The sequence below is a fragment of the Coregonus clupeaformis genome, chromosome 29 (assembly GCF_020615455.1).
Source record: "Coregonus clupeaformis isolate EN_2021a chromosome 29, ASM2061545v1, whole genome shotgun sequence".
In the NCBI taxonomy this organism is placed as follows: Eukaryota; Metazoa; Chordata; class Actinopteri; order Salmoniformes; family Salmonidae; genus Coregonus; species Coregonus clupeaformis.
Window position 1 is genome coordinate 36974991 of NC_059220.1, and position 144179 is coordinate 37119169.

Genomic DNA, 144179 nt, shown 5'->3' on the forward strand with positions numbered 1-144179 from the left:
ACTGTAATATCTTATGTTTCACCGAGTCGTGGCTGAACGATGACATTAATAACATACAGCTGGTGGGTTATACACTGTATCGGCAGGATAGAACAGCAGCTATCGGCAGGATCGAACAGCAGCCTCTGGTAAGACAAGTTGTGGTGGTCTATGTATATTTGTAAACAACAGCTGGTGCACGATATCTAAGTCAAGTCAATAAAAAAGTGGTCAGATGAAGCAGATGCTAAGCTACAGGACTGTTTTGCTAGCACAGACTGGAATATGTTCCGGGATTCTTCCGATGGCATTGAGGAGTACACCACATAAGTCACTGGCTTCATCAATAAGTGCATCGATGATGTCGTCCCCACAGTGACTGTACGTACATACCCCAACCAGAAGCCATGGATTACAGGCAACATCCGCACTGAGCTATAGGGTAGAGCTGCTGCTTTCAAGGAGCGGTTCTCTAACCCGGAAGCTTATAAGAAATCCCGCTATGCCCTCCAACGAACCATCAAACAGGCAAAGCGTCAATACAGGACTAAGATCGAATCATACTACACCGGCTCCGATGCTGGTCGGATGTGGCAGGGCTTGCAAACTATTACAGACTACAAAGGGAAGCACAGCCGCGAGCTGCCCAGTGACACAAGCCTACCAAAGGAGCTAAATTACTTCTATGCTCGCTTCGAGGCAAGTAACACTGAAACATGCATGAGAGCATCAGCTGTTCCGGATGACTGTGTGATCACGCTCTCCGTAGCCGATGTGAGTAAGACCTTTAAACAGGTCAACATTCACAATGCTGCAGGGACAGACGGATTACCAGGATTTGTACTCCGAGCTTGCGCTGACCAACTGGCAAGTGTCTTCACTGACATTTTCAACCTCCCCCTGTCTGAGGCTGTAATACCAACATGTTTCAAGCAGACCACCATAGTCCTTGTGCCCAAGAACACTAAGGTAACCTGCCTAAATGACTACTGACCCGTAGCACTCACGTCTGTAGCCATGAAGTGCTTTGAAAGGCTGGTCATGGCTCACATCAACACCATTATCCCAGAAACCATAGACCCACTCCAATTTGCATATCGCCCCAACAGATCCACAGATGATGCAATCTCTATTGCGCTCCACACTGCCCTTTCACACCTGGACAAAAGGAACACCTATGTGAGAATGCTATTCATTGACTACGCTCAGCGTTCAACACCATAGTGCCCTCAAAGCTCATCACTAAGCTAAGGACCCTGGGACTAAACACCTCCCTCTGCAACTGGATCCTGGACTTCCTGACGGGCCGCCCCCAGGTGGTAAGGGTAGATAACAACACATCCGCCACGCTGATCCTCAACACGGGTGCCCCTCAGGGGTGCGTGCTCAGTCCCCTCCTGTACTCCCTGTTCACTCATGACTGCATGGCCAGGCACGACTCCAACATCATCATTAAGTTTGCCGATGACACAACAGTGGTAAGCCTGATCACCGACAACGACGAGACAGCCTATAGGGAGGAGGTCAGAGACCTGGCCGTGTGGTGCCAGGACAACAACCTCTCCCTCAACGTGGTCAAGACAAAGGAGATGATTGTGGACTACAGGAAAAAGAAGAGGACCGAGCACGCCCCCATTCTTATCGATGGGGCTGTAGTGGAGCAGGTTGAGAGCTTCAAGTTCCTTGGTGTCCACATCACCAACAAACTAACATGGTCCAAGCACACCAGGACTGTCGTGAAGAAGGCACGACAAACCCTAAGGAGACTGAAAAGATTTGGCATGGGTCCTCAGATCCTCAAAAGGTTATACAGCTGCACCATCGAGAGCATCCTGACTGGTTGCATCACTGCCTGGCACGGCAACTGCTCGGCCTCCGACCGCAAGGCACTACAGAGGGTAGTGCGTACGGCCCAGTACATCACTGGGGCCAAGCTTCCTGCCATCCAGGACCTCTATACCAGGCGGTGTCAGAGGAAGACCCTAAAAATTGTCAAGGACTCCAGCCACCCTAGTCATAGACTGTTCTCTCTGTTACCGGAGCGCCAAGTCTAGGTCCAAGAGCCTTCTACATTTTACATTTACATTTTAGTCATTTAGCAGACGCTCTTATCCAGAGCGACTTACAGTTAGTGCGTGCATACATTTTCATACTGGCTCGAACCCACAGCCCTGGCGTTGCAAGCGCCATACTCTACCAACTGAGCTACAGGGGACAGCTTCTACCCCCAAGCCATAAGATTCCTGAACATCTAATCAAATGGCTACCCAGACTATTTGCATTGCCCCCCCCACCCTTCTTTTACGCTGCTGCTACTCTCTGTTTATTATCTATGCATAGTCACTTTAATAACTCTACCTACCTATGTACATATTACCCCATATTACCTCGATTAACCGGTGCCCCCGCATATTGACTCGGTACCGGTACCCCCTGCATATAGCCTCACTATTGTTATTTTTACTGCTGCTCTTTAATTATTTGTTACTTTTATTTCGTATTATTTTATATTGTATTTTTTAGTGATTTTTTGGGGGTATTCTTTCTTAAAACTGCATTGTAAGGTCTACACCTGTTGTATTCGGCATATGTGACAAATAACATTTGATTTGATTGTCACACCAGCCTTTGCTTTGGCTCCCCCTCCTGTCTCTTCATTAGTACACACACCTTGTTCCAATCCCCACTCTATCACTGTATACAGTCGTGGTCAAAAGTTTTGAGAATGACACAAATACTAATTTTCACAAAGTCTGCTGCCTCAGTTTTGATGATGGCAATTTACATATACTCCAGAATGTCATGAAGAGTGATCAGATGAATTGCAATTAATTGCAAAGTCCCTCTTTGCCATGAAAATGAACTTAATCCCCAAAAAACATTTCCACTGCATTTCAGCCCTGCCACAAAAGGACCAGATGCCATCATGTCAGTGATTCTCTTGTTAACACAGGTGAGAGTGTTGACGAGGACAATGCTGGAGATCACTCTGTCATGCTGATTGAGTTAGAATAACAGACTGGAAGCTTTAAAAGGAGGGTGGTGCTTGAATTCATTGTTCTTCCTCTGTTAACCATGGTTACCTGCAAGGAAAACACGTGCCGTCATCATTGCTTTGCACAAAAAGGGCTTCACAGGCAAGGATATTGCTGCTAGTAAGATTGCACCTAAATCAACCATTAATCGGATCATCAAGAACTTCAAGGAGAGAGGTTCAATTGTTGTGAAGAAGGCATCAGGGCGCCCAAGAAAGTCCAGCAAGCGCCAGGACTGTCTACTAAAGTTGATTCAGCTGCGGGATCGGGGCACCACCAGTGCAGAGCTTGCTCAGGAATGGCAGCAGGCAGGTGTGAGTGCATCTGCACGCACAGTGAAGCGAAGACTTTTGGTGGATGGCCTGGTGTCAAGAAGGGCAGCAAAGAAGCCACTTCTCTCCAGGAAAAACATTAGGGACAGATATTCTGCAAAAGGTACAGGGATTGGACTGCTGAGGACTGGGGTAAAGTCATTTTCTCTGATGAATCCCCTTTCCAATTATTTGGGGCATCCGGAAAACACCTTGTCCAGAGAAGAAAAGGTGAGCGCTACCATCAGTCCTGTGTCATGCCAACAGTAAAGCATCCTGAGACCATTCATGTGTGGGGTTGCTTCTCAGCCAAGGGAGAGGGCTCACTCAAAATTTTGCCTAAGAACACAGCCATGAATAAAGAATGGTACCAACACATCCTCAGAGAGCAACTTCTCCCAACCATCCAAGAACAGTTTGGTGACGAACAATGCCTTTTCCAGCATGATGGAGCACCTTGCCATAAGGCAAAAGTGATAACTAAGTGGCTCGGGGAACAAAACATCGACATTTTGGGTCCATGGCCAAGAAACTCCCCAGACCTTAATCCCATTGAGACTTGTGGTCGATCCTCAAGAGGCGGGTGCACAAACAAAAACCCACAAACTCCAAGCATTGATTATGCAAGAATGGGCTGCCATCAGTCAGGATGTGGCCCAGAAGTGAATTGACAGCATGCTAGGGCAGATTGCAGAGGTCTTGAAAAAGAAGGGTCAACACTGCAAATACTGACTCTTTGAATAAATGTAATGTAATTGTCAATAAAAGCCTTTGACACTTATGGAATGCTTGTAATTATACTTCAGTATACCATAGTAACATCTGACAAAAATATCTCATAACACTGAAGCAGCGAACTTTGTGAAGAGCAATACTTGTGTCATTCTCAAAACTTTTGACCACGACTGTATATACTCCCTCTACCGTTTTGTCTTTGTTGGTCATTGTATATGTTGCTTGTTTTCCTGAGAGGAATCTCTCCTACTATTTGCTGAGTACATTATATTTTGCACTGTGGGTTTCGTCCCGCTTTAAGCTATGGTGCTTTAATAAATTCAGTAGTTCTAAACCTGCGACTGCCTTCTGCCTACTCCTCTCTACACCTGTGACAACGATTTCCAATTTGTTGTTGCAACTGTTAGCTAGGTAGCTAACGCTAACGTTAGCTTGTGGGCTAATGTTAGCTAGGCTAGGGGTTAAGGTTAGGAGTTAGGTTAAAGGGTTAAGGTTAGGGTTAGCTAAAAGGGTTACGGTTAGGGTTAGCTAACATGCAAAGTTGATCAAAAGTAGTAAGTAGTTGCTAATTAGCTAAAATGCTAAAGTTGTCCATGATGAGATTTGAACACTCAACCTTTTAAAATATATAATATGCCATTTAGCAGACGCTTTTATCCAAAGCGAATTACAGTCATGCGTGCATACATTTTGATTTATTTTTTTGTGTATGGGTGGTCCCGGGGATCGAACCCACTACCTTGGCGTTACAAGCGCCGTGCTCTACCAGCTGAGCTACAGAGGACCACCCATTTGGTTGCAAGACATTAGCGTTATACATTCACCCTGACCAACCACTCTCCTTTTAAGTTTTGCCTTAAGTAACCTTCTGTCTTATGTAACCATTCCAAACCTAACAGATCATACTAATTTGAGTGTCCAGGATTTACATTTACTATGTTATGACTAGTCAATGACACCAGGCTGGACTGATTGACTGTGTTGGCTGTACCCGGTGTGGTCAAATCTGCAGTGCTCTACTAATGTGCCGGAGCTGACAGGGAGCTCTAACTATCAGAACACATGGGGAGGTGGGAGAACCAGAAAGACTTCCTCCAACACCAACCTGCCTGAGCCTACTGTATGATTTCACCCTGTTATGCTGAACTTGCGTGACGACTGAAACGGAATTTTCCCCTTGCTCTATGTTCGCTATCTTCATTGCTGAGAAGAAACTCATGTCCGTGGGCGTGGCGTAGCGTTTGTCCGGAGCAAGGAGTTTGGGTAGCCAGGCAAACGCTGAACACCTCGGAGAATAGATTAGAGTAAAACACCTCACACTTTACACTGACTGGGGCTCTACTGGGGGATGAGGTGAGGACAGGGATCTGACATTGGTTTTGTCAACTTGTGGTCATAAATGGTAGAGTGGACTGGATGTCTTTCAAATCAGTCATGCCATGTTTAAATGAAACTAATTTGACATAGCTCAAAACTCCTTCCGTGTATTTGCATAAGAATCAACCCTATTGAGTCTTGCTCCCGTCCGCGGGTCATGGTGAATCTCCAAAGGCGCGCCATTCGTGCGTAATTGGCGACGTTTAGTTTGGCCACACTGGCCGTCAATGGATGCAGTGCTGTAGATTCTGAGACCTGAATCTAAGTAAATACATTCCCAAATCAAACACTGATCGGAAGCCCCGTGGTGAGGATGTGTTACCATAACAAAGGACTGGGCTAGTGGCGAGGCTCTAATGATATAGGAAATTGGTGTCACAACCACATCTGTAATGATCTCAACTTGACTGTGTTTTTGTTTATTCACACTGGCTCGCTCTCCCTCAATAGACAAACCCATAGACAACAGATGAACCAATGAAGTGACAATGTGTAAAGGATTTGTGGAAGAAAAATACATGTATTAATATACTTTGAAAATGTGCAATTAATTCATATTATGCCTTTTTATCTTGTTTTGTCATGTGAGGAGTATAAATGCATGCATGGGCAATATAAATTAGGCTACGTATTTACATTTAAGTGCTCAAAAAACAAATGATCGGCTAATATACCCGTTGTCTCAAATATTCACACCAACAAGAGATCTCCTTTTTAGCCTATAATAATTGAAGTTTGAAGAAAAAAAGTACTGTGCGTCACCGAGTCGCACTCGCATCTCTCGGTGTCTCTGTATTGAGGGATAGAGCACCCATTCCTCATTCTCAAACAGATACATTGTCCATTGTACATCTGCACTTCTCCACTATCATGTTGGGAAACTCGGCCACTTCTATCTCCGTGTAGTCTCCTTTTTTCACCAGGTACATTATAGGTAGCGGCGCGTTCTCCGTGGCCGCGCACCGCCGTTCTCCGTAGCCATAATGACGCTTTGGCTGCTTGCACCCTCCTGTGCATCGGAAGGCCTGGTAGCCCGCAGGTTCGATTACCCAGTATTGGGTCCAAGTTAGCTCCCGGAAGTTGATGAAGTGGTCTTCTCTGCAGCACATGCCGTTCGGCTTGCTGGACTGGCAGTCACCGCGGGAACTGGACGGAGAGAAATGGTCAGTCAGGTTATTACGCGCTCTGCCCAGGAATGGCTTGGAGGTTATTCCGGAGAGAGTACAACATTTGACACACCTATAGAGTATTCTCAAAAAATCTATAAGCAAATGTCATACTGTGACATAGCAGCCAGGTCCTTGTGTGTGTGTAGCCTAGATGCTTAAAATGTGTCCACTGTCCAACCAAGGTTCTAAACATTGCCTTTAGCCTAGCTATTAAATGTCACCTACCCATATTCCTCCAGGTTCAAGGTGTAGAGAAGAAGCTCAGGCTTTCCCGTGGTCTGGTCAGAGGGGTCCTGCGCGGTAAAGCGCACACTCTTGGCCATCTCGGCTGCGTAGCTTCCTGGTCTCTCGCCCTCGACCCGCAGCTCCAGGCGCAGTGGCGCCTCGCGACGTCCCTTCGACCAGTAGTGTACCGCCTGCGTCACATCAAAACCCTTCCACCCGGTCTCGTAGATTGGCACCAACCTATTGAAAAAGGACATCCATACAAATTAATCACAATAGTACTTTAATTAACTAGCATGCTAATTAATTAGTATTAGGCTAATTAAAAGTAAGCTGTTGAATGATGTGCAGTAACGGTACTGACCTTGAGTCTACCAGTGAGGAGCGGTTGGCGCCGTTCTCTAGAACCTCCACCCAGTAGATGCTGACCCGGGCGTTGTTGTCCGGCTTTTGGCTCTTCATCCCGGCCAGGGGCAGTTTATGAGGGGCGTTCTGGTAGAGTCTGAGCTCCGCCATGGTCACCTCGCTGTTGGCCGGGACCCTGGCCTCCATGTCGAAAACCAACCGCTCTCTGGTGGCGTCAGAGTAAAGAATCTCCCCCGATATATCTGTTATGTAGAATATAACAGGACACTGTCAGCATGTGGACAATTGGACATCAGTGCGTAATTTGGAATCCAAACAGAACCAAACTGAGAATTACGCATTGGTGTTAACAATAGTATTGCTAAACATCATGGAAAATAAAATAGAACATGAGTCAGTCTTTGAAACTGTCATATTCCCAGTCTTAGAAACTGTCATAGTTGCCATTGTTGTTTACCTGCGTTTCCGGATATCCTCCTGAGGATACCTGCTAGGCTGGGCAGAGAGCGGCGTCTCCTTTCGTGGTGCAGCTTCAGCAGGGACAGGTACTTGTTTCTGATGTGGCCAGGAACGACCAGGTTCTCCAAGTCCCTTTTATGGATCCTTGGGAGTTCCTTCTGTCCAAGCCTCTGAAGCATAGCCTCTTTCAGGTTCTCCTGATTGAAGCCATGCGTCAGAGAAAGTATCGCACAGGCGCACAGCAGCCAAATTGGGAAATATGCCATTTCTGAAAGAGATGAGAGTAAAATCCTGTAGCGTTGTTGCGATGGAGGAGGACAAGGACTGACCACCTTTATATATAGTAGCCCCGCTGTGACATCCCGACGGACACTTCACGTGTCCAAAGGGGTGGTGACCAACATCAAAGACAGTGGATGCGCGGGAGACGCTACAAAGTAACGCCCCATTTAAGGACTAATAGCCTCTGCCTGATACCTGGTCTCAACCCCCACCTCCACTCACTCACCTATCACACCCATCACCACCACATCGACCAGTAAAGATGACCCTCGTACATGAAAGGAAAACACACATTTCGTTTTTAATGTCCCCATTTTCATCTGAAACATGGGTGGATTAGACGCCAATAGATTAGCAGATAGAGGTGCCTTATAAAGGTAATTCATTACGTGATAATCTCTCTCTAATGGACATCTAAGCGGTATCACCCTCAGTGTCATTCAGTCCAAACGTCTTTGATAGGCTTCCAGTAGGCTATGTCAATTCTTGAATTATTTAATTAAAAATCTAAACAGTTTGAGCCTAAACTTTGCATTATTTATCAAATAAAGCTATGTCTGGGTCTGGGATGATGATCTAGTTTTCATTATCTAATATTGTTCTAATTGGAGCACTAGTCTTGTTTGATCTAAAGGCATAAATTGATGGACATCACTGACAGACAGACAGATGGACAGACAGACAGACAGATATTTTCCTCTCACTCATTAACAACTGTCTCCTCAACCCCTCTGTAACTTTAGAAGGGCACCCCATGGCCAGATTATCGTATTAGTGTAATTAAGTTTGTCAAGAATGTGTATAACATTATTAGTGTGGTGTGGAGGTATGTCTATCCTTCTCTGCCTGAGTCTATGGTGGTCCCCCTGTGTGTGTGTGTGTGTGTGTATAGTGTGTGTGTGTTTGTCAGGTCAAACAGACTGGTGTGTATTGGGAGCAGAGCTCCCACAGGGGACAGATGAGTAATCCAGTGTGTGCTCTGCTCTGGGATGTGGATTGTAAAGGGCTCTTCACATGGACCTGATTATGTGTTTCTATTGCAGGAGCTGGCTGGGTCTTTTTCTGTCACATACACACACACAAACACTATAGTGGCTGAGGCAACTGGTTCCTCTGCTCCTCCATAGGGTCCCAGTCTGGGGTGTGTATTGGACCTGGAGTGGCAGGTGGTCTTGGGATGACAGACAGTGTGCCTGCAGACAGCATATACACAGACAACACACACACACACACACACACACACACACACACACACACACACAGGGAATGGCTGGTCAGGCAGAGGACAGACACATACACAAACACAAAACGTGATGCCAGATCAACAGTAGTCAGACAGCTAAACAGATGTGCTCCCTGTGCTGTGTGTGTTAATCGTCATGTTATTAGCGGTGTCTGTTTGGCAGAGCGGGCCTGCTGGGTGGGTGGGCAGGGGTGTTGTCCCCATTTTAACAGATGTAGTAGACAGACTACACTAAACCAACACATTCAACAAATGAGATTAAAGATTCAGACAAATTAATGTCTTATTTTTCAGTTGTTTCCTGATGAGGGGGAGTAGTAGCCTGGTCCCAGATCTGTTTGTGCTCTTGCCAACTCCATTGCTGTCATTGTCAAGCCAAACATTTTTTAATTCACCACATTAGAGTTGGGAATAGAGCAGCAAAAATGACATTTGTGCAAAACTTCAAATATGAATTGGTTGCCTATTTAATTGTAACAAATAAAAGTAGCCCTACAAAGTTAGAGACACATTTGTCGCCCATTGTGCCAAGACAAAATGCCCGTATTTTTGCTCTGGTTATGCCTAACCTAAATGTAAAATGTGGCGGTATTTCTAACTTTATTAGATAGTGCCGTTTGTAAGGGGTGACAGCCAGAGCTGTCATGCCCATAAGGGGCACAGGGTCACGTGCCCCATCACATTTGTCCTATTTTTTATTGTATTTTTCTCTGTAATACCACTAGTCACTTTTATGACGTTGGCTTTAGCTAGCACAAATAGGTTCCCAATCTCCCAACATCATAACTACACTAATAGTGAAAAGGTTGGACACACCTACTCATTCAAGGGTTTTTCTTTATTTTGACTATGTTTTACATTGTAGAATAATAGTGAAGACATCAAAACTATGAAATAACACATATGGAATCATGTAGTAACCAAAAAAGTGTTAAACAAATCAAAATATATTTTATATTTGAGATTCTTCAAAAAGCCACCCTTTGCCTTGATGACAGCTTTGCACACTCTTGGCATTCTCTCAACCAGCTTCACCTGGAATGCTTTTCCAACAGTCTTGAAGGAGTTCCCACATATGCTGAGCACTTGTTGGATGCTTTTCCTTCACTCTGCGGTCCGACTCATCCCAAAACATCTCAATTGGGTTAAGGTCGGGGATTGTGGAGGCCAGGTCATCTGATGCAGCGCTCCATCACTCTCCTTCTTGGTAAAATAGCCCTTACACAGCTTGGAGGTGTGTTGGGTCATTGTCCTGTTGAGAAACAAATGATAGTCTCACTAAGCCCAAACCAGATGGGATGGCGTATCGCTACAGAATGCAGTGGTAGCAATGCTGGTTATGTGTGCCTTGAATTCTAAATAAATCACAGACAGTGTCACCAGCAAAGCACCGCCACACCATAACACCTCCTCCTCCATGCTTTACGGTGGGAAATACACATGTGGAGATCATCCGTTTACCCACACCGCGTCTCACAAAGACACAGCGGTTGGAACCAAAAATCTCAAATTTGGACAAATCTCCACCGGTCTAATGTCCATTGCTCGTGTTTCTTGGCCCAAGCAAGTCTCTTCTTCTTAATGGTGTCCTTTAGTAGTGGTTTCTTTGCAGCAATTTGACCATGAATGCCTGATTCACACAGTCTCCTCTGAACAGTTGATGTTGAGATGTGTCTGTTACTTGAACTCTGAAGCATTTATTTGGGCTTGTCACGACTTCCGCGGAGGCTGCCTCCCCTCCTTGTTCGGGCAGGCTTCGTCTCATCATAGCGCTTGATGGTTTTTGCCACTGCACTTGAAGAAACTTTCAAAGTTCTTGAAATTTTCCGTATTGACTGACCTTCATGCCTTAAAGTAATGATGGACTATCGTTTCTCTTAACTTATTTGAGCTGTTCTTGCCATAATATGGACTTGGTCTTTTACCAAATAGGGCTATCTTCTATATACCACCCCCACCTTGTCACAACACAACTGATTGGCTCAAACGCATTAAGAAGGAAATAAATTCCACAAATTAACTTTTATGATGGCACACCTGTTAATTGAAACTGGTTGAGAGAATGCCAAGAGTGTGCAAAGCTGTCATCAAGGCAAAGGGTGGCCATTTGAAGATTCTCAAATATAAAATATATTTTGATTTGTTTAACACTTTTTTGGTTATTGCCTGAGCTACATGGTAGAGCATGGTGCTTGCAACACCAGGGTTGTGGGTTCGATTCTCACGGGGGGCCAGTATGAAAAATGTATGCACTCACTAAAACTGTAAGTCGCTCTGGATAAGAGCGTCTGCTAAATGACTAAAATGTAAATGTAAAATTACATGATTCCATATGTGTTATTTCATAGTTTTGATGTCTTCACTATTATTCTACAATGTAAAACATTTTAAAAATATAGATCAACCCTGGAGTGAGTAGGTGTGTCCAAACTTTTGACTGGTACTGTAGCTACCAAGAAGCCATTTCAGGCTATCAATCAAGTTAGAGTGGCTAGCTTGTCTAACTAGCTTAGCTGGCATGTCTGCTGACAAGGTTGGTAGACTTGAGAAAAGCAACCAATAACTAAATGTACTGAATAAGACTCACATTCCTTTTAATCTTTTCCCCAGATTTCAGCAGAGATGCAGAGAAGCATATTTAGTTTCTTATTTTACAGACACCTCAAGAGGTATGCTTAGATATGCAGAAAAATCTACATATTTTTTACATCGAATTAAGCGTAATGATTTTGGCTCTAGATTGCAGGAAAAAGCTGTTTTAGGTGTTTGAAAAATGCAAAAAGTTCTCAAATTTACGTACAGGGGGCAATGCCCCCCCCATTTTCTGTAATCAAAGTTATAGTAGGCCTACATGTGTTGTAATAAAGGTATTGTAGCCTTAGCTGATCAAAATATGTCAGTGCTTATAATGAGTTCTAAGTGGATTAAGAAAAAGAAAGAAGTATAAATCAATATCCTATTAAACAAATTAAATTACAGTTTTTAGATAAGTAGCCTAATTTAAAATTACTTAAATATAGTAAAATATGTCATTCTTCTTATCGCAATAACCTTTTCATAGCTTGTCAGAGACACCACAAACCAAGTGTAAATTATTCTACAAATGTCTGGCCTACTTTTACAACCTTTGATTTCCACCAAAAACCTTGTGTGAATTTATTTAAATTAATTAAATCTAGTGAAATATGTTATTTTGTTATTTCTAAACTGCTCATATATGTTATTTTATATTTCTAAACTGCTCATTCTTTGCCCAACAGTTCTATGAGATCCAACCGTTCAGTTTCTCACAGAAATCCTCTCTGATGGATTCTCCCCCTCCAATATGTTATGTAAGGGATAATCAACAAGGGGCTATGCCTTCTCTGGAAAATAATGAATGACTTGGAAGGTGTGTTCCACGACGCGCTAGCGGAATTGCATTATTTTCCAGAGAATGCATAGAGCCCGAGTTGATTATCCCTTTTATACCATGGCTATAGAGTACCACAGTATGAGTCATAATAACCATAAAACCTAGTGGTCAAACAGGGAAATGGTTCCAATCTTTTTTCCTCCATTCATTTTTCCCATAGGGGATTATTATTATTTTGCTTACCCTGGCGTGACGTTTTGATAACTGTGTAAATCTCTCTCGGACAAGGTGACTTTTATCAATATCTTCACCTGTATTTACCCACAACAAATGAAATACTAATTAGCTGCTAATGGGGCTATCATAAAGAACTACAAATGCCATGATGATCTGGACGAGACTGCTGAATCGAGGCAAAGGTAAGAATCTCTGGATTAACTATCTAATGTTAGCTAAATGTAGTAATTAATAAATTGGCTACATTTCTTAAAATGTACCTGTTAGTAAAGGTGCCAGCTAGAGATGACGTGCAGGAGCTTGCAGGGATTTGTAGTCTTTCATTATGTCTACTTTGATGCTAATCAGCATGTTCAAATCTGAGAGTAAATAGAGCCGAATATATTGATAAAAGTCACCTTGTCCGAGAGAGATTTACATGGTTATCAAAACTTCACGCAGGGTAAGCCTACAAGAAACACAGCCCTTTTTTTAAGTGGTCTAAAATCCCCTATGGGAAAAATGAATGGTAGAAAAACGATTGGAACCATTTCCCTGTTTGACCTCTAGGTTTTATGGGTATTATGACACCTCCACTGTGGGGCTCTATAATTTAGCATTTACAGCTAAAAACAAATTCATTTGCAGGTAGAAATGTATTCAATATCCACTGAAGTAGCTAGCAAGTCTACGAGATAGAGACAGTAGTTGCCTTGGTAAGGCCATATAATTAGGAATAAGAATACTAGAATGGACATTAACCTTCTTGTGATGGGACCCTTATGATGGGATAAAGGTCAGCCATTTTGGTTAGGGAGTTGCTAAACCATGGTTTGCCAGTTCTGTGATAAGATAGAAATAAAATAATGAATTTGAAGAATGTATCTGATGCTGGAGGAGTGCTTGATGCCATCTGTCAAGCATGGTGGAGGCAATGTGATGATCTGGGGGTGCTTTGGTGGTGGTAAAGTGGGAGATTTGTACAGGGTAAAAGAGATTTTGAAGAAGGAAGGCTATCACTCCATTTTGCCATGCCATACCCTGTGGACGGTGCTTGATTGGAGCCAATTTCCTCTACAACAGGACAATGACCCAAAGCACAGCTCCAAACTATGCAATAACTACTTAGGGAAGAAGCGGTCAGCTGGTTTTCTGTCTTTAATGGAGTGGCCAGCACAGTCACCGGATCTCAACCCTATTGAGCTGTTGTGGGAGCAGCTTGACAGTATGGTACATAAGAAGTGCCCATCAAGCCAATCCAACTTGTGGGAGGTGCTTCAGGAAGCATGGGGTGAAATCTCTTCAGATTACTTCAACAAATTGACAACTAGAATGCCAAAGGTCTGCAAGGCTGTAATTGCTGCAAATGGAGGATTCTTTGACGAAAGCAAAGTTTGAAGGACACAATTATTATTTCTATGAAAAATCATTATTTCTAACCTTGTCTGGCACGACAAGCGGTACCAGAGCGCCAAGTCTAGGTCCAAAAGGCTTCTTAACAGCTTCTACCCCCAAGCCATAAGACTGCTGAACAGTGTTTTGTTAGTTTACTATTCTTGTGGGGACTTCTGGACCCCACAAGTATAGTTAAACACGTCCACACAGACCTTAGAAGAGAACACATTATTAATGTCCAAAAGCAGTTGATTGTGGTCTAATTTGGGTCTGTGAAAAAAACTGAAGTGAGTAACTTTAAAAACGTTGTGGAAAGCAACATCTCTTATCACTGAAAAAGTTTGATTGGATCGTTAGACAACAAATCCGCCAGGTGGCGGACAAATCCAAACAAAGAGTTTTATCAAGGGTGCATTCAAGATCGTATGTTTCTGAGACGTTCATGCAATAGAAATTTCCAAAACTACGAATCCCAGGGAACCTCAGTGCGCTCGCTATTAATGTCAATATGGCCACTGTCAGTCAGACAAAGGCGAATCAGTCTCGCCACGAAATGAAATCAAATTAGCAAGCTAGAGGAGGACGGATGGCATTGTGAAAAGCGGCTGGTGCATGTTCCGTGTCGGGTATATAGAAGAGGACTTGTCACGAGGCCCAACTAAACACCGGTTTATTAAATGCTGTGGAGGACGGGGGACCTAGATACTAAGATCAAGGTAAGACTTACATTGCTAAGTAGTTAGCATAGCTTACATTTCTGCAGACTCGCCCGCACTCCTTGGCACTGGTCCCAATGCTTGTCAGCAAGCTAACTTTATTAGCTAGCTGAGCTATAGCTGGTCACTTACAGGATTTATAGCTAATGCCAGATCAGTTTTTATGAAGTCGTTGGAAAAGTCTGCTTGCTCTATACAGGTTGTAAAGATTGTTAGCTAACTAGCCAGATGTCATGTCATAACTATAACGTTAGCTTATATATTTGTCACGCTAACTAGCTACCATGTACTGTAGCTATTGTCATTGAACAACCAGTGCTGCCATACTCAACTGCTTAGATCACTAGCTAGCAACATTACGTTTGTGGGTGCCTTTACCCTGCCATGTATCTATTTCCTGGCTATACTGTAACTAGATCATTATCATAAAGTAACAACACAGCCAATGTCATACTCAACTGGTTAGATCATGCAGAGTTATTTGCAAAGGATGAGCTAAGATCTAGAGCTGGACGGTAATTGAACACCACCCCTCCTGTCACCAAACACTTTGCAAACAGTTCTCAAATCAAAAGCCAGAGGCGTTTGCTTGCTGTTAGCTACAGGTTATACACACAGACGGACAGTTTTTGCGTAGTTGTCTGGACTGGGTTTGGATTATTTGATTGTGCGCGTGAGAGATTATTTTATTTTAAATGGAACGACCGCACCGTTTGATGCATAAGCGTTCCACTGTTTTGATTCCAATGTGATTGTTACGGCGGTGACGTCATTTGAGTCACCACGTCATAAAATTATGCCGCGTTCAAAATAACTCAAATATGCCGCATTCAAAAGAACTGGGAACTCAGAAATCTATGACTTCAGTACGTTCAAAACAACTGGGAAATCGGGAACTTGGGCCTCTTTCTAGAGCTCCAACCTGAAGATCACTGATTTCATGATTTGACCTCGTATTTTTGTTGTTGTTTTGAATGCAGCATTAGAGTACCACAGTATGATTCATAATACCCATAAACCTAGCGGTCAAACAGGGAAATGGTTCCAATCGTTTTTCCACCATTCATTTTTACCATAGGGGATTTTAGAAACACTTAAAATAAGGGCTGTGTTTCGTGTAGGCTTACCCTGGCGTGATGTTTTAATAGCTGTGTAAATCTCTCTAGGACAAAGTTACTTTTATAAATATATTCGCCTGTATTTACCCCCCAAAAATTAAACGCTAATTAGCTGCTAATGTGGCTATCATAAAGAACTACAAATGCCATGATGATCTGGACGAGACTGCCGAATCGAGGCAAAGGTAAGAATATCTGGATTAACTATTTAATGTTAGCTAAGTGTAGTAAGAAATAAATTGGCTACATTTCTTTCAATTTACAATTCAGTGATCTGTCTTGTGCAAGTTTTAAATTGACACAATACCTGTCAGCAAAGGTGTCAGCTAGAGTGACTTGCAGGGATTTGTAGTTTTGCATGATGTCTACTTTGATGCTTATTAGTATTTTCGAATCTGAAAGTAAATAGAGCCGACTATATTGATAAAAGTCACCTTGTCCGAGAGAGATTTACATGGTTATCAAAATGTCATGCCAGGGTAAGCCTACACAGGTTACCCTTGTTTACATTGAGCTGCACTGGGGTCAGAACACAATCATGGTCGGACAACATCTTGGTGTCATTATACTTAGTGTCCTCTAACATATGGAGAATATTTAGATTATGAAATACACATTTTCACATTAATCTATTCAACATTAAAGGTCAACTGCCCCTTAGAACCAACTTTTCTGGTTTTAAACTGCCTATGTGGCATCGATATGAGTCAATTATTAATTCTAGTGTAAAAATTGACTACAAAGTGTAAATAAGATCATTTTGGGCAGTCTCGTTCTTCATGACTTACTGGACGGTTGGGTATGGTGGATCACTTACTCACCCACTTTTTCCAAAGATGCCCAATTGCCCAGAGACAACACGTTGTGCTCTGCCCCCAGGTGCCATGTGGACATTTGTTGTCAAGTCTGCATATGGGTGCAACGCAAGCACATTTTGCTTGCAAATAGGAGTGAAAATGGGCTTCCATAAAGTTGGTGCAAACTTCCAATGCATTTCAACAATATTGCCAGATGGCCAGGAATGGATTACATTCGACACGGTCACTTCTGCTGCCTGTCAACCGTCAAACCACTGGTGTTGGTGAGTACTTTAGCTAAGTATATAGCTGGTACTAGCTAGCAGCTACTTTTGGTTATACAACATTATTTGATAATGCTAGCGAGCCAGGCTAGCTATGATGCCACAGATTAAAGGGGAATGATACTGTAGCTAGCTAAATACATCAAGCTAACGTGTAATGTGATGTAGCATCTCAGAGGACAATGTGCATAGCTGACGTTAGCTAGCTGTAGCCCATTGGCATTAGGTCAATACAGGGCAGGCACTTAGATACTAGCTTTCTAGCTAATAATAAGATGTAGCCAGCTTGCTTTCTCTTTCAACTCGAACTGGCTAACTAATGTTAGCTAGAAAGCCAACTAATTTCAACTCGGACAAAGATATGATAACTAATTTGGATTTGCAAGTTAGGTACCCAGCTAGCATACGGGGGCTTCGCCTGCTAACCCAAAACAACATGACTGTTCTCATCAAAGTTTATCGTGTATTTTCTAAGGCAAAAATAAATGATGTTAATAGTCTACTACAAATATAGCTATGGCTCTGGCAGCGAATAGCAAAACGTATCAGCAAGCATTCAGCAACGTACACAGCTGGTTGCATAGTAACGGTGTCAGCGTCACCGGCCTGAATCTATTCTGTAGTTACAGTCCCTCTATTAGCATATAAATGACTTCCAAATGAGAGAGTTATTTTTCTCGCAATGTTTATTGAGTGATTATATTTGATTTCATTCACAGGCTACTTACAAAACCTGGTGGATTTGTTGTTCAGGAGCGTCTAGGAATCCCCCTACCATATCAGGAGCTGTTACAGACACCAGTCCCGCTTCAGAGAAATGGAGGACACTTGAATCAGGTTGGTCACATTGATCTGGTCAATAATCAAAATACGATCTGTCCTGGAATTCACCTAACCACCATTGATAATGTAATCAGTGCTGTGTGTATATGTATGTCGTAAGGAGGTGCCCCCTTCCACACTGTGCCAATGGACTACTCCTGGGCCAGAGTGAGTAATGCCAACCAGTCAGTGCCATGCTGGCATGTGTCCCTTGTGATTTAGCTGTGAATCAGGATCTCTGATTGGCTATGTTCAACTGTGTATTTACTGTTGGCTTCCATGACTGTATGGTGAATCTCTTTCTCTCCCTCTCTGTGACATAGGAGCTGGGTCGGATATACAGTGCATTTGGAAAGTATTCAGACCCCTTCACTTTTCCCACATTTTGTTACATTACAGCCTTATTCATCAATCTACACACAATACCCCATAATTACAAAGCAAAAACAGGTTTTTAGACATTTTTGCAAATGTATTACAAATAAAAAATGGATATCACATTTACATAAGTATTCCGACCCTTTACTCAGTACTTTGTTGAAGCACCTTTAGCAGCGATTACAGCCTCAACTCTTCTTGTGTATGACGCTACAATCTTGGCACACTTGTATTTGGGGAGTTTCTCCCATTCTTCTCTGCAGATCCTCTCAAGCGCTGTCAGGTTGGATGGGGAGCGTCGCTGCACAGCTATTTTCAGGTCTCTCCAGAGATGTTAGATCGAGTTCAAGTCCGTGCTCTGGCTGGGCCACTCAAGAACATTCAGAGACTTGTCCCAAAGCCACTCCTGCGTTGTCTTGCCTGTGTGCTTAGTGTCGTTGTCCTGTTGGAAGGTGAACCTTTGCCCCAGTCTGAGGTCCTGGAGCAGATTTTCATTAAGGATCTCTGTACTTTGCTCTGTTCATCTTTCCCTCGATCCTGACTAGTCTCCCCGTCCCTGCTGCTGAAAAACATCCCCACAGCATGATAGTGCCACAACCATGCTTCCACCGTAGGGATGGTATTGGCCAGGTGATGAGCGGTGCCTGGTCTTCTCCAGATGTGACGCTTGGCATTCAGGCCACTACGACTCTGGAAAGCATGCAGTTTATTAGGCTACAGATGAAATAAATGATGATGAACTCACAGGAGGTTGGTGGCACCTTTAATTGGGGAGAACGAGCTCGTGGAAATGCCAGGGGAGGAATGAGTGGAATGGTATCAAACACATGGTTTCCATGTGTTTGATTCCATTCGTTCTGTTCCAGCCATTATTATGAGCCGTCCTCCTCTCAGCAGCCTGCACTGGATGAACTTCACAGGGTGGTGAAAGTGCACGGTGATGAGCCTGATGCTCCTTTCCAATAAATATCGAGGGTCTTATTCTGGTGATATGATCATCGATGCTTGGCTGCCATTTGACCAGTGGAGGCTGGTGGGAGGAGCTATAGGAGGACGGGCTCATTGTAATGACTGGACTGGAAAAAATGGAACAGAGTCAAACGTGGTTTCCATGTGGTTTCCATATGTTTGATACCGTTCCATTTATTCCATTCAAGCTATTACAATGAGCCTGTCCTCCTATAGCTCCTCCCACCAGCCTCCACTGCGTTTGACAAATAAAAATAATCTAGCTCAGTCTTATCTATAATAATCTCATCATGTAGGTAGCTTACCCGCACTATCTGCAAGCTGTTGACTAAAGCACACGTGCCAAGACCAGTGTGTGCACATTTTGCTATATAACGCAACAGTTTTTGTGACAAAACCATCAGTAGAGTTGAAAATGCGATGGAAACCCATTTAACTTGTATTTTTTATTCAGTACACGGGAATTTTAACTGCAAAAGTTCTTTTTTTGTGCACTACGTCATCACGCACAGCCTTTTGTCCGCAATGTCAGTTTGATGGAAACATCTCTGGTGGAAACATTTGCATATTGTTTTATGCAGATTTTAGAATATTCGCATGAACATCTGTCGCCAATTGTATGGAAACCTAGCTATTGATTGAAACAATCACTTGGCTTTCGATGACAGTAAACTGCACCAACTCTGGTCAATGTTTAATAAGCCACTTTCACTAAGACTCCCTAGTTAAGCATGGGCATTTCCATCTAAAAGGGCCCATGAGCATCAATGTGAAGTTCATAGGAGCATGTCAAATTGGGTGTCAAATGAAAGCTAAGAGTATATTTCTTTTAGAAATTAAGGCATATATACATTTTTCAACCATTTTCCATCCTAAAAATGTGCCTTTCGTTACCAAAACCCCACATATGTTTAAGATATTTTCTAATTTCTCTCCCTCATGAGGAGGTAGGATAAAGTTCACAGAAGTAACAAGTAAAGGTAGACCTACCAATAAGCTAGTGTTTTTACTGATATCAAGTTTGTTTATGTATTAAGTGATTAAAACTCGTAATTCTGTTACCAAATCGGTAACGGAATTACTGCAATTGAATTGGTTACAATGGGAAATCATAGTCGTCACAAACCACAGTTGAGTCACCTGCTATTGTCCTCCTTTCCACTAGCATACTGTTATGTTCAACTCATAACTATTTTTTTTCTCTTTCTGTCATCTGGTGGTCAAAGCAAGACTGAAAACCGTCTGGACAACCCCTCCCTCTTACGCTCCCTCTCTCTTCTCTCTCTCCAGTTAATGTCACCTCTCCCGGCTCCTACTGACACCTACCATGACACCTACTACATACCCTCTTTACTGTAACAAGCATCCTCACCCACTGAGCACCGACCGACACCGGACGTCCATGAGCATTGAAAAGTAGTTGAAATTTGGTCAGTCTGCCCTGGCTGGACCAAATCTGAGTTTGGACAGCACAGTACAGTAGAGAACATTACAGTAAAGAAAAGTAGAGCACACGAGTAGAGTACTCAGTACAGTATAATGTACTGTATTGTACTGTTCTCCCCTGTACTGTACATCATTCTACCATACTGTACTCTACTGTGCTGTGATGTCCAAACTTGTGAAACATAGATGTCTATGATTAGGTTCAGATTTGGTTTGGTCCGGACCAACCAAATGTGGTCTTTCTTGGGGGCGGAGCTCATTAGAATAATAGCCCATGTGTAAAATAATACCCAAATATCCAAAAGATGGATATTGTATATTTCTTTTGTTTACCTATTCAGGATACATCACCATGAAGAGAATTTAAATTCATATCCATAATTATGCTTTTCTGTATAGTACAGATCAGGGACCCATTATGTAAATACATTACCATAATTCTGTTAACAGATGTAAATCCAATTCACCTACTGTAGTTCAATAACCAAAATATATATCAAACTCAAGGTGTCATGTCATAGCTGACACCCTACTCTTTCTGCAGACATCTTTTAAACTTAATTCGGAAGGAGATATTTAAAGGTGAAATATGCAAAAATCGCTCCGCCATTTTCTGGTTGCTTAATTCTAATATTTCTCCTAATTTCAGTTTGTGACAAAAAAAGCTATGTATAGTGTAGAGAATCATTGTACCAATCTAACCCGCTGTGAAATATATTTTCAATAACCAACAATATTGTATCGCTCTGGATAAGAGCGTCTGCTAAATGACTAAAATGTAAAATGTAAATGTATTTTCAGCTGTTTGAAGCTGGTGTACAAAAGTAAAAAAAACGTAAGAACGGAAGCATAGAAATAGTGCACATAGGACATATCTACCGCTTCTTAGACTTGCTGTCAATGAGAGTGACAATTCTATAACTCAAGTTTCTACGTGAATTTGGTCAGGTCGCCCATAAAGTTACATATTGCAGCATTAACAGAGTTTTTGGAAAACGTGTTCGCATACTGGTTGGTTGTTTAGCAACAAAACCGACATGTGCGCAACTATGGGGCAAAACAGACAGGGTTGGCTTAGATTGTTGACAATATGTAAACTATATTTAGTCTCCAATGTTTATTAAAAACATAAATACATTTGCACAATGAGCACTTGTCTCTCAAATACAGACTACAAAGGGAAGCACAGCCGCGAGCTGCCCAGTGACACAAGACTTCCAGACGAGCTAAACCACTTCTATGCTCGCTTCGAGGCAAGCAACACTGAAGCATGCATGAGAGCACCAGCTGTTCTGGATGACTATGTGATCACGCTCTCCGTAGCCGATGTGAGTAAGACTTTTAAGCAGGTCAACATTCACAAGGCTGCAGGGCTAGACGGATTACCAGGACGTGTACTCCGAGCATGTGCTGACCAAATGGCAAGTGTCTTCACTGACATTTTCAACATGTCTCTGACTGAGTCTGTAATACCAACATGTTTCAAGGCCTGATTACCGACAACGATGAGACAGCCTATAGGGAGGAGGTCAGAGACCTGGCCGTGTAGTGACAGGATAACAACCTCTCCCTCAACGTGACCAAGACAAAGGAGATGATTGTGGACTACAGGAAAAAAAAGAGGACTGAGCACGCCCCCATTCTCATCGACGGGGCTGTAGTGGAACAGGTTAAGAGCTTCAAGTTCCTTGGTGTCCACATCACCAACGAACTATCATGGTCCAAACACACCAAGACAGTCGTGAAGAGGGCACGACAAAGCCTATTCCCCTCAGGAGACTGAAAAGATTTGGCATGGGTCCTCAGATCCTCAAAATATTCTACAGCTGCACCATCGAGAGCATCCTGACTGGTTGCATCACCGCCTGGTATGGCAACTGCTTGGCCTCCGACCGCAAGGCACTACAGAGGGTAGTGCGTACGGCCCAGTACAACACTGGGGCCAAGCTTCCTGCCATCCAGGACCTCTATACCAGGTGGTGTCAGAGGAAGGCCCTCAAAATTGTCAGACTCCAGCCACCCTAGTCATAGACTTTTCTCTCTGCTACCGCACGGCAAGCGGTACCGGAGTGCCAAGTCTAGGTCCAAAAGACTTCTCAACAGCTTCTACCCCCAAGCCATAAGACTCCTGAACAGCTAATCATGGCTACCCGGACTATTTGCACTGCCCGCCCAACTCCCACCCCATCTTTTTACGCTGCTGCTACTCTGTTAATTATTTATGCATAGTCACTTTAACTCTACCCACATGTACATATTACTTCAACTACCTCAACTAGCCGGTGCCCTCGCACATTGACTCTGCACTGGTATCCCCCTGTATATATAGCCTCCCTACTGTTATTATATTTTACTTCTGCTCTTTTTTTCTCAACACTTTTTTGTTTTATTTTACTTTTTTATTTAAAATAAATGCACTGTTGGTTAAGGGCTGTAAGTAAGCATTTCACTGTAATGTCTGCACCTGTTGTATTCGGCGCATGTGGCCAATAAGATTTGATTTGATTTGATTTGAAATACATCATTACAGTTGTTGGTTAGCTAGCGAATTTGAGCCATATAAGCGTTGACATGAAATCAGTCAAAACACCTCAAAACGAGACATGGTATCAAGAACAAGATGAAACTAGCTGAAACAAATCACTTACGATTCCCCACATGTCAGTTTCTTGTCATTGTTGGTAGCTATCTGGCCATCCAGAATCACAACAACTTCCACCCCATTGAAGAGTGCGCATCGTTTTTGTGAATTCTTCAAAGTAGTCCTTGTGCCTAGTCAGTGGTGTAATGGAGGGTATATGCCGTATACCCACTTATTTTTCAGTGGGCATTGCGTATACTCACTTGTTAATCCCCACTGATACGTATCAAAGTAGTGTAGTGGAGGTATACGTCGTATCAATTAATAAGGCTGACGGACCGATCAGAATGTTTAGCTTAAAATGTTGAACTATTATTTATTCAGCAATGTGGACACAGCAGAAGACCTACGCGCGAATGTTCCAAAAATGCAATTTGCGTGAAAAAGCAATAATAAAATGCGCACAGCACATTCGAGCGGTTTCATGGACAGAGATGGAAATATCCGTTCGAAATTTAGAAAGAGCGGAGATCTAAAGATAAAACTATCATGGTTGCTAATATGATTAGGATAATGCCGTTGGCTGCTAGACAATGATGGAAAGTGGAAAGAAAACCAATAGAACAGGAGAATGCATATGAGGAAGTCTTTATAAAATAATTGCCTCCACGTTTCTATGGTGGGATTTTGGCGATAGACTACTGTGAAGCCAGGCAAGACATGCCTCAGATATGAAGTAAAACATCCAGGTTTCACACAATTAAGGAACAGAAAAAATATAGCGACGCTAATGATAGGCCTAACCGTCTTCTGTTAGATGGAAAGGCTTTCCCAAAAACCTATTCAATTAAATGTTAATTAGCTACAAAGTAGCCAATGCCTACCTGGCAAACTCCATCTCATGCACTACAGAAACACAGCTAACCAAACAACAGTGCTTGGTGCCTGCACACTTGAATTAAAGGGTAACTACACAAAAAATCTAATTTTCTTAGATTTTTCCCAGACCTCAAAAGTGGTCTCTTGATGTGGTTTAAGCATTGTTATCGACTTAGAACATCCAATTTTGTTGTTTTTCTATTCAAGTGTGACTTTGAGAAACCTGTACATTTCTGACTCAGTTGACAGCCTCATTTATCTGTTTCAATAGTAGGCCTACTATTAGCCCACTTGCACAGTACAGCTTGGGTTGGCCTGACTGTGAAAGACCAATATGGGATTGATAATTTTAGGTTGTTCAGAGTGTCACTGTTTCTCATAGAATTCTGCAGACAGGGTGCCATCACCGGGCGGGCCGTAGATTATACCCACTTCTCCAGGCACCACTACACCACTGCATGGTTTGTTAAACTTTTAAATCAATGTTTTTTGTTTGGCACACATTTTAAAGTGAATAATCTGAGTCAAAGGGTAATTCCGTTATCATGGAATTGCTCGCATGCAAATGTTTCCTCTTGTCCTAATTTGTAGATCATTATACAGGTTACCCATTTGATTTCCCTGTGTAGGCTCTGTGTTGCAAGACTCGTTTCCCAATACAAAACCAGCAGCGCAGACACCCAAATTGACCAGTATCCACTTTTCATCAGACACCTAGTAACCCAAAAGGTTTCTAGGCAAAGGGAGTCAGGGAAAGTTTGCTGTGAAGCTGCTAGCTGGCTGCTTCCTTCTGCACCTGGGTAAATATATTACTTCCTGGCTCCTAACCTTTTTTAGGGGCCCTAAGGATTCAACTACACATGTTACAAGCTTGGAATGGTTGATTAGGCATGGAAAAATGTGTAGCTGCAGGCTAAGTTATTTTGCTCCTAAGGACGATCATTTCCTTGGCGTTGCAGTTTACAGAACAAATATTGTACAGTCGTTTCACAATTGTAATATGCTAATAGTTGCGTCCACTTGTTTAATAAGTCACTCAGACCCAAACACACTCAGTGTATGTGTGAGAGTTAATGTTTTTTCTGCTGAGTCAGATCTGACACTCAGAAACGTTAAAAGCCATGAGGCTCTCAGGGCATAGATGTGTCTTTCTCTCTCTCTTTCTATCCCTCCATCCATCCACCCAGTCCTTCCCTCCCTTCATCCCTTTTCCCCTCCAGCCTTTCTGCTGAGCAGTGATCTACTGTATAAAGAGAATTGACCAGTGCTATTTAAGTCAGCAGTATTAAACCTCTGTCCTCCCTGGGGCTTGGGCCAGGCTCAGAGCCTCTGCACCAGAGGAAGACAACAAGGTTAAGGAGGAGGAGGATTTGTGGAGAAACTTGTTTTACTGAACTAAAGGAGCAGCACGTTGACTTGTATTACAGACTGACTATATGACATGGCTTCTCTAAGTCAAGGTCCTGGGTACCTTTTTGTTCCTGCCCACACCTAGCTGGCACACCTGATTCAACTAGTCAAGCCCTTGATTAGCCTAGTTGATTATTAGTCAAATCAGGCGTGTTTGCGCTGGGCTAGAGCAAAAATGGACTAGTTTTCCCTAGACTTTAGCTTTGGGACCTAGCCTAAGCCTACAGTGCATTCGGAAAGTATTCAGACCCCTTCCCCTTTTCCACATTTTGTTACGTTACAGCCTTATTCTGAAATGGATTAAATAAATAAAAATGTCCTCATCAATCTACACACACAACTCCATAATGACAAAGTTAAAACAGGTTTATAGAACATTTTGCAAATGTATTAAAAACAGAAATACCTTATTTACAGAAGTATTCAGACCCTTTACTATGAAATTGAGCTCAGGTGCATCCTGTTTCCATTGATCATCCTTGATGTTTCTACTTAATTGGAGTACACTTGTGGTAAATTCAATTGATTGGACATGATTTGGAAAGGCACACACCTGTCTATATAAGGTCCCACAGTTGACAGTGCATGTCAGTGCAAAAACCAAGCCTTGAGGTTGAAGGAATTGTCTGTAGCGCTCCGAGACAGGATTGTGTTGAGGCACAGATCTGGGGAAGGGTACCAAAACATTTCTGCAGCATTGAAGGTCCCCAAGAACACAGTGACCTCCATCATTCTTAAATGGAAGAAGTTTGGAACCACCAAGACTCTTCCTAGAGCTGGCCGCCCGGCCAAACTGAGCAATCAGGGGAGAAGGGCCTTGGTCATGGAGGTGGCCAAGAACCTGATGGTCACTCTGAGAGAGCTCTAGAGTTCTTCTGTGGAGATGGGAGAACCTTCCAGAAGGACAACCATCTCTGCAGCACTCCACCAATCAGGCCTTTATGGTAGAGTGGCAAGACGGAAGCCACTCCTCAGTAAAAGGCACATGACAGCCCGCTTGGATTTTGCCAAAATGCACCTAAAGACTTTCAGACCATGAGAAACAAGATTCTCTGGTCTGATGAAACCAAGATTGAACTTTTTGGCCTGAATGCCAAGCGTCACGTCTGGAGGAAACCTAGGACCATCCCTACGGTGAAGCATGGTGGTGGCAGCATCATGCTGTGGGGATGTTTTTCAGCGGCAGGGACTGGGAGACTAGTCAGGATAGAGGGAAAGATGAACGGAGCAAAGTACAGAGAGATCCTTTATGAAAACCTGCTCCAGAGCGCTCAGAACCTCAGACTGGGGCGAAGGTTCACCTTCCAACAGGACAACGACCCTAAGCACACTGCCAAGACAATGCAGGAGTGGCTTTGGGACAAGTCTCAATGTCCTTGAGTGGCCCAGCTAGAGCCCGGACTTGAACCCGTTCGAACATCTATGGAGAGACCTGAAAATAGCTGTGCAGCGATGCTCCCCATCCAACCTGACAGAGCTTGAGAGGATCTGCAGAGAAGAATGGAAAAACTCCCCAAATACAAGTGTGCCAAGCTTGTAGCGTCATACCCATGAAGTCTCGAGGCTGTAATCGCTGCCAAGGGTGCTTCAACAAAGTACTGAGTAAAGTGTCTGAATACTTATGTAAATGTGATATTGAATTGTTTTATTTTTTATACATTTTTCTAAAATGTCTAAAAACCTGTTTTCGCTTTGTCATTATTGGGTATTGTGTGTATATTTGAAGTGGAGAAACAAAACAATTTAATCCATTTTAGAATAAGGCTGTAACACAATGTGGAAAAAGTCAAGGGGTCTGAATACTTTCAGAATGCACTGTAAAGTTTGAGAGGGAGATGAAGAGAGGGGGAGGTATGGCTCTTATATATTCCAGAGTTTTTTTTTTAAGGACGGTAGATTTAGAATCATATTGTGGAATGTGTGCAGCAGCCATCATGTGACCACATCAGGACATTGTAGAGGAGAATGTAGTGTGAAATGAAGATCACGAGCTGTTAATGTATCCTTCCTCTGACTCTCTGATTTAGCCACTGTCTCAAAGGAAGCGTCCCAAATGGCACCCTATTTGGTATATAGTACGCTACTTTTGACCAGGGCCCATAGGGCTTTGTGTGTGCCCTCTACTCTTTCTGACCCTGTCTGTCGCTGTCTGCTGTTTGTACTGTACTGCTCTCTTTAAGCATGCAGCGTGTGTGTCTCATTTCTGTGTGTGTATGTCCTGGCTGTGTGTGTATGTACAGTACTGTATGTAAGGTTGCCTGAGGGCTGATGTCTGTCTGTGTGATATCCTATACACTGTCCTATGACTCATCCCCGCCCTCTTCAAAGGGAAAATATGGAGGTTGGCCGCTTAGGATGGAAAATTTTCTTGGCATTTTTCCCAAGTCGCACTCCCCTCCTCCCTCCCTCCCTTTCTCCTCTCAATCTTTATTCTCTCCCTCTCTCATGCATGTGTTCTGTCAGCTCTTTCTCTCTCGCACACAGGCGGTCTGGTCTCTCTCTATTTCTATCTCTCTCACCCTCCCCCCATTCGCACCATCTATCTAAGTCTATCCATATGTCCCATCCCTTTCCACATCTCTCCCTCTCTTCTCTCTCTCTTCCTCTCTCTCTCTTCTTCCTCTCTAATGTCCTTTTCCTCATTCCCCCCCCTCTCCCTCTCTCTCTCTCTAAAAGCCCTCTAAGAGGTTGATAGAATAATCCATTTCATATCTGGGCTGCAGCTGCTGAGCCAGTCTTCTCTAAGCATGCAGCTGATGAGGAGATAAAGTGCGTGTGTGTGCGGCACAGTGTGTTTCTTCTGGAATTTCCATTTGTGTGTACTTCTTTGTAAGCTGTATGATGTGTTTGTGTGTTTCTGAGTGCATTCGTGTCTCAGCGTAATCTTTTGTAAGAGCTGCCATGGTCTCCCTCATACTAATGGGTTAGGTCAAAGACATAAGCAATGTTATGCAATTCGATTTGATCTGTACCAGTGCCCAAGGGGAAGGGGCTAGCAGTTGTTCTCTGGACAGGGTCATATACAATACAGCGACAGCCCCCCATCTCCATCCATCCCTGTATGTCTCATCTAAACTCCTCTCCCTCCTCTCTCCATCCATCCCTTCTATCCTTTCCCCTCTCTCTCACTCCATTTCAACTCCTCTCTCCTCTTCTCTCTGTCCAGGATGTCTCAGTTCACAGATGAGCCTCGCTTCACCATCGAGCAGATTGACCTGCTCCAGCGGCTGAGGAGGACGGGCATGACCAAGCCAGAGATCCTCCATGCCCTGGACACCCTGGACAGACTGGACCGCCAGCATGGACACAAGTTTGGACGCCGTCCCCAGACGCAGCTCCAGCCTGCCGATCAGGGACCGACGTCCAACAGCAATGCTAATACGATGTCTTCTTCCTCGTCCAATAACGTTGTGGCGTCCTCATCGACGTCTACGACCGCCACACAGACTGGTTACCGGGGGAATGGGAGTGGTGAGAGTGGTCTGTCGCCATCACCTAGCAACAACTATGATATGTCACCGCCCCCTCTGGCGGTTGTATCTGCCCCTGTTGCTATGGCAGCTGTGGCTCAGAACGGGTGTGGGGTTGGTGGCGGTGGCGAGATGGTTCCCATGACGAACGGAAAGCTGTCTCCACCACGGTTTCCTGTCAGTGCGGTTAGTGGTGGTGTGACGGGGAGAGGCTACGGGTTTGAGGCCAGCGAGGAGGAACTAGACGTGGACGACAAAGTGGAGGAACTCATGAGGTGAGGAGGAGTAACCTGAGTCTTATGCCGAGTCCACGTGCTAGTCGGAAATAGGAAACTCTGACATTTCCGATTAGGAAACTCTTTGCGCTCAGAGTTTCCCTCTTGAAAGTACCAGAATCAACCAATAGGAAGCTCTATGCAAATAACTTGTGTTCATTTTAACTTGGAGGTTCCGAGTTTCCTATAGCACGTGAACACAGCATTATCTGAACAGATCTAGATGGTAGTCAATAGGCACAAAATGGGAACCAAACTAACAACCTTTTGCACTACCTGAACGTGTCTAATAATTTTTGTTTTCGGTTTTGAAAATGTTTGTTTGTTCCGAGCTAGACCCCCAGGCCGAGTTTAATGAGTTAGGTGACACCTGTCTAAACACAGACACCATATCACACACACACTGACAAAGCCAATGCTTTTCACATGAAAAAAGTTGAAAATATGACTTTTATTTTCCATAACTATAATAAATACACAGACTTGAAACAGGCAGAGTTAAAATTGCTATAAACAAATATAAAAGTCAAATGGAGAGGAGGTGTAAAAGATGCAAACACTCCTCACATCATCTTTGCCTAAACTGAAACCATGTGCCTCTCCCACACCTTTAACCACCTGCCCATAATTAGCAGGCCAAATTAGTGGGAGGGCAGTCAGTTATCAATTAACCAATGCCTGTCCAAAAACACATGAACACACAATACATTATTCAATTGACTTTTTGGGTTGAAGTGGTTGGAAAGATATCAACAATAAATTGAATATGAATAATGGAATATAAGCAGGTAACGTTATCTGGTTCACTACATAATATGAATAAACATTCACAAATACAATTAGGGGATGTAGCTCAGTTGGTAGAGCATGGCGTTTGCAACGCCAGGGTTGTGGGTTCGATAAAATAATGTATGTGCTAACTGTAAGTCGCTCTGGATAAGAGCGTCTGCTAAATGACTAAAATGTAAATTTAAATGTAAAATATGGGATCTCATCCACACACACGTCCTGTCAACCATGCAGCTGCTCTTTTGTAGTGTGTGTGCCCAGTGAGCAGTGGTAAAGGCAGTATTGATTAGATGGAGTGATGAAAATGAAATGGAAGGAGAGAAAAGTAGTGGTGGATTTCTGGCAGCTCAGTGCTGACTGATTCTCCCTCACGTTCTCCATGAAGGGGAATCAATATAAATGTAAATGAGAAGGCAGTGTATCGACAGAAAGAAGAAAGACTGCACTCCGCTCTCTCTCCCTCTCCGCCTCGCTCTCTCTCCCTCTCCGTCTCGCTCTCTCCTTCTCCGTCTCACTCCCTCTCCGTCGCGCTCTCTCCTTCTCCGTCTCGCTCTCTCTCCCTCTCCGTCTCGCTCTCTCTCCCTCTCCGTCTCGCTCTCTCTCCCTCTCCGTCTCGCTCTCTCTCCGTCTCCCTCTCTCTCCCTCCGTCTCGCTCTCTCTCCTTCTCCGTCTCACTCTCTCTCCATCTCGCTCTCTCTCCCTCTCCGTCTCGCTCTCTCTCCTTCTCCGTCTCACTAGCTCTCTCCTTCTCCGTCTCGCTCTCTCTCCCTCTCTGTCTCACTAGCTCTCTCTCCCTCTCACTTTGTCTTGCTCTCTGTCTGCTTTTGTCACATTCACTCTTTCCGTCTGACAATCACATACAGCGGCACTTGGTCACACTGGCTGGGACACACACACACACACACACAGACACACACACACACATATAGACACACCCCTATTCTCCTTGCTTTTCCTCAACCCCTCATATTTCCCTTTTGATTGGCTCTTTGCTTCCTCTCCAACTCCATTGTACTTGCCGATCATATCTCCCTCTATCCATGGCTTATCCTCTTTCTCTCCATTTCTCTCGCTCTTTCCACAGACATCTCACACTTCCTCACTCGTCCCTCTTTCCATCTTCCTAGCAAAAGGAACAATGCTCTTTCTTTTCTCTCTTTCCTCCCTTACACTCACCACCTCTCTCTCTCTCTCTCTCTCTCTAGAAGGGACAGTGCCATAATCAAGGAGGAGATCAAGGTGTTCCTGGGGAACAGGCGCATCTCTCAGGCCGTGGTGGCTCAGGTCACAGGTCAGTATGCCCCCTTGTGGCTAATACAGCACACTACATATGGCACTTGACTGTGGGAGTGGAACTGTGGTCACTTTATTGTTCGTGTGGATGTAATGAGAAACCGCAAGTACTTCATCCACTGTATATATGCACTGGCAAGGTAATGAATCTCGCTCTCTCGTTGTCTGTCTGTCTTTCTATCTCACTTCCTCTCTCTCCATTTTCACTCCCTTGCTCCCCCTCTCTCCAGGTATCAGTCAGAGTCGTATCTCCCACTGGCTGCTCCAGCAGGGCTCGGACCTCAGTGAACAGAAGAAGAGGGCCTTCTACCGCTGGTATCAGTTGGAGAAGACCACCCCCGGTAATGCCCACCACCACCACCCCCATGCCCAGCCCCCCGCCCAGTCCCACCATGCCCCCCACCTCCACCTCCTCCACCCCCTGGCAGACCCCCTCCTGAGCCCCCCTGACCCCCCCACTGTCAGCCTCTACCCATCTGTCCAGTCCCTCTTCAGTTGTTCCACTCGTTCCATCCACTATTAGAGGACTCTCTCAGACCCTGCCCAAACTAGAGAGGGCAGAAGGGGTTATATGATGAGAGCTGATGTTCTATGAACTATTTGTTGACATTCTAGGGCTAGAAAATTGTGATGGCCCTTCCAAATCCACCCTACAGTGCCTTGCAAAAGTATTCATCCCCCTTGGCGTTTTTCCTATTTTGTTGCATTACAACCTGTAATTTAAATTGATTTTTATTTGGATTTCATGTAATGGACATACACACAATAGTCCAAATTGGTGAAATGAAAAAATACAACTTTATTATAAACAATTAATAACGGAAAAGTGGTGCGTGCATATGTATTCACCCCCTTCGCTATGAAGCCACTAAATAAGATCTTGTGCAACCAATTACCTTCAAAAGTCACATAATTAGTTGAATAAAGTCCACCTGTGTGCAATCTAAGTGTCACATGATCTCAGTATATATACACCTGTTCTGAAAGGCCCCAGAGTCTGCAACACAACTAAGCAAGGGGCAACACCAAGCAAGCGGCACCATGAAGACCAAGGAGCTCTCCAAACAGGTCAGGGACAAAGTTGTGGAGAAGTATTGATCAGGGTTGGGATATAAAAAGAAATATCTGAAATGTTGAACATCCCACGGAGCACCATTTAAATCCATTATTAAAAAATGGAAAGAATATGGCACCACAACAAACCTGCCAAGAGAGGGCCGCCCACCAAAAATCACAGATCAGGCAAGGAGGGCATTAATCAGAGAGGCAACAAAGAGACCAAAGATAACCCTGAAGGAGCTGCAAAGCTCCACAGCAGAGATTTGAGTATCTGTCCGTAGGACCACTTTAAGCCGTACACTCCACAGAGCTGGGCTTTACGGAAGAGTGGCCAGAAAAAAAGCCTTTGCTTAAAGAAAAAAAATAAGCAAACACGTTTGGTGTTCACCAAAAGGCATGTGGGAGACTCCCCAAACATATGGAAGAAGGTGCTCTGGTCAAATGAGACTAAAATTGAGCTTTTTGGCCATCAAGGAAAACGCTATGTCTGGCGCGAACCCAACACCTCTCATCACCCCGAGAACACCATCCCCACAGTGAAGCATGGTGGTGGCAGCATGTGGGGATGTTTTTCATCGGCAGGGACTGGGAAACTGGTCAGAATTGAAGGAATGATGGATGGCGCTAAATACAGGGAAATTCTTGAGGGAAACCTGTTTGTCTTCCAGAGATTTGAGACTAGGACGGAGGTTCACCTTCCAGCAGGACAATGACCCTAAGCATACTGCTAAAGCAACACTTGAGTGGTTTAAGGGAAAACTCTTGGGACAATGTCTTGGAATGGCCTAGTCAAAGCCCAGACCTCAATCCAATTGAGAATCTGTGGTATGACTTAAAGATTGCTGTACACCAGCGGAACCCATCCAACTTGAAGGAGCTGGAGCAGTTTTGCCTTGAAGAATGGGCAAAAATCCCAGTGGCTAGATGTGCCAAGCTTATAGAGACATACTCCAAGAGACTTGCAGCTGCAGACGGTGGCTCTACAAAGTATTGACTTTGGGGGGGTGAATAGTTATGCATGCTCAAGTTCTTTTTTTTGGTCTTATTTCTAATTTGTTTCACATTTTTGTATTTTGCATCTTCAAAGTGCTAGGCATGTTGTGTAAATCAAATGATACAAACCCCCCAACAAATCCATATTAATTCCAGGTTGTAAGGCAACAAAATAGAAAAAATGCCATGGGGGGTGAATACTTTCGCAAGCCACTGTATGTATCCCTGAACTGTTATTTTGGCCCAATATAATGCACTTTTCTAGGGGGCACTCATGCCAAATCGGAGTGTTTGTTTGTAGTCACTACATGTGACTACACTACCCACATGCCCTCTTGTGCCCCCTCATTTTCAATGGGCATACAGTGCCTTGCAAAAGTATTCAGACCCCTTGGATTTCTTCGCCTTTTATTGTGTTACAAAGTGGGATTAACATTTATTTAATTGTCAATTTATGTCAACAATCTACTCAAAGTTTTTGTTTAACATTAATAAAAAATGAGAACTACAATATAGTTGTTGCATAAGTATTCAGTCCCTTTGTTTGGACAAGCCTAAATTAATGACTTAAATGACAGAGTGAAAAGAAGAATGGAAATATACAGAATAAAAAAAGATTCCAAAACATGCATCTTGTATGCAACAAGGCACTAAAGTAATACTGCAAAAAAGCATGGCAAAGGAATACACTTTTTGGCCTAAATGCAAAGCCTTATGTTTGGGGCAAATCCAACACCACATTACTGAGTAACTCCCTCCTTATTTTCAAACATGGTGGTTGGTGGCGGCATCATGGTATGGATAAGCTTGACATCGGCAAATACTGGAGTTTTTCAGGGTAAAAAGAAACGGGATGGAGCTAAGTACAGGCAAAATCCTAGAGGAGAACCTGCTTCAGTCTGGGAGAGGTAATTCCCATTTCAGCAGGACAATAACCTACAACACAAGGTCAAATCTACACTGGAGTTGCTTACCAAGAAGACAGGGAATGTTCCTGAGTGGCCAAGTTACAGTTTTGACCGAAATCTGCTTGAAAATCTATGGCAAGACTTAAATTGCTGTCTATCCATGATCCCCAACATCTTGACAGAGCTTGAAGAATTATGAAAAGAATAATGGGCTAAAATGGCCCAATCCAGGTGTGTAAAGCTCTTTGAGAATTACCCAAGAAGACTGAGGGCTGTAATCGCTGCCAAAGGTGTTTCTAACATGTATTGACTCAGGGTGCTGAATACTTATGCAACGACTATATTTTAGTTATTTAATTTCGATCAATCTTTAAAATGTAATTGACATTAGAGTATTTTGTGTGATTGTTGACAAAAATTGCAATTTAAATCTATTTTAATCCCACTTTGTAACACAATAAAAATTTGAAGAAATCCAAAGGGTATGAATACTTTTTCAAGGCACTGTAGCTACTCTGCAGACACGCCCCATGCAGTATTGAAGCCTCTCCCCCAAAATGTTCCATTCAGTACTTGTCCCGCCCAACTCCCTGAGCTGTTACGTCACATTTCGAACCCCCCTACAACCTGTTTCTGCCCCCACAACCCCATTGTCTGTCTGACTCCATCCTGTGTCCAGATGTGTCACGTCCCATTTCCCGTGTTCCTCCCTACCCTCTGGGCACAGCAGCCAATAAGCTATCACAGCCACGATTATTAAAATACTCATTATTGGCTGGTGTATAATGAGTAGTAGTAGAACTTGTAGTTGTATCGCTAAGGTGTCGCTAAGACAATTGAGTAGAAATGTAAAGTGCTTTAAGCACTGTATAAACCTCATTAATACGTTATTATGATGACTATACCTAGGCCTTAAAGAGTACTGGTGTCTGACTGTATAACTATGGTGAAAAACGGATTTTTAATAAAAAGCAAACTTGTGAAATCACACCGGCCTCACCTCTGTCTGTGTGGAGGGGAGGGTGTAGTGACGCGCCCTGGTGGACTGTGTATGTTACAGCACCTATAGACTACCACTGTACTAGCTACATACTGCATGGCTATTCACATCCGGGCCTCCAGCTCTGCAGTACTGCAGGTTGTTCTTCTTTCTCTTTAGTCGTTAATTAATTGATTGATTTGATTGTCCCAAGAGTCCACTCGAAGGTCTGAATCAGTCCCTGGTTAAAGGGGAAGACTGAAAACCAGCAGTGGTGTGGAACTCTAGGCCCAGATTTGAAAACAGTTGATCTATGTTGAATGCATCTATCTCGATCAGGGACCAATTTCACGCAACAAAAATGTAATTTGTTATTTATTTTAGGAACTCAGTCGGGGTCTCAACTTACTGAGAATTAGAATAATAGAATACACAAGGTGCAATTTCAAAATGTGGTTGAGCATCAGCAGTCACTCAATTAGCCCATGTCAGCTAAATGCTTTTAGATTGGTAAGTTAGTCTAGCGGCCAGCTATCTAAACTTGTAGTAAGCATGGTCAAATTACAGACCGGGGTGGGGCCCATTGATCATCAGTTATCATATTAAAAACTGCAAACATTTGCCTCCACCCTATGGCAAAATGTGTAGAATTGCAGGAAATTAGCTGTAAAACTGCTCATTGTTCTGTTTTTTTTGTGGCCCCCCCATCAAAGTTGCCCATCCCTGATCTAGACAGCATATTTCAACATTACGTTAGTTACAATCAAAGGCATGTATAAATGTGAGTCATATAGAATAGAGTCAGAAAAATACGTAGGTTCTAGTCCCAGGAAGCACAAGTAGCATTCAGGATGTTTGTCTTTTTAAAACATGCTAAGCAGGAACATCCATTGACTGTTATGAGTTTCAACATCTTTATATAGACACAGTCCCAATCCACCTCTCCCTACATCTCTACATTTATAATCAGAATGCTGTGTGTGTGTTACAATTATAGGCTGTATATAAGGGTTACAGCCATCCATCAGCATTCATTGTTCATTAGGTTAGTGCTCTGTTGCTGTGGATCTATGCCAAAAACACTACCGCTCTTTGTATAAATGAGTCCATATTTCCATACACGCACACCACATAGTCGCAATATAACACTCTCAATTCTTCTATAAAATAAGGTGCTGAATCCTTTATAAATGCACTCAATCAACAACTAAAGGACAGCACTCTCCAAATAGTAGATCTCTGATGTTCACTCGATACAACCTTTGTTACATGAGGGTTACATCATGGTTGTGTCTCCATGGTTACATCATGGTTGTGTCTCCATGGTGACATCACGGTTGTGTCTACAGGTGCCACTCTGACGATGCGGCCCGCCCCCATGTCTCTGGAGGATGTGGTTGAGTGGCGGCAGACTCTGCCCCCTATAAGCTCCACCCCCGGGAGCTTCCGTCTGCGCCGAGGCAGTCGCTTCACCTGGAGGAAAGAATGTCTGGCTGTGATGGAGAGGTGAGGAGGAGGAGGAGAGAGAGAAAGAGTAGTGATGGGGAGAGAGTTGAGGAGGAGGGAGGGAGGCAGATTTGGTGAGTTATTGTTGTAATCTAGATAAAGGCTGAGAGATTGGGGAAAGCAGCAAACTTGCCATTACACTTGGAGGAAAGTGAATGTTGCGTAATAAATTATGTTGTGGTTGTGTTATTTTCCAGTTACTTCAATGACAACCAGTACCCTGATGAAGCTAAAAGAGAGGAGATCGCTAACGCCTGCAACGCTGTCATCCAGAAACCAGGTGAGAACCAGCAGGAGGAAACATGGAGAAACGAAAGAGGTACATACTTATATTGAATATTAATTATGGAGTAAGAACACATTTAACACTGAGTATGCTCTGTGTCTGTGTGTGCAGGGAAGAAGCTGTCTGATCTGGAGAAAGTCACGTCTCTGAAGGTCTACAACTGGTTCGCCAACCGCCGCAAGGAGATCAAGAGACGCGCCAACATAGGTAACGTTTACGCCCCCTCTGGGGGTGTCGAGTGAGTGTGTATGAGAGAGTGAGTGCGAGAGAGAGTTGAGTGTATGCGAGAGAAAGAGTCTGTATGCGAGTGTGTGTGCATAGAGCTCAGATATGTTATGGAGAAGTTTTTTTTTTCCGAAGAAGCAGCAATCCTGGAGAGCCATGGGATCGACGTCCAGAGTCCTGGAGGACACTCCAACAGCGATGACATTGACGGGAATGACTTCCCTGACCAGGTAACCACCCCTAAGAAGGTGGAATGGGCCAGTCCTTTGCAAATTGTGTTGTATCTGGCAGCCAAGACATCCTACCTTTTTATAGGGGTGCTCTATGATACACATGAGAGAGATCATCCCTGAGAATGTGATATGGTTTAGGGCTCTATTTAATCAGATAGCCGACATAAAATAAAAAATAAGAACTCCTTTAGCCGACATCCACAGAGGTTGTTTTTGTGGTGTCGGAGGTGGAACTGAGTTAGAGCTGTCATATCCACTAGCGGCTCCTGGCATTATACCTAAAGCGGACATTGTCATTGGCTGCACGGAGTCGCATTAAGAGAAATCCCAGTTGGAAACACTATGATGTGAGATGTAATCTACACCGAGATTAGGCTGATAGAAATCCTCGTTATTTTGTTGAATGATTTTCAATTTGAGCGTCATTATTTCTATATAGGCTAGACTTTGTCGTTCTGAACTTCTAACGTGAGTGGCTTCATGACAATGATCAAGAGCAGCTGCGCACCGATTTGCCAGTTCCAAAGCAGTTACACCTCTGACATCGCCAAAACATCAGCTATTTAAAAACAAAATATATTTAACCTTTACGTTAACTAGGCAAGTCAGTTAAGAACAAATTCTTATTTACAATGATGGCCTACACCGGCCAAACCCGGACGACGCTGGGCCAATTGTGCGCTGCCCTATGGGACTCCCAATCACGGCCGGTTGTGATACAGCCTGGAATCGAACCAGGGGGTCTGTAGTGACACCTCAAGCACTGAGATGCAGTGCCTTAGACCGCTGCGCCACTCGGGAGCCCAATGTGGGTGTCAGCTATCACTGGTTAATGCTTGATCTGATTGAATCTAGGCCCTAGTCTCTCCCAGTTTCTTTGTATCTTGTAGTCAAGACCATTCTGCCTTCATAGGGGTGGTTTGACACATTGCATCTTGTTTTCCTACAGGGCTGTGAAGTCCCTCTGTTTGAGAAGAGAGCGGTTACCAGACCCTTCAGTCTCAGCCGACTAGACCTGTCCTCTCCCACACAGGTATGTATACTGCTATGAGAAGTCGTACTGCATTCTATTGTATTATGGGTTACATATCCATACTGTACTCCATATTTGGTACAGAACCTTTTCTCTATACCAAATCTGTGAGATGGGTAGCTAACCAGGAAGTGGGGGGAAAGAAATCCTTATAATGTGCATGCATTTGTCCATGATAACCAGTTGACTTCCGTAACCGAACAAGGGTGCATCTCAATAGTCTAAAGCGGATTCTCGATCTGAAAACACAGGATAGTGGAAAGCAACATCGTAGACTTTGCTTTACCTATCCATTTCTTTCAGGTCAGTGTGTAGGTCAGGGGTCTCAAACTCGGGGGTGGGCCAAATATGGTACGTGAACAGATTTAATGCAGCCCGTGGTTTTGCTTAGTAAATGAGCCCTGCAGTTGTCTCAGAGTTGAAGACCACAGCTTTAGACTATTACGTGTAAACATGACCCCTGACTCCTCCCCCTCTTGCGGTTGCAGGTGCCCACCCTGCTGCCCAGCTGGCTGGCGGCTTGGCCCGGCTCGGGTAGGGGGGGCTTAGCCGCCCAGAGGGCTAGCTCTCTGATTGGCCGCTCCTTGCTCTCTGGGGTGGGTCTTGCTCAGGGGGCAGGGATGGAAGGTTCCAGACTGACGGGTGTGTCCTGGTCTCCCCCCTCCCTCCAGGATGACGACTCCACCAATCACAGCAATGCCCTGGAGCACCAGGATCCCATCGCCCTCGCCGTGGAGATGGCGGCCGTCAATCACAGCATCCTCGCCCTGGCAACACAGGCAGGGGGAGGATTGGCCCTGGGTGGGACAGAAAGTGACATCAAAACAGAGGTGCTGGACAACGACTAGGGGGGGTTTGGGAGGAGAGGGAAAGGTGTCTAATTCTGCGTTCATAATCAAGTGGGAAGGTTGTAATTACCAGTTGTGAAGTCGTAAAAACGTGTTGGATACATTCACGTGCTTTGAACTCGTTGAGAAACGCTGATTGCCTAATGGTAAACAGGCTGCGTCAACCATAAACTATACGTACAACTATAATGCTTGTCAACAAATTATAGTGTTCAAAAAACATATTAATAGATAGCTTTTTAAAGTTATGTTTTGTTGTTGCATTTAACTGCCGAAAATGCTGTTATCAAAGTCATTCCCTTAGTAGGTGACGTCAGAGTTCAGCGTGTGGGAGAAGTCGGAGCTCAGGAATGATAGACGAGTTTCCCACTAGCAACTACCACTCAGTCGTATGTGGTAAATACCACCTTCCCACTTGGTTATGAACGCAGTATGTGTTTGTGTGTGCGTGAGCATGCGTGCGAGAATACAAGAGGGAGTGGCTATCGTAGATTAGGAAAACATTTGTTGGGAGCAAGTAGAGCTTGTTGGAATGTTACACTGTAAACGATGACCAAAAGTAATGCATATGCTTAGAGACTGTCAAAGCTAAAGTAACAGGCATCCCCTTACCTCTACCTCCCTATTTCCTAGCCCCTAGTAACCCCTTTAGACTGTTCTAGGGGTATTGTGTTGGGAGGCCTGGCCCTAAAGTTGTGTGTCTATGAAACAGTCATACAGTGTATGTGAGGTATATTATACTCTTGTCTGTGTGAGTCTAAAGAATCAGAATAGGTTATTATGGAACCCTGCACACCTCCCTCTGCATTCTGATTTTGGCACCTTCTCCCCAACGTGCACCATACGCTATTTGATTCTCTTACTCCCTTGACTCCACTCTCACTCCATCTTTCTTTTCCACCTCACCCAGACATATTCCTTCCTAACTCTCTCGCATGATCTATTACACTGTCTGTTCACCCCTCCCTTCTCACTCTCATCTGTCTGTCCCTTTTTACTTGTCTCCACCTCCAACTTCGCAGTATAAGGGAGAGAGAGAGGGAGTGGTGAGGGTTTTCAACAGGCCTCTGTAGAAGCCTATATAATCCCTCAAATGTATAAATATGTCCCCTTGTTGTAGCACTACCTAAACTGGATAGGTTTAAAGCAAGTGAAATCAGACATTCATTATATTATTGCTTACGAATTAGAGAGAGAGAGAGAGTAGATTGGATGGGGAGAGGAGGGATAATCATGCTAGCTAGTGAAAGGGGCCTTATGTGGTTGTTATGGGGTAACTATAAGCATATTGAAGCTGTACCCAAATCATTTGTTTGTAGCTTTTAACCTTCATTTAAGGCAACATACTGAGGTGTTATAATCATGTTTTTCAGTTGGGAAGAAATGAGTTACTATTTTAAGATTGCCAATCAAGGGTGCATTGAAAATGTCCCTATCACAGGAGGCTGCTGAGGGGAGGAAGGCTCATAATAATGGCTGGAATGGAGTGAATGGAAAGGTATCAAACACATGGAAACCATGGAAACCATGTGTTTGATACCATTCATTCCGTTCCAGCTATTACTTTGAGCCCATCCTCTCCAATTAAGGTGCCACCGGCTGCCTGTCGTCCCTACTATTCTTAGTACCGGAAGTAATGCAAACACTTCTTTTTCTATCCTTAATATATCATGCTTTATATGCCATGACGTCTTCTAAACACAAGCTGTAATCCAAGATACTTGCTTTTAGATTTATTTTTAAAAGAGAAAATACAGTCACTTTATGGGTGTAGCTACCATGGGGCTTGAGTTTCCTGCCCTCGTAGCTTATTGGTCATCCTGAGTGATTGACAGACCAGGCAAGCAATAGGAGGAAGAGAGACTGATCTGCTGGCTGACACAGGTTCAAAGGTAAGAGGTCAAGGGTTAGGGGTTGTTTGGTGTTTCCACAAACACCTTCCCCCCCACCTCCTCTTCCCTATAAGCTATTTTCCCTCAACTCCCAGGTCGCTGCTTTTAATGTGAAATAAGTTATGTAGATGAATAACCTTGTTTTTCTAACCTTAAAGGGGTAGTTCACCTTCGAATTCAAGTTGACCAGACTCAAAAGTGGTTTCCTTGTGTAGGTTACTGTATTATGATGAAATCAGCAGACCTCAATCCCAAACTACTGGAAACTGTCTCCTTGCCAGATCTACACAACAGTCATGGTGGGATATGGTCCCAGCTTATCGTTAGACCACTTCTGAGCAGGGCTTGGAACCGGTTCAGGGAACAAACGAAAACAACAAACATTTTCAAGGAACAGAATCCGAACCGGTAACGAAAGTGATCTATACTGTTCCGGAACAGAACTGTTATTTTAAAACCATGGGAACCGGCTAATAACGTTATTTTACGTTCAGTTTTTTCTTCTCCTGTCCACAAAAAATGCAACAAACCGCCTATGCAAAGCCCTCTCTGTCATCTAGAATCTTATTCCAGTGTCTGCCTCCCTGCCAGCTGAAAATCTTTGCCGTTGTGCGTGTGTAGGCTACCTGCCCCTCCCCCTCCGAAGTATTGTCTACTGTAGCCTACTGACGTCACAAGCGTGATTCAGAAATTATGGAGAGAGATTTTTAATTAAGAGAAGAATGGATTAACCTTTTCAATGCTAGTTTTGGATACTATAGTTATCACGTTTCACATTGGATTTATTAACTACAAAAAGGTAAGATGTGTTTTTATTTTAATTCTGGTGCCGCTCTGCACACACAAGCTTGTTAGCTAGCTCTGGTCCAACATTAAGCCAACTCTCTGAAGTTCAAAGACATTAAAAGTTCCTTCATAGGAGCCGCTCCTTCGCAGGTATAATACTGTGGGCCTAATTCAGATAATGCATGTCATAACAAGATGCCCAGCGGTTTAAGCCAAGCCTCCTCTTCCACCCTCTCTCCCCACTTGATTTCAGAGGTTTAAAAAAACAAAAACAGAAAGGAACAACATAAACCGTTACTTAGTTCAAACCGGTTCAGAACTTTATTTTGCATGTCAGAACGGAATTTAAATAAATTATGGTTCTGTTCAGAATGAAACTAATGATTTCGGCTCCAACCCCTGCTTCTGAGGTATTGAGATATTTGGCAAACAGTCTCTCGTGACATACTGTTAGCTGACCAAGTTGCAGAGATTAGACTCAAGTTTATGTTTGGGTGAACTGTCCCTTTAAGTAGTCCAATATGTATTAAATGACAGCCAAGCTGACCTGATGACGGTTTCTGCTGCTTCAGAGCTTGTGAATCTCTGAGGTTCCGCTAGCCACTAACCTAGTGCTTTGTTCTGTATCAAACATGTATCTTACAAGATTTAAAAAATACTATTCTAAAGACAGAGGCAGAAAAAACAATATTTGTATTTTCAGTTTGTTACTTACATTTTTCCATGTGTAAAATTCTGCCAAGCAGAAATGTATAGTATGAGATTAATCATTTGATTCATGAAATGCTTTGTTTTTAAAAATAATGTTCCTGTTTTTTGTTTTTCCATTTTGATATGCATAGTGGGCCCGATTCAGACTTAGGAAATGTATGCCTTTCCTACGCACTTCTCAGTAGTTGGTATTCAGACTGGTGTGTAAAGGGCTTACAAGCATGTTAGTCTCATTTTCAGCACCAATTGGTAGATTTAAAAATACTCTGATCTTGTATATTATTTAGGGTTAGGAAAGTATTTGAATAAAACAGGTTTGGAAAGCCTTTAAGCATGAAATAGATTGGTGAATCAAAAATACAATGGTTTGATACATCCTGAAAGTTGCCATATTCAATTGTTCAACCCATGAAATATTGGAAAGTGAGAAAAGTGTAGAATAGGGGGAATAAAGTTCAATTTATGCGTGCATAACTCGGGTCTGAGTTCGGCCCCAATCTACCGTGATTTTCATTGACCTATTGTACTCAGTCACTCAAAGGCAAAACTTATCCTTCAGGTTTCTGAGCTCTTTACTAGTCTCTCAAGACTTAATTTGAGACTGTTTAACAATTGCTAACGCCATATCGAGTAGCTCGCTAGCTAGCTAGCACACACAAGATTTTGGTTCTGCATCTTTGGCATCACCCAGAATTTGATGAATCTGTCAAATCTACAAATTAAATTGGTACTGTATACAAAACCAGGTGAAAAGGTTGTCTTTGCTAAAGACTGCTCCTCAATAATGACCATTAACCTCTGTGGGAGGGGCTTTGCCTTTGAAATTGCGAGGGAACAGCTATCGCCAGTCCTCGTTCATACATACAATGTGAATACATGAAATAACAAATATTCTAGAAGATGAAATGAATATACAATTATTGAAATTACTGTTGTATCAGATTGAAATAGTTAAACGAGTTCTGTTGTCTCCTATTTCAGAATTTAGTGCCTTTTTTGGACAGTAGACTGTTCTGTAATTAATATGTAGAAATCTATATATGCCTTTGTTAAATTGTTGCATTTGTTCAAAAAACATTTTGTTAACTTGTTTATTTTAGTATTGTACCTACTAAAGAATAAAGGTCAATGAACAATGGGTCTGTGTGTTGTGAGCAACTGAAATCTCTCTCAAAATGTGTATCAATCGGCCCAAATCTGCACGAGCTGCACAAACCCGAACTGCAATTGACATCAATGCATGACTTCAAGACCTACATGTGCATTACTCAAATTAGCATTCTGCACTTAATAATGGAAGATTACGCAGTCTCATAAAAATTTAAAAAATGCAGACGATAAAAATCTGTAACTCATTTCATTTTTTTATTCTTTCCTTTACAGGGAGATTATTGTCCAGACAATAAGAACATTATAAATGCATTATAATACATGATTATTCTTTGGATTTCAGCAGAGAATTACATGGAACAATTAAATTAATCAAAATCCAAACTTGTGCTCAGATTTAAGTCTTTATATATACACGTACATACATAGTCATGCCTACACACATTCGCTCTCACAAATATACTCTGAACTAATACACTTCACAACAACCGGCAGAACAGAATCAGATAGGCAAATCACTGATGTCGATTATTAATAATAATGATAATATTGATGACTCCAGGACGAGGCACAAACCAGAGCTGGTCTCAGGTCAGTCATTGTGTGTCTAAAATGGCACCCTTTTTTCTATGCACTACAGGAATAGAATACCATTGTGTGCCATTTCAGAAGCAACCATTGTAGAAGAGTTGTACAAACAGTCTGAAGATCCGGCCCAATTCCATTTCTGTCCCCTTGCCCCTTCCTCCTACCGCTTTAGTGTTGAACACCTGAGAGATGGGAGCTCAGGACAGAAATGGAACGTGGCCGGTGAAAGTTGGAGGTAAAGAGGCTCAACTCTAATTGATGTCTGTGTTGGGGAAAAACAGACAAGTTCCCCATTAGAATCCTCTACTGACATGAGCTTCCATTGGCACATAAGCCAGTGGCAGTGTGTCTGATGTGGTCCACTGCTGGCTATGGACAAGCCACGTGTAGTGTGAAGAAAGTCTAGTAGTACCCAGGTTTCTCCATGGCTGGAGTTTGAGGGTTTCTAGTTACGCAGTCTCGCATTGGTAGTCTGGAGAAAGCCGAAGATGGAGGTTTTTAGTTGTGGTCCTCTGTAGCTCAGCTGGTAGAGCACGGCGCTTGTAACGCCAAGGTAGTGGGTTCGATCCCCGGGACCACCCATACACAAAAAAAATGTATGCACGCATGACTGTAAGTCGCTTTGGATAAAAGCGTCTGCTAAATGGCATATTATTATTATTATTATTATAGTTATTAAACCCAGAGAGGGACAGACTGACGTGAAGACTAACTTGTAGACTGAAGGCCACGTAAAGGCAGGTGTCATATTGCTCTGAGCTCTGGACCTGTGTTGCCATAGATAGAGATATACAGGAAATGCATATATTAGAAAGGAAGATAAACAAATATACTCTTGAAACCCCCCCGTCCCATAAGTTTGTTGCATCTGTGTCCTTGGGCCTTGATTATTCTTTAAAACACAGAGCATGCCTTCTGTGGAATGATACGGTAACAGAATGGATATATCCTTAATGAAGTATAGACAGTCTAACGGTCAAACTCAATAGAATACACGTGGTTCTGAGCATGTACAGTCACAACTATATATGGTCATATGAGCAAGTCCATGATGATGAAATGAAGGACATGCCGCGTTCACGTGCTAGTCTGAACTAGGAAACCACATCACGTTAAAGAGCTAACAGTTGGAAATACAAACCGGTCAAATCTAGTGAATAATTAAGTGTTTGAATCAGAGCTACTTGTGTGTCTGACTTCATGATGAGTGTGAGAGAAAGAAAGAGCGAGGCACTGAAATAAAGAACTAGATAAGCCTGAAGAGATCTCAAACACTTTTCGGTCTCTGTGCAAAGAAGCGTGGACACGACGAAACCGAGGCCAAATCCATCCGATACACTATGGCTGCGTTTACACAGGCAGCCCAATTCTGATCTTTTTTCTTTTCAGAGCTGATCTGATTGGTCAAAAGACCAATTAGTGAAAGAAAGATCAGAATTGGACTACCTGTCTAAACGCAACCTACCTGCTCTCACAATCTTCATTTAATACACATGTACGACACACGCACACACCCTCAGAAACTCAGTTCCATTCCATCTACTAGCACAATGATGATCACTCGGTTAAAGGCTCGACACCAACTCAACCATGACGAACAACTTTTAAAAACACGCCCTAGCTCCGCTAACAGCAACGTAAAGGGTCTGAGCGACTTGGGAAAAGTACTTAAAAGGCAACCATGACCAATAATAAACACTTGCTCATCCCATCTACTAGACTATATCTCCCAACTGGCCAGTCATCAGCCCATTGACAACTTCTTACTCTGTCCCATATCAAGTGGTGTATAAGGCCAAAGATCAAGACTATAATCAAGATTAACTCCCGACAAGGACTATAATACCAATGATTGGATCAATTTACAGTTATATTACAGTTGCTATAGCAGCATCATTCCTCATAGAATTACTTGTGCAATCAACAACTTTTTTCAGTACAATTTAAAAGCTTAAGACTTTTTCACGATAAAGGTATATGTCAACCATTACTATACTATATATATATATATTTAAGAAAGGCCTACATTTGCTATATATATATATATATATATACACACACTACCGTTCAAAAGTTTGGGGCCACTTACAAATTTCCTTGTTTTTCGAAAGAAAAGCAATTGTTTTGTCCATTAATATAACATCAAATTGATCAGAAATACAGTGTAGACATTGTTAATGTTGTAAATGGCTATTGTAGCTGGAAACGGCAGATTTTGAATGGAATATCTACATAGGCGTACAGAGGCCCATTATCAGCAACCATCAGTCTTGTGTTCCAATGGCATGTTGTGTTTGCTAATCCAAGTTCATCATTTTAAAAGGATAATTGATCATTAGAAAACCCTTTTGCAATTATGTTAGCACAGCTGAAAACTGTTGTGCTGATTAAAGAAGCAATAAAACTGGCCTTCTTGAGACTAGTTGAGTATCTGGAGCATCAGCAATTGTGGGTTCGATTACAGCCTAAAAATGGCCAGAAACAAATAACTTTCTTCTGAAACTCGTCAGTCTATTCTTCTTCTGAGAAATGAAGGCTATTCCATGCGAGAAATTGCCAAGAAACTGAAGATCTCGTACAACGCTGTGTACTACTCCCTTCACAGAACAGCGCTCTAACCAGAATAGAAAGAGGAGTGGGAGGCCCCGGTGCACAACTGAGCAAGAGTGTCTAGTTTGAGAAACAGGTGCCTCTCACAGGTCCTCAACTATATATATATATATATATATATATAGCAAATGTAGGCCTTTCTTAAATCATATAAAATACTCAAAATAAATGGCATAGCGTTGGGGTGAAGGGGCATATCTTTCAGATCCTTCATATATGTTGTGACTTCGCTCCATGCTTGCTGAATGGACTAGTGTTAAAGGTATAGTCATTACAAAATTACATTGGTTTCCTCACCCTGTAAGCAGTCTATGGACAAGGTATGACAGCAATCCATGCTTTGGTTTAGTTTCCCTGGCACTGTTTCCATATGCTAACATTTTAGCATTTGTGGCACTAATCCCATTCAAGTCATGGGACCGATAAGAGCATTGGTTGTGCATCATGTACAAAACATTTATAAGTGACTGAGCTTCACAATCAATTGTAGATACTGGACATGTAGATGATTTGGACGTGCGAAAAATGATAATATCGGTCCCATGACTTGAATGGGATTAAAGCATGGATTGCTGTCATGCCTTGTCCATAGACTGCTTACAGGGTAAGGAAACCAATGTGTAATTTGGGTGAACTATCCTTTTAAAACACATTGAGTCTTGTTAGAGCTTGTGACTCAGCTCACTAGGTAAGAGCGCACAGTTTATTTTAATGAAATGAAATTCACTTCTGTCTAAAAATGGAACGTCTAATAAAAATGATATTTACTACAGAGGAACTTCAGGGATCAATTAAACGTATACATTTAAATTCCAGTGTCCCTCATTACACATCCTTCAACTCTCAACCTGGAATTTGCATTCAAACAAAATTGCTCCTAAAACTTTGTCTGAAACTATATAAAAAAAATATGCTTCCACATCCTTGATTTCCTTCATCTCCCAATGTCATTAGGTCAGTATGTACATTTAAGACCCTATTACAGATCTGTATCTTCAAACACATTAAGAGCACCCGTCTAAAAATAACAGGTGAACGCATGCATAGAAGAGATCTTTTTTTCCAAACACAAATCAAAGACCAGCTTCCATCCAACTTCCGCTCCACATGTTACATGATGTTCCACAATGTTAACACAAAACCAGCAGTCCAACATACATATATGCCACTGCTACTTCCTCAAACAGTTCTAGAACCATAGACACCAATGTTGCTAACACAGATCACTAGTCACCACCAAACTAGGGATAAACCTCTACTGGGCAAAATCTCCCTATGAGCAAGACGCTGAAAATAGATTGAAAAACATATCTTTTTTTTGTTGAAAATACATATTTTTTAACCAATTTTGCTCATAGTGGAACCATCTTTCAACGGACTTCTCAACGTACAATTTAAAACCAACGGCGATGACTGTTGCACAAACCACGTCATCATAACAACGATGCTTCACCTTTCAGATCAGCCGAAAACACACACAGATCAATTTTCGTCCACTGTACAACATTACCATGGTTAAATTTGGCCGTTAAGGGCCAAACTTCTAAAACACACGCACACATCTTCAAGTCCATGTCCACTCTGCAGTCCCTGAGATCACCTCACACTTACACAAGGCATTCTCATCAAATCTCAACAGAGGACGAAATGTGCATTGAATAAAACCACTAAGAAATATGTTACAACGAAAAATAAACTAATGAAGGCACATTCTGGAAGAATTGATCATTTCAGATAAATGACTCCACATGTGGAAACAGATATAAGAAGGGGGGGTCCAGTCCAAGTCCGTTGGAATAAAGCCTCATTCGTTCAGAAGGATTCTCGAGGTGACCAGAGTTTGATGACATCAGAAAAAGTAGTCATCACTATGGATCCTGAACCTTGGCCCCGAGAAGAAACGGTCTCCATTGGTCGCTCTGTGCGTCACTTCATACAGACAGCAGCACTCTGTATAGTCACACTTCAAGTGCTGTGCCCAATCCATGCCACAGGGGGTGCCACAAGTGCTGCGTCCAGATAGGGAGGCAGCGCACCAGGAGCAGGGGCTTGTTGAGTAAAAGTTTTCCCTATTGAAATTAATTCAGACAGATCCCTATGGGTGTTTCCCTGTAGTGGGACAGCGGCATGGCCAGTCAAGCCAACACAGGATCAGCCTGTATAAATCAATCAAATGTATTTCTAAAGCCCTTTTTACATCAGTAGATGTCACAAAGTGCTTTACAGAAACCCAGCCTAGCATCGCTTGGCCAGGAGAGGGCACAGTACTGAAGTAGTGTTGCCAAGCTGTGGGTGGATGGTGGGAAGGGGATAGGGACTGTTTCTACATTAGATGCAGTAGTATTGCATAGATAGAGGAGTCTGAGTGAGACTGAGGCTTAGAAACAGGATAAAAAGGGTGTGTGGGTTTTCTAGTTGATCCAAGCCAGGAGACAAAGTGGTGTGTGGAATTATGCTCTCCCACCCAGGCCTGTTTCTCTCCAGTTCAACTGCTCCAGGACTTGCGGTTCTCCGCTCTCCTGTTAGTGGACTCTCCCCGTAGAACGGGTTGGCAGAACTCGCCGCTGCGCCGATTCTCCGGGTTCCGTTTGGTGGAACGCTCCCGTCGGAACACTCGGTCGGGACGCACGAGGACGCCGTAACCAGGGTTACAGCGGAAGTAGTAGCGCCCGCCTACGGAGCCGTCATTCTTACCTGGAGAGAGGGGAAGGAGGGAGGGAGGGAGAGAGGGGAGGGAGGGAGGGAGAGAGGGGAAGGAGGGAGGGAGGGAGGGAGAGAGAGAGGGGAGGGAGGGAGGGAGGGAGAGAGAGAGGGGAGGGAGGTGAAGGTAGAGGATGGAATGAGGGGAGTTAGACAAGGAAGAGTTTGTTTAGTACTTTGAATTTCCTAAACTAAGCACTGCCTACTCTAATCTCTCATGTGTATGTGGACAAGGTCAGGGTCCTCTAAATTTTCATTTTCTGCTTTCTTCCTTAGATTCCATTGCTTATGGTGTCATTATGTGAAGTCATGCGATTCCTTTGTGAACAGTAAACACACACCTGAGGGCGAGTCGAGCTCCACCCCGACCCACATGCCCTCTGCGAACTCTGTGTTGCCCACGTAGCGCACCGTCCCGCCCTTATTGGCTCCCACCGTCACGCACGCCCCCTCTCTCAGCCAATCGGGCAGCACGAAGTCGCAGCCGCCGTCCTCATCGTCCAGGATGATCTCCAACCTCTCCAGACACCCTTGTCCTCCTCTTCCTCCCTCCTCCTCCCCCAGGACACACTGCTGCAACGACTTCAGGTCCGACGTGCATACCCTCTGCACTGAGAAGGGCTTGTTGCCCGTGGCGATGCTGTTGATGTTAGAGCCGGGACCGGTGGTGGCCATTTTGTTTTCGTACTGAGGAGATGCAGCAGTAACACCGTTCCAGTCAGCTCGCTGCTGCGGATGGGTTCTGGGTAATGTAGTATCAGGAGCATTACTCCCCTTTAGCCCCACCCCTGCCTCTAGGAGGGTGAGGGAGGAGGAGGGGCGGAGGGGGGGGGTGGTGGGGTGGTCGCCACTGGCGACGGCAGAAGCCTCGGACAAGGTTGCCGTAGAAACGCTAGTGGAGAAGTAGCCGCTGGAGGCCTCGCTGATGGGGCTGAGGGGGTAGTCATGCGGGTCATGCTGGGAGGACGGAACAGGAAGAGGAGGGGCATCAGGGGACTCCGACCACCTGTCATTGGTCAGGGCCGGGATCAGGGCTGTCCTCACTACCATAGCAACCTACAGGGAATTGACGGCAATGGCAATCACACCTCAATGACAGGGATTTAAGAATTATTCAACCCAACTCAAGACTGACTGGAGCAAACCATGACATCATACTGCCTGCCTATCACCACCACAATTATCGTTACCACCCCGACCACCATCATCGTAATGAGATCCTCAGATCCACTTGCTTACTACCAATCATAGCGTCATATTACAGTCAATACCATAGAAATATAATTAATTATATTTATATGGTCAATAGACTGTTTCAGCCTGAAGAGTTGTTGTAAACTGATCTCTAACTAGGGTTGCTAAATTCCGGTAACTTTCCCAAAATTCCCAGGCCTTCCAGAAATGCTGTTTGGGGGATTCCCAGATTTCCTGCTTATTCCCTTGTAATTCCAGGAATCTTCCAACCAGGATTTCTGGAAAACCGGGGAATATTGGGAAATGTCCAACTCGGAACTAGAGTGATCTCTAAACAACTAGCTACAACTAGACTGGAACATACCGGTTCTATCCGGATCCTGCTGTCTTCAGGCCCTGTCGTCTGCATGATGATACGAGGCTGCCAGGGAGAGAGAGAAACACAATTATGTTCAATGGGATAGAAGAAACACTGTTCAATGAGATAAATACATCAGTATTCTGTCACATTGTACATAACTACGAGTTTAATATAAAAAGCCAAAAAGCTCAGTCGATTATATTCAGCTCTTTACAAAAATGGTTTTAATCCCTACAGAATAATATTTTAATCCATTGTGGTGTTATCTGTCTTTAAAGAGTGACTAACAAATGCAGCGTTGACAGAAGTGGAACCATGGCATTGCTAAATCTTCTTGCATTAGCAATACATCTAGTCTATATGGAAATTAAACAGCAAGCTTGGCTGGGCAAAACCAAAATAGTGTTCAACGACTTTAGACTTCACTATATAGGCTATAGACATAACAATGGTATTAAATAAGCAACCCATCAACTATTTTCCTGACAAGAGATGTAAGGAATCACTTCGCTATGTAAACCGCTCATGTTGTTCATCCACTTATACAATTGCTTCAAGGTTCCAAAAAAATAAAAGGCATTCTTGGAAAAATATGTTTAATTATTTTCTGTCTAACTGCTTTTATGTTCTTCCACTACCTCAGGGTTTCCATAGCTCTGTCCTGGGGCCCCCCCTGGGTGCACGTTTTGGTTTCTGCCCTAGTGCTACACAGCTGATTCAACTAATCAAAGCTTGATGATGAGTTGGTTATTTGAATCAGCTGGACAAAAACCTAAATGTGCAGGACCAAGTTTGGGAAACCCTGCACTACTCATTCAACGGAGGGCCGAGTGTCTGGGGGATTTCACTCCTCCCTTGTACTTGATTGATGAATTAAGGTCAGTGATTAGTAAGGAACTCCCCTTACATGGTTGTCAGGGTCTTAATTGAAAGGAAAAGCCAAGAAACCAGCACACTAAGCCCCCCATGGAATGAGTTTGACACCCCTGCCTTAGAGCAATGCTTCGAGGCGCCATTATAACACTAGACAGCTCGAGAAGATGGGGAAAGAACCAGATTCTTGGAGAGATGTAGGGAGTAATAGTTTGCCTTCTGTGTTAAACGTTTTCCCTCCATTGAAGCTTAGATTTAGATTTTTATTGGGATCCCCATTAGCGACAGCTAGTCTTCCTGGGGTCCGACACATAACGAAAAAGACATTACAAACAAAAATACTTTACAATTCACATACAGTATCAGGCATAAGTTTGGACACACCTACTCAATTTTTACATTGTAGAATAATAGTGAAGACATCAAAACTATGAAATAACACATATGGAATCATGTAGTATCCAAAAAAGTGTTAAACAAATCCTTCTCTCAGCCAGCTTCATGAGATAGTCACCTGGAATGACGTTTGAGCCAATCAGTTGTGTTGTGACAAGGTACGGGGGGGTATACAGAAGATAGCCCTATTTGGTAAAAGACCAAGTCCATATTATTGCAAGAATAAGCAAAGAGAAACGACAGTCCATCATTACTTTAAGACATGAAGGTCAGTCAATACAGAACATTTCAAGAACTTTGAAAGTTTCTTCAAGTGCAGTCGCAAAAACCATCAAGCGCTATGATGAAACTGGCTCTCATGAGGACCTCCACAGGAAAGGAAGACCCAGAGCTACCTTTACTGCAGAGGATACGTTCATTAGAGTTACCAGCCTCAGAAATTGCAGCCCAAATAAATGCTTCACAGAGTTCAAGTAACAGACACATCTCAACATCAACTGTTCAGAGGGGACTGTGTGAATCAGGCCTTCATGGTCGAATTGCTGCAAAGAAACCACTACTAAAGGACACCAATAAGAAGAAGAGACCTGCTTGGGCCAAGAAACACGAACAATGGACATTAGACCGGTGGAAATGTGTCCTGTGGTCTGGAGTCCAAATTTGAGATTTTTGGTTCCAACTGCCGTGGCTTTGTGAGACGTGGTGTGGGTGAATGGATGATCTCTGCATGTGTAGTTCCCACCATAAAGCATGGAGGAGGAGGTGTTATTGTGTGGGGGTGCTTTGCTGGTGACACTGTCTGTGATTGATTTAGAATTCAAGGCACACTTAACCAGCATGGCTACCACAGCATTCTGCAGCGATACGCCCTTCCATCTGGTTTGGGCTTAGTGGGACTATCATTTGTTTTTCAAGAGGACAATAACCCAACACACCTCCAGGCTGTGTAAGAGTCAGATGGCAGAGTGAAGGAAAAGCAGCCAACAACTGATCAGCATATGTGGGAACTCTTTCAAGACTGTTGGAAAAGCATTCCAGGTGAAGCTGGTTGAGAGAATGCCAAGAGTGTGCAAAGCTGTCATCAAGGCAAAGGGTGGCTATTTTAAGAATCTCAAATATATTTGGATTTGTTTAACACTTTTTTGGTTACTACACAATTCCATATGTGTTATTCCATAGTTTTGATGTCTTCACTATTATTCTACAATGTAGAAAATAGTAAAAATAAAGAAAAACCCTTGAATGAGTAGGTGTTCTAAACCTTTTGACTAGTAGTGTATATTTAAAAACATTAACATAGACAAGCAGACTTGCACGCATACATACATTACTACATATCCACTAAATGACCAAAAGTATGGGGACACCTGCTCGTCAAAAATCTCATTCCAAAATCATGGGCATAAATATGGAGTTGTTCCCCCCTTTGCTGCTATAACAGCCTCCACTCTTCTGGGAAGGCTTTCCACTAGATGTTGGAACATTGCTGCAGGGACTTGCTTCCATTCAGCCACAAGAGCATTCGTGAGGTCGGGCACTGATGTTGGGTGATTAGGCCTGGCTCGCAGTCGGCGTTGCAATTCACCCCAAAGGTGTTCGATGGGGTTGAGGTCAGGGCTCTTGCAGGCCAGTCAAATTCTTCCACACCGATCTCAACAAACCATTTCTGTATGGACCTCGCTTTTACGCACTGCAGCACTCGACAGTCCCGTGTTCTGTGAGCTTGTGTGGCCTACCACTTCGCGGCTGAGCAATCGTTGCTCCTAGACATTTCCACTAAACAATAACAGCACTTACAGTTGGCCGGGGCAGCTCTAGCAGGGCAGACATTTGACGAACTGACTTGTTGGAATGGTGGCATCCTATGATGGTGCCACGTTGAAAGTCACTGAGCTCTTCAGTAAGGCCATTCTACTGCCAATGTTTGTCTATGGAGATTGCATGGCGGTGTGCTCGATTTTATAAACCTGTCCGCAACGGGTGTGGCTGAAATAGCTGAATCCACTAATTTGAAGGGGTGTCCACATACTTTTGTATATATAGTGTACATATGCCTTAAAGACATGCTCCGGTACTTTGGCGACTAGTATTTTTCAAACTTCCCGCTTAGGGCTGGATGTGTCAATGTGTAGTTCATACATGCATAACCTATGAGCAGAATTACTGTTTTACCTCAATTAGCTACGAAATCCCTAGTTTGAAAGAGCTCCCTAGCAATTCAAGTTCCAGCCAATGATATTCAGCCCCTCTCCATTTGAGTGACAGGTAGCAAGATACACACAAAGCAGAGCAAGAGAGAGCAATGACGGGGTGCACATATCTGCACATACAGTACCAGTCAAAAGTTTAGACACACCTACCCATTCCAGGGTTTTTCTTTATTTTTACTATTTTCTACATTTTAGTGTTTTTGAAGACATGTAAATGCCATTTGCTGCATTCTAGCGCAAAAAAAAACAAACAACTCTATTAGTGCCTGTCCTTAAATGATAACAAATAAAGTATTTTATTTTGACATAGTGGCTCAGCCAGTCCACAAGGTGACAACCCTGGATTATGGCTCTATATAACACTGTGCGTTGCCTTGAATTCGTTCTGGATTTGGGGACTGGTGGGGTAAGTATGTCTGTCAGAGCTATATGTAAGTTGATTATACAGACAATTTGGTATTTTCAACACAATCATTTTTCTCACAAAAACAAGAATTGATGCAGTCAATCTCTCCTCTACTTTGAGCCAAGAGAGACTGACATGCATATGGCTGTTAGAAGCCATTGCATCACAGTGCAATAATGACCATAATCCCACTAGACAGCTCTAGACCGCTCTACCCCCAGCCTCACCACCCCAGGTGTGCCCATCTCTCGCTGTGGAAAACAACTCTAATCACAAGTGGCAGGTGGGAATCATTTCAGCGCTGCACAGTGTATCGAGCTGTGTCTTTCTGAGAGTAGCTCGTCTTAAAACCTTTAATACAAGAGTGTTTTGTCTGCTCTGTTGGAAGCTGAGTGTATCATTCACTAGTTTAGACACTTCCTCTGAATGCTCTAAAAACCATCTCCACTTTCCTCCACTCCACTCAAATGCAGAAAATGATATGCCTTATTGTGATAGTAGCACCTGGTAAAAGGCCTGATGGATGAATTGAGCAAATCATCATGTCATATTACGTGGAGAGAAGAAAAAGGACATATAGGCAACACTGAAAAGAAGGCATGGATTAGAGCACTCATATCGGAGACCGTGAACTACAGTGGAGTATAGACCAACATCAACCATCCATTGTCTCTGGGCTCCCAGTGATTAATTGCTGTTGTGGCTAGAAATATTGTTCGGTTTATTTGGTGGATCACAAGAAAATGGGAAAGGCTTCAGTGGGGTTACAACAGGGTTTCCCAAACTCGATCCTAGCCCCCGCCCCACACAGCTGATTCAAATAACTAACTCATCATCAAGCTTTGATGATTTTAATCAGCTGTGGGGGGGGGGATTTAGACCAATGGGGGGGGGATTTATACCAATGACCATTCAGCCTTAGTTGCTGGACCAAGGTGATAAGTAACCAAGTGACCTTTGGACTAAGGTCAGGGGGGGTGTGATCCCTACCTGTAGGGAGTGGGGCGAGGGCGCAGGGGCTCCTTCTTGTCCTCGCGGGCTGGGAACAGGGACTTGAGCAGTTTGGGCATCTGCGGCATCAGGGCTTTGACTGAAAGATAAGAGGCAGCAAGCCCTGAACGACCTGAGGGGAGAACCGGTGAGGGAGGTGGAGGAAAAGAGAGGGTGAGGCGCAGGAAGACGAGAGGGGAGGAGAGGAAAGGGAGTAGCAGCAGGAACCGGAGGAAAAGAGGAAGTGCAGGAGGAAGTGCAGGAGGAGGTTTGGAAGGTAGGGGAGGTGCGAGAGATTAAGACAGGAAGTTGAAAAGTAAGCCCAGGAAATGACCCCCAAAAATAAAACATGGCTGGACCAGGTCAGAGAGACAAGACAAAGAATTGATTAAAATAACTGAAAATAAAAATATGATTTTACCATGTAATAACATATTATAATCTCTGGATTATAATCATGAAGATTGCAAATTAATCTGAATGATTAATTATCATTGGCCATACATACATTAAAATGACATCGCTGAGAGAGTGAAATCAAACAAAGAAAAAAACCACAGGAAATGTTACTACTGTATGTAACACAGGTACACGCACACACCAGGGTTTCCGTTAGGAAAATGTGGCGCCAGACAACATGACCGGGAAGATTTAAATTGACCGGCCATTTGAGAAATCTATCGGACCTACAGTGGGGAGAACAAGTATTTGATACACTGCCGTTTTTGCAGGTTTTCCTACTTACAAAGCATGTAGAGGTCTGTCATTTTTATCATAGGTACACTTCAACTGTGAGAGACGGAATCTAAAACAAAAATCCAGAAAATCACATTGACCGTCATCTTGAACTTCTTCAATTTTCTAATAATTGCGCCAACAGTTGTTGCCTTCTCACCAAGCTGCTTGCCTATTGTCCTGTAGCCCATCCCAGCCTTGTGCAGGTCTACAATTTTATCCCTGATGTCCTTACACAGCTCTCTGGTCTTGGCCATTGTGGAGAGGTTGGAGTCTGTTTGATTGAGTGTGTGGACAGGTATCTTTTTATACAGGTAACGAGTTCAAACAGGTGCAGTTAATACAGGTAATGAGTGGAGAACAGGAGGGCTTCTTAAAGAAAAACTAACAGGTCTGTGAGAGCCAGAATTCTTACTGGTTGGTAGGTGATCAAATACTTATGTCATGCAATAAAATGCAAATGAATTACTTAAAAATCATACAATGTGATTTTCTGGATTTTTGTTTTAGATTCCGTCTCTCACAGTTGAAGTGTACCTATGATAAAAATTACGGACCTCTACATGCTTTGTAAGTAGGAAAACCTGCAAAATCGGCAGTGTATCAAATACTTGGTTCTCCCCACTGTATATACATTGGGTGCGTAACCCATTAGGGCAGTTAGTTAACTATACTGAAAAAATATATAAACGCAACATGCAACAATTTCAGTTCATATAGGGAAATCAGTCAATTGAAATAAATTAATTAGGCCCTAATCTATGGATTTCACATGACTGGGCAGGGGCGCAGCCATGGGTGGGTCTGGGAGGGCATAGGCCCACCCACTTGGGAGCCAGGCCCACCCACTGGGGAGCAGAGCATGTGAGCGGAGTTGAGCAGTTGGAAATCCTTCTTAGCGCTCATGGAGCGCTCCGGTCCAACTGCTCCGCTAAAAACCACTCCACGCTCACAGGGGGAAAAAATTCAGCTCCAAATTCGCTCCATTCATTAAAATCACAATTTAACCAACACCCATCTATTTTTGTGACGACCTGGACCTACCATTTGGTTTTGAAGTATTGAAACCAAACCATATGGATTTGAATGAAAAGTATTTGAATAAACATAAAAAAGGTGAATGTAAGACACATTATTTCAAATAGGCTACATGTCATATTAAACAGTATATTAACACTCTAAATAGTGGTCCTCTGTAGCTCAACTGGTAGAGCACGGCGCTTGTAACGCCAAGGTAGTGGGTTCGATCCCCGGGACCACCCATACACAAAAAATGTATGCACGCATGACTGTAAGTCGCTTTGGATAAAAGCGTCTGCTAAATGGCATATTATTATTATTATAAATAGGTCAGGTGCCAGACAGGGAGCCTAAGAAGGAACGAAAATGAATTATTTAGGCTACTATTTCAATTATTTCAAGGCTATAGCCTACAAAGCAATACATTGTGAAGCATTTGTGAGTGTGACACAACAGGCTGGTAGGGACGTAAAGCTCTCAGCATATAGACAACATTTGGTTGTATTAAATCATTATAGTCTAGAAATTGCGCATACAGGCTATGACTTACTTAGAAGTAAATACAAATTAAACAAAAAATGACTTATTAGTGCCTTTGAATTCATTTTTAGAAACATGAATTTGGCCAGTCTGTGGCTTCAGGCTCATGCGATGGTGCCTGGAGAGCAGGCCAGCAGCAGAGAATATCCTCTCCACCCCTCCAGAGCCACTGGGGATGCTAAACACCTTTTGGCCATTCTTGCCAGGCTGGGCAGGGATGCAGAGTTTTTCTATAGGTAGGCCTAAAGGTTTTTAGGCAAAATAACCCAATCAAAACGGAAAGCTCCTTGAACAGGGGAATATGCCAGGCCTATTGGGCCAAAATCATTTATGGCCTATTGTATAGATAATAGAACGAAAATGAACGCAACGTTTAAGAGATCTGATTTTTAGTTCATAAATACTTTGCTACAAATACACGCTTAGTTATCTACCCACCTCGTTCCTTTCTGTTAGCATGTGCATGTAGTAAGTACACCATCATGCTTTCGGGATACGTTTCAGATTCCACAATGATTCTTTAGTTGTGGACATTACATCACCACACTCCCTCTCTCATTCTTGGTCCTCATCTTTGTAAGTCACCTTGATTTAGCACCTGTGTGTTCTATCAGTTTCTTTATAAAAAATATTTAGTGAACTCCATGACAGTAGCTAAAGCAAGGGACTATAGCAGCACACAAGTAGACTACAAATGCATGCTGGGCCGGGCATGCCCTGAGCTCGTGACGTGAGCGCTACTGGAGCGCTACTGGAGCAGGCGAGTAGAAGGCCGACACTCCAGCCTTTGGAAATCTAGCTCCGCACTCCAGTCAAATTGGGCACGCTCCGCTCACATACTCTGCTAGGGAGCCAGGCCCAGCCAATCAGAATGAGTTTTTACCCACAAAAGGGCTTTATTAGACAGAAATACTCTCCCCCCCAATTACCGATTCACGGAAACCCTGGCACGAACACACAAACAGAATTAAAACACAGTTTAAACATAAGATACAACCCTAGTAGATAGGACAGACAGACAGACTGAATCACACCAGAGGTCTACTGCACAGAAAATACAAGGACGACAGGAGAAGAGAGAAAAAGAGAGAGAGTGAAGTTCAAGACTGAGGTAGAGTCAGCCATTTAGCAGAGCAGTTTCAGGGGGAGAAAGGTAGAGAGTGGAGGGGGGGGGAGTAGTAGTGTAGAGGGAGGAGTCAGTGCCTTACCTTGCTCTGGGTCCTGGCTCTGGTTCTGGGGGGGCATGGTGGGGGGGGAGGAGGAGGGCGAGGGGCGAGGCAGAGTCCGGCTGAACTGGGGCGAGGTGATGAAGATGTCCTGCTGGCTCTCCCAGCGACTCTGGAGGACAGAAGAGAGGAAAGAACAGCAGAGAGAGAGAGAGAATTAAAAGATGTGAGGATTGATTCATGTACTTTGGGCTCTGGAGTTGTTCAGTTTGAACACTAACAGTTGTATAGCTTCAACAGGGTTGTATTATCACCTTGTTGTCATCCAGATTGCAGGTAGAAGACAGCTCCTGTCTGCTGCCAGAGAGCTGAAGAAGAGAAAGAGAAAAAGGGAGAGAGAGAAAAAAAGAAATGTCATGACCTCTGCTGCCTAAACCTATTAAATAAATCAATATAGCAAGGACCCAGTACCCCAACAGACATGACTTTTGTAGAGAGAATGTGCCATTTACCCTGTGTACACTGGGGGAGCTGAGACTGCGTCTGTTGCCCTTCCCTTTGCCTGCCAGGTGCTCCTTCACTGCCACCTCCTACACACACACACAATAAAACACAGTCAAAACCAGGAACAGGCAATAGAAGCAACAGTACTGAATTGTGCAGCGATGGACCAATACAAATGTTAAGTGTTAAGCATGTAGAGGGTCCTAGTGTGTAGTGGGAAAAGGCACGAGTACTCGATTAAAGGTTTCTATTGGTTTACTAATAATTGAATACAAGTACTCAAAATGTACAAATGCAACTATTTAGCAGGTTAAACTTATAAGCACTGAAAACATGTCTAACTCAACACAGACATTGAACACAGTCCATCCCAAGTGCTAAGTGTGTAGTGACCTGTCGTAGGCGGTCCAGAGTGAGGATGTTCTCTACGGCCAGGACACTGCGGAGGTATTTCTCGATGGCCGCCTCGTTGTCGGCCGACTTGGGGTTCTCGGCGCTGGCAGCTAGACGAGCCAACATCTCCCTGTCCTCTGAACCCTGGGCATCCTGAGGGAGACGGGAGAGTTAGTAGAGCTGCCAAAAAGCTAAAATATCTCCTCCCCTTCATTGGCACTGGTCGGCTCAGTTGGTAGAGCATGGCGCTTGCAACACCAGGGTTGTGGGTTCGATTCCCGGGACCACCCATTCGTAAGAAGTATGCACACGTGACTAAGACGCTTCGGACAAAAGTGTCTGCTAAATGGCATATTATATTATTATACTTTATTAAAATACACTACTTGACAGAGGAAAACAATATGGTGGAAGCCAAGGGCATCATTAGGTTGGCTTATCACCTTCAATTCTGTGCAATGAAGGAGAGGACAGACTTTTAGACAACTGAGAGCTATAGTGATTGTAGTAAGTTACTACAAAAAAGAGCCATGGTAACTGATTATAAATCATAACATTTCCTGTGTCCCTCCTGTATGGCTTACCCCGGGGATGTTGGAGACCACCTCGAAGGTGACCCCACAGCCGGAGATGGTGGAGCGCGTGGACATCCTCTTCAGGAGGTTCTGGGCGAAGCCCTGTCTTCCCGGGTTCAGGTTGACGCAGATCCGTTTCCTCAGCACCAGCTGCATGTCTGCCGGGTGGCTGAGCTGCACCACGCAGCGTACCGTCAGATACACCCTCTGCTCTGGGCACGCTCCGCCGCGGCTCAGCTGAGGACACTCATGCACTGTGGAGTCCCATGACGCCTCAGCTTTTACCTAGTGGAGAGGGGATGGGGAGGAGCAGGGTTGTGTTCATTAGGGATCATATGGAAGAGAGCCGACTGAAACGGAGAGGGACTACTTGGACTTGCCCAATGAGAAATGCTCGTTTTGGTTTTCCGTTGTAAAACGTTTTTCTACGGTAAGCCCTAATGAATAGGACCCGGTGCCTACCTCTCCATCGTAGTGTTTGACAATCTGCAGGTCGAAGAAGTCGTCCTCGTCCTCTCCGCTCAGAGTGGCGTCCCAACCACCCGCCTCCGGGACCTCCAACGCGTCCTGGGAACTGAAGTCATCCGCTGGAGAGAGAGAGGGGAGAGAGAGAGGGAAAGAGAGAGAGAGAGGATAAGAGAAAGACATTCACTACTAGATGAATGAAAGTGACAATTCAATGATTGACGTAATGTCACTCTAGAACAGTCAGAAAAGAGAGAACGAAGAAAAGAAGAGAGTAGAGAAAGAACTTACCACTAAGGTCCAGGAAAAGCACAGGGGTATGGGTCTCCATTCCAGGTAGGGGGACCCTGGAGAAACAAAGAAACATTAAACAAAGACACTTGTTGAATAATATGGACATTTCCCATAGGAAAACGGTTTGATCCTTTTACATCTCCATCTAGATCCAAATCGCTTGCAAACACGCACACACGCACATTCCCGGTCTCTCTCACCACTCTGCGGGAGCTCCTGGGATGCCGCTGCCAGCTGAAGGTACCATGACCGCGTTCCTCTCCTCGGTCAGAGTCAGACGCCATTCCAAAAGCTGGGCCTCCCTCTCCACGTCCTCCTCTGTCTTCTCTGTAGAGGGAGCACAACAATGTCAATGTCTTTCTTCCTCAACTCCACACAGATGTTTTACACAGATGTGTAGGCAATCAGAGGAATGTGATTCCTGCCACCACTTCCTCTACCTCATTTCCTGTGCCCTTTGACCTGCCGCCCAAACTTATACAGTACTTCCTCCACTACACATTGACTGTTGTGTGTGTGTGTGTGTGTTACCTGGCTTGCTGACCAGGGTCTGGAGGTGTTGGTCCAGGTACTCTTGTCGCTTGGTGAGAGCCGTCAGCCACTGGTGACGCAGACGCTCCAGATCACGCTCCTATTGGACAGAACACACACCAACCAATCAGATATAGCGCCAGAAGCAATCATTGAGTCTTACCACTATCTGTCTCTCAGTAGAGATAATCTAAATGTTATTTACCTGATAGCTGTCCATCTCATCACCCTCCACCTGTGAGACAAACAACAAAATACACAATAGTATTAGTCCAAAACACTTTCGTAAATGGCAGCCATTTCTTTCTTCCTGTATAGTAATGTATGTGTGTTACCTGTATGGGTTCGTTGTTGGCCTTGGCCTGGCATGTCTGTCTGATCTCCACACAGCCCACGGACACGGCCAACAGCACCTCAGCTATCAGGGGCATGGTGCCGCTGTCCTGCACGGACCTCACCTCCACCTGCAGACGCCTTGACTGGCCCTGCGGGTGGGGGTGAAGGAGAGGGATAGAGGGAATGAAGAAGAGTTCTGAACGTCAGTCACCTGTTCGCATCCTGTACAATGGATTAAAGTGAGCTCCTTTCGACCTCGAATTAGTCCTTTTGGACGTTTTTCTTGGTAAGACCTTTTCCATGACATGCTTTTGGACCCGAGGGACACACATGGCATCAACACAATATAGAAAGTTGCTTGTTCATTTCAAATGGTAGATGTACAGTGCCTTCAGAAAGTATGCATACCCTTTGACTTATTCTACAGTTTGTTGTTACAGCCTGAATTCAAAATGGATTAAATAGATTATTTTCTCACCCATCTACACATGATAACAATGTGTTTTCAAAAATGTTAGCAAATTTATTGAAGATGAAATGCTGAAATATCTCATTTACATTCAGTATTCACACCCCTGAGTCAATACTTTGTAGAAGCAACCTTGGCAGCGATTACAGCTGTGAGTCTTTCTGGGTAAGTCTCCAAGAGCTTTCCACACCTGGATTTTGCAACATTTGTCCATTATTCTTTTCAAAATTCTTCAAGCTCTGTCAAATTGGTTGTTGATCATTGCTGGACAACCATTTCCAGGTCTTGCCATATATTTTCAAGTAGATTTAAGTCAAAACTGTAACTCGGTCACTCAGGAACATTCACAGTCTTCTTGGTAAGCAACTCCAGTGTAGATTTGGCCTTGTGTTTTAAGTTATTGTCCTGCTGAAAGGTGAATTCATCTTTCAGTGTCTGGTGTAAAGCAGACTGAACCAGGATTTCCTCTAGGATTTGGCCTGTGCTTAGCTCCATTCCGTTTCTTTTTAATCCTGAAAAATTCTTAATGATTACAAGCATACCCATAACATGATGCAGCCACCACTATGCTTGAAAATATGGAGAATGGTACTCAGTAATGTGTTGTATTGGATTTGCCCCAAACATAACACTTTGTATTCAGGACAAAAAGTGAATTGCTTTGCAATTTTATTTTGCAGTATTACTTTAGTGCCTTGTTGCAAACAGGATGCATGTTTTGGAATATTTGTATTCTGTACAGGCTTCCTTCTTTTCACTCTGTCAATTAGGTTAGTATTGTGGAGTAACTACAATATTGTTGATCCATCCTCAGTTTTCTCTTATCACAGCCATAAAACTAACAGTTTTAACGTCACCATTGGACATGGTGAAATCCATCCCTGAGTGGTTTCCTTCCTCTCCAGCAATGGAGTTAGGAAGGATGCCTGTATCTTTGTAGTGACTGGGTGTATGGATACACCATCCCAAAGTGTAATTAATAACTTCACCATGTTCAAAGGGATATTCAATGTCTGATTTTTTAAAAATCTTTACCAATAGGTGACCTTCTTTGCAAGGCATTGGAAAACCTCCCTGGTCTTTGTGGTTGAATCTGTGTTTGAAATTCACTGTTCACCTGAGGGACCTTATAGATAATTGTATATGTGGGGTACAGAGATGAGGTAGTCATTCAAAAATCATGTTAAACACTATTATTACACACAGAGTGCAATAATAGTGTTTTTTGCAATTTATTATTTGACTTGATAAGCAAATATTTACTACTGAACTTATTTAGGCTTGCCATAACAAAGGGGTTGAATACTTATTGACTCAAGACATTTCAGCTTTTAATTTTTTATTAATATGAAAAAAAATTGAAAAACATAATTCCACTTTGACATTAAGGGGTAGGCCAGTGACCAAAAATCTCAATTGAATCCATTTTAAATTCCGGCTATAACACAACAACATTTGGATGAAGTCTAGGGGTGTGAATACTTTGAAGGCACTGTATGAAATGCTATTTTCTGAGATAAGAACAACTTGGAATTGCTGATTAAGCAGGGAAAAATATGTATTTACTTAAAATTGCAATGACAAGAAAAAATCCTGAATAGATATAAACTAAATTACAGCATTACATTGGCAGGAGAAAACGGAAAAAATCAAACACACACACAGGTAACACTTACCTGTCGTAGTTGGAATATGCCTCCGGTGCGTACATCTCTGGCAGGTATGACCTCTACAGGCATGAAGTCCCCGTTCTCGTTGATCTCCAACACCTGGATACACATCTCCAGACGACGCGTTACCTCACTCCACCTGCAGGTGGAGACACATACACAGGTCATGATGTCATTTAGAAGGTTGCTTTTATGTAGAAATGGAACCTGTATCACTCTGTATGAGCGTGTGTGTGTGTGTTTAGTGTGTCTGTACTGTGTACCTGTCCTGTAGTGTGTGTGTGTGTATAGCTGACCCGTACAGTGTACCATATACCCGTTCCTTGGGTGTGTGTATCTGTCCCGTAGTGTGTGTGTACCTGTCCATGAGTGTGTGTGTACCTGTCCATGAGTGTGTGTGTACCTGTCCCGTAGTGTGTGTGTACCTGTCCATGAGTGTGTGTGTGTACCTGTCCCGTAGTGTGCGTGTCTTGGCCTGTATAATACTGAGGTCCCAGAGGGCAGGGTTCCTGCCGGAGTCTGCCTGTCTGTGTCCGTACACCTCGATGGCCACTGCCCCCTCAGTCAGATACTCTATAAACTCCTCTGTTACCGCCACACCTATCTCCTATTGAGAGGGAGAGAGGGAGAGAAAGAGAGACAGAGAGAAAGAAAAACAGCATTGGAAAGGGCAGAAATAATAGCATAGACCACCACCGAAAGAACAGAGGTGAATTAGCATTACATTAACACACTAGAGCGGAACAATACAAATGCTGTAAGGAGATAGGAAGGGTCCTGGTTAATCCAGACTGAACACTGCACTCACCACTAGTTTAACCAGGCTACCTGATTCATCCTGAGCTACATACGCTATCTGCAACATGACTGAAATGTAAATGTCTTATGTCCTGTTGGACTGTTCAACATTGTTGCTTTGGCAATACAAGTACTTTTCATTGAATGTCATACCTTGCAGCTGTCGAAAACCACCATGCAGTGCGGTTCCTTGCTGCTGGGGGACGAGGCGGAGGGGTCCACCTCTGGGGCCACGATGACGGGCTCCGCCTGGTCCCAGAACGAGTACTGGCAGAACACAAAGTTGGACAGGTACTGGGGGAGACCTGTCGCCTGCAGGATCTTGATCTGGAGTAGTGGAACGGGGGGGGTTGATTAAATAGGTTTAAGAGAGAATGAGTAAACTATATTGCTTTCCATTTTTAGAGAGCCAGAAGAGCCATATAAAAAAGGGACTTTTCTCTATGTGTGTGTACGAGTGTCTCCCTATCCGAAATAGACTCACCATGCAGACCAGTTTCCTCTCTTGCACCTCTCCATCAGGGCTGGCCTCATCCTCTCCCCCAGCCATGCTGTCCTCAACCCCCCCCGCCACTCTCACCACCTCAACGTGTAATCTCCCAACCACCTACAAGAAAACCAACGGCACGGGTGAAATCATTTCATAACACGGGGGCATTCTGTACTGCATCATCACTGTTCCACAATATGAGGCTTTCATTTTAGCACATCACCAAGACACTTCGTTCCTTCAAACAATTGACTCAGCGCAGTCATCAAGCTAGAAGACTATTTGTTTTATCAGGTGTGTTACTGCTGGGCTGGAGCACAAGAGTTGGACATCACAGGTTGAGAAACAGGGTCATATTCATTCGGCAATAACGGAATAAAACTGACTTGTCCAATGAGAAACGCTTGTTTTCTAATTCCATTGCAAAAACGCTTCGCTACACAATGCCGAATGAACACGACCCTGGTGTTATGTAGCACTTGAAGCCTGTCTCTTTACCTCCCCCTTCTGGTTGATGATGGGTACTGCATACTGCAGCTTGACGTCGTAGAACAGACAGGACAGGAAGACGTTGGCCACGCCTATCAGACTGTGATTCTCCTGCTCGTCAAAGAACGGGTCGGCACGCTTAAAGTAAGAACGCATCACCTGCAGATGACAGAGCGAGAGAGAAATGAGCGATGGAGCCCTTCCACTTTACATTGCATTTGCGTACATCTGAATGGACTAGAAAAAAAGAGGACTACTAAATGCACTCCATTTGGATATTACGCAAAAACCATGATTTGTCTCTCAGGATTCGCCTTCATTGTAGTCCAAGTTCTCTCCCCGCCACACACTCCATCAACACTGACCTGGCTTAAAGGTTTACCACGTACACACACACACACACACACCCTCACACACCTACACACACAGGTCATTAGAACTCACAGGGTTGTTGTCGTCGTAGTCCTTCCACTCCTGGTAGAGTTCTCTCATGTCCACCATTCTATTCTCCATCTTCTCCAGCGCCCAGATCTGTTTCCCTTTCCCCTTACGCCTCACCTGCACCGCAGGCTCACTCAGCACTGCATCACGCTATGAGGGAGAAACAGCCAGGGGGCTGGGGGTTAGGTGTGTGTTTATGTACACAGCACCAGGTGAGTGTGTTAATGCTCGTGCGTGTGTACCTTGCGGTTGGCGTTGAGGTTAGCAGCAGGTATCTGCAAGGTGACTCTGTACTCTGTGCGTTTGTCCAGCTCCTCTGCTATGAAGCCAGCCTCCTGCACCAGCAGGTTAGCTCTCACTATCTGCTCCCTCAGTTTACGTAGGCTCCGGGTCAACACTGCCTCTCTGAGGGGGTGGGGGGAGAGAGCGAGAGTGAGAGAAAGAGCATCATCATCATCATATTTAATCACACACACGTGTCAACACTACCTCTACAGAATGGAGACCATCATCACTACTGTCAATATCACTGACAATATAACTCATTTACAGACATCCCCACCCACCCTCCCTCCCCCACCACTCACCTCTCCTCGCTCCACTGCCTCAGCCTGCTCTGTGCGCTAGGTGAGTTGGACATGCCTCCCATGCTGAGTCTCTCCAGGCTGCGGTAGTGGGGCTGTCCCGGCCTGTCGGCCTGGCCCTGTGATTGGCTGGGGGCCGTGCCAGTCTGCCCTACAGACTGTCTGTCCGGGTGCAGCCGTCTCCTCAGCTGTTGCAGCTCCTGTTCGTACATCAGCCTCTGTCTCTCCAGCGCCGAGCGCTTCTCCTCCTCGTGCTGCCTCTCTAGGGACTGGAGCACCGCCTGCATGGGGTCTGAAGGTGTCGGACAGGGGCGAGAGCCAATCAGGGACGGGGGTTTCGGATGAGCAACCAATCGTGATTGCAGTGTGACAGACAGACACATTTGTTTCTGAAGGTGTTTATGTTCCTTCCCCCTTCCTCCTTTCCCTCCATCCCTCTCCTTTATACACATCCCTCCATTCTCATCGTTGTTTACAAGGACCTGTGTGTGTGTGTGTGTGTGTGTGTGCCCTCACCATTGTTGCCCAGGGCCTTCATCATGACCTCTGTCTGGGCGAACTCGTAGGAGAAGGAGACCTCGGAGGACACCTCACTGTTGGTGTCTCCGTCCCCATCCAGCTGTTCACTACTGCTACTGTTCTTCATCAGGCCCCCCTCACCCTCCTCTTCCTCACCGCCACCCCGCGACCGCCGCTTAGGCAAGTTGATCCTGTGGGGGAGAGAGGAGGGGAAGAGAGGGATGGGAGGAAAGAGAAAGGGAATGGGTTCAGTACTACTCTTTCCAAACGAGGACCAGTAGTTGAACGAGAATTCACAGTATTGTCAGAACTGTCGGAGCACAAACAGACAGACGCAGACAGACAGACACAGACCTGAAGAAGTGGTTGTTGCCCCACAGGATGCGGTCTCCGTGGTGGAGCTGCTGCGGGCTGGTGCAAGGAGAGCCGTTCACACATGTTCTGTAATGTAACAACAACTTAAGTTCAGCATAATAAAAACATTGTGTAACCATGACATAAGACACATTCTGCAAAAACAACATAAATGCATAACAACATCTTTACTATTATGATGTTTGTTTTTATTGATTATATGGAACCAAGTGACTCCCTGGAAAACATTGCCAATTGTTACTGGAGTGGACTATCCTGGCTAAAGAAAAATCTAATAAAAATGAATGAATGATCCAGTTAGTTCTTTCAATTCTTAAGGGGCCTTGAGGCAACATGACATCACCATCATCTGAAAGCAGGAGATCAGACTTGAGTCTAGAGGTGTGTGTGTGTGTGTGTGTGTGTGTGTGTGTGTGTGTGTGTGTGTGTGTGAGAGTCATAGAGGGGTGACTAGAGGCTAGAGACAGAGGTGGGACCAAGTCACTATTATTTGAGTCACAAGCAAGTCTCAAGGTCTCAAGTCGAGTCACAAGTAGAACGGGTCGGGTCTCCAGTCTCGAGTCAAGTCCAAGTTGTGCATTCTAAGAGCAAGTCGAACCACAAGTTTTTTCAAGTCAAGTAAAAAAAAATCTATACATGCAATGTCTTGTTTAACTACAAATCGAGACGTTGGGACTATTAAGGTTCCATCTGACATTTTTGTCAAAAATGAGTTAGTCACATATAATAGATCTTTAGATGGTTATTCGTATGTCTGTGAAGTTAGATTTTTGAAAAAGTACATTTTATGTATAAAAAAAAAAAAGAAAAACTAGAAAGTTCTATCTGCATAAAACCATTTGAACTTGGCACTAAGGTTCTATCTGCAATCCAATCACAAGCCTGAACAAATACAGACAGACCAATAAGTATGGTCTAGCTAGTCTAGCCAGCAATAATCTTAAAGTAAATGATGTTGTCACATCGTTGTTCAGTGATGACAATCATTCGTCTGATGAGCATAATACATTTCTTAATGTATTTGATGATGTGTTCTGACTATCCTGGTAAAATAGCTAGTCTTCTTAAAAACGGAACATTGTCTAATTCAGCAGTGCCAGATAGAACCTTATGGCTAAATCCAGATTGACATTTCAGAGCCATAAGGTTCTATCTGGAATGTCTCAGGATTTTGATACTTTAGGTACCTTTATCAATTGTAAGCAATTCTGGGATACCAAAAGACCAGTAGGCCTATGCTAGTAATTGTTGATTGATGCCCCATTGCTGGTGAGCTTGCAAAGTAAAGAGTTAATATTATTGATCACCAAACAATTTTTGGAGCTGCATATTTATTTATGGCAATCCTCTCCCCCTACAATTTGACGTTTGCACTGCACCCGATCCTATCGCTAGCTGTACAGCAAATCAGCACTCTATTCGCTAGCTTAATGATTCTCAAACTTTTTGACCTGCGACCCCCCCCCCCCAAAAGGAGTGGTTCAAAGCTTGCGACCCCCACGCACGCACCCGCACAGGGTGAACACGCACGCACAATCGCAGCGCAAATGTAGCCTGTCATTACAGCCATAAACGGTGATGCATTTTCAAAACAAGAGATACAGAAATAAACTGTGTTTTACAACTGCATTTTGAGCTGAAAGTCATTCATGTTAGTAGTCAATATCAACTAGGGATATCATGTCACATTGTCACTTCTCTGGAGTCCAGACCAAGCAGGATCATACGGCCTACCTGTGTGCAGTGGAGGTTGCAGGATCGGATGGAAAGCATGATCTATCTGTAGCTTTTTTCTTACTAACAAACCCTGTCATTCATTTGCCAGAAAATTTTACATCTTCATCTCACAGCTAAGTATTGAAGGTAGTGTGATGTTACAGCTATCTTTAGATATATAGCCAGTACCACCATTGAGGTATGGAATTATAACCCATGCAAACTAGGCCTATCTGAAATATGAAAATGATCAATGAAATCAACAGGTAGCCTATTGTTCTGGCAAAGCTGTGTCCATAGCAGATTGCTAAACCGTATTTTATATGGATAATATTAACGTAGGTAGGCAGGCTACTTTGTTTCTGCCAGGCAAAACCTGAGAAAATTAAACAAGCTCTTTCTGGTCACTAATCTGGATTTGTGAGTCCGCCTTTGCGCGCCAATGCTGATGACTGGTCATTGGTCAACAGTCAAGTTTCGCAATTTTTTGGTTCTGAAACACGTGTTTTGAAACAACATTTGGTGCAATGCCATAGGCCTATGTAAGTGACCAGATCTAATAAGCAAAGCAACTGTTCATTGACAGTTTGCTGGTCCAATCAGAACCGAGTGTGCGTTTCACTAGCCAATCTGTTTTTTTTTGCAAGTGCGATACAGTCTCTGGCTGCGCGGAGAGTAGCCTAAACCACTGAGACTCGGAGCGACAAAACGTTACAAAACCTGCCCAGATAATTTCAAATCATCAGTCTCAAGTCAAAGTCGAGTCCCGAGTCTTAAGGTTCCAAGTCGAAGTCAAGTCTTAAGTTATTTTATTTTCTAACAAGTTGAGTCTCAAGTCAAATTTGAGACTCAAGTCAGACTCAAGTCCAAGTCATGTGACTCGAGACCGAATCTCTTGCTAGAGATGTGTCGCAATAATGATGATTTCAAGAATGCCGATTTCGATGATGTGCGTTGAAATTATGATGACTATAATGACTGCTGGTGTACCGTGACATTTTCTGCGGTGTGAGCCGGTGCCAGTGGGCAAAATTGGTAACAATGACATTTTTAAAACCAGATTTTGGTTGTGGAAAGGCGTCACCTCATCCAGGTTTGCCCCGTTGTGGATTATACTGATGAGGAGGATGATGGTAGAGATGAAGAGGAGTGTTCTATACGTACCGTGAGTTCCTGTGGGGAGTGAGGACCACCCTTTGGTCAGCTGTGATGTTTATGATGCAGTGTTCAGCCTGGATGCCCATCCCACACAGCTGGATATCCTGGGAGTCTGCTGAACCAACCTTAGTGTGCTCCTACAGTACACAACAATACCATGTTACAATGGGGTGTGTGTGTGTGTGTGTGTGTGTGTGTGTGTGTGTAGAATGGCAGGTTGACTCCTAACCCGCAGTCCCCGCGGTTATATTAGCGGGGTGGGCGGGTTTAGGGTCATGAAATATTGCGTGGATCAAAGGCGGGTGGGTGGCAGGCAGGTTGAATAAAGAGAATACAATACCTTATAATATCCATAAATATATAAGTTATATACCGTCTGTAGAGGTGCTGTCTTTATTAGCATCATAAAAGCTGATAGCATTTCAACCACATCAAATATTCATCCAAGCCGACGGGTCGTTTTCTCAGCTTTCATTTTCATTTTGTCAACTAGACTGAAGCATTCATTTATGACATTCTGGTGAGCAAGGGTGTATTTAGTCTTCTAGGGCAACATAATGACAGAAGAGAAGCTGCATGTATCTAATTATAGACAAGTTGACTAACAAATAGCCTACCAAAATGTCAGAAATAAGCAGAAATATATCTAAAATCAGGCCCAAAGAAATCCTGCACCCCCAGTCAAAAAATCTTTACGCCGTCTCTGACTGTAGCCTACAGCGCATTTTCTATATTAGCGGGTTAGGGTCGGGTGCGGGCCTCAGATTCTCACTATCACATATAGTCGTGCGGTTGTGGATGGGTTATTGGAATTGCGGGTGAACAAACAGCTGACCCGTGCACCATTAGTGTGTGTGTACCTTCAGGTAGTAGACCAGCAGCTCATTGAGAGCGGGGTCAGCGTTGAGGTTGACTAGAAAACACTTGTCTTCTCCCACTCTGATGCCAGACGACTGGAGAGAGATGCCCAAGGATTCCAACTGTTTCTGACGCTCCTACAAGACACACAACACAGGGAAACCATACATTCAGATTGGTTGTTTTAATAAGGGCGCATTTCAAAATGTTGTGAAAAAAATCAATAATAAAAATACGTGTCTTATTGGACAATTTTAGAAAGTACCTGTTTCAGAGCATTTTTTTCTGTTTCGTGACCTAGTGTGTGTACCTGTGCGATCTCCTCTGTCTTGCGTAGCTTCTCCTCCCAGGTGACTGTCATCTCTTGGATGAGTTTCTCAGACTCCTCCAGCCTTTCCTTCAGCTCCGGGGCCTTCATAGACTGGACAGGAGACAAGACAAATCAACTCTCTTACTTTTGTTATTTCTCTCCCTTCCCTGTCTCCCAGCAGACAAGATGTGGTAGTTGATGTCATTTGTAAACGGATGTTCCGGTTGAAAAGTCTTCATGTAACCAAATTACAACTAACTGGTCTCTGCTACACCTGATGAAGCAGTCGTTTTCTGGATGCAATAATAAAAAATAAACAATTCCTTATACAACCAGAACGCAACCAGTTTTGCCAGCTGGTGTGGGCTCTCTTCTCCCATCGCTCCTTACCTTCGCCTGTGTCAGTTGATCCCCCCCCCCCATTCTCTCTCCCTCTTTCCTCCTCTCCATCCCTTTTTCCTTCTCTCTCCCCCTCCACCCTCCACCCCTCACCTCTGCCTGTGTCAGCTGGTCCCGTAGTTTCTCCACCTCCTCGCGGAGCTCCCTGATGATGCGTGCATTGGGGTCTTCGTTGACGACGGCGTGGTTGACGATGCTCTTGGCCCGGTCGGCGTAGCGCAGCGTCGACAGCGTCTCGTCGTAGTTGTCGGCCGCCGGGCTCACCGTGGCCACCATGGCCGTGCGGCTGTTGCCGCCCAAGCTGTCCTGGTGACGGGTGGGAGGGAGAGAAAGGAGTGTTGGTAAGAGAGGGAGAATGAAGGAGAAGGACAAGACAAAGGGTTGTCGGGACCAAATCTCAATATGTGTTCAAATAACTAAATGAAACAACAAAGATATGGGAGCGAGAGAGGGAAAGTAGGACGAGAGAAGTTCTATTAAGAGGAGAAAAAGATGTGTGTGTGCGTCTTACCTTAAGCAGCCATGTTAGTACAGAGTCTCTGTATGGGACAAACTTGGTCTTGTTCTTCCCACATCCCTGTTCTGCCAGAGCAGATATGACCAGGCCTAGAGTGGTCAGAGACCTGCAGAGACACACAGAGAACACACCCTCCGTCAAGTAAAATATTGTAACACACACCGGCCCGCTATATAAGCGGTGGCATGTTTTCTGAGTGGAAGTGTGAATCTTTCTTTCATTTGGGAACTTGAAGCTAAAACTAGAACAACTTGGAGCTGTGTGTGTGTGTGTGTGTAAGCATACTTGCATGCGCCTGTGTGTGTGTTTTCAGTGACGTACTTGTTGATGTTGCTGCCCTCCTTCATCCTCTCTCCGGTAGCTCCAGTCTTAGCAGCTCTCTCACTGCCAGCCAGGTCCACCAGGCTCAGCTTACTCACCTTCTCACCACTCGTCTACAGAGACAGGGGGGAGAGAGAACAAGGAGGAGGCGGGTGTGAGGGGGGAAAGAAGGGGGGAAACGGTGGAAGGGGGAGGTTAAATGGGGAGAGAGAGAAAGGGGAAGGTTAAGGGGGAGGGGGGAGGTAGGGAAGGGGAGGGAGTGAGGGGGAGAAGAGGGGGGAGACAGAGAGATGAGATGGGAGGTTAAAGGGGAGAGATGGAGAGGGGTGATTGGGTTGGAGGGAGGGGGAGAGAAGAGAAGGGGGTAGGTTTAAGGGGGAGGGAGAGAGGGAAAATGAAAGGAGGGGGTGAGAATGGATAGAAGTCATTTTAGCAGATTTTCTTTCAATTCAAATAACATCATTGGTGTTCCAATACATGCTAGAAGAACTCCCATCCTGCACACAGTGCTTATTTGGGATGTCAACTTATTGACAGATTTCAGTCAGATTTACTCAATTTTCCCCATCCCGATCATTTCCATGCAGTATACAACCGTTTCCTTGCTCTAACATAAAGGGGGGGAATGTGAGGGAAAAAAGTATTTGATCCCCTGCTGATTTTGTACGTTTGCCCACTGACAAAGACATGATCAGTCTATAATTTTAATAGTAGGTTTATTTGAACAGTGAGAGACAGAATAACAACAAAGAAATCCAGAAAAACGCATGTCAAAAATGTTATAAATTGATTTGCATTTTAATGAGGGAAATAAGTATTTGACCCCTTTGCAAAACATGACTTAGTACTTGGTGGCAAAACCCTTGTTGGCAATCACAGAGGTCAGACGTTTCTTGTAGTTGGCCACCAGATTTGCACACATCTCAGGAGGGATTTTGTCCCACTCCTCTTTGCAGATCTTCTCCAAGTCATTAAGGTTTCGAGCCTGACGTTTGGCAACTCGAACCTTCAGCTCCCTCCACAGATTTTCTATGGGATTAAGGTCTGGAGACTGGCTAGGCCACTCCAGGACCTTAATGTGCTTCTTCTTGAGCCAATCCTTTGTTGCCTTGGCCGTGTATTTTGGGTCATTGTCATGCTGGAATAATAATAATATAATATGCCATTTAGCAGACACTTTTATCCAAAGCGACTTACAGTCATATGTGCATACATTTTTACGTATGGGTGGTCCCGGGGATCGAACCCACTACCCTGGCGTTACAAGTGCCATGCTCTACCAATTGAGCTACAGAGGACCACCCATCCACGACCCATTTTCAATGCCCTGGCTGAGGGAAGGAGGTTCTCACCCAAGATTTGACGGTACATGGCCCCGTCCAACGTCCCTTTGATGCGGTGAAGTTGTCCTGTCCCCTTAGCAGAAAAACACCCCCAAAGCATAATGTTTCCACCTCCATGTTTGACGGTGGGGATGGTGTTCTTGGGGTCATAGGCAGCATTCCTCCTCTTCCAAACACGGCGAGTTGAGTTGATGCCAAAGAGCTCCATTTTGGTCTCATCTGACCACAACACTTTCACCTAGTTCTCCTCTGAATCATTCATATGTTCATAGGCAAACTTCAGACAGGCCTGTATATGTGCTTTCTTGAGCAGGGGGACCTTGCGGGCGCTGCAGGATTTCAGTCCTTCACGGCGTAGTGTGTTATCAATTTTCTTGGTGACTATGGTCCCAGCTGCCTTGAGATCATTGACAAGATCCTCCCGTGTAGTTCTGGGCTGATTCCTCACTGTTCTCATTGCAACTCCACGAGGTGAGATCTTGCATGGAGCCCCAGGCCGAGGGAGATTGACAGTTCTTTTGTGTTTCTTCCATTTGCGAATAATCGCACCAACTGTTGTCACTTTCTTACCAAGCTGCTTGGCGATGGTCTTGTAGCCCATTCCAGCCTTGTGTAGGTCTACAATCTTGTCCCTGACATCCTTGGAGAGATCTTTGGTCTTGGCCATGGTGGAGAGTTTGGAATCTGATTGATTGATTGCTTCTGTGGACAGGTGTCTTTTATACAGGTAACAAGCTGAGATCAGGAGTACTCCCTTCAAGAGTGTGCTCCTAATCTCAGCTCGTTACCTGTATAAAAAGACACCTGGGAGCCAGAAATCTTTCTGATTGAGGGGGTCAAATTCTTATTTCCCTCATTAAAATGCTAATCAATTTTTCTGGATTTTTTTGTTGTTATTCTGTCTCTCACTGTTCAAATAAACCTACCATTAAAATTATAGACTGATCATTTCTTTGTCAGTGGGCAAACGTACAAAATCAGCAGGGGATCAAATACTTTTTTCCCTCACTGTATACAGTATGAAAGCACTCATTAACCAGACTATCAGACAGACATTCATATGGATGTGATTTACAGTCCCAGGTGCAGGGGTGGAGCCTCCACTCACTGTGTGTGTGTGTTTAACTATTCTTGTGGGGACCAGAAGTCCCCACAACAATAGTAAACGAACAAAAAAATTGACCAACTGGGAACATTTTGTTAGTCCCCACGAGGTCAAATGCTATTTCTAGGGGGTTTAGGGTTAAGGTTAGAATTAGTGTTAGAATTACGTTACGGGTTAGGAGCAAGGGTTAGGTTTAAGGTTAGGTTGTTGGGTTAGGGAAAATAGGATTTTGAATGGGACTGAATTGTGTGTCCCCACAAGGTTAGCTGTACAACACTGTGTGTGTGTGTGTGTGTGTGTGTGTGTGTGTAACGGGGAACTTATCTTAAATAAGGTATGTGTGCACTAAGGACTGGAGCTTGACTGGGAGACAGAGATAATTGACAGATGAGAAAAGAGGGGGGGAGGGAGGGAAAGAGAGGATGGGGAGGAAGGAGAGAAAGAAAGAGGAAAGCGTTCTGGGAAGGAGAGATCATTTAAGACAGAGGAAGAACAGAGAGAATGCAGGAATGCAGTAGTGGACGGAAAGAATGTAAGAGAAAGATGTATAAATTGAGAGATAGTGGGGGAGAATGAAAGTATGTAAAAATGTGAGATGGGGTGAGTGAATGAGTTGAGCGAGAAATTAGAGAGAGTGGGGGAGGGGGAGAGAGAGCCAAAGGGCAGCGGGGGCGTGCATTATGTCCTGGGTTGTACTGAGTGGGAATAGAGCAGGCAGAGATTACAGTGTGTTGTGAAAACAAAGACCGCCCTTGTCCCCAGAGAGAGAGAAGAGAGAGAGAAGAGCGAGAGAAAAGAGAGAGAGAGAACAGAAAGAAGGAAAAAGACTTGATGAACTGGGGTGGACCTAGGTCAAAAAGGATTCCAAGTATTTGGCTGGTACCTCAAACTGTTTTCCACACACTGGATTCCACAGGAAATATTTTGTTCTTTCCTATGGTTTAGTTATTGTGTTATAAAGATGCTATACTAAAACGTCCCTCTCTCTCACCACTGCACACCCAAGCAACATCTCAGACACACAGGATTAGATTACACGCACTGTCAACACGCCCCTGTGAATTTGCATTGGACTGAATTTCCATGGAGATATGCAAACCATCAGTGAAGGGAGGACAAAGCATATCATCAACAGCAGAAAAAGGACGCCCAATGATTCTCGATCTCTCGTTCTCTCACTGTGTGTGTGTGTTTGTTTATAACTATCCTTGTGGGTACCAGAAGTCCTCACAAGGATAGTCAAACAAGGAACATTCAGACAGTGGGGACATTTTGCCGGTTCCCACGAGGAAAATGCTATTTTAGGCTTAGGTTTAGGGTTATGGTTACAATTAGGGTTAGAATTTAGAATGTAGTCCCCTGTATCTCAGTTGGTAGAGCATGGCGCTTGCAACGCCAGGGTTGTGGGTTCGTTTCCCACGGGGGGCCAGTATGAAAAATGTATGCACTCACTAACTGTAAGTCGCTCTGGATAAGAGCGTCTGCTAAATGACTAAAATGTAAAAATGAATTAAGGTTAGGGTTAGGTACAGTTTTAGGGTTAGGGGTTAAGGTTAGACTTAGGTTAAGGGAAAATAGGATTTTGGATGGGAATCAATTCTTTTTTGCCCACAAGGATAGCAATCCAAAACTGTGTGTGTATGTGTTGAAATGTGAACAGCCTTTATTTGTGTGTTAGTTTCAATGGTCCGGCTCAGACTATATTTAGCTTTGTTTCAATTCCAGCACGTGCACCTGGGGCTGCATTCAGGAACACAACCAACAAGGTATGAAAGTGGTACAGAGGCTCAGTCTGCAACAATGAGCAACACTTTAGATCAATGACTTGAACACAGCCTTATTTGACCTGGACTAGAACCAACTGTTCCCATCCTGCATTATTAAATCTGTGTGCTTCATACATTGTGCCAGAAGACCAGGGTTGGATGATCAGGTCACACACACACGCATGTAAATACACAGTCAGGGGCACGTGTGTGCGCACACAGACACACCGACACACACACACACACAGGGTTGGATGACCGACCAGGTGTTGTTGGGATAATAAAGGAGCAGGCTGACAGCAGCAGATCAGCTGACATCCAGACAGAAAGAGAGCAGCTCATTACTTATTTAAAGGTTTTCCTGGAAGCTAACATCACTAGCTAGTTCCTGAACAGTGGAAACTGGGGCTCACTGACAGGACAGTCTCTCTGGGACACTCGTAGGCTGCGTTTACACAGGCAGCCCAATTCTAATCTTTTTTCCACTAATTGGTATTTTTACCAATCACATCAGATCTTCTTCATAGCTGATCTGATTGGCCAAAAGACCAATTAGTGAAGAAAATATCAGAATTGGTCTGCCTGTGTAAACGCAGCCTATACACACAGTGCCCCAGATAGAAAGTGCTTTAGATGTAGTGGGAGAGGATGAGAGTTTTATATAACGACACACAAGATGCAGTCTCCACAAAGCATTACAGCAGTCGCAGTGTTTACGCTGCAGTCACTTAACTCTTAAAATAATTGCCGCCACGCCTTATGAATAGAAAAATCAGACAACCCCATAGTAGAATAGTTTATATATTTACCTAGTTGGCTTGTTGTTGTGAGTTCTATGCGAGATAAATATTCCTCACAAGGCGCATTCAAGTTGCAAGTGCCATAGGGAGGGAAAGATGCATTCTGACAATGCACAACAATTCCTAATGGAAAACAGCAGTTTTAATGGCCTTTGTTAAAAAGAGGGGAATCCCAGCTTTCCATTTCTACTTTAATTTATTTTTCAACTCCTAAATATGCGCAAACTGCACCATTTTAAACCCAGAGTTTTAAGAAGCGGCATGGTTAAGCACCTTATTGCTCTGCAATTTGCCATGAGCGCATAGGGGAGAGTGGGGCTGGAAGTTGCACAGGTCAATTGTAGGGTCACTTGGGGTAGAACACCACCCTACCTCAAAATCCTTTTTTTGGAGTGACTTAAGAAATTGTGATAAGACAGATGACATTTTTAGTTGAGCAAGAGTAGTGGCAACCAGGGAAAGTGTTGGGGGGGAAATTGTGACATGAAGTGGTTTCTGTGAGAAGTACAGGCAGGGGGCGTATTACCCCGGGTGGCGGTGTTACCCCAAGTTACCCTAGCATGTAGACCTACATTATATTCACTGTGTTTATGTAATTTTTTGGGAACATTAAATGCATCAATATGATGCTAACTAGTTAAAAGATCACATTTGGGATCTAGCTAATGATTAGCCCAATAGGGTAAATGCAGATAAGCAACCCCATTCTTCAGCCTATTTATTTATAGCTACTATGCTCAGTTGGGCTAAAGGTGATAATGCTTATTGCTAATAGCATACCTGATAATATGGACCAGGGGTGTCAAACTCATTCCATGGGGGGCCTAATGTCTGCAGGTTTTTGTTTTTTCCTTTCAATTAAGACCTAGACAACCAGGTGCGGGGAGTTCTTTACTAATTAGTGACCTTAATTCATCAATCAGGTACAAGGGAGGAGCAAAAACCCGCAGACACCTTCCGTGAAATGAGTTTGACACGTGATATAGATGATACGTAGGCTATATGCATGGTCCAATACAGTATGTTAGAATACTTTTTACAAATTATTTTACCAATACGTTATTGGGCTAATTTCTGGAGGTGGAAATTATATTTTATTTTCATTAATTTTGGAGTAGAACGTCCTTTTAAAAAGTCACAAGAACTTAACTTCCCAGTCCTTCTACATAAAAATGATCGGGGGGGTCCGCTTAACTCCCAGATGGAGGGTTTGTGTGTCTGTGTGTATGTGTGTGTCTGTTTCCGTGTGTGTCAGTATGTCTGTGTCTTACCCCAGACCGCAGGTCTTTGAGTGTGTGTGTGAGGATGATGTTGAAAACTCCGTGAGATCTGCTGCTCTCCTCGTTCATGTTGGTTGCGGCCACCGTACGAGATTTATTCCCCTCTGACATCAGAGACTCTATGTCCTATCGGAGAGGGGTGGATGGAGGGAGGAGGATGAATGGGGACAGAAGAAGGCAGGAGAGAGAGAGATGGGGATAGGGTTGGAAGGAAGGAAGAATGGAGACAGGAAGAAGGAAGGGAGATGTTATAAATGAATTCATTAGCATACAAATATATTTTCTCCAGAGAAACCATCCCTCTTGGGCAGGGTAGCATGATACATTTACAAAAGCTGAAGAACATACGCGCATCCAGGTACTTTTTTTGCAGGTGCTCGAGTTTTCAGTGAACTCATTAAAAATAAAAAGGAAAACGCTGCACACTGCTGTTCATGCTCCCAGGTGATTTTACCGTTACAAGGTTTCGACCATTAGGTCTTCATCAGGCATCCTGACCTAATAAAATCACCTGGGAGCATGAACACCACAGCATGGTATATTACCACTGATATGTGAACAGCTAACAAACCTCTCAGCTATCACACCCCTCTCTACTCTCCAACCCAGACCATGAATATCTCATGGAGTTGCATTATTAACCATACCATATCATCATATCAAGTATGTTGCTTATGAATATTGAATAAATTTTATATCATCAGTAGCATGGTCATATCAGTAGTCATTCTACTAGTGGTGGTAGTGGTACAGTAGTGATATTGTGGTGTACCTTGTAGCTGGCTACAGCCAGACGAGACAGGCCGTCCACATATGGCCCCAACACCTTGTGTTCCCTCACTCTCAGAGCCTGTCTGCTCCTGGGGGAGAGGGGGGAATGGCAGATATGAATGTGGTTTACTATGGAAGAAATCCAGTCATCATGCTCCCATACTCTATCTAAAAATAATATTAATTAATTAATACATTTATACATTCATATCATGTTTTATTTGTAAATGAATAAAACATGTATTTATTAATTTATTTGTAACTAAATGAATCTCAAATAGTGTTCTATTTGAGATGTATCCCTATCCACTTTCCTACATTTTGTGTAAAAGCAACAGTTCTCCAAATGGAATCAGCAATAGCCAGATCAATACAAGTGTTATATCATTAGGCCAAGTTCTAGCATCCGTATAGAGCTAAAGGAGTCTACAGCCTGATACTGTGAAATGTGGCAGACTGACTCCATATGGCCGTCAGATGTCGGACCTCCCACTCCTGTGGCACGCAGCTCTGTTATTCTATTGGTTGTTTTAGCAGGGGTCAGAGGTGACGGGGTCATAACCTTTGGGGTCAAGCGGGGTGCCATAGAAACTGTGAGCAGACAAACATGTGCAAATGTGTGCAAAAGCACTGGGGCCCTGCTCTGAAGCATGTTTGGAAACCTACTCGCTTCCTCAGAGTGTAATCACTGATCTGACATGAATGGATAGGTGAAAGCTACCAGTATTTCATGGAACAACTGTGTTATCAGTGAATACATCAAGGAAGGGAGGAAGCGTGTTTAAATTATTTGAAATGGGGCCACAGACAAACTGTAGTATATTCAAACAAATAACTAAAACAAGAGGTCAAGTGGAGGTTAAAGTTCGTACCCTTTGGGATCGAGGAGGTCGCGGACCTTCTCGTTGTATATCTCCATGTAGGAGACCTCTATGGTGAAGCCTTCACCCTCCCTCTGCTCCAGCAGGGTGCGGTCAAACAGAGAGCTGCACAGCCGCGGGATCAGACCTGGAGAGTCCACCGAACCCATCATTGTGTACGACTTCCCCGAACCTGGAGGGAAACGCACACACAGCCAATGGGTGAGCACAGATGTGAGGAGACAGCCAATGGGAGAGCAGTGAGGTGACAGATAAACTAAGGATCTGTTCTATGCTTACCAAAACAGCCAGTAGTATCATAGCATATGTCATAGGGAAAAACTCAATTGCATTTCCTTGATTCCTCGCCTCCTTCTCCTTACCCATTGGATGAAATGGTGAGGTGAGAGGACGCAAGGAATCAAGGAAATGCAATTGAGATTCTCCGATAACGTAATAACATACCCGTCTGTCCATAGGCGAAGATGCAGGCATTGTAGCCCTGAAAGGCGTTGTGCAAAAGACTCTCCCCAAGGCACTGGAACACCACGTCCTGACCTGGAGACAACCACCAGGCAACGTTACAACAACACCACACATTATTATGCAATATAAAACAGTACAATAGGACTTAATTGATTCCTTTAGGGGTGGTTTAGAAAATGATCTGGAGCACACAGACACAATTACAAAATAATCTACAAGCTATGCATGTTAATTTAAATAGGACCTTCAAACTGTATCCATGAACAGTGTGAGAAACAGTGTAGAACCTCATTCGGTTTAGGCCTACAGCACAAAAGGTGGATGGGTGACTAGCAGGTCTGATAGGAATATTTGACATTTAAATTAAGCCAACCACCTGCAGATCCATCCAAGTGAGTAAACAACAGAGAATTCAGGTGGGATCCCGATTCCTTAGTCACTGTAGAGATAAATGTTTGAAAAAATACCTAAAACCACCTGAACAGACCTATCCCATTGAGCACAAGACGTTGAAAATACGTATTTTCAACCAAAAAGACAGTTTCAACGTCCTTTCAACATATTTTAAACATCCTGTGCTCACAGGGATACCTGTAGATACACATGAGGTGGAGGAAGAAGAGGGGAGGAAGAGAAGTGAGGAGGGGTTAACGTGAGGAAAATGAAAACTGACCCGCAAACTTGTCCTTTTCCGACTCGTCCATGGACCAGAAACAGTAGTCGTAGGCAAAGGTCTGAGGAACGAGACATAGAAGAGGACACAATGAAACAAAATAGTTTAGAACTGATTTAGAAAAGCTGTTATTCAGCGGGCAAAACATATGGGAATGATCAGTTGAAACGGCGTTGTTATGACGTCATTTCAACCAGTTTTGCCCATTGGGTGTTTCTTGTTGAGCACTGGCAATGATAAACATGCCATACAAATTAACAGTGTGTGTACATGTCAACATACAAAGTACAATGATTGCTTTGTAAACACATGAATACAGAGTAGCTAGAATGTAAACACAGAGACATTAACAGCATTGACAACCAAACAACACAATCAGTAGTAATAGGAGCCAGTCACAGTACTGGACATACCTTGGTCTGACTCCTGATGAAGTTCCCATGAGGTCACATGATGGCCACATGGGTAGAGGGAGAGAAGGAAAGAAAAGGGGGATATTTAGACTAAAGCATCATGTCTCAGACACCATGTAAACAAACACCAGGACATACTGGGCCCGTACTCACAAAACGTCTCAGAGTAGGAGTGCTGATCTAGGATCAGGTCCTCCATGTCCATATAATATTATTAATTATGATCCACACAGAAAAACTGATCCTATATCAGTACTCCTACTCTGAGACGCTTTGTGGACACTGGCCCTGATGTACTGTAGTGTACACCGAGACAGACAATCACACTGTAACAGGATTTTCTGAGACAGGTCCAAAAACGAATTACTCTGGCACTGCGTCAGGGGTACACACACATTGGTGAATAGTGCTTTGAGATTATTATCCATCAATAACCCTGCTCATTTTAAGAGGCCCACTTTGTGATCTTAAGAAGCATAGTTTATGAGTATAATGATGTGTATTCAGATTACATCCTACTATCAGTGATGTGATCATCACTAGATAAATCAAGAAAAGAAAGTTAGTATTCATATTATCATTCTTTTGCTGTTTGTCTGAGACAGGATGCATGGGTAATAAAGCTAACGTGAACCAAGATGCCTATTCACAGGAATGCATGCAAGCTTCCACTCAAACTTCCTGCTCCCTCTCTCTCTCCCATTCTCTCAGTCTTTCACACCATCTCTTTCTCTAAAATGTTACATCCTGTGGCTGCCGGGGCCTAGAGTTGATAAACCCTTGTTTACAACAATGCTTCTTCACTGTTTCTCAACAACCCTTCAACCCCTAGGCTATATAATGGGGAGCCAGGACCCTGGGGGCGGGGGCCTGGCTCCCCGAGCTAGAGAGAAGAGAGAAAGAGAGAGAGAGAGAGTGAGGGGGGGGGGGTCTATGGGACACAAAGCCCCTCTCTTGGTCCATGTCATCAGTTGGACTTTGTTCAGTGGACCTGAACACAAACAGAGAGAGCATCACTCAATGGCAGAGGATAGGATGGAGGGGGGATAGAGATAGAGGGAAAGAGAGAGGGAAAGGGAGATTCACAGAATGACAAGAGGGAGAGTCGAGCAGAGCAGCAGGGTAAATATGCATTTGAGGACTCCCTTATCTACCCTGTGGCTGAGCAGAAGCTTTGCACAGCACTGCATGAACACATTGACCTATATAAACATTACACACCAACACACACTGACTAACACACACTAACACACAGGCCGTGGGAGAGCGACAAGGAGACACTCAGTTTCTACACTGCATTCACAAAATGCTGGGGATGCTACACACAAACACACTGGCTCCCATCTGAGAGAGCATGCATGACACACGTATTCACACACACACTCTTTCAGACATTTTGTGTGTCCTTTGAAGGTCCCACACACTGATTGTCCATTAGTAAATGAGTTTAATAATAGATTACACAGCAACAGTACACACACAGTTCCAATCTGAAAAATCGCCATGTGCGAGAGCGCACATCATGACATGGAGTCTCAAACAAACACACACACACACACACACACACACACACACACACACACGAGAAACCCACTGGAGCATATGCGGCAATGTTAGTGACAACTGAGGAGAGCTGGCTAACACAAAGACAGAGAGAGAGAGAGGAATAAATACGGCCTCAGACTGTTCCAGTGACCTGGGGCTGGGCTTGTCGTGAGGAATCAGCTCAACTGTATAACAAGCAGCGCCACAGGCAGGGAGTGTATGTGTGTGTGTGTCACATCTCCAGAAACTGCAGGGAGGTTTGGGGACCCCCGGGGTCCTAGTTAACATGTCAGGGGGGTGGGCCTCCATCTCACCGGCCCAGGGGTAGACAGTGCACATGGACCTCCAGGATGGGACCAGGATAGTGACTGGGCCAGCATAGCCAAATCAGGCTTCAGGGACTGGACCAACATAGCCAATCAGAGCTCAGGGTCAAGACCAGTGCAGCTATCGGAAGCTATGCTGACTAGGGATGTGACCAATTTACAATTTATCTTAATGTTACATTTTCCGTTAAAAATATAAGAAGAATTCATACAATTCCATGTGAATTCACAATGCAGCTGCATTGCTGCCAGCAACAGTGTGGGTCTCAAGGTGGGTCCCTTTCATATAAACTCAGCAAAAAAAGAAACGTCCTCTCACTGTCAACTGCGTTTATTTTCAGCAAACTTAACGTGTAAATATTTGCATGAACATAACAAGATTCAACAACAGACATAAACTGAACAAGTTCCACAGACATGTGACTAACAGAAATTGAATAATGTGTCCCTGAACAAAGGGGGGGTGTCAAAATCAAAAGTAACAGTCAGCATCTGGTGTGGCCACCAGCTGCATTAAGTACTGCAGTGCATCTCCTCCTCATGGACTGCACCAGATTTGCCAGTTCTTGCTGTGAGATGTTACCCCACTCTTCCACCAAGGCACCTGCAAGTTCCCGGACATTTCTGGGGGGGAATGGCCCTAGCCCTCACCCTCCGATCCAACAGGTCCCAGATGTGCTCAACGGGATTGAGATCTGGGCTCTTCGCTAGCCATGGCAGAACACTGACATTCCTGTCTTGCAGGAAATCACGCACAGAACGAGCAGTATGGCTGGTGGCATTGTCATGCTGGAGGGTAATGTCAGGATGAGCCTGCAGGAAGGGTACCACATGAGGGAGGAGGAGGATGTCTTCCCTGTAACGCACAGAGTTGAGATTGCCTGCAATGACAACAAGCTCAGTCCGATGATGGTGTGACACACCGCCCCAGACCATGACGGACCCTCCACCTCCAAATCGATCCCGCTCCAGAGTACAGGCCTCGGTGTAACGCTCATTCCTTCGACGATAAACGTGAATCCGACCATCACCCCTGGTGAGACAAAACCGCGACTTGTCAGTGAAAAGCACTTTTTGCCAGTCCTGTCTGGTCCAGCGACGGTGGGTTTGTTCCCATAGGCGACGTTGTTGCCGGTGATGTCTGGTGAGGACCTGCCTTACAACAGCCCAACAAGCCCTCAGTCCAGCCTCTCTCAGCCTATTGCAGACATTCTGAGCACAGATGGAGGGATTATGCGTTCCTGGTGTAACTCGGGCAGTTGTTGTTGCCATCCTGTACCTGTCCCGCAGGTGTGATGTTCGGATGTACCGATCCTGTGCAGGTGTTGTTACACGTGGTCTGCCACTGCGAGGACGATCAGCTGTCCGTCCTGTCTCCCTGTAGCGCTGTCTTAGGCGTCTCACAGTACGGACATTGCAATTTATTGCCCTGACCACGTCTGCAGTCCTCATGTCTCCTTGCAGCATGCCTAAGGCACGTCCACGCAGATGAGCAGGGACCCTGGGCATCTTTCTTTTGGTGTTTTTCAGAGTCAGTAGAAAGGCCTCTTTAGTGTCCTAAGTTTTCATAACTGTGACCTTAATTGCCTACCGCCTGTAAGCTGTTAGTGTCTTGTCATTCATTGTTTATGGTTCATTGAACAAGCATGGGAAACAGTGTTTAAACCCTTTACAATGAAGATCTGTGAAGTTATTTGGATTTTTACTAATTATCTTTGAAAGACAGGGTCTTGAAAAAGGGACATTTCTTTTTTTGCTGAGTTTAGTTAAGCATTGCACCTGTACTACTATTACCGTACTTCAATTCTACCTCGCAAAGTTTGTTTCCTTCTCAAAGCATTGCCATACAGGACTTCACTGCTGTCGCTTTCCTTTCTCTGCCATTTTTCCAACTGTTAACGACAATGTAGTGGAGAGTCGACACCAAAATAATTGATTCCTCGACTCCTTGCACATCAACTTTCGGACTCAACTCCAATTTCTGACTGTCAAGATTCGATTCTGATAGGAATCTGTATTTTTGGAACGGAGGAGACTGTGTTCTCGGAAGTACAGCAACTAATCAAACACTTGCAAATTTCATAGCGAGCTAGTGAGGGACGGAGAGAGAGGGGAGGGGCACAGTATAGGCAGGTCGGGCATCAGGCAGACGGAGTCCGAACCGTGCACTAGGCCTATCTATCGGCAATCAAAAGCAATGGAGTGATGTATCTTGCAATTTCTTAGCTTGCAATGTCTTCCAACTTCAGTAAGGCAGGGCCTATCATCAATGAATAGGCTAGGATATTGAGATGAGCAAGATGCAACACTCTGCTCTCACACAGTCACACAAAGTATCTGCGCATGTGCACTGCTTCGCTTCACGCTGTTCACAGCATGGTAGCCAGGGCTCCAAAACAGCGAAGAAGTTGAGCCTCGCCCATCAACGCTCTTAGTTGTTGCGGAAATTGACCCACTATGTTTACTTTCTGCATCTACGTAAAAAAACATTGTTTTTCAGTTAGGGACTTTTCTTAACGTTAAGGATCCCAATTTCGTTTAAATGTTTTAACAACGTTTAAATGTTTTAACATTTAAACGTTCACACCCCTAATGATGATACACACAACCAATCTAGCAGGCAAATGACAGAGGATACAGTTTGCATGTCAGATGAGAATATGTGCCAGACAGATTTTAATAGAAGACAATAAGTTCTCTCATCACACAGAGACAGTTGTTTAAGGCGAGGGGTGTGGCGGTAGCAGTAAATGATTATTGTCTGATTAAAGATGTATAAAGGCCTTATAAAGCCCTGCCTTCCTCCTCAGGCCTACATTACTGACTCCTGAATTAAATCTGAGGAAAGGGTGAGTGTGCGGGCGCGTGTGCGCGCACCCTCCAATCAGTGTGATACATCCTGAGCGCTTCACACCCTCTTCCTTAGGGCCCTATAAAATCAATTTCATTTTTTGCCTGATTCCGTTTTCACCCCCCATTTCTTTCAAGTTTTCGCTCTCAAAAATCACTCTTTTTAATAGGAAAACACCCAAATTGTATGTTATAAGTAGGCACAGGCAGTATACCATATATACATAATTCCGGGGTATTTAGAAAAAGCCACAAGATTTTTTTTCAATTCCATGAACACCGTTGAAACTATATCTTATACTTTTTTTATACATTTTAATATTTGTAGCTACTTTTTAAGTAAATACCTGCAGTCAACTTGTGCAATATGTTAGGAGATAATTCTTCATTTCACCTGTCACAATTTTTCATTATGAAACTTACCGGTAGTCCACAGTCACGTAGTGTTTGTTTGTTTACAAGCACACAACGACGAGAGACCGGAGCCTTGTGTGTCACTCACTGTTGTACAGCACGCGCCAGGTGATCTAGTTACAGTATGGAATTCAGAACTAAATGTTTGCCTGCTAGATATCTTAACTATTCAATTAAATGTCTAAAATGTGCTAAATTCTCTGCAGCTGTGCATTTGATTTGCTAATTTAATAGCTAGTTAGCTATCTAGCCAAGTGGTTAGCTTCTTCCAAAAATCTAGTTTTTTTTATTTGTATATATTTTATTTCACCTTTATTTAACCAGGTAAGCCAGTTGAGAACAAGTTCTCATTTACAACTGCGACCTGGCCAAGATAAAGCAAAGCAGTGCGATAAAAAAACAACACAGAGTTACATATGGGGTAAACAAAACATAAAGTCAAAAATACAACAGAAAATATATATACAGTGTGTGCAAATGTAGCAAGTTATGGAGGTAAGGCATAGTTTCGATTGGTAACAGCAGAGAATCCCCTCCTGGCTCAAGCACCTTGCTGTCTAATATTTGGTTTGTCCATGCAGCAAACTGCGAGTAGCATTTTTGAGTTACTTGTATAATTTAGGTCAGAGACTGTATAAAATGTTTGCAAAGCGCTCGTTAGCATTTCGTTAGCATTCTCTATGAAATGTTACATATACTTGTTAGCATTGCTAACCTTCAGGTTAGTGGAGTTTGAAAACAGCGCCTCTTGTGTTCATTGCTGGTATTACATAATATCCTGGTATGGCACAAGGTCGGTATGAAGGTATAACAATCTGGATAACGCCCAAGCCTAGTTCTAAGTCCACAACAACGCGTAAACCACATCAGGAGACGACTTTTGAGGTCTGTTACCCTTTAATGCAAGTGCATACCAGCCAGAGACCTTTGTTTGGTTAGCGGTGTTTCTGTAGTGCTCATGTGATTGCAGTTTGCTAAAAACATTGACACTGTATTGATGCAAATAATCATGATATTCTGCCAGGTAGGCATAGGCTACTTTGTAGTTAACATTTAATTGAGAAGGTTTTTGGAAAGCCCTTCCATCTACCAGCAGACGGTTATCATTAGCATTATTGCTAACGGCTCCACAAAGTGTAGACATACACGCGCACCGCCACAACACACAAACAGGGGCATTCCTATGCCGTTTCAGAAAGTTGCAGGAAAATATGAATCCCTGATGCATTTTGTTCATGTCTTATGATTAACTTAGGCAAATTAATGCATTTTCTAATAAGTTCAATACATTTGGTTGATTTCCTACTAAATTCAATAAATTGTTTAATATTGTTGAATTCTTTTTTTATGTCTAGGTTCCGTCCTCGTTTTCCGCAACGCAGATTTGATAGGGCCCTACTTCGTCAACACAACCACTGCCCGATGGCCCAGCCAACTCCCTTCCTAAACAATGTAGCCTAGCTAGAGTTACTTTCACCTTGTCCGATCACTGTGACTGCTCCTTCTAGCCCAAGGCCCTGATCGTTCTTATTAGACCAACCCACTACACCAACACATGACCAGAGCCTAAAAACATTAGTCAGCCAGGTGGACTACCACGCCTATATGGATGGTTAGGTAGGGGAAACACTAGTTACGACTAGGGTCAGGTGGATTCTATGCAGAAACTGTATCACGGCTCTCCAACCCTGTTCCTAGAGAGCTACCATCCTGTAGGTTTTTGCTCCAACCCTCGGCTTAACTGACAGCCATGGAGAGGTAGGTAGGGAGGAAGGCGTTGGCGATGGATGGATGGTCGGAAAGTGGAAGTATTTGGCAGCTGCTTCCCAGCCCTCACCCCACCACCACCCTCCCCTCCACCACCACCCTCCCCTCCACCACCCTCCCCTCCACCACCCTCCCCTCCACCACCCTCCCCTCACCCCACCACCCTCCCCTCCACCACCCTCCCCTCCACCACCGCCCCCTCCACCACCCTCCCCACCACCACCCACCCCACCACCACCCTCCCCTCCACCACCCTCCCCACCACCACCCACCCCACCACCCTCCCCTCCACCACCCTCCCCTCCACCACCCTCCCCTCCACCACCCTCCCCTCCACCACCCTCCCCTCCACCACCGCCCTCACCCCACCACCCTCACCCCACCACCACCCTCCCCTCCACCACCCTCACCCCACCACCACCCTCCCCTCCACCACCGCCCTCACCCCACCACCACCCTCCCCTCCACCACCGCCCTCACCCCCACCACCACCCTCCCCTCCACCACCGCCCCTCACCCCCACCACCACCCTCCCCTCCACCACCACCCACCCCACCACCACCCTCCCCTCCACCACCTCCCCACTAGCTTGCTCATCCCCTGGTATTCCCATCTCCCAGCCAGGCCTGGCTACAGCATGCTGTTACAGCAGCAGCAGACTGGCATGTTGTCTCAGCCTGCCCAAGTCTGGGTACTGAGGGTAGAGGACATCTGTTCTGCCAGCTTAGCAGCATGCCCGCCAGGCACACCAACTGCACCCATAAAACATGAAACATTATGGCCTTATGGATGATAATGATATGAGGGGTGGAAAAAAAGTTGTCTGATAAAGGCTGGGAAAACATTGTTAATAGTTCTCCTCCAGGCAATCCAAGTCTCTGTGTCTGTGTGTGTTTACTCCCACTGGCAGAGCTGTGACAACAAGGTAGGCTAGACATAAGCAAATGACTCTAGCAAACTTCCTCGATCCTGTTCTAGAAAAATCTTAGAATAGAAATGTCTTACAATTTGACATTCAATCAAACTCGAAACACTAAAACAGAGGATTGTCGTGTCACAAAATAACTTACCATTCACAGGGAGAATCTCAATTGCATTTCCATGATTCCTCGCGTCCTCACCTTCTCAAAACCCATTGGATGAGAAGGTCAGAGATCCTTCCCGTCTGACCGTCTTCTCCAATGGGTTTTGAGAAGGAGGAGAGGAGAGAAGAAGCGAGGAATCAAGGCAATACACTCACTTAGTAGGCTTTCACACCGAATTGGTTTGGAGCGTTTTTTCCTAACTCTGGTGTGTTTGGACTGGTGTGAACACTATCTTAATTTTTAAAGGTAGTGCGGTACACTGCAGGTGAGAACGCAGTCCGAACCAAACACAGGAAAAGAACCAGAGCTGCGCAGTATTACTGGTTGTTTGACTGCAAGCATTTAATGAAATGCACACAGCATCATACTTCATATCTCTGAAACATTCTGTGAGTAGCAGCTCATTTATGAGTGCATCTGATGCAGATTAGGGGAGACAGGGCTATACCGGGGATATAGGCTACTGAATATAGCCTATTCAAGTCGCAGTAAGAGCAGCTATTGCGCTGTTTCCTCCTGCATGTTGTTGGAAGACCAACGCGAAAGTAATATGACGATTGGAACACAGAAGTGATGCTTCATGATAATCATAGATGGATTTAACACCAGCATTTTCTGTCTAATAAACAAATGACTTGCATGGACAGATGGTTTTGTTTGTTTGATATTTGGCAATGCGGGAAAAAATAGAAAAAAACTACAATGTAAAACAAAAATTGAATTCTGATTAGAACTATAGCTCAAAACCGTGTGACAACGCCCTTAGTTTATTGGGTAATTTGAGAGTTTATTGGCCGGGCTGTTAAATTCAATTTATGCCCCAATTAACCCAAACACTGGACTGGTCCAAATGAAGCAAGGCATCGACTACTGGAGGCAGGGGGGAATCCTCTTTACTCTCCTGTGCTGTGCTTTGTTTACTATCATTCAGCCCAATAGATTTCCTCCTGTCGCAGAGTCATTTCAAAACTGTCAGTGGTTTTATCCTCAATTTGGGATGGGGCTCTGCTTTCACAGCAGCTGCTGGGTTGGCATTCCCCAACACACAACATTGCTCTCGCTCGTGCACGCACGCACGCACACACACTCTCTCTGACACACACACACTTGATATAGACCTGGTTACATACCACAGAGACAGCCAGGGGTTGGAAGACATGGGCGTTGAATGTAATCCCCTAGGATTTATTCTAGTACGTGATAGTCCTATTACTACAGCTGTACAATCTAAACTATCGGAATCATCTTTGGATGACTGGCCTTGGGCCTAGAGTGGTATATCACGTCAAAAGCCTCAAAGTAATTTAGAGCCTACTTCTCTACACACACCACAGCCACAAAACATACCACAACAGAGAGTCATGAATTTCTCACTACCCAATTCGATCTAAAAGGCTGCACCATAAACCACAAAATAAATATTGCTGGCTGTCTAAAAGTCAGCGATGCCATTTCCTCATTAGGTTTACGAGATTAAATACAGTAAATCTGAAAGGCTCTGCTCAACTGTAGCCAAACACAAGCTAGCATAGTTCTAGTGGAAGCTACACCACAATGGCACACAGTGTAGCCATGGCCAGTATCTGTTAGGGCTGTAACGGTACACGTACTCGTACCGAACCGTTTGGTACGGGGACCTCGTTCGGTCCGCCCTGTGTACCTGAATGAATACAAAAAATATTTAAAATAAATGAAAAACACTAAGCCTAATGGCTACGCCTACACTGCGTTGTATGCCATCTGATCTGAAAAAACATTGTAGGCTATGCCGTTAAAACAACAACAGCCTACGCGCACGTTACAGTCAAAATTCTAATCTTAACTGGCGGATATCAAATTATCCTTTGGTGAGGCTTAGCCGGGAACTCTGTGGATGGCGAGTGGTGGAATCGATAAACCAGAATTGGAGGATCCTCAATCATTGTTTAAATCCCCAGTTTGGGAACATTTTGGCTTCACAGTCGATTACAACAGTGATGGACAGAGTTGTGGATAAAACTTTAAAAAGTATGTTCTCCACTGCTAAACTAGAATAGCCCAGAGTGGCGCATGTAGCTTGTTGTTTTCGGCCGATCACAAGCCAACATAGCTCCACTACAGTCATAGAGCCTCCGTGTGTGGCAAAGCAAGTTAAGAGATTATCAACGGAAGATATTCAAACTATGGAATTAAAAGTTAAATGAGAAGTACAGTGCATTTGGAAAATATTCAGACCCCTTCCCCTTTTCCACATTGTTACATTAGTCATAGTCTAAAATCGATTAAATAAAACATTTTCCTCATATATCTACACACAATACCACAATGGCAAAGCGAAAACAGGTTTAGAAATGTTTGCAAATGTATTACAAATAAAAACAGAAATACCTTATTTACATAAGTATTCAGACCCTTTGCTATGAGACTCGAAATTCAGCTCAGGTGCATCTTGTTTCCATTGATCATCCTTGAGATGTTTCTACAACTTGATTGGAGTCCACCTGTGGTAAATTAAATTGATTAGCATGATTTGGAAAGGCACACACCTGTCTATATAAGGTCCCACAGTTGACAGTGCATGTCAGAGCAGAATCCAAGCCATGATGTCGAAGGAATTGTCCGTAGAGCTCTGAGACAGGATTGTGTCGAGGCACTGATCTGGGGAAGGGTACCAAAAAATGTCTGCAGCATTGAAGGTCCCCAAGAACACAGTGGCCTCCATCATTCTTAAATGGAAGAAGTTTGGAACCACCAGGACTCTTCCTAGAGCTGGCCGCCTGGCCAAACTGAGCAATCAGGGGAGAAGGGCCTTGGTCAGGGAGGTGACCAAGAACCCGATGTTCACTCTGACAGAGCTCCAGAGTTCCTCTGTGGAGATGGGAGAACCTTCCAGAAGACAACAATCTCTGCAGCACTCCACCAAATCAGACTTTTATGGTAGAGTGGCCAGACGGAAGCCACTCCTCAGTAAAAAGGCACATGCCAGCCCGCCTGGAGTTTGCCAAAAAGCACCTAAAGACTCTCAGACCATGAGAAACAAGATTCTCTGGTCTGATGAAACCAAGATTGAACTCTTTGGCCTGAATGCCATGTGTCACATCTGGACGAAACCCGGCCCCATCCCTACGGTGAAATATGGTGGTGGCAGCATCATGCTGTGGGGATGTTTTTCAGCGGCAGGGACTGGGAGACTAGTCAGGATCAAGGGAAAGATGAACAGAGCAAAGTACAGAGAGATCCTTGATGAAAACCTGCTCCAGAGCACTCAGACTGGGGTGAAGGTTCACCTTCCAACAGGACAACGACCCTAAGCACACAGCCAAGACAATGCAGGAGTGGCTTCGGGACAAGTCTCTGAATGTCCTTGAGTGGCCCAGCCAGAGCCCGGACTTGAACCTGAACGAACATCTCTGGGGAGACCTGAAAATAGCTGTGCAGCGACGCTCCCCATCCAACCTGACAGAGCTTGAGAGGATCTGCAGAGAAGAATGGGAGAAATTCCCCAAATACAGTTGTGCCAAGCTTGTAGCGTCATACCCAAGAAGACTTAAGGCTGTAATCGCTGCCAAAGGTGTTTCAACAAATTACTGAGTAAACAGTCTGAATACTTATGTAAATGTGATATTTCAGTTTCTTTTTTTTATTTCAGCTTCGTCATTATGGGGTAGTGTGTGTAGATTGATAAATAAGTCTGTAACGTAACAAAATGTGGAAAAAGTCAAGGGGTCTGAATACTTTTTTTTTATGGTTATGGCGGTTATTTTTTTTAAATGACGGTCTTCATACATAACTGTCGATTACACGGATATACTGTAATTGTACCAGCCCTAACACACACACACACACACACACACACACACACACACACACACACACTACATAGAAGAAAACACATATACAAGCACACACGCTCGAAGCGGCACACACACTCGAAACGGCACGCGCACACACACACACACACACACAATCACTAAAAGGGAAAAACAAACACACTTGAAGCAAAAGATTGTTGACAGACAATCTAAAAACACACACTGAGTGGGAACCAAGAGTGGCATTTCACCAACCAATCTATCTCACTTTGTGATATGCCCAACAGCAGTAAAACACAGACACCTGTTTCCCTTTATCCATGCACATTCTTCCATTAAATACCTCAGCTGCACTTCTTCAGGTCTTTATTAAAAACACCCAAAACTCTGGCAGCAGGTATTGGACACGTCATTTGACTGACACTAGGCTACATAAAACAAACAACTGACATAGGCCTATTTCCCCAGCGACTCCAACTTTCATGGCATTTTCCTATAAAGAGAGCTACATCACTGTGTGATTTACACTCCAGTTAGGACTGGGCCCATAAAGAAGGTAGGGGGAGGCTTTGAACATGTTTTCTCTGTTTTCCAACAGCTCTCTCTCCTCTATCCTTCCACTACCACCCTTCCTTTCATCTCCGGCTTTGCCTTTCACACTCGTCTCGTGTCTTCCAGACCAGGAGCCATGCCTTGTATTAGGGGTGTAATGGTTCACCAAACCCACGGTTCGGTACGTATTGCGGCATTGGAATCACGGTTCGGTTTGGGTACAGCGGGAAAATGTAATGCTAACAGTTCCTGTACAAAGTGTTGGTATTCCTGATTCCATATATGATCATGAGTCATATAACGCCTGATGAGAGCACAAATCAGGAATAACAACCCTTGGTATTTTCTTAAATGAAAACACAAGAATACTCATCAACAACACTAATATATATATATATTTTTTTATGTATTCATTTGGGTTCACAGTGCGGACCGAACCGAGGTCCCCATACTGAACAGTTCGATCCGAATACGTATACCGTTACCTTGTATACACACGTTACACACACATACACACAGGCGCCCATGTGCACAAACCATGTGCGCACACCGAGTGAGAGAAAACCCCACAGCCCAGCCCAGCATTTCCACTGGCCCAATTTCTTCCAAGAGCTCAGTGAAACACTGTATAGTGCATTGAGTCAGTAGAAAACCTGCGACCCCACAGCACAGCTCGATGTAACCAACCCTCCCCAATGCATTGCTACGATGAGTCTTTCTTAACCAATTTCTTCCAAGAGCTCAGCGAGTGTTCAACCACTCTGGATGGTACAGGCCTGAGAAAAGAACCCTCCCTCCCCACAGCCATAACCAGCTCTCTTAGAAGTTGACATTCGGCACACTGACATCTGTCACGGCGAATCAGGGGCCCGGGATCCGGCGCTAGGTTTGGGGGTGGGGGGTGGGGGGTTAGACTCCAGAGGGCCGTGAGTGTCCCCGTACCGCACCCCATGACCCAGTCACACATCGCGTCACGTGACGCGGCATGCCGGCCAATGAGAGGAGAGAGTGAGGCAGTCAGGAGACCCTGCGCCTGCCTGCTCTCTTCTCCGTTCTCTGGTTCTCTCTGTTGCGATCAGCTTCATTTAAAAAATGAGTTTCCGCATGGATGCACGATGCTGGCCGCTCGCTCCCCTCCCCTCTCCTCTCCTTGTGCTTGGCATGCCATGGTTGGGGAAGGGATAGGGAGGGTTAGTATGGAGAGGGACGAGATTTAGCCTATGCTACAGCCTACTAGAGGTAAGGGTTAGGGGGGACAAGGCTGGGGAGGACGGGAGGGTAAGGAGCACTAGGGAGTGGGGAGGAGGATTGGGGATAACTGGGGAGGGGTGAGGAAGTATCAGGCAGGGGGGAGGGTGAGGAAGCATGGGCTAGGGTTGAGGATAGAGGACCGGGGAGAAGGATAGGGAGGGCTGAGGGGACTGTGAAGCCAGGAGGAGGGCTGAGGGGACTGTGAAGCCAGGAGGAGGGCTGAGGGGACTGTGAAGCCAGGAGCAGGGCTGAGGGGACTGTGAAGCCAGGAGCAGGGCTGAGGGGACTGTGAAGCCAGGAGCAGGGCTGAGGGGACTGTGAAGCCAGGAGGAGGGCTGAGGGGACTGTGAAGCCAGGAGGAGGGCTGAGGGGACTGTGAAGCCAGGAGCAGGGCTGAGGGGACTGTGAAGCCAGGAGCAGGGCTGAGGGGACTGTGAAGCCAGGAGCAGGGCTGAGGGGACTGTGAAGCCAGGAGCAGGGCTGAGGGGACTGTGAAGCCAGGAGCAGGGCTGAGGGGACTGTGAAGCCAGGAGGAGGGCTGAGGGGACTGTGAAGCCAGGAGGAGGGCTGAGGGGACTGTGAAGCCAGGAGGAGGGCTAAGGGGACTGTGAAGCCAGGAGCAGGGCTGAGGGGACTGTGAAGCCAAGAGGAGGGCTGAGGGGACTGTGAAGCCAGGAGGAGGGCTGAGGGGACTGTGAAGCCAGGAGGAGGGCTGAGGGGACTGTGAAGCCAGGAGCAGGGCTGAGGGGACTGTACTGTACTATTGACCTAAATAGTAATCCCACAGCTACAGCAGAGCAGACACATTCTAATTAATTAATATGCGTGACAAACAACAGAGTGGGGCCTGCATGTCTTGGGTGGCTGATCATAATACTACTGTAAATAACAAGCAGAGGTCAGGGGTCATGGGTCAGCGGACTAGGCCTTCAAGGATATCATCAACAACTTTAAAGCTCACCCTCTCAGGAGAGGCCAAGCGAGTAAGTGTTTACAATAGTTTCTAAAAATTGTGCCTAAATTGTACTTTTAGATTAATCCTACTACATACAATTAAAAAGAGGATACAGTGGGGAGAACAAGTATTTGATACACTGCCGATTTTGCAGGTTTTCCTACTTACAAAGCATGTAGAGGTCTGTAATTTTTATCATAGGTACACTTCAACTGTGAGAGACGGAATCTAAAACAAAAATCCAGAAAATCACATTGTATGATTTTTAAGTAATTAATTTGCATTTTATTGCATGACATAAGCATTTGATCACCTACCAACCAGTAAGAATTCCGGCTCTCACAGACCTGTTAGTTTTTCTTTAAGAAGCCCTCCTGTTCTCCACTCATTACCTGTATTAACTGCACCTGTTTGAACTCGTTACCTGTATAAAAGACACCTGTCCACACACTCAATCAAACAGACTCCAACCTCTCCACAATGGCCAAGACCAGAGAGCATAACTTAATATTTGGTACAGAAACCTTTGTTTGCAATTACAGAGAGCATACGTTTCCTGTAGGTCTTGACCAGGTTTGCACACACTGCAGCAGGGATTTTGGCCCACTCCTCCATACAGACCTTCTCCAGATCCTTCAGGTTTCGGGGCTGTCGCTGGGCAATAAGGACTTTCAGCTCCCTCCAAAGATTTTCTATTGGGTTCAGGTCTGGAGACTGGCTAGGCCACTCCAGGACCTTGAGATGCTTCTTACGGAGCCACTCCTTAGTTGCCCTGGCTGTGTGTTTCGGGTCGTTGTCATGATGGAAGACCCAGCCACGACCCATCTTCAATGCTCTTACTGAGGGAAGGAGGTTGTTGGCCAAGATCTCGCGATACATAGCCCCATCCATCCTCCCCTCAATACGGTGCAGTCGTCCTGTCCCCTTTGCAGAAAAGCATCCCCAAAGAATGATGTTTCCACCACCATGCTTCACGGTTGGGATGGTGTTCTTTGGGTTGTACTCATCCTTCTTCTTCCTCCAAACACGGCGAGTGGAGTTTAGACCAAAAAGCTATATTTTGTCTCATCAGACAACATGACCTTCTCCCATTCCTCCTCTGGATCATCCAGATGGTCATTGGCAAACTTCAGACGGGCCTGGACATGCGCTGGCTTGAGCAGGGGGACCTTGCGTGCGCTGCAGGATTTTAATCCATGACGGCGTAGTGTGTTACTAATGGTTTTCTTTGAGACTGTGGTCCCAGCTCTCTTCAGGTCATTGACCAGGTCCTGCCGTGTAGTTCTGGGCTGATCCCTCACCTTCCTCATGATCATTGATGCCCCACGAGGTGAAATCTTGCATGGAGCCCCAGACCGAGAGTGATTGACCATCATCTTGAACTTCTTCCATTTTCTAATAATTGTGCCAACAGTTGTTGCCTTCTCACCAAGCTGCTTGCCTATTGTCCTGTAGCCCATCCCAGCCTTGTGCAGGTCTACAATTTTAACCCTGATGTCCTTACACAGCTCTCTGGTCTTGGCCATTGTGGAGAGGTTGGAGTCTGTTTGGTTGAGTGTGTGGACAGGTGTTTTTTATACAGGTAACGAGATCAAACAGGTGCAGTTAATACAGGTAATGAGTGGAGAACAGGAGGGCTTCTTAAAGAAAAACTAACAGGTCTGTGAGAGCCGGAATTCTTACTGGTTGGTAGGTGATCAAATGCTTATGTCATGCAATAAAATGCAAATTAATTACTTAAAAATCATACAATGTGATTTTCTGGATTTTTGTTTTAGATTCCGTCTCTCACAGTTGAAGTGTACCTATGATAAAAATTACAGACCTCTACATGCTTTGTAAGTAGGAAAACCTGCAAAATCGGCGGTGTATCAAATACTTGTTCTCCCCACTGTACGTGTGCCCCATGTGCAATAAACAACTTGTCAATATAATAATTCAATATAATAAGAACAATGACATCTTAAGAGTTTGAGCCAAGGTCTGACTGAACTGAACGAGTCAACATTGAACTCTGACACTTAAGCAAATAAAGCCTTACGTCACTATGCAAACTACACACACACACACACACACACACACACACAATGCAAACTCCAACAGCGGCAGGATATGAGCGAGCCAGCCAGCCACCCAGACCCAGCCAAGTGTTCAATAGACAGTCAGCCAATCTGGTTATCAGAACAAAAAGGGAGAGAGGAGTCTAGAGGAGTGGAGGCAGCATGTTGGCAGCAGCCTTACTGTCCATGAGTCATTTATGACACTGTGTGCAGCTGGTCGGCCATATTGGATCAACAGTCACCCTCCCGTCAGAGGTCCTCTGGCCTCGCTGCTACATAACTCATTGTTCAGCCTGGTGGTGTGTGTGTTAGGGCTGGTACAATTACCGTATAACCGACGATTATGAATGAAGACTATCATGAAAATAAAATAACCGTCATAAACCGTTTCTGCGATGACATGGACTCTTAACAACGTCATGAAACTTTGTTGCCCCTTGCTGAAACAAACAAGGTGCTATAGCAAACAATGAATAGAATGGGCTTGGAACCTCTAACCCTGGCAATTTGAGTTGTAAACTCATGGGTACACTCACAATGGCTGCCTGGTATTGTGCTCCAATAATGTCCATGGTAATGTAGAATGTTCATTCAAATGATGATAACTGATGTGGCTGATGCAATGGAATGTACTTTTTGTAATAATAATAATAATACATATAATTTGGAAAGCGCTTTTCTCAGACACAAGGTGCAGAATAAATATATATATATATATATATATATATATATATATATATATATATATATATATATATATATATATATATATATATATATACACACATACATATATATATACATACATATACATACATACATACAGTGGGGAGAACAAGTATTTGATACACTGCCGATTTTGCAGGTTTTCCTACTTACAAAGCATATAGAGGTCTGTAATTTGTATCATATGTACACTTCAACTGTGAGAGACGGAATCTAAAACAAAAATCCAGAAAATCACATTGTATGATTTTTAAGTAATTAATTTGCATTTTATTGCATGACATAAGTATTTGATCACCTACCAACCAGTAAGAATTCCGGCTCTCACAGACCTGTTAGTTTTTCTTTAAGAAGCCCTCCTGTTCTCCACTCATTACCTGTATTAACTGCACCTGTTTGATCTCGTTACCTGTATAAAAAACACCTGTCCACACACTCAACCAAACAGACTCCAACCTCTCCACAATGGCCAAGACCAGAGAGCTGTGTAAGGACATCAGGGTTAAAATTGTAGACCTGCACAAGGCTGGGATGGGCTACAGGACAATAGGCAAGCAGCTTGGTGAGAAGGCAACAACTGTTGGCGCAATTATTAGAAAATGGAAGAAGTTCAAGATGACGGTCAATCACCCTCGGTTTGGGGCTCCATGCAAGATCTCACCTCGTGGGGCATCAATGATCATGAGGAAGGTGAGAGATCAGCCCAGAACTACACGGCAGGACCTGGTCAATTACCTGAAGAGAGCTGGGACCACAGTCTCAAAGAAAACCATTAGTAACACACTACGCCATCATGGATTAAAATCCTGCAGCGCACGCGAGGTCCCCCTGCTCAAGCCAGCGCATGTCTAGGCCCATCTGAAGTTTGCCAATGACCATCTGGATGATCCAGAGGAGGAATGGGAGAAGGTCATGTGGTCTGATGAGACGAAAATAGAGCTTTTTGGTCTAAACTCCACTCGCCGTGTTTGGAGGAAGAAGAAGGATGAGTACAACCCCAAGAACACCATCCCAACCGTGAAGCATGGAGGTGGAAACATCATTCTTTGGGGATGCTTTTCTGCAAAGGGGACAGGGCGACTGCACCGTATTGAGGGGAGGATGGATGGGGCGATGTATCGCGAGATCTTGGCCAACAACCTCCTTCCCTCAGTAAGAGCATTGAAGATGGGTCGTGGCTGGGTCTTCCAGCATGACAACGACCCGAAACACACAGCCAGGGCAACTAAGGAGTGGCTCCGTAAGAAGCATCTCAAGGTCCTGGAGTGGCCTAGCCAGTCTCCAGACCTGAACCCAATAGAAAATCTTTGGAGGGAGCTGAAAGTCCTTATTGCCCAGCGACAGCCCCGAAACCTGAAGGATCTGGAGAAGGTCTGTATGGAGGAGTGGGCCAAAATCCCTGCTGCAGTGTGTGCAAACCTGGTCAAGACCTACAGGAAACGTATCATCTCTGTAATTGCAAACAAAGGTTTCTGTACCAAATATAAAATTCTGCTTTTCTGATGTATCAAATACTTATGTCGAGCAATAAAATGCAAATGAATTACTTAAAAATCATACAATGTGATTTTCTGGATTTTTGTTTTAGATCCCGTCTCTCACAGTTGAAGTGTACCTACGATAAAAATTACAGACCTCTACATGCTTTGTAAGTCGGAAAACCTGCTAAATCGGCAGTGTATCAAATACTTGTTCTCCCCACTGTATATATATATATATATATATATACAGTACCAGTCAAAAGTTTGGACACACCTACAATCGTGGTCAAAAGTTTTGAGAATGACAAATTTTAATTTTCACAAAGTCTGCTGCCTCAGTTTTGATGATGGCAAATTACATATACACCAGAATGTCATGAAGAGTGATCCGATTAATTGCAATTCATTGCAAAGTCTCTCTTTGCCATGAAAATTAACATAATCCCCCAAAAACATTTCCACTGCATTTCAGCCCTGCCACAAAAGGACCAGCTGCCATCATGTCAGTGATTCTCTCGTTAACACAGGTGAGAGTGTTGACGAGGACAAGGCTGGAGATCACTCTGTCATGCTGATTGAGTTAGAATAACAGACTGGAAGCTTTAAAAGGAGGGTGGTGCTTGAAATCATTGTTCTTCCTCTGTTAACCATGGTTACCTGCAAGGAAACACGTGCCGTCATCATTGCTTTGCACAAAAAGGGCTTCACAGGCAAGGATATTGCTGCTAGTAAGATTGCACCTAAATCAACCATTTATCGGATCATCAAGAACTTCAAGGAGAGAGGTTCAATTGTTGTGAAGAAGGCGTCAGGGCGCCCAAGAAAGTCCAGCAAGTGCCAGGACCGTCTCCTAATGTTGATTCAGCTGCGGGATCGGGGCACCACCAGTGCAGAGCTTGCTCAGGAATGGCAGCAGGCAGGTGTGAGTGCATCTGCATGCACAGTGAGGTGAAGACTTTTGGAGGATGGCCTGGTGTCAAGAAGGGCAGCGAGGAAGCCACTTCTCTCCGGGAAAAACATCAGGGACAGACTGATATTCTGCAAAAGGTACAGGGATTGGACTGCTGAGGACTGGGGTAAAGTAATCTTCACTGATGAATCCCCTTTCCGATTGTTTGGGGCATCCGGAAAACACCTTGTCCGGAGAAGACAAGGTGAGCGCTACCATCAGTCCTGTGTCATGCCAACAGTAAAGCATCCTAAGACCATTCATGTGTGGGGTTGCTTCTCAGCCAAGGGAGTGGGCTCACTCACAATTTTGCCTAAGAACACAGCCATGAATAAAGAATGGTACCAACACATCCTCCGAGAGCAACTTCTCCCAACCATCCAAGAACATTTTGGTGATGACCAATGCCTTTTCCAGCATGATGGAGCACCTTGCCATAATGCAAAAGTGGTAACTAAGTGGCTCGGGAACAAAACATCGACATTTTGGGTCCATGGCCAGGAAACTCCCCAGACCTTAATCCCATTGAGAACTTGTGGTCGATCCTCAAGAGGCAGGTGGACAAACAAAAACCCACAAATTCTGACAAACTCCAAGCATTGATTATGCAAGAATGGGCTGCCATCAGTCAGGATGTGGCCCAGAAGTTAACTGACAGCATGCCAGGGCGGATTGCAGAGGTCTTGAAAAAGAAGGGTCAACACTGCAAATATTGACTCTTTGCATAAACGTAATATAATTGTCAATAAAAGCCTTTAACACTTATGGAATGCTTGTAATTACAGTGGGGGAAAAAAGTATTTAGTCAGCCACCAATTTTGCAAGTTCTCCCACTTAAAAAGATGAGAGAGGCCTGTAATTGTCATCATAGGTACACGTCAACTATGACAGACAAAATGAGGAAAAAAAATCCAGAAAATCACATTGTAGGATTTTTTATGAATTTATTTGCAAATTATGGTGGAAAATAAGTATTTGGTCAATAACCAAAGTTTCTCAATACTTTGTTATATACCCTTTGTTGGCAATGACACAGGTCAAACGTTTTCTGTAAGTCTTCACAAGGTTTTCACACACTGTTGCTGGTATTTTGGCCCATTCCTCCATGCAGAGCTCCTCTAGAGCAGTGATGTTTTGGGGCTGTCGCTGGGCAACACAGACTTTCAACTCCCTCCAAAGATTTTCTATGGGGTTGAGATCTGGAGACTGGCTAGGCCACTCCAGGACCTTGAAATGCTTCTTACGAAGCCACTCCTTCGTTGCCCGGGCGGTGTGTTTGGGATCATTGTCATGCTGAAAGACCCAGCCACGTTTCATCTTCAATGCCCTTGCTGATGGAAGGAGGTTTTCACTCAAAATCTCACGATACATGGCCCCATTCATTCTTTCCTTTACACTGATCAGTCATCCTGGGCCCTTTGCAGAAAAACAGCCCCAAAGCATGATGTTTCCACCCCCATGCTTCACAGTAGGTATGGTGTTCTTTGGATGCAACTCAGCATTCTATGTCCTCCAAACACGACGAGTTGAGTTTTTACCAAAAAGTTCTATTTTGGTTTAATCTGACCATATGACATTCTCCCAATCCTCTTCTGGATTATCCAAATGCACTCTAGCAAACTTCAGACGGGCCTGGACATGTACTGGCTTAAGCAGGGGGACACGTCTTGCACTGCAGGATTTGAGTCCCTGGCGGCGTAGTGTGTTACTGATGGTAGGCTTTGTTACTTTGGTCCCAGCTCTCTGCAGGTCATTCACTAGGTCCCCCCGTGTGGTTCTGGGATTTTTGCGCACCGTTCTTGTGATCATTTTGACCCCACGGGGTGAGATCTTGCGTGGAGCCCCAGATCGAGGGAGATTATCAGTGGTCTTGTATGTCTTTCATTTCCTAATAATTGCTCCCACAGTTGATTTCTTCAAACCAAGCTGCTTACCTATTGCAGATTCAGTCTTCCTAGCCTGGTGCAGGTCTACAATTTTGTTTCTGGTGTCCTTTGACAGCTCTTTGGTCTTGGCCATAGTGGAGTTTGGAGTGTGACTGTTTGAGGTTGTGGACAGGTGTATTTTATACTGATAACAAGTTCAAACAGGTGCCATTAATACAGGTAACGAGTGGAGGACAGAGGAGCCTCTTAAAGAGGAAGTTACAGGTCTGTGAGAGCCAGAAATCTTGCTTGTTTGTAGGTGACCAAATACTTATTTTCCACCATAATTTGCAAATAAATTCATTAGAAATCCTACAATGTGATTTTCTGGATTTTTTTCCCTCAATTTGTCTGTCATAGTTGACGTGTACCTATGATGAAAATTACAGGCCTCTGTCATCTTTTTAAGTGGGAGAACTTGCGCAATTGGTGGCTGACTAAATACTTTTTTCCCCCACTGTATACCTCAGTATACCATAGTAACATCTGACAAAAATATCTCACAACACTGAAGCAGCGAACTTTGTGAAGACCAATACTTGTGTCATTCTCAAAACTTTTGACCACGACTGTACTCATTCAAGGGTTTTTCTTTATTTTTACTATTTTCTACATTGTAGAATAATAGTGAAGACATCAAAACTGAAATAACACATAAGGAATCATGTAGTAACCAAAAAGCTTATTTCAGCTGTTCTTGCCATAATATGGACTTGGTCTTTTACCAAATAGGGCTATCATCTCTATACACCCCCACCTTGTCGCAACACAACTGATTGGCTCAAACGCATTAAGAAGGAAAGAAATTCCACAAATTAACTTTTAAGAAGGCACACCTGTTAATTGAAATGCATTCCAGGTGACTACCTCATGAAGCTGGTTGAGAGAATACCAAGAGTGTGCAAAGCTGTCATCAAGGGAAAGGGTGGCTACTTTGAAGAACCTCAAATATAAAATATATTTTAATTTCTTTAACACTTTTTGGGTTACTACATGATTCAATATGTGTTATTTCATAGTTTTGATGTCTTCACTATTATTCTACAATGTAGAAAATAGTAAAAATAAAGAAAAACCCTGGAATGAGTAGGTGTGTCAAAATGTTTGACCGGTACTGTGTGTGTGTGTGTGTGTGTGTGTGTGTATATATCTATATATAAATAATTTTGGGGGGCTATTCAAACGGTTATTACGGAGACCACGGTCATTTGGCTGGCCAATTACAATCATCCAAAATTCCATGACTGTCACAGCCCTAGTGTGTGTATGTGTGTGGCCTGTGTGCATGTATGGTGGTCTTCATCTATTGAAGGTTGTTGAAGGTAGTGATAGATACACCGTACAAGGACTGCCTAAGCTGAGCAAGTGGCCAGTTTGTCTCAATGGAGGTGGAGCACAGTCAGTTCCAGCCAGGGACATTCAGGGAGTGTAATTTTACTGTAGGCCTATGAACATTAAAATCAGACAGGCCCTATCTGACATTATCATTTTCCACTCATGAATCATGATACAGCAGATCAGCCAACACAGAAGGTACAACATCTATCGACACGACAGAGAGCGCAATGCCTGATTCTAACTATCGCTACAGAAAAGAACACATAGGGAGAACAAACCTAAATCGGCCATTAACTTTAACAAGACACGGGAGCAGAGACAAAACATTAGCAGTTCAATGTTCCACTAGTCACAATGGAGAGAGAGAGAGAGATCAGTCAGACAACACGGTCCCACCCTCCACATGCTGGGATCAGGAAAAAGACAGGGGAGTGGAGGGATATTATAGGGCCCTATAAAATCTGTTCTGTTTTTCCCCAAATTCTGTTCTCTCAGTTGTTTTTCCAGGTTTCAGATTTTTCAGGTTTTCGCACCGAAAACATCACGTTTTAAAAGTTGCAATGTGCAGAAATCGCTCCGCCATTTCCTGGATGCTAAAATTCTAATAGTTTGCCAAATTTAAGTTTGTGACAAAACAAGCAATGTATAGTGTAGAGAATCATTGTGCCATCTAAACCGCTGTGAAATATATTTTCAATAACCAAAAATACTGTAGAAATTTGAAAGTAAAAGACGCAAAAACAAAACGTTAGAATGTGAAGCATAGAAATAGAGCACATAGAACAGATCTAACGCTTCTTAGACTTGCTTTCAATTAGATTGACAGATCTATAACTGAGCAATCGGGGGAGAAGGGCCTTGGTCAGGGAGGTGACCAAGAACACGATGGTCACTCTGAAAGAGCTCCAGAGTTCCTCTGTGGAGATGGGAGAACGTTCCAGAAGAACAACCATCTCTGCAACACTCCACCAATCAGGCCTTTATAGTAGAGTGGCCAGACGGAAGCCACTCCTAAGGAAAATGCCCATGACAGCCTGCTTGGAGCTTGCCAAAAGGCACCTAAAGTCCTTTAGACTATGATAAACAAGATTCTCTGGTCTGATGAAACCAAGATTGAACTCTTTGGCCTGAATGCCAAGCGTCACGTCTGGAGGAAACCTGGCACCATCCCTACTGTGAGCATGGTGGTGGCAGCATCATGCTGTAGGGATGTTTTTCAGCGGCAGGGACTGGGAATCAGGATCGAGGGAAAGAGCAAAGAACAGAGAGATCCTTGATGAAAACCTGCTCCAAAGCACTCAGGACCTCAGACTGGGGCGAAGGTTCACCTTCCAACAGGACAACGACCCTAAGCACACAGCCAAGACAATGCAGGAGTGGCTCTGAATGTCCTTGAGTGACCCAGCCAAAGCCCTGACTTGAACCCGATCGAACATCTCTGGAGAGACCTGAAAATAGCTGTGCAGCGATGCACCCCATTCAACCTGACAGAGCTTGAGAGGATCTGCAGAGAAGAATGGGAGAAACTCCCCAAATAAAGGTGTGTCAAGCTTGTAGCGTCATACCCAAGAAGACTCAAGGCTGTAATCGCCTCCAAAGGTGCTTCAAAGTACTGAGTAAAGGGTCTGAATACTTATGTAAATGTTATATATTACTTTTTTTTTTTTTTTTATACATTTGCAAAAATTTCTAAAAACCAGTTATTATGGGGTATTTTGTGTAGATTGAGGGGGGAAAAACAATTTAATCAATTTTAGATTAAGGCTGTAACGTAACAAAATTTGGAAAAAGTCAAGGGGTCGGAATACTTTCCGAATGCACTGTATAGAGATCTCTGTAGCTCAGGTAGTAGAGCATGGCGCTTACAGCGCAAGTATAGCGGGTTAGATTCCCGGGACCACCCATACATAAAAATGTATGCACGCATGACTAAATCGCTTTGGATAAAAGTGTCTGCTAAATGGCATATCTTATATTTGTATATAGGGTTAGGTTCATGTCGTCTGAGAGAAAACTCCAGTGGAAGCCCTGTCTGCTGCTGAACAGCCCTTGAGGAGTGGGGGGGAATCGGGGAGTGGGACCAGTCAGTGCCGTGTGAACTTGTGCAATAGGTGGCATCTGGGCCCCTATGGCAATGAACCCCCCCCCCACTCTCCGCCAAAGATAAACTGGGTTAAACACTGGGCAGTCATTTGAAATCATGTCATTGGAGGCATCTGGGGCCTTGGTAGTCAGTAGAGGCTCTATGGGAGTGAGTGAGTGAGGAGGGCCTCTACTCCGTTCATCTCTTCATCCCAGCAGCAGGTCCCACAACATGAACCCAGCTCCACCATTAAAGTGTCTGCAGTGTGAGGGCAGCAGCCAGCTCCGTCTTTCTCCTCCAAGTTTAAAACCTGGTCCACCCACCAACCCTCACACCATTGTTACCGGAGGAAAATAAAGGGAAATAAAGAAAAGAGGGGCAGAGAAAGAGAGAAATGATAGCGCTTCCCTTGTTTACCCCCATAAAAGTCAACCAAGGATCTTTATGGCCGACAGATGCTAAAGCAAACAAGTGCTTTTTTGCTTTCTTTCTTTCAGTAATTTTTTCTCTCACTCCCCAGCTTCTCCAAATGTAAAGGGGTTCCATGGTCACAAGGCGTTGACCCCGCCGTGACCTCCCCCCTGCATTGTCGGGGCAACGGAAGGGTTGAGAAAAAGAGAGGAAGTCAGCCAGAGGAGAGTTATGCCCCAACACACGGCAGGATGAGCCTGGGAGAGCGAGGGCTGGGCAGTCTGCTGCCATACACACACACAGAAACACACACTCGCTCAACACACACAAACACAGACTGTTCAACCCCCCTTCCCGACCCTAATCATTGTTCACTCAGCAGGTGACACAGACAGACCGACTGTCGACACGCAAACACAGTCATGCGACACAAACTCTTTCAACAGCTGAAACAGGCTCCCATGGGCACACACAGACACAGAAACACACACACCAACCTGGAGTCTCCCTTGCCCAGGTTTCCTCCGCCTGGGTGAAGGATGGTCTGGTTGCCTTTCATATCCACAATACATTTTGTGTTCAGGTCCTTTTCTGTGAGAGGGAGAGAGGAAATAGAAAAGGTTCAGAACAACTTAAAAAAGGTACAGGGTAGGTCCATCATCATGTGAATAGAAAGGAGAATATCTGTACACTGTTTACTTGCCCCAGGCCCAGACAGAGTTTAATGCAGTCACATTACATCAACAGGGTCATCGTCAACTTTGGGAGCATCTAAGTAGTGTGAAGACAGAGAGATGCACATATAGGCAATGTATAGCATAGGCTTTTTCTTCTTGGCAGAACCCTTTTTTAAGTGATTGGTGAGTACTGGGTAGGCATAGGCCAAGGCTTGTTGCCTTTTATCTTGGATTTGAGCTGTCACTCAATCGATAACTGTAGAACAAAGTGTCTAAAACCATTAGTCCTCCTCACACAAATGCCCTCATCATGTGACTTATAGTCCGGGTAGCCTTTTCATTAGCTGTTTAGGAGTCTTATGGCTTGGGGGTAGAAGCTGTTAAGAAGTTTTTGGACCTATACTTGGCACTCCGGTACCGCTTGCCGTGTGGTAGCAGAGAGAACAGTCTATGACTAGGGTGGCTGGAGTCTGACTATTTTTAGGGCCTTCCTCTGACACTGCCTGGTATGGAGGACCCGGATGGCAGGAATCTTGGCCCCAGTGATGTACTGGGCCGTACACACTACCCTCTGTAGTGCCTTGCGGTCGGAGGCCGAGCAGTTGCCATACCAGGCGGTGATGCAACCAGTCAGGATGCTCTCGATGGTGCAGCTGTATAACTTTTTGAGGATCTGAGGACCCATGCCAAATCTTTTCAGTCTCCTGAGGGGAATAGGCTTTGTCGTGCCCTCTTCACGACTGTCTTGGTGTGTTTGGACCATAATAGTTTGTTGGTGATGTGTACACCAAGGAACTTGAAGCTCTCAACTTGTTCTACTACAGCCCCGTCGATAAGAATGGGGGCGTGCTCAGTCCTCTTTTCTTTTTTTTTCTTCTGTAGTCCACAATCATCTCCTTTGTCTTGATCACGTTGAGGGAGAGGTTGTTGTCCTGGCACCACACGGCCAGGTCTCTGACCTCCTTCCTACAGGCTGCCTCATCGTTGTCTGTGATCAGGCCTACCACTGTTGTGTCGTCGGCGAACTTAATGATGGTGTTGGAGTCGTGCCTGGCCATGCAGTCATGGGTGAACAGGGGGTACAGGAGGGGACTGAGCACGCACCCCTGAGGGTCCCCCGTGTTAAGGATCAGCGTGGCAGATGTGTTTTTACCTACCCTTACCACCTCGGGAGGTCGTCAGGAAGTTCAGGATCCAGTTGCAGAGGGAGGTGTTTAGTCCCAGGGTCCTTATTTAGTCCCAGGGTCCTTAGCTTAGTGATGAGCTTTGAGGGAACTACAGTGTTGAACGCTGAGCTGTAGTCAATTAATAGCATTCTCACGTAGGTGTTCCTCTTGTCCAGGTGGGAAAGGGCAGTGTGGAGCGCAATAGAGATTGCATCATCTGTGGATATGTTGGGGCGGTATGCATATTGGAGTGGGTCTAGGGTTTCTGAGATAATTGTGTTGATGTGAGCCATGACCAGCCTTTCAAAGCACTTCATTGCTACAGACGTCAGTGCTACGGGTCGGTAGTCATTTAGGCAGGTTACCTTAGTGTTCTTGGGCACAGGGACTATGGTGGTCTGCTTGAAACATGTTGGTATTACAGACTCAGACAGGGACATGTTGAAAATGTCAGTGAAGACACTTGCCAGTTGGTCGGCGCATGCTCGGAGTACACGTCCTGCTAATCCGTCTGGCCCTGTGGCCTTCAAATCAAATCAAATGTATTGGTTTCATACACATGGTTAGCAGATGTTATTGCGAGTGTAGCTAAATGCTTGTGCTTCTAGTTCCGACAGTGCAGCAATATCTAGCAAGTAATATCTAACTGTTCCACAACAAAATACCTAATACACACAATCTAAGTAAAGGAATGGAATAAGAATATATAAATATATGGATGAGCAATGTCAATATCAGAGTGGCACAGGCTAAGATGCAATAGACAGTATGGAATACAGTATATACATATGAGATGGGGAATGTAAGATATGTAAACATTATTAAAGTGGCATTATTAAAGTGACTAGTGTTCCATTTATTAAAGTGGCCAGTGATTTTCAAGTCTGTATGTAGGCAGCAGCCTCTCTGTGCTAGTGATGGCTGTTTAACAGTCTGATGGCCTTGAGATAGAAGCTATTTTTCAGTCTCTCGGTCCTAGCTTTGATGCACCTGTACTGACATCGCCTTCTGGATGATAGCAGGGTGAACAGGCAGTGGCTAGGGTGGTAGTTGTCCTTGATTATATTTTTGGCCTACCTGTGACATCGGGTGCTGTAGGTGTCCTGGAGGGCAGGTAGTTTGCCCCCGGTGATGCGTTGTGCAGACCGCAACACCCTCTGGAGAGCCCTGCGGTTGTGGGCGGTGCAGTTGCCGTACCAGGCGGTGATACAGCCCGACAGGATGCTCTCAATTGTGCATCTGTAAAAGTTTGTGAGGGTTTCAGGTGACAGGCCAAATTTCTTCAGCCTCCTGAGGTTGAAGAGACGTTGCTGCGCCTTCTTCACCACACTGTCTGTGTGGGTGGACCATTTCAGTTTGTCAGTGATATGTACGCCAAGGAACTTAAAACTTCCCACCTTCTCCACTGCTGTCCTGTCGATGTGGATAGGGGGTACTCCCTCTGCTGTTTCCTGAAGTCCACGATCATCTCCTTTGTTTTTTTGACATTGATTGAGAGGTTATTTTCCTGACACCACACTCCGAGAGCCGTCACCTCCTCCCTGTAGGCTGTCTCAACGTTGTTGGTAATCAAGCCAACTACTGCTGTGTCGTCTGCAAACTTGATGATCGAGTTGGAGGCGTGCATGGCTACGCAGTCATGGGTGAACAGGGAGTACAGGAGGGGGCTGAGCACACACCCTTGTGGGGCCCCAGTGTTGAGGATCAGCGAAGTGGAGATGTTATTTCCTACCTTGATGATGAGCTTGGAGGGTACTATGGTGTTGAATGCTGAGCTATAGTCAATGAACAGCATTCTTACATAGGTGTTCCTCTTGTCCATATGGGATAGGGCAGTGTGATGGCGATTGCATCGTCTGTGGACCTATTGGGGTGGTAAGCAAATTGAAGTGGGTCTAGGGTGACAGGTAAGGTGGAGGTGATATGATCCTTGACTAGTCTCTCAAAGCACTTCATGATGACAGAAGTGAGTGCTACGGGGCAATAGTCATTTAGTTCAGTTACCTTTGCATTCTTGGGTACAGGAACAATGGTGGCCATCTTGAAGCATGTGGGGACAGCAGACTGGGATAGGGAGAGATTGAATACGTCCATAAACACACCAGCCAGCTGGTGTGCGTATGCTCTGAGGACGCGGCTAGGAATGCCGTCTGGGCCGACAGCCTTGCGAGGGTTAACACGTTTAAATGTCTTACTCACATCGGCCACGGAAAAGGAGAGCCCACAGTCCTTGGTAGCTGGCCGAATCGGTGGTACTGTGCTATCCTCAAAGCGGGCAAAGAACTTGTTTAGCTTGTCTGGCAGCAAGACGTCAGTGTCCGCAACGTGGCTGGTTTTCCAATTGTAGTCCGTGATTGTCTGTAAACCCTTCCACATACGTCTCGTGTCTAAGCCGTTGAATTGCGACTCCACTTTGTCTCAATATTTACGTTTTGCCTGATTGATTGCCTTGCGGAGGGAACGACCACTCTGTTTGTATTCTGCCATATTACCAGTCACCTTGCCATGGTTAAATGTGGTGGTTCGTGCTTTCAGTTTTTCGCGAATGCTGCCATCTACCCACGGTTTCTGGTTAGGGTAGGTTTTAATAGTCACAGTGGGTACGACATCTCCTATACACTTCCTTATAAACCCACTCACCGAATCAGCGTATACGTATATATTATTCTCAGAGGCTACCCAGAACATATCCCAGTCCGCGTGATCAAAACAATCTTGAAGCGTAGATTCCGATTGGTCAGACCAGCGTTGAATAGTCCTAAGCACGGGTGCCTCCTGTTTGAGTTTCTGCCTATAGGAAGGGAGGAGCAAAATGGAGTCGTGGTCAGATTTGCCGAAAGGAGGGCGGGGTCAGGGCCTTGTATGCATTGTGGAAATTAGTATAACAATGGTCTAGTGTTTTTCCAGCGTGAGTGCTACAGTCAATATGCTGATTTTAGGAAGCCTTTTTCTCAAATTTGCTTTGTTACAATCCCCAGCTACAATAAATGCAGCCTCAGGATATATGGTTTCCAGTTTGCATAAAGTCCAGTGAAGTTCCTTGAGGGCCGTCGTGGTATCAGCTTTAGGGGGGATATACACGGCTGTAACAATAACCGAGGAGAATTCTCTTGGGAGATAATACTGTCGGCATTTGATTATGAGGAATTCTAGGTCAGGTGAACAAAATTAGTTCCTGTATGTTGTTACAATTACACCAGGAGTCATTAGTCATGAAGCATACCCCCCCCCCCCCTCCACCTTTCTTCTTCCCAGAGAGATGTTTATTCCTGTCGGCGCAATGTACTGAGAACCCAGATGGCTGTATGGACGGGGACAGTATATCCCGAGACAGCCATGTTTCCGTGAAATCCCTGATGTCTCTCTGGAAAGCAACCGTTGCCCTGATCTCGTCGACTTTGTTGTCTAGGGACTGGACATTAGCGAGTAATATACTCAGAAAAGATGGGTGGTGTGCGCGCCTCCTAAGTTTGACTAGAAGACCGCTCCGGCTCCCTCTCCTCCGGCGGCGTTGTTTTGGGTCGGCCTCTGGAATCAGTTCAAATGCCCTGGGTGGTGCGAACAAAGGATCCGCTTCGGGAAAGTCGTATTCCTGTTCGTAGTGCTGGTAAGTTGATGCCGCTCTGATATCCAATAGTTCTTCCCGGCTGTATGTAATAAAACTTAACGATTTTCTGGGCTAACAATGTAAGAAATAATACATAAAAAAACAAAATACTGCAAAGTTTCCTAAGGACTAGAAGTGAATGTAGACCTGCTTAAAAGTCTTACTCACATCGGTTACGGAGAGCGTGATCACAGTCACCCGGAACAGCTGATGCTCTCATGCATGCTTCAGTGTTGCTTGCCTCGAAGCGAGCATAGAAGTGATTTAGCTCGTCTGGTAGGCTCGTGTCACTAGGCAGCTCGCAGCTGTGCTTCCCTTTGTAGTCTGTAATAGTTTGCAAGCCCTGCCACATCCGACGAGCGTCGGAGCCAGTGTAGTACGATTCAATCTTAGTCCTGTATTGACTCTTTGCCTGTTTGATGGTTCGTCGGAGGGCATAGCGGGATTTCTTATAAGTGTCCAGGTTAGAGTCCCGCTCCTTGAAAGCGGCAGCTCCACCCTTTAGCTCAGTGCGGATGTTGCCTGTAATCCATGGCTTCTGGTTGGGGTATGTACGTACAGTCACTGTGGGGACGACGTCATCGATGCACTTATTGATGAAGCCAGTGACTGATGTGGTGCACATAGTGCTGACAGTGGCAAAAAAAACAAGGTTGTGGGTTCAATTCTTGCAAGGGTCACACAAAGGCTACTAATGGATCATGTAGCAGGCCTATATTACAGTAAATCACTTGAGAGTCGCATTCACTGTAAAGGTGTCTGATGAATGACCATGAAATGTTACTTTATCGAAAATGGAAAGTGAGAATAAACTGTTTTACCCCATCATAGAAAACCCATTAAATATACTTTTCTGAATTCCAAAACTGCTCTATGGGCACAATGGGTGTGCAATGATTTTGGCTGCCCTGTTGGTTAGCACATTGTAGCCCAACGCTGCCATATGGAAGTCTAATAATAGCAGCATTAATTATTGGGCTCTTCAGCTGTACTGATAGCCTAAATGTGGGCTCATCCCTTTTCCACACTGTCAGTTTGCTCATTTCAAATTGTGCTAGGGAACAAAACATACTTCCACAGTATTATTCTGATGTAGCCTAGATTTCATCTGTACTTATTCCTCAGTGACTGCATTCTTATAGACTGGTTAATAATAACATTATAACCAATTAATTATTTTCAAAACCCTTTGTTTGCTCTTGGCCCTTAGGGTCCAATTTTCACAATTCCTCATTTTCTTTGCATTGAAAGGAATGCACACAAACAAAGAGACCAGTAGACAAGACGCCAAACAAACAGACAAACTCACACAGACACCCAAACCTTCACTACTTGGCTATGTAAACAACCACACACATTCAATTTCAAACACACCCATGAAACTATAAGTGTGTCCAGAGGAAAGGCTAGTCCAGCGCCGTGTTCATTAGGACACACAATGAAACACGTCCAGGTAGTAGTCCCTCACAGTTTCAGTCCATTTTCTTCCATTGCCTCCTACTGAACACAACCATGTCTATGCAAACTGCATGGAGGTTTTTTTGCATAGGGGAGTTGCACGGAAAGGAAGCACCACCCTATGGAGGCTGGGGAACAGAGGGGGTGGAAGGGACCTTAGGGTGAGTAACTCCGGCTGGCTGCAACCCTCCTCCCTCAGAGGAAGCACGGGCTTCCTCCCTCTCTTCCCTTCCTCCCTCCATCCTTCCCCATCATGCACTGGTGACCAGTAACCACTGAAGCAAAGAGGTAAAGAATGTGTATACTTGTTGGGGTCAAATTGGGTTTAAGAGTCAGTGCTGGTGCTGTGAAGGAATCGAAGGACTTAGGTTTCAGTCCAATCCCAAATAACAATGCGTGATCATGCGTGCCATGCCAGTGTCACAGCCCCGTGTTTTCCTGAACTGAGTCACTGAGCGTCTTCATTGGTGGTGGTGTGTGTCATCATCACATGGCTTTGAGCGCCAGCTCTAAGCACAGGCCATGTTAAGAAGGCCACACAGTTTTCACTGCCACTGGTATGGATGAACCAGTTATCTTGCCGTATGTGAGAGTAAGCTCCACCAGCCTCGCATACCGGACTGGTAGTACAGATCAGTGTGTGGTCATACACCTGCTAATGATGTTCTAACCAGTTATGACTATTCTGTGACTTACGGTAATAGCATTAGATCAGCTTTTTCTCGAAGGAAATGGATCGGAAATAAAGAATATCTTAAGTGAAATGCAACGGAGAAGAGACAGTTATATCCTAGTATTCTCTCATCTTTCATCAGATTCTCTCCAGTACCAGCTCATTTTCCATTTGCAACTTTGCTTTCTTCCGTGCAGTAAGTGAAACAGCACCGGCTTAGCTGGTGGTACAATAGGCATGACATCAATGTGGAAATGGAAAAGCAGTGTATATGATGTGACTGGGCTGGAGCCGATGGGGTTGTTCTTCGAAGACCTGGCCTCCCACCAGTAACTCCTCTACGGCCATGAGAACATGGTCAGTTATGACACGCTAGCAAATGGTCCTTTTAGACTGACTCCCTTCCTGCCTTTGTCCAGCACAGCCAGACCAGCTCCGAGTCTGACTACTGCTGAGCGATTAACCCAAATGTCAGTTTTTTCACTAATATTAAACAACTAATTGACGATTACGGTTCAATTACTTGAATTCCATTTAGTTGTTTTTTTTGTGAGCCCAACGTGCCGTTTCTCTAGAGGGAAATCAAATAATTATTGAGAGAAATCAAGTCAAGAATTATGTGGCATGCTGGGCTGAAAGGAGTTGTAGTTTTCATTAAGCAAATATTTAACTTAGTTCAGTGCAGATGTGTGGTAAATGACTACAATGACCATAATCCATTGTGCCTGTTCTTTCTGGCTCCTACAGAGATGGATACACTTTTACTCCTGCTACATTAGGTAAGATACACACAGACCACATGAGAAAGGAATGTAAACAACACAACGAGAGAGAATGATAGAGACAGTTTGTGAAAGTATGCCTTATCTACTTTGAAGAACTAGTAAAATGATTGTCAGACAGCTCTGCAGCATACATAGGCAGGCTAGCCTAGCTAATTAGGATGACTAAAAACAGTACAGTATGGGCAGCACAAAGATAACGTTTTATGGCTCTCTGGCTACTACTGCCTGAGCAGAGATGAGATGACTTTTTTAAAGGAATGAAAAATAATAAAGTCATCAAATAAAGAACAAAGTAATATACAAAACGGATATATTTAATTTAATTGTAATTTTCTATTTTTCTATTTACATCAATTGAATATCTTCAATGTTTTAGCAATTGAACGTTCACTACCTTTATTTCATAATGCATTTAATGTTTTAAAAAATAATCGAAAACGGAAAAAAACTGATTATTTTGTAATAATCGAACCGAAACCGAACCGACCTCAAAAAACACAAATGTTTGTCTGATACACACACACACTTATTAGAGCCCAAGGTCGAAAGATAAATATGAGGCCTTGCCATAATACATTTCTTTAGATGTCAGTAACTTTCATTTTCATTTACATTTTAGTCATTTAGCAGACGCTCTTATCCAGAGCAACTTACAGGACCAATTAGGGTTAAGTGCCTTGCTTAAGGGCACATCGACAGATTTTTCACCTAACAACTTAGAAATCAAATGTACAGTTACATCAACAGTATGAAAAAAAATGTATGCACTCACTAACTGTAAGTCGCTCTGGATAAGAGCGTCTGCTAAATTACAAAAAAAAAAAAAGTAAGTTGTGTTTTGATTGTTGGTTATTAACAATTGCATTACAGTGTATGAGAGGCTTCAGTCTAGGGTCTGTTTTGGTGGGAATCGAATTAATTTGCAGACAGTAGGCTACTATCAAAATGGACAAGGATGGGTGTAGTTGGGGATATAACAGTGTCGAATGGATACTGCCATGGGCTTGTTTCATTGTATGATTGGAGGATACACGAGAAAGAGCGCTGGTCAAATTCCCTGTCTTGTGACTGAGTTCTACGCTCTGTGAGAAGGAACACGTGACATACCCGGTTACACTGTAGCTAGACTCAGTATTTCCCACCAAAGTAGACACCCGTACTTCCAGACATGTTCTCCCACGGCTAAATTCGACTGGACACACACGGCTAAAATGTAATTTCTTCCCTCCAAGCGGCATTCATTGATCAAGACATCTCTAATATATGCCCATGAAAATATACAATTATACTGGAATTGCACAACAATGAAGATTCACTGTGGCTGTAATAATGCGTTTCCAACAGACTGCCTCAGGGAGTGACCCATGGCAGGCAAGGGTCAGGGCTTTGATTCGCTAAGAGGTTATCGATTAGAACCTTTTCACAACAACTGAGCTGAGTGTCGTGTCATCAATTTAGCAATAAGCCAGCTAATGTTACTTACCTCTCCTGTTCATAGGACGAACACGGACTGCGACCTTCACGTTCGAGTCGTTCAGACTGGTGTCGCCCATTGTGTCCACTGTCAGACGGACAGACAGTGCGTCTGTCTCGGTGATAAATTAGAGGCGCTCTCCGGTAGATAATAATGATCCCCAATGGACTCTAGTGGAAGAATCATCCAGAATCCTTGATATGTGTTGCTAGCTGCCTGATCAGCCAGCTAGCTACAAGGGTTCGTCCTAAAACATGTCATTTTCCATCATCACACAATGGCTTGCTGGGAGGAAAATTCTCTCCTTCAACAAATCTTCAATAAACAGCTATCCTCCAGTTACTGCATGTCCCGAGGGGTTTGAGCTGTAAAATACAATCCAGAAAATGCATCAATACATGTTGCAAAAGAAGCAAGAAATCTGTTTAGTTTCACACTGGATCCATTTGATTGTCTTCACAAGACTAGAGAGGCCAAACGTTAGTGTGCTAGCTAGCTGGCTATAACCGTTGCTTTTACGATGTAGACATGCATTTGGCATTCACATATTAGCATTTAAGACTCAGCTAAACAATATCGATTACTAGTTAATGAATTGGCAATCGAGTCAGATAAATAGCATAGTCATAGATACCTTGGCTTGGCTATGCGCTAACCTAGCTAAATATCATCAGCTAGCTAAGACTATCTTCTTGCCCTCGGGGGAAAACTATTGTGTCTTTATTCAAACAAATGACAGCTAACATTGATTAAAGGACACGCCCAACAAACATACCTTATATAATTTAAAGTGTATACGAACCAATATAGTTTAAATACGCAAATAACATATTTGCTTTGCGACCGAACCCCTTGGCTGACAAAATTAGTAGCTAATAATAATGTGCAACGTTAGCTAACAGGCTGGGTCGAGGGACTCAACTTCGCGACTTACAAGAAAGTGCTGAGGCTCAATCTACCCGCTAACGACGCTTCTCCGTGTTTTAAAATCCAGTCTTCGGAACGGAATTTCAATGGTGATGTGTGGTTTCAGATTCGTATCTTTTCGCCAAATGTTCCACCTGTTTGGCGAGCAATTCCCCGTCAGCACAGTGTTCCGTTGATTCTGTTCGGGAGCTCTCAACCTGGGATAACCTCGTGCACGCCCTTTCCGTCAGGGAAGGTCGGGAACTAATTCTATCATGCTTAAACGAAGTTCCACTGCCATAACATTGCAGAGAGAAATGTGATTTTTTGTTCGAAAACAGTCAGGTCATGATTTGTTATCTATTACTTGAAGCAAAGTAACTGTTTCTCTTACGTGAAAACACATTCTATTTGGAAGTGCAACGTTGAGAATCTAGCACATTATAGAACGTAGGGCTGAAAGACTCCTTCGCCATAATGGTAAGGTCAAACACATCAAAACGTTTTGTTTAGGTAGGCTACACAACCCTATTTACAGTACGCACTTCGTACAGGCACAATGGATTTGAAAAACATCACTGTTTCTTCACACGAGGTAGTCTAATAATTATAGGGTGAGGAAGATTTAGCCTGGTCTCATAGACTAGACGTAATATAGTAAACACGCTTAGAAGTATGATACAGTATGTTAGGTTTGGTATGGTTACAAAAGACGAAAGGTTACTTAAATTAAAGATTCACCTATTTTGAATGTTAGATTGTTTTTGTGCATCTCTGAGCGATGTTCTATCGATTCCCTGGGTCAATTCATGTTTTCATGTGTATCTGAGATATTGCCATTCAAGCAGACAGAAATTCGGCTGGTATGATGTAGCATTGAGATAAAGCCGCTCTCACTACACTGGAAGTTAATAGGAATATGACTTTTAGATCGCAAAAACGTCTATCATATATGTCAGATTTCAAAACTGCCCGATGTAGGTTGTCTTCTCTCGAATGAGCCATTGATCATATTTTAGCGATTTTCCTACCTCGAGAAATGTGTAATTTAAAAGTTTACATTTAAAAATCCTATTTGTCAGCCTCTTCAGTCCAGGGTGCATTGCATGGTGCCGTTGCGAATGTCAGACTCCACGCTGAGGCACATCGATCTGCAGGTTGAACATAGTGAAATTGTAGACTCCTAAATTGATAGTTATAAAATCGCCGAAACAAACTGCACTAACTAGCTACTTCACATGCTGATTTTGTTGATAAAACAAGCTTACTGGAGAACGGAGACCAAGTAGAGACTTTTGGACAAGGTGGATAATTGTATAATATAAGGCAGTTTATTCAGAGGTAAAGATATCTGGAATCGCGTGCACGGACCCGTTCGTCAATCTCGTAGGGAGATATCTGAGAGAGCCCCGAAACATTGTGTGCTGACATTTTATACAATAAAATGAAGTAGGTTGATTCTAGTAGTTCTGATCTTCTGATTGGTCCTGATGAGTTGGGCGAGGTCCCCTCCAGGTTAGTATCACTGTTGCATTGGCTCTGAGTCGGGTTCTCTGTCTTCAGATGTTCAGCCTAAGAGAAGGGGATTTTTGTGTGTGTGTGTGTGTGTGTGTATGTGTGTGTGTGTGTGTGTGTGTATGTGTGTGTATGTGTGTGTGTGTATGTGTGTATGTGTGTGTGTGTGTGGGGGTGTGTGTGTGTGTGTCCTCAGAGCAAGAACTCGTGAGTTGGAAGAACTGAGAGACCTATGGCGTGGGTGTTGTCCTTAGCCACCTGCTGATAAGGCTGACAAGATAGGACTCTTTTGTGCATTGTATTGAATACAAAGGCCCAACACAAAATGGGTCATGCACAAGATTTTAGTCAGACCAAGCTATAACATTATATATTTACTACGACAATATTGACTTTGGTATTATTGTGTGTAGCTACGTTTGATAGCTAGCTACCTAGCATTGCATTGTGGTCGACTTGAGCTGCAACAGATTTCCACAACGATTTTCACATTTTGCTACCAATCTTATTATAGTGACAAAATGAAACATTTGTTCACAAAAAATATTGTTCTCACTCACATATTAGTGCTATATAACACTGTAAATTATAGGAATGAGTGGTTTTGGGTGGATTTTCCTTTAACTTGAACCCTTTTAGCTAACCCTTCCCCTAACCTTAACCTTAACCCTTTAACCTAACTCCTAGCCTAGCTAACGTTAGCCAGCTAGCTAACATTAGCATTAGCTACCTAGCTAATGTTAGTGCTAGCCACCTAGCTAACGTTAGCAACAACAAATTGGGATTCGTTACATATCATACGAATTGTAATTAGTAACATATCAAACGAAATGGATGATGGACATCCACAAATTAATGCATACCATACTATACGAAACAAAACATATCATTCTAATTCCAGGAGTTACGTACAGAATAATACAAAATGCTCTGAGACCAGGTTGCAGCCCTGCACTTGGGTCAGAACTCAAATTTACCTTTATTTAACTAGGCAAGTCAGTTAAGAACATTCTTATTTACAATGATGGCCTACACCGGCCAAACCCGGACGATGCTGGACCAATTTTACGCCACCCTATGGGACTCCCAATCACGGCCAGTTGTGATACAGCCTGGAATCGAACTAGGGGGTCTGTATTGACGCCTCAAGCACTGAGATGCAGTGCCTTAGACCACTGCGCCACTCGGGAGGCCAATCATGGTTACAATAAGACACATTGGAGCCAGTGTAAATTATGAGTCGGAAAACGTACCTCAATGCAGGGATGTACCCAAAATTGTACCTTTATCCACACTGATACATCGAGGAGATTGAAATACTGCTAGTTTTCCCGGACAACTGGCCTTTTCATCCTCATGCTAACTAGTAGTAGCCACCGCAGCCATTTTGGAATGGCAGTGTCAGCCAATCAGCTCCTTTGTTGTTCAACGCGAGTGCCATTCCATAATGGCTGCTGTGGCTACTTAGCATGAGGACGAAAAGGGCAGCTCAATGGAACAGCGATAGGTTTAGGCTACTACATGATACTCACATTTTCCCTGTACCCATCATGAGGTTGCTACAACCTAGCCTATGAATGAACGATTACAGCGTAGGTGCACAGATTGCGAGAAATTTGAGTAATCAAAGTGACAGACATTGACACATTCAATACTGCCTTGCACACTCTTGCCTGCATCTAGCTGATCTAGAGTATAATCATTAGTCCAACAGTTGCAAACGAGAGTTTCTATTGAACAAATTCAGGTATGTTTATCCCCTTTTCATTCCGTTTGCTTCCGTTTAAGAAATGTTATTCAACAGAATCGCCGGTATGAATACACCCCTGATCGTTGTATAATTCCTTCTCGCATCTACGCGCTCTCCTCTTCTCACCTTTTCCCTTCGTTTGTGGACTTCAGTGCACAACACATCAGCTGTCTGTGACCAGGCGATAAAACCTTTCCAAACCAAACCTTCATATCATAACCACTAACCGCTACACACAGCCTACATCATGTCACCATATAAGTTAACTTCATAGTCAACATAGCTACTAGAACTAACGTGTTAGTAAACCCGCTACAAGCATGCAGTACAGTGTACAGTCAGCAAGCAGTTTAGCAGTTACACCGGCGGGCCCTGGTGGCAATAAATTAATGAAACCAAAAGCTTACCTTGACTTGGAAGAGTTCCAGTGTTGGATAGCCATAGCCAGCTAGCTAACATAACATCCCTCTCTGTTTGAGCCGGGTGTTTGAGTAGGCTAAACTAGCTAGCTGCATTCGCTAGCTAAGAAAGTGAAAGTGAAAAAGATACAACAAAATAAGCCTCCTAGGTTTTGTATTGAAGTCAATGTACCCAGAGGAGGAAACTAGCTGTCCTCCGGCTACACCATGGTACTACCATGGTATACAGAAGATGGCCCTATTTGGTAAAAGACCAAGTCTATATTATGGCAAGAACAGCTCAAATAAGCAAAGAGAAACAACATTCCATCATTACACTTTAAGATATGAAGGTCAGTCAATACTGAAAATGTTAAGAACTTTGAAAGTTTCTTCAAGTGCAGTCGAAAAACCATCAAGCGCTATGATGAAACTGGCTCTCATGAGGACCGCCACAGGAATGGAAGACCCAGAGTTACCTTTGCTGCAGAGGATAAGTTCATTAGAGTTACCAGCCTCAAAAATTGCAGCCCAAATACATGAATCACAGAGTTCAAGTAACAGACACATCTCAACATCAACTGTTCAGAGGGGACTGTGTGAATCAGGCCTTCATGGTCGAATTGCTACAAAGAAACCACTACTAAAGGACACCAATAAGAACATGAGTGATGGACATTAGACCGGTGGAAATGTGTCCTTTGGTCTGGAGTCCAAATTTGAGATTTTTGGTTCAAACCGCCGTGTCTTTGTGAGACGCAGTGTGGGTGAACGGATGATCTTCGCGTGTGTAGTTCCCACCGTGAAGCATGGAGGAGGAGGTGTTATGGTGTGGGGGTGCTTTGCTGGTGACACTGTCTGTGATTTATTTAGAATTCAAGGTACACTTAACCAGCATGGCTACCAAAGCATTCTGCAGCGATATGTCATACCATCTGGTTTTTATTTTTATTTTTATTTAACCTTTATTTAACCAGGTAAGCCAGTTGAGAACAAGTTCTCATTTACAACTGCGACCTGGCCAAGATAAAGCAAAGCAGTACAATAAAAAACAACAGCGTTACATATGGGGTAAAACAAAACATAAAGTCAAAAATACAACAGAAAATATATATACACTGTGTGCAAATGTTGCAAGTTATGGAGGTAAGGCAATAAATAGGCCAAAGTGCAAAATAATTACAATTAGTATTAACACTGGAATGATAGAGATGATGTGCAAATTGAAATACTGGGGTGCAAATGAGCAAAATAAATGACAATATGGGGATGAGGTAGTTGGGTGGGCTAATGATGGGCTGTGTACAGGTGCAGTGATCGGTAAGGTGCTCTGACAACTGATGCTTAAAGTTAGTGAGGGAGATAAGTCTCCAGCTTCAGAGATTTTTGCAATTCGTTCCAGTCATTGGCAGCAGAGAACTGGAAGGAATGGCGGCCAAAGGAAGTGTTGGCTTTGGGTATGACCAGTGAGATATACCTGCTGGAGCGCATACTACGGATAGGTGTTGCTATGGTGACCAATGAGCTAAGATAAGGCGGGGATTTGCCTAGCAGTGATTTATAGATGGCCTGGAGCCAGTGGGTTTGGCGACGAATATGTAGTGAGGACCAGCCAACAAGAGCGTACACGTCACAGTGGTGGGTAGTATATGGGGCTTTGGTGACAAAACGGATGGCACTGTGATAGACTACATCCAATTTGCTGAGTAGAGTGTTGGAGGCTATTTTGTAAATTACATCGCCGAAGTCAAGGATCGGTAGGATAGTTTTACGAGGGCATGTTTGGCAGCATGAGTGAAGGAGGCTTTGTTGCGAAATAGGAAGCCGATTCTAGATTTAACTTTGGATTGGAGATGCTTAATGTGATTCTGGAAGGAGAGTTTACAGTCTAACCAGACACCTAGGTATTTGTAGTTGTCCACATACTCTAGGTCAGACCCGTCGAGATTAGTGATTCTAGTCGGGTGGGCGGGTGCCAGCAGCGTTCGATTGAAGAGCATGCATTTAGTTTTACTAGTGTACGTTTGGAGGTTTGTTAACACAGTGTCCAATGAAGGGCCAGATGTAAACAAAATGGTGTCGTCTGCGTAGAGGTGGATCTGAGAGTCACCAGCAGCAAGAGCAACATCATTGATATACATGGAGAAAAGAGTCGGCCCAAGAATTGAACTCTGTGGCACCCCCATAGAGACGGCCATAGGTCCAGACATCAGGCCCTCCGATTTGACACATTGAACTCTATCTGAGAAGTAGTTGGTGAACCAGGCGAGGCAGTCATTTGAGAAACCAAGGCTATTTAGTCTGCCAATAAGAATGCGGTGGTTGACAGAGTCGAAAGCCTTGGCCAGGTCGATGAAGACGTCTGCACAGTACTGTCTATTATCGATCACGGGGTAGTTGTAGCCAGGTGGAAAGCATGGCCAGCCGTAGCAAAATGCTTGTTGAAATTCTCAATTATATATTGTAGATTTATCGGTGGTGATAGTGTTTCCTAGCCTCAGTGCAGTGGGCAGCTGGGAGGAGGTGCTCTTATTCTCCATGGACTTTACAGTGTCCCAAAACTTTTTGGAGTTAGTGCTACAGGATGCAAATTTCTGTTTGAAAAAGCTAGCCTTTGCTTTCCTAACTGCTTGTGTATATTGGTTCCTAACTTCCCTGAAAAGTTGCATATCGCAGGGGCTATTCGATGCTAATGCAGTACGCCACAGGATGTTTTTGTGCTGGTCAAGGGCAGTCAAGTCTGAGGAGAACCAGGGGCTATATCTGTTCTTAGTTCTGTATTTTTGAAAGGGGCATGCTTATTTAAGATTGAGAGGAAATTACTTTTAAAGAACAACCAGGCATCCTCTACTGATGGTATGAGATCGATATCCATCCAGGATACCTGGGCCAGGTCAATTAGGAAGGCCTGCTCGCTAAAGTGTTTTAGGGAGCGTTTGACAGTGATGAGGGGTGGTCGTTTGACCGCGGATCCGTTACGGACGCAGGCAATAAGGCAGTGATCACTGAGATCCTGGTTGAAGACAGCGGAGGTGTATTTAGAGGGTAAGTTAGTCAGGATGATATCTATGAGGGTGCCCATGTTTACGGATTTAGGGTTGTACCTGGTAGGTTCGTTGATAATTTGTGTGATTGAGGGCATCTAGTTTGGATTGTAGGATGTCCGGGGTGTTAAGCATATCCCAACTTAGGTCACCAAGCAGTACGAACTCTGAGGATAAATGGGGGGCAATCAATTCACATATGGTGTCCAGGGCACAGCTGGGGGCTGAGGGGGGTCTGTAGCAAGCGGCAACAGTGAGAGACTTATTTCTGGAAAGGTGGATTTTTAGAAGTAGAAGCTCAAACTGTTTGGGCACAGACCTGGATAGTATGATAGAGCTCTGCAGGCTATATCTACAGTAGATTGCAACTTTGGGCTTAGTGGGACTATCATTTGCTTTTCCAACAGGACAATGACTCAACACACCTCCAGGCTGTGTAAGGGCTATTTTACCAAGAAGGAGAGTGATGGAGTGCTGCATCAGATGACCTGGCCTCCACAATCCCCCGACCTCAACCCAATTGAGATGGTTTGGGATGAGTCAGATGGCAGAGTGAAGGAAAAGCAGCCAACAAGTGCTCAGCATATGTGGGAACTCCTTCAAGACTGTTGGAAAAGCATTCCAGGTGAAGCTGGTTGAGAGAATGCCAAGAGTGTGCAAAGCTGTCATCAAGGCAAATGGTGTCTGTTTGAAATATATATATTTTGATTTGTTTAACACGTTTTGGGTTACTACATCATTCCATATGTGTTATTTAATAGTTTTGATGTCTTCACTATTATTCTACAATATAGAAAATAGTAAAAAATAAAGAAAAAGCCTTGAACGAGTAGGTGTGTCCAAACTTTTGACTGGTACTGTATGTCAGGTTCCAAAATATCATATTTTAAAGGGCCCTGTGCTGCTGACCTTTGGTGCTTCCTGGTTCAATTTAAAACACATGGGGAGAAACTCAATTGCAGTGACGTCTGGCTCTCTCTTCCAGTGGGTTTTGAGAAGGAGGCGAGGAGAGGACTCAAGGAGTATGCAATTGAGATTATCCCGTAGTCTGGCAGCTGGGACCGCTTAAAGGGAAACTTCACTGCTAGACACTGTTTTTCCAGTCTCCTTACATACTTCTGAGTGATGCGAGGTGTTTCAGACATAATTATGTACTATAGCGGTATTTTTGAATTTTCACGCCCGGAGTGTTCAACCAATGACATCATCGGTTGATTGAGCCTGCTGTCTGATCTAAAAACGAATAGAGTCGTCATGTTTTGTAGCAATTATCGCTAGCAGCGAGAAGATATGGTTGTCCTTGTTCAGTAGAGCCATTGGACCTGTTCCTATCTGCCAGGACATTACAGGATATCTAGGTTGATTCATTTCCCCTGGCTTTGTAAAGACTACAGCCTGACCGGACCCCTACTTCCTTGTCCAATTGTGTTCCCACCCTCGAAGGCGGGCTTTTCAAAACGGAGGCGGTACTAGTTTCTACAGGTTCACGGGAGCAACAGTATGTTAATCCACTGTCTATCTGAGATGGCTAAATAATTACAATGGCTGCTTCTGATGATTACTCTTTCCAAGAAGTGCTGGACGACAAAACATTTTTTGATGTTCTTTTACATAGGAACATACAGCCCTATTTATTTGAGCCGGAATACACTGAAGAGTAGTTGAGACAGCGAGAAAAATAATTGTGAGACCAGCAAGCAGTGGCAGCAGCCTAGACCAGGGCTGCGTTCAGTACGTTTTTTGCTCTGGAGCATTCAATTGAACGGAAACGGTGCTGTACTGAACGACCAGTTGGAAAACGGGGAGGGGTTGGGTTGTGGGTTGGGTTGATTGCTGTCAGCATGGCCACTGCCCTTTTAAATACGTCACTCATTGCTTCAAGCCATACCTCGCAACACCCACCAAATGGGAGCAAACATACCTCAAACTCTGTACAAGAACATACAAGAACATTGTGGGGAAATGTGTCGTTCAGTACAAACCGTTCCGCAACGAAGAAAACATTCAAGCGAACTGAACGCTCCTCAGCTGGACCAGGAAGGCAAATGACAAACGAGTAAGTTGTTTTTCTGTCGCTAGCTAGCTAGCAATATAAGCTCTCTTTTTACGCAAGGCAGTGTTGTTCAGTACAGTACAATTTCTTGATAGATTCGGCTATAACGGGACTTGCTAGTACCACTACAAGCCAAGCTAGTCAAGTTTAGCTAGCTTTGTTTGCTATACCTAAAATGTACTGTAGTCTAATGTTATAGCTAGCTAGCTAGCCTCAGTGCATCTCATTAGGAGCAAAACTGGAGAAATGTTTTGATGATGATGACAAAGAGTCTTGGAGTAACTATACCTCTGTGTTGTAGCTAGCTAGCTAATGTGTGTCTGTGAGATGTCTCATATTCTACATCATGCTGCTACAGTAGGAATACAGACAGTACACAACGATTGTCCATTTATGTCTAATAGCGTTTTTATCTTTCTCTCACCGACAACACCGCTTGGATACAAAGAAGAAGTTGACTCTCAAGAGGAGATGTGAAAGGTCCCTTAACAACAATCTCCCCTTGTATCAAAGAGACTCCAAACACCTCACTGCACAGCCAAAACACACCATGCAAGTGTTACCTTTGTAGAACTGTATTATTTATTATAGACGTTAGTAGTATATTTTTCTTCTACTGTATATACTGTATGTCATACGTTCCCATAACTGTTCCTGCATACTGCTGTGTAAACTCAGCTCGGTCGCCAAAGCAAATACACTTTGTCTTGAATACAAGCCATGTCTATTTATTTGCTATATTGACAGACTAATTTACTATTTTATTGAAACAGGTTTACTTGCCAACAAATGGAAGTTTAAATGAGACACCAACTCCCTGCATCATTTGTTTTAGCAGTAAGATTGTAGCTAGTTTATCCAAATACATTTAATGAATATAACAATGAATTGATCCAGAAGTTGAAGTCAACACCTTATTGGTTTCTGGTGCAGCTGGAATCACTTAGTCACTTGTCAGTACACTTGCAAAAAATATTATATAAAACATTTGATCAAACACCATTATATACATATGTACAAGAGCTAGCAATATCTATACCACCACAATGCAATTGTGAGCATACTAGGCATTCTATATTATACTTCAACATCAGTATAACTGAATATGGATGTTGTGTTGGTTGAATATTTCAGCTAGGTTCCAGAATGTTCTTCAGCTGGTGAACCCCATCTTGTGTTGAGCAACAGCAGCTGGTTTAGCAGGCTTCGGTGACGTTGGCAGGGTTATTGGGTTTGGAGAGCTGTTACTCTGGCTCCTTGTAGAAAACCGTCTAGTACTTTCTGCGCTCCACAGCCAGGTGGACAAGCCTCTCCCTGAAGTGGTGGGTTCTGGGCTCGTACAATTTCTTCACCACCCACTGCTTCGACCTCTTGCAGAAGATTAGTTTGCACTGTAAGTCTTCTGGAAAGACACAAAGACTGATCATGAGGATGTGTAAAACATTCAATACAAGAAACCATGTTCATCTGTAAACAAAAAAGGGTACTGTAGACTGGTATGTGTTTTGTTACACTCAGCCAATGATGGGGCATTGAGATGGGGGCCAATTCCACGGTAACAGAATTGCGCAGAGACTCAGATATTTCACTTAAAATGTATGCCAAACAAAAAACATTGATTTCAAAGTTCAACAAACCATGCAACTCTATGCACAATGACTATTTTTTACAATTTGCACTGAACATTTTACAAAAACAGATTTACTGGAAGAACTGTGCAGATGCAAGGTTTGGTAACAGAATTTCAGTAAAATCTCCTTCAGTTTTTTGTGTCCACGTTTTCCTAAAACTCTTAAATATCTGCTCCGAATTAAGATTCAACAATGTCTGCAGAAAGAATGGGGTGTCAGCTATGACATGACACATTGACTTTGAAAAAATCTATTTTGGTTATTGAACTACATTTAAGTGAAGTGGATTTACACCCGGAAACAGAATTGTGGTAACGCAATTTCATCATAGGTCCCTGATCTGTACTACATTTACATTTTAGTCATTTAGCAGACGCTCTTATCCAGAGCGACTTACAGGAGCAATTAGGGTTAAGTGCCTTACTCAAGGGCACATCGACAGATTTTTCACCTAGTACTACGCAGAAATGCATAATTATGGATATGAATGTCATTCTCTTCATGGTGATGTATCCTAAGTAGGTACACAAAGGTAGAAATATGCAATATCCTCCTTTGCATATTTGAGTATTATTCTACACACTGGCTATTATTTTAATCAGGTCTGCCGCCAAAAAAGACCACATTTCTGGACCAAATCTGAACCAATAAAACAAGTCTATGTTTCACAAGTTTGGACATCAAAGTACAGCACAGTGGAACTCAGCAGTGTACAGTAGAGTACAGCACAGAACAGTAGAGTTCAGTACAGTACAACTCTAGTGTGCTCTACTGTGTACTGTACTATATTCTACTTTTCTTTACTGTACTGAACTATACTCTACTTTTCTTTACTGTACTGTACTAAACTCTACTCTACTGTGCTGTCCTAACTTGTGAACCCAACTGTGGTTTGTGACTACTGTGATTTCCCATTGTAGCCAATTCAATTGCAGAAATTCTGTTACCGTTTTTTCTGAAATTTCGTTTTAATTACTTAATAATTCATAAACATAATTGGTATCAGTAAAAACACTAACTAATTGATAGGTGTACCTTTACTTGTTACTTCTGCAAACTTTTCATTATCCTCCCTCATGAGGTAGAGAAATTAGAAAACATCTTAATGTAGTAGGTTTTTAGTAATGGAATTTCAAGGCGCAAGCAGTTGTGGAAAAAGTACTCAACTGTCATACTTCAGTAAAAGTAAAGATACCTTAATAGAAAATGACTCAAGTAAAAGTGAAAGTCACCCAGTATAATACTACTTGTGTAAAAGTCTAAAAGTATTTGGTTTTAAATATACTTAAGTATCAAAAGTAAATGGAATTGCAAAAATGTACTTACATATCAAAAGTAAAAGTATAAACCATTTCAAATTCCTTATTTTAAGCTAACCAGACAGCACAATTTTGTAAAAAAATTAATTGACGGATAGCCAGGGGCACGCTCCAACACTCAGACATATTTTACAAATGAGGCATTTGTGTTTAGTGAGTCCGCCAGATCAGAGGCAGTAGGGATGACCAGGGATGTTCTCTTGATAACTGTGTGAATTGGACCATTTTCCTGTCGAAATGTAACAAGTACGTTTGGATGTCAGGGATAAATACAATATTTTCTATAGGAATGTAGTGAAGTAAAAGTAAAAGTTGGCAAAAATATAAATAGTAAAGTAAAGTACAGATACCCAAAAAAACTACTTAAGTAGTAGTTTAAAGTATTTTACACCACTGGGCGCAAGGCAATGTTTCTAAAACTTACAGAAGGCAGAGAAATGTCCCAAACTAAATGTAAGTGTTGATATTAGTTGGCAGGGGTCTTTTACTTCAACATTATTGTGTTTTATGTATTTCTAATACCTTAACTTTTTCTGGTTCTTATGTTTTCTAAGACCCCTTTTACATCTGTTTGACCAGAAATCAAAGCCTTTGTTTATTCCTAATTCCAAATTTTCTGAATGGAAAATGGTTGAAAAATGTATACAGTGCATTCGAAAAGTATTCAGACCCCTTCACTTTTTCTACATTTTGTTATGTCACAGCCTTATTCTAAAATTGACTCAATTAAAATGTTCCTCATCAATCTACACACAATACCCCATAATGACAAAGCGAAAACAGGTTTTGAGACATTTTTGCAAATGTATTAAAAATAAAAAACAGATACCTTATTTACATAAGTATTCAGACCCTTTGCTAAGAGACTCGGAATTGAGCTCAGGTGCATCCTGTTTCCATTGATCATCCTTCGGATGTTTCTAAAACTTGATTGGGGTCCACCTGTGGTCAATTCAATTGATTGGACATGATTTGGAAAGGCACACACCTGTCTATATAAAGGTCCCACAGTTGACAGTGCATGTCAGAGCAAAAACCAAACCATGAGGTCGAAGGAATTGTCCATAGAGCTGCGAGACAGGATTGTGTCGAGGCACAGATCTGGGGAAGGGTACCAAAAAATGTCTGCAGCATTGAAATTCACCAAGAACACAGTGGCCTCCATCATTCTTAAATGGAAGAAGTTTGGAACCACCAGGACTCTTCATAGAGCTGGCTGCCTGGCCAAACTAAGCAATTGGGGGAGAAGGGCCTTGGTCAGGGAGGTGACCAAGAACCCAATGGTCACTCTGACAGAGCTCCAGAGTTCCTCTGTGGAGATGGGAGAACCCTCCAGAAGGACAACCATCTCTGCAGCACTCCAGCAATCAGTCCTTTATGGTAGAGTGGCCAGACGGAAGCCACTCCTCAGTAAAAGGCACATGACAGCCCGCTTGGAGTTTGCCAAAAGGCACCTAAAGGACTCTCAGACCATGAGAAACAAGATTCTCTGGTCTGATGAAACCAAGATTGAACTCTTTGGCCTGAATGCCAAGCGTCACATCTGGAGGAAACCAGGCACCGCTTATCCCCTGGCCAATACCATCCCTACGGTGAAGCATGGTGGTGGCAGCATCATGCTGTGGGGATGTTTTTCAGCGGCAGGGACTGGGAGACTAGTCAGGATTGAGGGAAAGATGAACGGATAAATGTACAGAGAGATCCTTGATGAAAACCTGCTCCACAGCACTCAGACTGGGGTGAAGGTTCACCTTCCAACAGGACAACGACCCTAAACACACAGCCAAGACAATGCAGGAGTGGCTTCGGGACAAGTCTCTGAATGTCATTGAGTGGCCCAGCCAGAGCCCGGACTTAAACCCGATCTAACATCTCTGGAGAGACCTGAAAATAGCTGTGCAGCAACACTCCCCATCCAACCTGACAGAGTGTGAGAGGATCTGCAGAGAAGAATGGGAGAAACTCCCCAAATACAGGTGTGCCAAGCTTGTAGCGTCATACCCAAGAAGACTCGAGGCTGTAATCTCTGCCAAAGGTGCTTCAACAAAGTACTGAGTAAAGGGTCTGGATACTTATGTAAATGTGATTTCAGTTTTAGATAATTATTTTTTTGCAAAGATTTCTAAAAACCTGTTTTTGCTTTGTCATTATGAGGTATTGTGTGTAGATTGTAACATTGTAAAGTGGTTATCCCACTGGCTATAAGGTGAATGCACCAATTTGTAAGTCGCTCTGGATAAGAGAGTCTGCTAAATGACGTAAATGATCGATGAGGGGGGGGGGACAATTTAATCAATTTTAGAATAAGGCTGTAATGTAACAAAATATGGAAAAAGTGAAGGGGTCTGAATACTTTCCGAATTCACTGTATATGCCTTAATTAAAAAATATATAGACTTTCATTTGACACCCTATTTGATATGCTCCTATGAACATCACATGTTGGTGCTCATGGGCCCTTTTAAATGACCTCGGCTGTTAGCAAAGGTGTGAAAAGTTTGAGGGGAGCTTGACTATTTTTGTCCTCAATCAATCAAATTGAATTATAAAACCTTTTTACATCAGCAGTTGTCACAAAGTGCTTATACAGAAACCGAGCCTAAAACCCCAGAGAGCAAGCAGTGCAGATGTAGAAGCACGGTGGCTAGGAAAAATTCCCTAGAAAGGCTGGAACCTATGAAGAAACCTAGAGAGGAACCAGGCTCTGAGGGGTGGCCAGTCCTCTTCTGGCTGTGCCGGGTGGAGATTATAAGAGTACACGGCCGTTAAGGCTAGATCGTTCTTCAAGATGATCAACTGTTCATAGATGACCAGCAAGGTCAAATAATAATCACAGTGGTTATAGAGGGTGCAACAGGTCAGCACCTCAGGAGTAAATGTCAGTTGGCTTTTCATAGCCGAGCATTCAGAGGTCAAGGCAGCAGGTGCGGTAGAGCGAGAGAGAGAGAGCGGGAGAGGGTCAAAACAGTAGGTCCGGTGAACAGTTTAGGTCCGGGACAAGGTAGCACGTTCGGTGAACAGGTCAGGGTTCCATAGCCGCAGGCAGAAATGCAGAAACTGGATCAGCAGCACGACCAGGTGGACTGGGGACGGGGACAGCCAGGAGTCGTCAGGCCAGGTAGTCTGAGGCATGGTCCTAGGGCTCAGGTCCTCTGGGAGGGGAGCGGGTGGGAGAGAGAGAGAGGGAGGATAATTATAGGGAGCATACCGAAGATCACACAGAACACCAGATATGACATACTGACCCTATCCTCCTAGCACATAGACTATTGCAGCATATATACTGGAGACTGTACTAGTAAAGCTGGCGTCTTGAGTAGGCAAGCACTGCCAACAATAGAGTGAATAGGTTAGAAGAGTATACTAACAGCCCCTCTCCCCCATGCTAAAGAACTGACTGCAAGGGTGTGAAAAGTTTGAGGAGCACTTGGTTTGTAGACAGTTTAGTGTATTGGTGATTTTCTTTTCTTTCATAAATACTTCCTGGCTTGTTTCCAAGTCAGATGATGTTGCGCTTGAGTTACTATTATTTTTTGCTGAAAGCTTTCATCCAATGGGTCTACAGACTCTGTACTACTAAAGCTGGTGTCAAGGTCATCGAGCAGCAGCAGGACCAGTCTGTAGAACACACAGTAGTCAGTGATTAGCCAATACTGTACTACATTGTCCCATCAATACACACTAAAAAAAGGTACTATATCCACCCATCCCCCTCATGTCAAAAGAATATGCATACTAACCTTCACACACAATACCCACCCCCAACATGCACCAGTCAGTCACCCACTCCAATACCTCTGCTTTTTCCCATTTAGACTGCATGAACAATCAACTAAGCCTCCATAATACAGAGAAAACTACAGCAGAAGTTGTAGCCTACTTGTAAATACACTAACTATGACAACAAGACACGGACCATGTTTATGCCTAGCTCCAGTATATTTATTTGCTCATCATGGAGTCATGGAAAGATTTAGCAAAGGTGACTTACACTTGTTCCTGGTGCTGAGCTTGATGTTGATGCGATCGGACTCTAAATAGAACACATCATAACGTTAGCCTCTGCGGTAGTTAGTTAGCTAGCTAACTAACGGTTAGATACGGTCCGGTAGGCTGTAGCTACGGTAAGCTGATGTAGCTAACGTTAGCTTGCAAAGTTACAAATCACATCGCCAGATAGCAGCTGGCTAATTACAGTTATTTGCTTTGGAATGTATAGCCAGCATATTATGAAAGCTAGGTAGCTAGATTTTGATTTAGATAAGCAAATGTAGTTCGCTAGCTAGACGTGCTCTCAAATGTAGTTCTCCGCACCACGTGCTCTCACCACTGGTGTCCCCCAGGGCTCAGTTCTAGGCCCTCTCCTATTCTCTCTATACACCAAGTCACTTGGCTCTGTCATATCCTCACATGGTCTCTCCTATCATTGCTACGCAGAGGACACACAATTAATTTTCTTAATCTTCTGATAACCAGGTGGCGAATCGCATCTCTGCATGTCTGGCAGACATATCAGTGTGAATGTCGGATCACCACCTCAAGCTGAACCTCGGCAAGACGGAGCTGCTCTTCCTCCCGGGGAAGTACTGCCCGCTCCATGATCTCGCCATCACGGTTGACAACTCCATTATGTCCTCCTCCCAGAGTGCAAAGAACCTTGGCGTGACCCTGGACAACACCCTGTCGTTCTCTGCTAACATCAAAGCGGTGACCCGATCCTGCAGGTTCATGCTCTACAACATTCGCAGAGTACGACCCTACCTTACACAGAAAGCGGCACAGGTCCTAATCCAGGCACTTGTCATCTCCCGTCTGGATTACTGCAACTCGCTGTTGGCTGGGCTCCCTGCCTGTTCCATTAAACCCCTACAACTTATCCAGAACGCTGCAGCCCATCTGGTGTTCAACCTTCCCAAGTTCTCTCATGTCACCCTGCTCCTCCGCACACTCCACTGGCTTCCAGTTGAGGCTCGCATCTACTACAAGACCATGGTGCTTGCCGATGGAGCTGTGAGGGGAACGGCACCTCCTTACCTTCAGGCTCTGATCAGACCCTACACCCAAACGAGGGCACTACGTTCATCCACCTCTGGCCTGCTAGCCCCCCTACCTCTACGGAAGCACAGTTCCCACTCAGCCCAGTCAAAGCTATTCGCTACTCTGGCACCCCAATGGTGGAACAAGCTCCCCCATGACGCCAGGACAGCGGAGTCACTGAACACCTTCCGGAGACACTTGAAACCCTACCTCTTTAAGGAATACCTGGAATAGTATAAAAGTAATCCTTCTACCCCCCCTCCTATGTGAATTTGGTCGGGTCGCCCAAAAAGTTACATATTGCAGCTTTCCCAAAAAGTTACATATTGCAGCTTTAAGAAGAGAAATTATAGAAATAGGCGGTTTATGACTTTGTGGCTGTGGTAACTAGTGACGACTGGAGTATTCATATAAACTGGATCCACCAACATCGGGGTGGTACTACCTCCTGAAATCACTATGAATTGTGAATATTTTGGTTTGCTTACAACCAGGAAATGTAGATGGCTGTTTCTAACGAACGTATTTGCGTGTAGTGAGGAAATTCTTGATTTTGATTACACATATGTTATGTTAATAACATATTAATGGACATATACAGTGAAATAGAGCAGCAGTGAAATTTCCCTTTAAGCCTTGTTCACACTGCAGGCCTTAATGCTGAAATCGGTTTTGTTTTTCAAATCGGTTTTGAAATACTGACTGTCCAAACATTAAGTTACAAGTGACCAAATCAGATTTGTTCGTGTTCAGACAGCAGTCATTTGCTGACATGGCTATGCTAGTTGTCATGGTAATGGCGGATGTGTGTGCAGTGGTGTAGGCTGATTGGTGGTGGTGCTTGTGCTGCCTCTCACTCAGAAGTTGTTGTGTAGCAAGCTCAGGTGACAGTAATGCCAACAATGGAAGTTTCCCAGCTGCTTTGATCCAACTTTCAAAATGAGTCCTTTTTGGCTAATCACAACAGTCAACTAACTAGCTGTTTAGTTTGCTAGTACATTCACTCATTTGTTTGTAAACAATCAACAAGCTAGTTAGCTACCACATGTTCTTGTCAAGCTGTCAGAGTAACTAGCAAGCGACAAGATATGCTAAATAACATTCTAAAAAACACTTAGGGGCAAATAAATCAGATTTGACCGTTCAGACACAAGTCACATGGCCAGGAATCAGCTTTGTATCTGATTGAAATGTTGCTTGAAATATCCGATTCCATGTGGTTTTTGGCTGTTCAGACTTCAGGAAAAAGATCAGATTCAAATAAAAAAATATGATTTTAGTCACATCAAACTGCCAGTGTGAACAAGGCTTTAGTATCTCTAGACCACAGGAGGTTGGTGGCAGCTTAATTGGGGAGAACGGGATCATGGTAATGACTGGAGCGGAATTAGTGTAAAGGTATCAAATACATCAGACACATGGTTTCCAGGTATTTGATGCCAATCCATTTGCTCCGTTCCGGCCATTATTATGAGCCTCCTGGGCTCTAGACAGACAGGTTGCTTCCGGCAATGTATCAATGCTCCAGCGTGTCACTGTGCGTCACTGGTAACATCACTGCCGTATCCGCTTGCTGCCCAAGCTAAACATGAGCACAATTCCCCTCAGCATTTTAAGCCCCACCTACCCAAACTGATGATTTGTTGGGAGAGTTGTCTGTCTGAAGAGGACTCTCCCCGGAATGCGTTTTTTTTGTCCCTTTCGAAATGACAGAGAGAATCCGACATCCTCCCCAGACGTTGTGCCATTTACAATGCTCCAAGGTCTGGGATATCAGAGACTGGGACCTTGTGCAACCAGGTAGTTTACCTGCATGGGTCAGTGATAAAGAGCTATGCAAACTAATTAAATTGTGTCAAAACAATGGGACATGGAGGAACTGCTGCTAATGATTATACAGTAGAAGGGAATCTTTTACAGTGATATGGCAACACCTGCTGGTGATAACCATACAGTGAAGTATGTACCCGTTCACGAGTTAACAAGTGCACATGTAAGGGCGAAGGTTGACAATCAGATTGCAACCAGTGGGTGAATCTCAATTGTATTTCCTTCATTATTCACATCCTCTCTTCTGTCTTCCTTCTCAAAACGCATTGGTACTACCACTAGTTAGTAAAGGATGTAGTGCTACACTAGACTGCACTAGAGGGCACCATGCTACCAGAATCAGAACAGGGCTATTCTATTGCTCTATTCTTCAGAGAAAACTATTGCTGTCATCCTTATTAGTTCAAATTAAATGTTTGTGTGAAGATGCTAGACACTCCCATAACCAATACGGGGACCTCCATAATCTTGCAAAGATTAGAATTATTGGATCATGATCTCCTAAATCTTCAGAAAACCCCTCTTGCCCTTTCCCCTACAGTGTTGACATATTTGACGGAATTGGACATGTCTCTTCAGGTCTGCAAACATTGAATTTGAGAAAAGTTACTATTTTCTTCACATAAGTCTCTCTCTCGCTCTCTCACTCTCGCGCTCTCACTCGTAAATGCCCTTGCTGCTACCTTGTTCCTTGGTCTACTGTAGAGCAAAAGGCAGTCGGTTGAGTAATATGTTGAAGGACCTTTTCATTGTGGAATGCGAGCAGCTAAAAGCTCTACAGACCTAATAATAGAGTGAAATTACAAGGGCAGACAGAGCTGTGCAGTAAGTTAATGCAGTGTGTGTGTTATTGCGATGAGGTGTCTCCATCCTCTCCTCTACTGCTTATGACTCACAAAATCCTTTTGAACCAAAGTGAAGTTCTGCCAAACAAAGTTGGTCTGTGGAACTCCACTGACAAATACCTACAGTCAGTGGCTTTGTGTAGCTGCAGTGGTTCAAGGGTTCATCTCCCTTTCTTACAAAATGCTGCAAAAATCAGTTACCACCGTAACCTGAGTGATTGATTAGAGATTAGACGTGTGAAATGTCTCTCATCGCATTAGTGTGGGTGTGTGTGTACAGACGGTGTGTGTACAGACACAGACAGTCTTTGAAGCTGGCTAATTTAATGTAAATGTTATGGCTGCCGTAGCTCTTTGGTAGCCGGTGGTAACCCCGACCCCCTGGCAGGACCTGAGAAGGAGAGGCTGTGATGTGGGCTGCCAAGCGCCGAGGGGTTTCCCTAGGCAAAGGGCAAGGGCTTTGAACCCGGTCTCCTTTCCACTGTCAGGCCCTCTACCTCTACGCTCTCTCTCTTAATTTATATGATTCATATAATATTTAATAAAAATAGTATCTAACATCCTATTTAGACCAAGCTTTTTAGCAGGAACAGCACCATAATAGCAGGAACAGAACCATCTAGTGGTAAGAGCCTGGTAATATCAAGATGTAGGATGGGACATAAAACATTTACGTCATTTAGCAGACACTCTTATCCAGAGCGACTTAGTGAGTGCATACATTTTTTTATTATTTTTCATACTGGCCCCCCATGGGAATCAAACCCACAACCCTGGCGTTGCAAACGCCATGCTCTACCAACTGACCCTGCCGGCCAATCCCTCCCCTACCCTGGACGACGCTGGGCCAATTGTGCTCCGCCCCATGGGTCTCCCGGTCGCGGCCGGCTACGACAGAGCCTGGATTCGAACCAGGATCTCTAGTGGCACAGCTAGCACTGCGATGCAGTGTCTTAGACCACTGCGCCACTCGGGAGTATAAAACAAACAACTTTAATGACTATTTACTCTGAACAGGGGAAAAAAACACCAAATTCACTGAGAAAACATTACATAGGATGAAGAAACGATACTCAGAGCCGCAGCTCCATATTACTTGTCAGACACTGAGAACTGATTCTATATACTTGTTATTGGGTTGGGATTGGCGTCGGGGGTCCGTGGGTGGCTTTTGACCTTTAGATTCCTCATGTCTAACTCATTGTTAGGTACTATATTTATTGATTATTATATGAATCCTATAAATTAAAATGGCCAATTTGGATGCAATCAATTAGTGTAATTTCTCAGATCAAATTATGCTTCAACAAAATAATGTTGCTGGAATGCTAATCTTATCTGTTACTAACAACAGAAACGATTTCAGAACAATCTAAGATGGTGGGTGTCGAAATCCTCTTTCTTGGGCTTTTTGAGGTGGACCAACCCTCTCCTCTTCTCCCTCAACACAAAATGACTAGACATAATTTTTCCCTTATGTAGATGATAAGAAAAAACAAGTTAGAGTGGACATGGAGTATCAGGACATCCTAAGTGTCTGTGTATGCATGTACTATGATTTTGTATCTTGTTTGTGCGTGGGTGTGCCCGTGTGTGCGCCTGTGTGTGTGATGATAGCAGCTGATATTGGGAGTAGGCGAAGGTCTCCTGGATTAGGGGGCCAGCACAGTCTCTACTTATCAGCTGCTTCATTAAGATGACATGATTAGAGTAATTTTTCCGGCCACTAATCAGACGGAAGCATGGCAGCGGACGTGTGTGTGTGAGTGAGCTGGGCGTAGAAAGGGGTGGTGTTGATTGATTTTAAGAATGACCCTTATCTTTCCTTTGACAGTCCAGAGAGCAGTAGGGGTGCCAGACTGAGATTTCAATATTACTCAAAATTCAGCTACAAATCAGACCCAAATGTAGCTATTCCTTATCCCACAGCATGCTATCTCCCAGTGGGTAACACACGTGTGAAAATGTTGTATGATTTTCAGCACTGTACGGTTCCAGCAGCTATGTTGGGATGCGGAACCAGGCCAGCCCTGTAAAGCTTGGCTCGTCCCTATGTGAATCAGGCAAAAATGTTGCCACTACTTGTTTTCTTTGGAAATCTTTGCACCCTTAGCATGACATTTTCAGTCATTTAGCAGATGCTCCTAACCAGAGCAACTTACAGTTAGTGAGTGCATAGCAGTGAATGCAGAACCACTTACTCCCACTTAAGAACCATTCCGCCTCAACTGATGCACCTTCAGATCAATGGGGAACCACATATACAGTGGGTATCAGTAATCACCCCCCTTGGATTTTTTCACATTTTGTTGCGTTACAAAGTGGGATTGAAATAGATTTAATTGTGATTTCTTTTTTCATTGATCTACACTCCATAATTTCAAAGTGAAAATAAATACTTTCTACAAATTAATACAAATAAAATAACTAAAGTCTTGTCGTTGCATAAGTATTCACCCCCTTTGTTTAGGCAAGTCTAAATTAGTTCAGGAGTAAAATGTGGCGTGACAAATCACATAATAAGTTACAGTTGAAGTCGGAAGTTTACATACACCTTAGCCAAATACATTTAAACTCAGTTTTTCACATTTCCTGACATTTAATCCTAGTAAAGATTCCCAGTCTTAGGTCATTTTAAGAATGTGAAATGTCAGAATAATAGTAGAGAGTGATATATTTATACTTTTATCACATTCCCAGTGGGTCAGAAGTTTACATACACTCAATTAGTATTTGGTAGCATTGCCTTTAAATTGTTTAACTTGGGTCAAACATTTCGGGTAGCCTTCCACAAGCTTCCCACAATAAGTTGGGTGAATTTTGGCCCATTCCTCCTGACAGAGCTGGTGTAACTGAGTCAGGTTTGTAGGCCTCCTTGCTCGCATTCGCTTTTTCAGTTCTGCCCACACATTTTCTATAGGATTGAGGTCAGGGCTTTGTGATGGCCACTCCAATACCTTGACTTTGTTGTCCTTAAGCCATTTTGCCACAACTTTGGAAGTATGCTTGAGGTCATTGTCCATTTGGAAGACCGAATTGCGACTAAGCTTTAACTTCCTGACTGATGTCTTGAAATGTTGCTTCAATATATCCACACATTTTCCTTCCTCATGATGCCATCTATTTTGTGAAGTTCATGACGCTGCCACCCCCGTGCTTCACGGTTGGGATGGTATTCTTCGGCTTGCAAGCGACCCCCTTTTTCCTCCAAACATAACGATGGTCAATATGGCCAAACAGTTCTATTTTTGTTTCATCAGACCAGAGGACATTTCTCCAAAAAGTACGATCTTTGTCCCCATGTGCAGTTGCAAACCGTAGTCTGGCTTTTTTATGGCGGTTTTGGAGCAGTGGCTTCTTCCTTGCTGAGCGTCCTTTCAGGTTATGTCGATATAGGACTAATTTTACTGTGAATATAGATACTTTTGTACTTGTTTCCTCCAGCATCTTCAAAGGGTCCTTTGCTGTTGTTCTGGGATTGATTTGCACTTTTCACACCAAAGTACGTTAATCTCTAGGAGACAGAACGCATCTCCTTCCTGAGCGGTATGACGGCTGCGTGGTCCCATGGTGTTTATACTTGCGTACTATTGTTTGTACAGATGAACGTGGTACCTTCAGGCGTTTGGAAATTGCTCCCAAGGATGAACCAGACTTGTGGAGGTCTACAAATCTTTTTCTGAGGTCTTTCTTTTGATTTTCCCATGATGTCAAGCAAAGAGGAACTGAGTTTGAAGGTAGGCCTTGAAATACATCCACAGGTACACCTCCAATTGACTCAAATGATGTCAATTAGCCTATCAGAATCTTCTAAAGCCATGACATCATTTTCTGGACTTTTCCAAGCTGTTTAAAGGCACAGTCAACTTAGTGTATGTAAACTTCTGACCCACTGGAATTGTGATACAGTGAAATAATCTGTCTGTAAACAATTGTTGGAAAAATTACTTGTGTCATGCACAAAGTAGATGTCCTAACCGACTTGCCAAAACTATAGTTTGTTAACAAGAAATGTATGGAGTGGTTGAAAAACAAGTTTTAATGACTCCAACCTAAGTGTACAGTGGGAAAAAAAGTATTTAGTCAGCCACCAATTCTGCAAGTTCTCCCACTTAAAAAGATGAGAGAGGCCTGTAATTTTCATCATAGGTACACGTCAACTATGACAGACAAAATGAGGAAAAAAAATCCAGAAAATCACATTGTAGGATTTTTTATGAATTTATTTGCAAATTATGGTGGAAAATAAGTATTTGGTCAATAACGAAAGTTTCTCAATACTTTGTTATATACCCTTTGTTGGCAATGACACAGGTCAAACGTTTTCTGTAAGTCTTCACAAGGTTTTCACACACTGTTGCTGGTATTTTGGCCCATTCCTCCATGCAGATCTCCTCTAGAACAGTGATGTTTTGGGGCTGTCGCTGGGCAACACGGACTTTCAACTCCCTCCAATGATTTTCTATGTGGTTGAGATCTGGAGACTGGCTAGGCCACTCCAGGACCTTCAAATGCTTCTTACGAAGCCACTCCTTCGTTGCCCGGGCGGTGTGTTTGGGATCATTGTCATGCTGAAAGACCCAGCCACATTTCATCTTCAATGCCCTTGCTGATGGAAGGAGGTTTTCACTCAAAATCTCATGATACATGGCCCCATTCATTCTTTCCTTTACACGGATCAGTCGTCCTGGTCCCTTTGCAGAAAAACAGTCCCAAAGCATGATGTTTCCACCCCCATGCTTCACAGTAGGTATGGTGTTCTTTGGATGCAACTCAGCATTCTTTGCCCTCCAAACACGACGAGTTGGGTTTTTACCAAAAAGTTATATTTTGGTTTCATCTGACCATATGACATTCTCCCAATCCTCTTTTGGATCATCCAAATGCACTCTAGCAAACTTCAGACGGGCCTGGACATGTACTGGCTTAAGCAGGGGAACACGTCTGGCACTGCATGATTTGAGTCCCTGGCGGCGTAGTGTGTTACTGATGGTAGGCTTTGTTACTTTGGTCCCAGCTCTCTGCAGGTCATTCACTAGGTCCCCCGTGTGGTTCTGGGAT

At 44.0% G+C, this 144179-nt stretch overlaps 3 protein-coding genes across 14 annotated transcripts; 1 reads left to right on the forward strand and 2 right to left on the reverse strand.

Annotated features, from left to right (window-relative positions):
• Positions 1–5853: 5853 nt before the first annotated feature.
• Positions 5854–15701, reverse strand: LOC121545079 (left-right determination factor 2). 3 transcript variants are annotated; one of them, XM_041855456.1, is made up of 6 exons: positions 15323–15701; positions 9012–9131; positions 7655–7924; positions 7196–7439; positions 6832–7071; positions 5854–6583 (listed from the first exon to the last, which is right to left on the reverse strand). In XM_041855456.1, exons 3-6 carry the CDS (start codon positions 7920–7922, stop codon positions 6262–6264), a joined length of 1074 nt encoding a protein of 357 aa, XP_041711390.1. In that variant the 5' UTR covers positions 7923–7924; positions 9012–9131; positions 15323–15701; the 3' UTR covers positions 5854–6261. The 3 variants fall into 3 exon arrangements, with proteins under 3 accessions (XP_041711390.1, XP_041711388.1, XP_041711389.1); XM_041855454.1 differs by having other exon boundaries at positions 8165–9131; XM_041855455.1 differs by having other exon boundaries at positions 7655–9131.
• LOC121545078 (homeobox-containing protein 1) lies at positions 14613–40603 on the forward strand. Of its 7 annotated transcripts, none has more exons than XM_041855447.2 (10): positions 14613–14863; positions 28714–29292; positions 31287–31372; positions 31605–31715; positions 36663–36819; positions 37017–37138; positions 37217–37312; positions 37466–37560; positions 38513–38596; positions 39085–40603. In XM_041855447.2, the coding sequence occupies exons 2-10, from the start codon at positions 28715–28717 to the stop codon at positions 39442–39444; spliced, it is 1689 nt and encodes a 562-aa protein (XP_041711381.1). In that variant the 5' UTR covers positions 14613–14863; position 28714; the 3' UTR covers positions 39445–40603. The 7 variants fall into 7 exon arrangements, with proteins under 7 accessions (XP_041711381.1, XP_041711387.1, XP_041711382.1 ...); XM_041855453.2 differs by having other exon boundaries at positions 39268–40603; XM_041855448.2 differs by having other exon boundaries at positions 37469–37560.
• A 9146-nt stretch (positions 40604–49749) lies between these two features.
• LOC121545081 (kinesin-like protein KIF13B) lies at positions 49750–119929 on the reverse strand. 4 transcript variants are annotated; one of them, XM_041855458.2, is made up of 39 exons: positions 119725–119929; positions 118800–119155; positions 109448–109541; positions 83442–83454; positions 83029–83089; positions 82335–82427; positions 81882–82062; positions 81011–81098; positions 80230–80364; positions 73945–74057; positions 73618–73729; positions 73200–73412; positions 72708–72818; positions 72400–72534; positions 71546–71676; positions 68645–68731; positions 68288–68481; positions 67775–68063; positions 67430–67592; positions 67191–67337; positions 66756–66905; positions 66252–66374; positions 65921–66094; positions 65419–65576; positions 64976–65108; positions 62830–62979; positions 62700–62729; positions 62495–62594; positions 62164–62290; positions 61961–62016; positions 61667–61791; positions 61214–61489; positions 60630–60782; positions 60245–60322; positions 60047–60100; positions 59775–59904; positions 56272–56404; positions 51400–51456; positions 49750–49835 (listed from the first exon to the last, which is right to left on the reverse strand). In XM_041855458.2, exons 2-38 carry the CDS (start codon positions 118867–118869, stop codon positions 51405–51407), a joined length of 4632 nt encoding a protein of 1543 aa, XP_041711392.2. In that variant the 5' UTR covers positions 118870–119155; positions 119725–119929; the 3' UTR covers positions 49750–49835; positions 51400–51404. The 4 variants fall into 4 exon arrangements, with proteins under 4 accessions (XP_041711392.2, XP_041711394.2, XP_041711395.2 ...); XM_041855460.2 differs by lacking the exon at positions 49750–49835 and adding an exon at positions 50810–50897 and having other exon boundaries at positions 81011–81092; XM_041855461.2 differs by lacking the exon at positions 49750–49835 and adding an exon at positions 50810–50897 and having other exon boundaries at positions 56272–56371.
• Between the last annotated feature and the right edge of the window lie 24250 nt (positions 119930–144179).

Coding starts and splice junctions, on each gene's coding strand:
- LOC121545078 (XM_041855447.2), top strand. CDS start 28,715: ATGTCTCAGTTCACAGATGAGCCTCGCTTCACCATCGAGCAGATTGAC. Junction 31,716..36,662: donor GTTGGAGAAGACCACCCCCG/GTAATGCCCACC, acceptor TTGTGTCTACAG/GTGCCACTCTGACGATGCGG. Junction 36,820..37,016: donor TGTCTGGCTGTGATGGAGAG/GTGAGGAGGAGG, acceptor GTTATTTTCCAG/TTACTTCAATGACAACCAGT.
- LOC121545081 (XM_041855458.2), bottom strand. CDS start 118,869: ATGGGCGACACCAGTCTGAACGACTCGAACGTGAAGGTCGCAGTCCGT. Junction 66,095..66,251: donor AGAGGAAACTGGTCTGCATG/GTGAGTCTATTT, acceptor CCACTACTCCAG/ATCAAGATCCTGCAGGCGAC. Junction 62,980..64,975: donor GCATATTCCAACTACGACAG/GTAAGTGTTACC, acceptor CCCCACCCGCAG/GGCCAGTCAAGGCGTCTGCA.
- LOC121545079 (XM_041855454.1), bottom strand. CDS start 8,378: ATGACACTGAGGGTGATACCGCTTAGATGTCCATTAGAGAGAGATTAT. Junction 7,925..8,164: donor GGTGGTGATGGGTGTGATAG/GTGAGTGAGTGG, acceptor CATCTCTTTCAG/AAATGGCATATTTCCCAATT. Junction 6,584..6,831: donor TTGAACCTGGAGGAATATGG/GTAGGTGACATT, acceptor CTCTCCGTCCAG/TTCCCGCGGTGACTGCCAGT.